The 124,257-nt window shown below is 44.3% G+C and overlaps 2 protein-coding genes across 9 annotated transcripts; one reads left to right on the top strand and one right to left on the bottom strand.

Moving 5' to 3' along the window:
- Positions 1-60,087: 60,087 nt before the first annotated feature.
- On the bottom strand, positions 60,088-102,882 carry LOC309374045 (solute carrier family 2, facilitated glucose transporter member 5-like). Of its 6 annotated transcripts, none has more exons than XM_081918838.1 (14): positions 98,875-98,995; positions 77,523-77,651; positions 76,380-76,611; positions 74,982-75,077; positions 73,987-74,138; positions 71,811-71,935; positions 70,504-70,656; positions 70,286-70,411; positions 68,734-68,921; positions 65,885-65,995; positions 63,423-63,524; positions 62,833-62,908; positions 62,582-62,709; positions 60,088-60,330 (listed from the first exon to the last, which is right to left on the bottom strand). In XM_081918838.1, exons 3-14 carry the CDS (start codon positions 76,575-76,577, stop codon positions 60,157-60,159), a joined length of 1,629 nt encoding a protein of 542 aa, XP_081774964.1. In that variant the 5' UTR covers positions 76,578-76,611; positions 77,523-77,651; positions 98,875-98,995; the 3' UTR covers positions 60,088-60,156. The 6 variants fall into 6 exon arrangements, with proteins under 6 accessions (XP_081774964.1, XP_081774965.1, XP_081774967.1 ...); XM_081918839.1 differs by lacking the exon at positions 98,875-98,995 and adding an exon at positions 78,901-79,036; XM_081918837.1 differs by lacking the exons at positions 60,088-60,330; positions 62,582-62,709; positions 62,833-62,908; ... (8 more) ...; positions 76,380-76,611; positions 77,523-77,651 and adding exons at positions 79,912-80,138; positions 82,246-82,373; positions 82,497-82,572; ... (8 more) ...; positions 97,040-97,262; positions 102,865-102,882 and having other exon boundaries at positions 98,875-99,008.
- A 43-nt stretch (positions 102,883-102,925) lies between these two features.
- Positions 102,926-121,692, top strand: LOC309374061 (solute carrier family 2, facilitated glucose transporter member 5-like). Of its 3 annotated transcripts, none has more exons than XM_081918864.1 (13): positions 102,926-103,051; positions 105,044-105,209; positions 106,369-106,464; positions 107,023-107,165; positions 107,930-108,054; positions 110,102-110,254; positions 110,780-110,905; positions 113,260-113,447; positions 115,383-115,493; positions 117,145-117,246; positions 118,841-118,916; positions 121,087-121,214; positions 121,435-121,692. In XM_081918864.1, exons 2-13 carry the CDS (start codon positions 105,078-105,080, stop codon positions 121,606-121,608), a joined length of 1,554 nt encoding a protein of 517 aa, XP_081774990.1. In that variant the 5' UTR covers positions 102,926-103,051; positions 105,044-105,077; the 3' UTR covers positions 121,609-121,692. The 3 variants fall into 3 exon arrangements, with proteins under 3 accessions (XP_081774990.1, XP_081774992.1, XP_081774991.1); XM_081918866.1 differs by having other exon boundaries at positions 117,145-117,198; XM_081918865.1 differs by lacking the exon at positions 102,926-103,051 and adding an exon at positions 103,240-103,262.
- Positions 121,693-124,257: the final 2,565 nt, after the last annotated feature.

Consider the following 124,257-nt stretch of genomic DNA (forward strand, 5'->3'; position numbering starts at 1 on the left):
GTACCATGAGCAGCTGGCTCGGAGAGGCAGCACCATAGACTTTCACTTCCCAGATATCACCCTTTCCTATTTAGGTAAACATAAACGACCCTGGTATTGAGAGGCCAGCTCCATCCCTTCCCATTTGCTCTTAGTGCTAATAAGTTCTTGTGGGTAGGGTTGCAGCCCAAGTCTGCAACCCTATATACCATTGGGAGGAAGATCCTTTAGAATCAGTGGGACTTTTCGCTAAGTAAATATGGATCAGATTCGACTGCAAGGCTCTTGGGGTTGACATATTCATACACTTGCAAGCTTTCAGCAAATAACTCCCCAGACAGGCTAGTTATCTGGGGAGAAAGGGCCACTCAGAGCTCCTTGAAGACAAGGGGGAAGGAGAAATCAGCTCCTAGATGGCTGTGAAGTTATGAGGGCCATTACAGCTCGCTGACGAAATTGTCAAACGGGAGCAAAGGGACCTTAATGGATTTGAGAACCAAGCCCACAGAGATTAGACGAAGAGTCTGCTTTTTGAATTGACAGAAATTGCTCCCTTTTCCGTTGTGGTTACTGTCTGGTTGCGTGAGACAGCTGGGAAGATAGATACAGCTCATGCCTCAGTAAGCCACAACTGAAATCATGCACTCATGAAAGGTTATAAACTCATCCTCCTCCATCCCCAATGAAATCAAAACACCGCTACTCTGTTCAAACTTCTCCTCCCATTTTTCCTCTCAAGTGAACAACTTAATCTCCACTGGAGAAGAGCAACAGGGGGACAAGTGACCTACACTAAGGTTGGCAAATGTTTCTTTTCATTCCAGCTACAGGTGTGGGGCACCAGCACACATATTTCACCCAATTAGCATCTGATTTTATTTGTAAAACTGCAAATACTTGTTTGACTGTGGAGGAGAGCACCCAGGGTTCTTCCAGATAACCTATTTCTTGGGCATTCGTCCTTATGTGTGGGCAGGGAAGCTGGACAACATTGGTTATTTAGTGAGCATTCCCCCTCACTTTGTTTGTGGGGAGGTTAGATGATGCTGCGTCAATCCAGAGCTATCCCACACTTTCCAGTGCATTTACCCCATCACTTTCCATATTGTAAAAAAAGTCCAGTCTTTGGGGGAAGCAGGTTTGTTGTGCAAGACAAATTCATGAAGAAGAAGGCTATCAGTGGTTACTAGGCATGATGGTTAGGTTCTACCTCCTCACCCCAAATTTACTATTGCGTGACCAGGCGTGGCAGCCCCAGCCCCAGCCCCCAGGGATCATGGGAAAGGAAATAAAGACTCTGACAATGTGTGATGGAATTAAAATTAGGCCAGAACTTTATTAAACTTCTGAATGTAGGAAGACCTTGGCTTAGGCACTGGGCGTGTATTCCTTCCAGCCCCCCAGCCAGGCAGAACTGGGGCTCTTCAGGGTAAATGAGATATGGGGGAGCCCATATCCCCGCACGCAGGGTAGTTCACTGACAACCTTTCAGTATATGGCCAATGACACCCGTATATATAACCCCTTTAAGACAGGACCCTGAAATCGCCGCCACAGGGGAGTGAATCACCACTTCTCTCTCTCTCTCTCTCTCTCTCTCTCTCTCTCTCTCTCTCTCTCACACACACACACACACACACACACACACACACACATTATAGGGAAGAAAGGACTAAAGGATTCAACCCAAGGCCATAACCGCCAAAGTTGTGACAAATTGCTGCAGGGAAGACAAAACCTGCCAATGCGGGAAAATTTCTTCCTGGTCCTTCAACAGCAACCAGTCATAGGCCGTAGCAGTACCTACTAAACAGGAAGCAAAAGTTAACCAGCAAACAAGAAAACATTAAATAAGGGAGGGTAAGGAGGGTGAGTCTCCAGAGCCGTCTGCCTGGCTAATACCGGCTCCTCCACCTATTTATAATGGGGCTGGCCCCACCTCCCATCAATGAAACTTAATACTGAGGCTGGGCGTGAACCTCTGAATAATACACTGAGAAGCAGGCCAGCCCCCTTCTACTAGCAAGCTCCTTGGGAAATGTAGCACTGCACATGATCCCACAAAGGGCACCCACAATATATGATATATGCTCATTATGCAGTTGAATCCTGAAAATGGCAACAATCTGGCTCCATAGTTCAGTGATTGAGCACCAGGTTCAATGCCATACAACTTCTGTTAAAAGGCTCAGGTGATGAGAAAGGTCTTCAGCTGAGACCTTGGAGAGCCACTACCAGTCAAAGTAGACAATGCTGTGCTAGATGGACAAATAACAAACTATGTTATAACTTTCTCCCTGCTTCAGTCTGTCACATGGAAGATGGAAGCTTGTTTTCTCCTGCTCTGGAGGCTAGAAGCCAAACCCAAGGATTCAAGTTACAAGAAAGGAGATTCTGACTAAATACCATTTTGTGATGGTAAGAGCTGTTTGACCATAGATTGGACTTCTTTGGAAAGTCATGGACTCTCCATCCTTGAAGGTTTTTAAGCAGAGGTTGGATGGTCATTTGTCATGGATGCTTAAGTTAAGATGTCTGCATTCCAAGGGGTTGAAATAGATGACTGCCAGGGTATTTTCCAACTCTACAATTCTATGATTCCATGCTTCAATGGCATGCATGTCCAGGATCCCAACCTACCTTTCCTCTTTGAAAACTAGATTAACCCCATCATTTATTTCCAAGAGAGCCAGGAAATGCATACACCAAGATATCACAATGAAATGTGGTTTGCAAATCAGTTTAGTCTGCCACATGCCATTTCCAATATCACTTTCAACATTCGCAATCTTGAACATTGCGCTTTGCTCCTGTATTTATCTAGTGCAATTGCCTTTCCCTACTAACTGGTGCATGAACGCTTTACACAATTCAATGTGTCAAGTGAGAGAAACGTGCATGTGTGAAAAGTCTACATTGTGTGATTCTTGGATGGCTAAGCAAATTTGGTTCTGTGATGTGAGAAAGTGTTGCGAAGATGGGATAATGACAAAATAATACATTATATACCCTGAGTTACAAACACATTGGGAATGGAATTTGCTACTGAAATCTGAAGTATTTGTCCCTAGAACTTCTTCTCTGTTAATACAGTCAAAAAAGTTATTGTTGAATGAGACCAACTTCACAGGAAACAGCAAGTGAGATAGCAAAACAAAAGAAAAAATCCCAACCTGGTCAAGCTTTTTGCTCTGTATTCCAATTCACACCGAACATGCTGAATCATATGACATTTCAGTGCTCTATTTTAATGTGTGGCTTTTAAAAATAAAAGTAGTCATGCATAAAGAAAAGTAGATGTATAGTTTTACCCAACAATTCTATAGTGCTATTCCTTCAATTGTACAATGAACATGCCTAGCGGGGAGTGGGATCACAGGGGGAAGTACCACCCAATGTCATATTTGTGTAGATTTGTACGTACACAAAGTGCTTACCCATATAGAAAGTCTGCACAAACTTAGGCATGTTCACACAGACAGCAACCCTTTAAAAACACAGTTCCTGACCATACACTCGAGCCTGCACATATATATTTTGTTCACCAGCAGGTACATTGCAGACATGCAATTGTGTGTACAATGAGTTTTGCAACCACAGTCTATGGATGAACGAACCCAAGCCTACATTCATTCATGCTCAACTGTTAAGTCCATAGTGTTCTGTTTCTGCATTAATCTGTGATTGTTAATAAATCCACATGAAATTTCCCCCAGAATTGCACTTGAACATTCAGGCAGTAGAAAAGCCAGCGAATACTTGTGCTCTAATCCACTCAGTGTGCTAATCTAATCTGTGGACTGCTCTGGTTCACAAGAAACAACTTAGTCATGCTGGCCACATGACCCGGAAAAACTGTCTGTGGACAAATGTCAGCTTCCTCAGCCAGTAAAGCAAGATGAGCGCCGCAACCCCAGAGTCGTTCGCGACTGGACTTAACTGTCAGGGGTCCTTTACCTTTTTAATCCACTCAGGAGGTGCAGACTGGATCCATTCATGTTAAAATTCACAAAGATCAATTTCTGTAAGTGTTCCTGATGCCCTTTGGGTACAGACATTGTATGTGTACAGGTGTCAGATGATCCAACCCCCACGGTAGGTTGCCGGGAACGGATAAGGTAATTAAAGTTATTACCAACTGTGTTTTATTCAATATTTGCAGAGAGAGGCTTAGAAATGCAGCCTCTTGGGATAATGGCGTTGTCCCGAGTAAATCTTCTGTCCCCTTCTCTCCCACTTCCTCATTCGTCATCCCTTCTATGGGTAGCACTGAGGGCCCTTTGCTTCTGAGCATTTTGCTCTCCTACTTTTAAGGCCCCCCGGATTCTGGGAGATGGTGGGTCAGGAATGCTTTCTAGTGATAGCGTGTCAGCCAGCTGCTCCAGCTCTGCCTCCTTCTCTCCCAATTTCCCAACTTCTCCCCTCACCTTACTCTGAGCTGTGATCTCCCTCAAAGCCCTGTTGTAATTCTGAGCTGTCTTCTTCTCTGGAAGGGTCAGGCTGGAGAGGCAGCCTCCACCATTCCTCCTTTGCCCAGTCTCTGACAACAGGTCATGTAAAGAGTTCCACTGTACATTCCAATCCTTTGCTAAACTGAGTGCTTGTTCATTGAAATTTCACTGCCGGAGTTGTCTATCTTGCTTGCAGAAACCCACCAGGAAGTGAGCTGTGGCTTCCTATTTTAGGCAAAGGTGCTGAACTGCCTTCAAGGGCAGCCCCATGTGGATCATTCAGCTCCCTCTCTTTCTGTCGTCTCTATCCATCTGTGACTTGTGTGTTTTGCATGTCGGAAAGGACAACCCAGATGCATCTCTTCTGCTGGACATGTGCAGAGGCAAAGTCTGCCCCCTGCTGCTTATTACCAGCACGGTATCGGATTCCCTTTCCCTCCCCTAACAAAACAATAGTAACCTTGGCATTTCCTATACGTGTCATTCTGCTAACAGGGAACTGAGCCTTCAGCAATAGCCCACTGTCGAGAAGATGGATATTGTAGCTCAAAAGGATCATATATAATAGGGGGTAATTATAAATGATTACAAAACGCCAACATGTATGACCTATTTATTAGCTGTTTGGCACGTGCAGTTCCTGTCTCTGGATACAATTGTTCAGAATAGATTTATTTACATCTCCTCTGGAGCCAACCCCTTGTGAGGAAAGAGAGAGAATGAATTATACCAGAGACTGATAAAGTGCTGCTGAGGGTGTCCATCGGGCCCTGCAAGAGCCTCGATAAATAAAGGATCTGAGCATCACTGGTTATTGTTCACTGTAATGATTGTTGTGGCCTCGGTGATCTTTGTTGCCCAAGACGCCAGCAATGAGATTTACCGCCGTATTAAATAGGCCAGATCGACAGATGATCAAGAGAAACCAATAGCGACAAAGAGGGGCAGAGTAAATTGTTGCCTCGACCGAATACAAACCCAGTCTACGGAATGCCAAAGGATGATGAATAGGGAGTGGCTGTATTTGAAGGCAAATGTTGAGATGCCTATTCCAGTGCGGGGGATAGTTGTGCTGTTCTTCAAATCTGCAACAGTTCTGTATCAAAAGTCACTGAAGAGCATTGTCTGCAAGTAATGCAATGATTTGTGAGCTAGAGAAGGAACAGGTAAATATGCGTTTCTTTCTTTTTTATATAGAAAAAAATGCAACTACCTTGACACAAGCTGGGATTTATTAGAAATTTATTATTATTATTATTATTATTATTATTATTATTATTATTATTATTATTATTATTATTATTTTCTATACCGCACTTCATTTGACGATCACAGGGCAGTTTACAATATAAAAACACAAACATACATAGCATAGTAACAAACAAAAACAAATACCCCCCTGCCCAGTTTAAAAGACCATAGATTATTTAATTTGCCATAGGCTTGCGAGAAGAGAAATGTTTTTGCCTGGCGCTTGAAGATATGTAATGAAGTTGCCAAGTGAGCATCCCTGGGGAGAGGATTCTACAAACTGGGTGCCACCACAAAAAAGGCCCATTCTTACTTTGCCACTCTGCGGGCCTCTAATGGACGGGGCACACAAAGAAGGGCCTCAGATAACTCAGTTCATATGGGGAGAGGTGGCTCTTGAGGCATTGCAGTCCATGAGGTATTGTGGTCCTGAGCTATTTAAGGCTTTATAGGTCAAAACCAGCACTTTGAGTTGGCATTCGAAACTAGCTGGCAGCCAGCGCAGTCAAGCCAGGATTGGCATTATACTCTTGAAGGGTCTTGTTCCCGTGAGCAACCTGGCTGCTGAATTCTGCACCAGTCTTTCTGAAATTTCTGAACAGTCTTCAGAGACAGCACCATGTATAACGTTTTGCAGGAATCTAACCCAGAAGTTTTCAAAGCATAGACGGAAGAGGTTAGGCTATCCCTGTCCCTGATAGGGGTGCAGATGGGCCATGAGCTGAAACTGATGGAAGACACATGGCACCACCAAGGCCACTTGAACCTCAAGGGAAGCACCCACTAATAGCATGCCAGTTTCATTTGGACTGAGCTTCAGATTATTGGCTGTCATCTGGTCCATTACTGATGCAAGACAACGGTCCAGCACATCTGCTGCCTCACCTGCAGATGTAAAGGAGAAGTAGAGCTGGGCATCATCTGCATGCTGCTGACAACATACTCCAAACCTCCAGGTGACCCAATCAGCGATGTTACATACATGTTAAGCAGCATGGAGGATGAAATTGAACCCTGAGGACCCCACATTGAGGGCTCCATGGGCCAAAAAAATCTCCCCCAAAAGGATCACCTTCTGAAAAAGAATGAGTTAACAATATATGGGCAATGTATTTTTTCTTCCATCCCATTGAAATTCACATAGCCTTCCTCTCTGTCTGCAGTCAGGATGATGGACAGATATTCTCCAGGTGGAAACTGGAGGCCTATTTTTGGTGAGAGGAATAGCAGACACTCCAACTGCCCCTATTTTCCAGGGACATTCCCAGATTTACAGTTTCTGATTTGATCCTGGAATGTCCCACTTTTCTTTAGGATGTCCCTATTTTCATTGGAGAAATGTTGGAGGGCATGGAGCTATCCGACCCCCAAGACATCTGAAGGCAGCCCTGTACAGGGAAGGTGGTTTTTTTTAATGTTTAATGTTTTATTATGTTTTTATATGTGTTGGAAGCTGCCCAGAGTGGTTGGGGCATCCCAGTCAGATGGGCAGGGTATAAATAGTAAAATTATTATTATGGAATAGAACGTCCCTATTTTCATTGGAGAAATGTTGGAGGGTATGGGATAGGTCGTGTGTTTCCTACCTGACGTAGGTCCTATTTTGTGGCTTCAGATGGGCATCTGCTTGGCTACTGTGAGAGCAGAATGCTGGACAGTATGGACCTTTAGACTGACCCAGAAGCAATCATGTTCTGTTTTTAACATCTGTAGAAATTCGGAGGGAAGCTTCAGTGGGAATGGAGAAACTAATCAGTTGTGCCGCACATCCTTAACACCAAGGGAATGTTCAGACACTAAGTTTGAAATGATCTTATCTTGCTCTGAACCAGCCAGATAACGGAGGTAGAATTCAGTGCAGGCTCAGAAATGTCCTGGGAACCCATAGAGAAAGATGCCTTGAGATCCATCTTTTCTAGGTTTTTCAGATTGGGCTCCACTGGTTAAGACTGCCCTGCCCTGATTTTAATTCTTTACAATGGGCTACTGTGATCAGGCCTTTACAAGGAGTTTGATGAACAGGCATTACCCAGCGATAATATTTATGCCATGAAAATTGCATTCCCCACCAGGCCTAGGCAGAAGCAATGAATATTTTGCAAATGTATTTTAGCACTTCTCAGAGATTCCTGATGATAGAACATTCGCTGTGATTATTTTAATGCTATCACTTCGGCATTTCTCAAGAGGACTTTTTCAAATGTCATAGCTATTCTGAGTCTTTGAAATGCTCATTCTTATCTTGAAAGCGAGCAATTCTCCCCTCCCCCAAATCTTGTACAGACAGGTTAATTTAATTGTCAGGGCTATTTAAAACAAGCACCAGAAGCCCTTGCTCACTCACCTCATAAAAATAATATGAGATTTGAAGTAAATATAGAAGTAGTTTTCCTTATTTTTTTAAAGCCACAAGTGTTAATCAGTTCAATCAGTAGATGAGCCAATTAAGCTGTAGTTGATTAATCATTGGGGACGTTTTCAAACAGAGAGGGAGGCTGCTGATTTTAAGGCGTAAGTTGGATCCTAAATTACCTCAATAAATGGGCTAGAATGCATAGCAAACAATGGGTTTTTTCCCATCTTCTTCCACCTCTGTGTCCTCCTGTGTCAGCAAATCTGTCAATTTCAAATTCTCCCCATTTCTCATTTTCTTGCCCAGCAATCTTTTTCTCAGCCATTAACCTGAGATGTAGTGGTTTGTGGTTGCAGGGGTTCAAAGACCGATATCATTTCTGCAGCAGGGTTCCCACATCCAGTGACTTAGACCCACCAAACCAGCCACTGAGAAGATATCTTCTTGTCCTTTGTGCTCCTGTCAAGGCAAGTCTGGACTATGCAAAATTAGACAAACTAACAGGAAGGATTCGAAACCTGCAGGACCAGAGATTCTTAGAAGACTGGAGTAAATATTTGAACTATTTGAAAAGCAATTGTAATAAACAGATTACGCTAGTAGGACTGCAAGAAGTTTTGTAAGGAGGATGAGGTGAAATATTGCAAGGAAGACTATGAAGAGAATTCGTTAAGGACAATTAAAAGTAACAGAGAAATGAAGAAATGCAGATTAAGTGATAAAGAATGGAAAATCTTCAGAAGTAGTTGACAGAAGCCTAAAATATTGTCTAAGATAAGAATGAATGTTAAATGACTGCTGGAAATGATATGTTAAAAATTAATAAAAATGCAAGTCAGCTACTGAGGATTGGCTTCTAGGGTCACTCTGGAGAGGTCTGTGGAAATAATGTGAATTTTTCTAATCCCCTATTAACACCAAATTCATGGACATCTTTACATCTTGTGGCAGCAAGTTCCATTGATTAACTACATTCTGTATGAATAAATACTTCCCTTTGTGTAAATGGAATTTCAAACTGTGCGTCTTTCAGAAGATGCCCCTGCATCCTAGCAGAAAATACTGACTGGTTGCCTGACCTGGGACGAGGTAGCTTCTTTCCTTCAACAAACTGACTTTTGCAAAGTTTGGAACGGAGAAATCCTCTCCTCTGTTGTACAGCGTCCTTGGCTGGTGGCTGGGAGGGATAAGCAGAGATATTACTTTTTGTGGATGACTTTTTGTGCCCTGTTTTATTTGAACTAGTTTCCAGATATTTTTTTAAACATAGCATTGCTGAGAATGCTTGAGTGTGCCTGCTCATCCTGGAATTATTGTGCTATTCAACACTGGGGGTGGGGTTATAATTAAGAATAATATTAGATTCCAGGGGTTGTTCTAGGTAGGGGGCTGTTTTGAAGTCAGCCTTGTTTTCCTTCTGGAGGGCAAGCAGTGTAGAGGTGACGAGCTTGTCGGGTCTAATTATCACCAGCGGAATGTATTATGAGGTTGCCTCCTGTGGTGTGAATGGAACCAGTTACCCCATGCGGAATGGGAAAGATAGCAATCCCTAGATCACTGTTCCTCCTTCTGTCACCTTCGCCTTGGGACAACTTTGCACTCCGCAGCATCTGTCAGCGCCCCCCCCCCAGCCAGTTATGTCACTGAGAAGCTGCTGACAGGCATGTTTGTGGCAAGCGGTCGGCTTTGAAGTCTTAGCGGCTTTCCATGCGAGCGGCTGCATATTTTCCCTTTAAGAAAAAAAATATGGGTTGGTGGTACCTTGAAAAAATATGGGTTGGTGGTACCTTGAAAAAAGTGCCATGAGCGTTAGCACAAAATGACTGCTGTGGGCAGCTGAGGAGAAAAAAATAGTGATGGTACTAAGGGAGCCAGTTAGGGTGTTGGATGACGACGACGACGACAACGATGATGATGATGATGATAATAATAATTATACCCCACCCATCTGACTGGGCTTCCCCAACCACTCTGGGCAGCTTCCAACAAAATATTAAAATACAGTAATTCATCAAACAATAAATGCTTCCCTAAACAGGGCTGCCTTCAGATGTCTTCTAAAAGTTGTTCTCTTTGACATCTGGTGGGAGGGTTTGTTGGAAAAACGCCCCCGGGAAGGGTGCCAACTTCCCAAGACACTGAGGCTTCTCTTCGGTGGACACTCTCTGGCTGGAATTTGCCCTCAGTCCAGAGAGACCGGTAATAAGCGATCCCTCCATCCTGAGAGGAGCACACTCGTCTTCTGGTATCCCATCACAGAAGAAAGAGACAGTCAGTAGTCTACTCACTACTTTTATTTACAGACTGTACACTGAGCTCTCATCCGACATGTCTGCTCTCCTGAGCAGCAAGCACAGAAGTACAACTCGACACACACACACTTCACGCAGAAGCGAAAGTAACTCTCCAGTTACATGAGAACAAGCAGAGACTTCCTGTCTCACACTCACAGACATCACATGATGTAAACAACCATTGTGCTGCTCCTCACAGCTGGTGAGAAATAAAAATCCCAACAGTTCCACAGGGCAGGTGCCACTACCGAGAAGGCCCTCAGAGAGGCTGGGGTTCAATTCCTCACTCACCCATGAAGCTCTCTGGGTGACTCTGGGCTAGTCACTGCATCTCAGCCTAATGTAACTCACAGAATTGTTTTGGGGATTAAATGAGGAGCAGGAGAACCATGTATACCACCTCCAGTTCCTTGGAGAATAAAAGTGGGATATAAATGTAATAAATACTTAAATACTGACGTGTACCATCACAGAAAAAAACAAAACAAAAAAACTCTGGGAAAAGGACAGTGATGCAGGCAGACACACAAACTCACAAACAAATGAGTCTTCTCCAAAGGATACTCTTGCAGTTGCTGCCTCACAATAATAACAATTTATTCTGTATACCCCACCCATCTGGCTGGGTTCCCCCAGCCATTCTGGGCAGCTCCCAACAGAATATTAAAAACAAGATAAAACATCAGACATTAAAAACTTCCCTAAACAGGTATTATGGCTTGGTCTCTCCCACACACGCGAGACGACTCTGGCTGTCAGTTATTTCAGATTTATTGCTAAAACAACAAACTAGGGCGGAGCTCCTCTACTCATCGTCCTCCCCAGAAGATGGAGTTGCCCGGACTGCACTCCTCCCTCTTCCCCAGCATGGAAGACCCACCTTCTTTTCTAGTATCTTTCTTCTCAGCCACTTTTGAGATCCTACAAGATTTGGGAGAGAATGCTTCCTGCATTCCAACATCTGACTCACTATTGGAGCCCTCACACAGCCACCTGTTACTCTGGCCCTATATTTCATCTCCCCTTTGTTCAGAGCTCAGATTACAGCTGCTCTCCCCCTCCTCTCTGCTTTCCGCTGTTAACTGTTCTCTCTCTATGCCTGCTTCTTCTTCTCCTGTCAGCATCTGAGCTTCGCTGACAACAGGGTTGCCTTCAGATGTCTTTTAAAAGTCAGATAGCTGTTTATTTCCTTGACCTCTGATGGAAGAGTGTTCCACAGGGCAGGCGCCACTGCTGAGAAGGCCCTTTGCCTGGTTCTACCATGTCTACAGGACAAGCTGTAAACTCATTACTATGACAGGCAAATTGAGGCTAAATTATAGCTCCTGCTTGAGGATACCTGTGCATTTCTATATGAGGCATCCTGATCTTGTAAGTACTTGTCAGATTTGTTGGAGTGAGTCAGAAGCTGCATTGTAACACATCAAGCAGATGGCTCAGACCCTCTTTCTGTAGACAAAAAGAGAGTCACTTATTCCACCTGCAGACTGTGCAATTGGAATTCTGAGAGCCAGAAAAGTGTTCTTCCTTACGCGACATACACTCTCAAGAACCACAAGCCCCAGAGTTCTTTCGTTCCTGCTGGCACTTCAAATGCACAAACAGGGAGAGCCAACAGGCATTGCAACAGGAGGGACTATCAAAAGGGGAAAGTGACAGCCACAATCATAATTAGGAATGCTGAGATCTCAGGACCAGCTGGAGCCAGTGCACTGATGACAGGAATTGCAAGTCCCAGAAGATGTGTGAAAAATTAGTTAGGCCTCTGGTCTCCATAGAATATAGAAAAATTGGCACAAGATCCCAAGGACAGGGTACAATGTCTAAGGCTGCAGTCCTAAACACAAGGTGAAGTTGCTCCTGTTGTGTATAATTTGTGTCTGATTAATATGCAAGCACAACACACTGCTGGGTCTTCCCATAAATACACAGCTGGCAACCAGGAGTGTAAAGAACTTGAACAAAAAACCTAAACAGGCTAAGGAGGTCTTCTCTGCAGCAACCCCTTGTTTATGGGATGTTGTCGCCAGGGAGACCCACCACCTGGCAGCAACCTTGCCATCTGTCAGGGACTGGGCAGAGGAGGTATGGTGGAGACTACCTACCCAGCCTGACCATTCCAGAGAAGAAGAAGAAGACAGTTCAGAATTACAACAGGGGTTTGAGGGAGGTCACAGCTCAGAGGCAGATGAGAGGGAAAGCTGGGAAATAATGGGAGAGATGGAAGAAGAAGCACCAGGGAGGTGACAGCTGATGGACACAGTGTCTTTAGAAATAATTCCAGACCCTCACTCTCCTTGAACTTGGTGAGCCTTGAAAGTAGGAGAGCAAAGAGCTCAGAGGCAGAGGGCACATTGCAGCACCCGTACTGATGACACATGAAGGGAGAGAGGAGAGATGGGGCGGAGACTCACTTGGGGTAAAACTGTTATTCCAAGAGGCTGCATTTCCAAGCTTCTCTCTGTGAATACTGAATAAAAAGCAGTTGGTAAGAACTTTTCCTTGTCTTATCCATTCCTGGCAGCCTGCCGCGGGGGTTGGTTCCCTTGCTGCCTGACACCATCCTTTCAGCACCAGGCAAAGACATTACAGTGGTACCTCAGGTTACATACACTTCAGGTTACAGACGCTTCAGGTTACAAACTCCACTAACCCAGAAATAGTGCTTCAGGTTAAGAACTTTGCTTCAGGATGAGAACAGAAATCGTGCTCCGGCGGCGCGGCAGCAGCAGGAGGCCCCATTAGCTAAAGTGGTCTTCAGGTTAAGATCAGTTGCAGGTTAAGAACGGACCTCCGGAACAAATTAAGTACTTAACCCGAGGTACCATTATATTCTTTTCTCAAGCATGTGGGCAGCACCAGTGATACAATATTGCATGGTTAAATCTGTTTTTGATATGTTTCTGTGATCTTATCATTGCAATTTACAGTGGTACCTCAGGTTACAGATGCTTCAGGTTTCAGACTCCGCTAACCCAGAAATAGTACCTCGGGTTAAGAACTTTGCTTCAGGATGAGAACAGAAATTGTGCAGTGGTGGCACAGTGGTGGTGGGAGGCCCCATTAGGTAAAGTAAAGTGGTACCTCAGGTTAAGACAGTTTCAGGTTAAGAACGGACCTCTGTAACGAATTAAGGTAACACTGTATTATTATTATTTTTTTAAAAAAGCTTGGTTGCAAACTTATTTATTTATACTGTAAACTATTTAATAGACATAAAACCCTGTATTGATAATGTACAGCAGGATATAAAAGCACAATAAAACAAACATACCATAAAATAAATGTTTAGGATACAAAACAGTCAAACAAATGACTAGCTCCTCTTGGAAATGTTTAAACAACTGAATAAGCCTGAATAAGCCTGTTGGCCTTAAATGGTATTCAAGAAATGTCTGGAAATTAGCAGTGAGGATGCTCATTTGGGCCTTTGGGGAGGAGTAGGAAGTATTCAGCAAGGCATTTGACAAAGTGCCCCATGATATTCTTGTAAAGAAGCTGGTAAAATGCGGTCTTGACTATGCTACCACTCAGTGGATTTGTAACTGGCTAACTGACCAAACCCAAAGGGTGCTCATCAGTGGTTCCTCTTCATCCTGGAGAAGAGTGACTAGTGGGGTGCTACAGGGTTCTGTCTTGGGCCCGGTCTTATTCAACATCTTTATCAACGACTTGGATGATGGACTCAAGGGCATCCTGATCAAATTTGCAGATGACACCAAACTGGGAGGGGTGGCTAACACCCCAGAGGACAGGATCACACTTCAAAACGACCTTGACAGATTAGAGAACTGGGCCAAAACAAACAAGATGAATTTTAACAGGGAGAAATGTAAAGTATTGCACTTGGGCAAAAAAAAATGAGAGGCACAAATACAAGATGGGTGACACCTGGCTTGAAAAGGGTCTAGGAGTCTTGGTTGACCACAAACTTGACATGAGCCAACAGTGTGACGCGACAGCTAAAAAAGCCAATGCAATTCTGGGCTGCATCAATAGGAGTATAGCATCTAGATCAAGGGAAGTAATAGTGCCACTGTATTCTGCTCTGGTCAGACCTCACCTGGAGTGCTGTGTCCAGTTCTGGGCACCACAGTTCAAGAAGGACACTGACAAACTGGAACGTGTCCAGAGGAGGGCAACCAAAATGGTCAAAGGCCTGGAAACGATGCCTTATGAGGAATGGGTAAGGGAGCTGGGCATGTTTAGCCTGGAGAAGAGGAGGTTAAGGGGTGATATGATAGCCATGTTCAAATATATAAAAGGATGTCACATAGAGGAGGGAGAAAGGTTGTTTTCTGCTGCTCCAGAGAAGCGGACATGGAGCAATGGATCCAAACTACAAGAAAGAAGATTCCACCTAAACATTAGGAAGAGCTTCCTGACAGTAAGAGCTGTTCGACAGTGGAATTTGCTGCCAAGGAGTGTGGTGGAGTCTCCTTCCTTGGAGGTCTTTAAGCAGAGGCTTGACAACCATATGTCAGGAGTGCTCTGATGGTGTTTCCTGCTTGGCAGGGGGTTGGACTCGATGGCCCTTGTGGTCTCTTCCAACTCTATGATTCTATGATTCTATTATTTTCGTGGGAACTGATAGCCACTATTTTGGGAGAAAAAGAAATTAGTCCTTTTCCGTGTTTGTATTGAGTTCAAAGAATTGATGCTTGCTTTGCAACCTTCATAATGCTGAATACCCCCTCCTTTCCTGGATAAAATAAGAGCAGATTATAGCTACAATCATTTAAAATTGGTGTCAAAATGATCCTGGTATTAAAGATCACTGGAGCTCTTCAAATATTATTTTATAGAAGACACATCCCCATTGATTTCATGAACGCTTCATCCCTGTTTATGTTTATTTGGAAATATTTACCCGCTGCCTATCATCAGATCATTTATCTGGAAGCATTGCTTAAAAGTCGACTGATTGTCATTATATCAGAATTGGGGAATGAAAAGTGATCTGCCTGTCATGGCAGCACAAAACTAAGGGGCAGTTAATAGGAAATAAAAGTCGATGATATTTTGTCATTTGCAAACCAGAATGAATGCCTCCCTTCCTTTTGCTACCATAACAGAGCTCTTAAATACAAATCAGTAGCTGAAAAGGAAGAGATGTCAATTCATACACATATATAGAGAAAGACTAATTTCAAATTGAATCCTCTGGCAGCAAAGTAAGATACATTTTCAATTCTCTATTTTTTTTGGGGGGGGGTAGCCAACATTGTGCCAGCCACATGTTATTGAACACACGTCACTCCAGCCAGCATGGTCAATGGTCACGTGTGTATGGAGTTGTAGTCACATCTTAGGAATGGGTCAGTTTCTGTGTCTCTCAGGTTCTCATTTTTCCAATCTTAAGTTTTTCCCCATTTCCACATCAATTTGCAAACTCTTTTTTTGTTTCATGAAAATCCTTCCTCAGTGAATTTCCTTTAATGCACGTTGTCAGGGAACTGCCATCCAAAGAACCGGAGGTGCAAAGGCTCATTGAGGTTGAGAGAGAAGTAGCAGCGGAAGAGGGAACCAGTAGAGGGCGAGCAAGAACTCCAAGGGAAAGTGAGTCGGAGGGATGGCTCAGAGACGCTTCCAGCGAAAACAGTGGGGAGGTCTCAGGACCTCCTATAGGGACACCCACTCCTCGCCGGAAACTGTCACGCCGAGAGTCCAGAAGACGTGTTTCCGTTAAAGAGCTTTTCTGTTGGAAACGATTCCGAAAGCAACCACTTTCGGATTCTACTAGCGATTGACGCAGCCATGCTGGAGGGGCTCCGTCACAGGCAGAGGTTTGAAAACCTGATCAAACTCTGAGGGACTTGCATTTTACGCACAAGCAGCTCATCATCCCATCACAGCAATCCGAAAGTCTCCGAAAGCCAGCTTGTGCAGGGAGAGGCATCATGAGCAACCCAGCCGGAACCGGAGGAGCAGGAGCAGCTGGAGGGGGTCCAAGCCTGGAAGAAAGGTACAGGGCGTTGGAGATCCAGCTGGCGCTGCAAACGGCGAGGCTTGAGGAGAGGAGGGCTCAGGATGCAGAAAAGGGAAAGGAGAAAACCACCCCGCTCGCCAGAAAGGTGCCAGGATTGGTGCAGAAATTCGGGGGGGGGATCCCAGGAACTATCATGCCTTTAGAACAGAGATGCAATACGCTCTCAACCTGCAGTTTGATGACTTCCCCGACGAGGAATCGCGAGTGGCTTTTGTAATTGGCCATCTCGAATCGGGGGCGAAGGACTGGGTTAGACCCCTGATGGCAGCGAATAATGAGATCCTAAAGGACACGAGGAAGTTTTTTCGTGCCATGGACCTGATGTTTTCCAGCGACATTGAGCAGGGGGTGGTGCGAAGGCAGTTAATGGCTTGCCAGCAGGGAAGCCGATCTGTCCGTGAGTACTGGACTGAGTTTACTATGCTGATTCATAAATTGGGGTGGGACCTATCGGCGGAACCCATCCAGATGCTTTTCGAAGAGGGGCTTTCTTCGGCCGTCAAAGATGAACTTTCCCGGGGGGCCCAGGGCGGAGTCTATGGATCAGCTGACCAAATCTGCGCTGTCCATAGGAGCGCGCCAGGAGGCGAGGGCTTTGGAAAAGCGGGAAGGGAAAGGAGACCGTTGGAGGGAGCTCCGCATTCCAGACATTCCAGAGCCACCTTTCCCGCCGGCAGAGCCGATGGAAGTTGGAACAGCGCGGGCGCGCGCAGTTTCAAATCCCAGTGAAGGGCGGAAGAAGGAGGGAAAGAGCGCCAAGAGATGTTATCTCTGCCAACAGCCAGGGCACTTTGCCAGAGTCTGCCCACAAAGAAAGGAATGGCAAGGGATGGCAGGAGCTGTTGGGGAAAAGGAAGAGGAAAGCAAGGAGCAAGTAAAAGCCAACGCCTGGCTGCCACCGTCGGGGCACAGCAGCCAGGCCAAAGAGCAGTGAAAGTGCCCACGCCGGAACCTCCCAGACCTGCTTTAGTGATAGAGGTATTACTAGAACTGCCAAACGGACACCCACTAAAGATCAAGGCGCTTTTGGATTCAGGCAGCTCCTGTAATTTCATGAGTAAGGAGTTTGCAGCTGAGCACCAGATACAGACCATCCCTTTAAGTAACCCCTTGCAGGTGACTACGATTGACGGCAGAGAGCTGTTGGGGGGAGAAGTTAGCCAACAGACTGTCCCGATGATAATGAGGGTGGCAAGGCACACCGAACGGATAGCGTTTAATGTGGCCACCTTGGGAGGAGCTCCCATCATTTTGGGGATGAGCTGGCTGGCACTACACGATCCGCTAGTGGGCTGGCATCAGAGGGTGGTCTCCTTTGGGTCAGCGCATTGCCTAGAACACTGCAAGGAGGGGAAGGTTCCGGGAGGAGCCAGAGTCACCCTAGCCGGGATGGAAGTAATGGACAAAGGGAAGGTGCCCCCGCAATACGCAGATCTGAGCAACGTATTCAGCGAAAGGGAAGCAGACAAACTGCCACCGCATAGACCCTTTGACTGTCAAATCAACCTACTCCCTGGGGCCCAACTCCCAGTGGGCAAGCTGTACGCCATGTCAGACAGGGAGATGCAGGAGCTGAGGGAGTTCATTGACAAAAACCTGAAGCGAGGTTTCATCAGAGAGTCCCGAGCGGTGGGGGGCAGCCCAGTGTTTTTTGTGGACAAAAAAAACACAGATAAGCCGAGACTTGTGTGTGACTTTAGGGCCCTGAATGCAGTGTCGGAACCCCTGGCTTTCCCTATGCCCCGAATTGATGACATTTTGACCAGGGTAAGGAAGGGAAAGATTTTTACAAAGCTGGACCTGCGGGGGGCGTACAATCTGATACGCATAAGGAAGGGGGATGAATGGAAGACCACCATGTTCACCCCTTTGGGAGCCTTTGAATACCTCGTTATGCCCTTCGGTCTACAAGGAGGCTCCGCGTGCTTTCAAGCTTTTATTAACCACGTTCTGGGACCTTTGCTCTACAAGAATTGTGTGGCCTTTTTAGACGACGTGTTGGTGTATTCGGAAGATGAGGAGCAGCATGTGAGGGACGTTCGAGAAGTGTTGGGCAGGCTGCAAGCCAACCAGCTGTGGGTGAAACTGGAGAAGTGCCAGTTTCATACCAAGGAGGTGGAATTCCTGGGGTACCGCTTGTCAGACAAGGGATTGGCCATGGATCCAGGCAAGGTCCAAGCGGTACTGGAATGGAAGACACCGAAGACCAAGAAGGATGTGCAAAGATTCTTGGGGTTTGGGAACTTTTATCGGAAGTTCATCAAGAACTTTGCCCACTTGACGGCGCCCATCACCGACTGCCTCAGCAGCAAGAAGAAATTTGTTTGGACGGCAGAGGCGGAGCGAGCATTTGAAGAACTGAAAAGGGCTTTCGCCTCGGAAGAACAACTTCTGCATGTGGATTTACGAAAACCCATGAGAGTGGAAACCGATGCATCCGACCGGGCGGTAGGGGCGGTACTTCTTCAACCGGGGAGGAGTACGTCGGAGTGGAGACCGCGTGCCTTCTTCTCGCGGAAGCTGAATAAATCCGAGAGGAACTACACGGTGTATGACAGGGAACTACTGGCCATTCACGAAGCGTTCCGGAGGTGGAGAAATTTATTAATTGGGGCACAACACAAGGTGCAAGTGTGCACCGACCACAAGAATTTAGAGTATTGGAGAACAGCTCGAGTGCTCAACCAACGACAAGTGAGATGGGCACAGGAATTCTCCAAATTCCACTTTGAAATTTGTTATGTGCCAGGCCCAGAAAACGTCAGGGCGGACGCGCTCTCACGCAAACCAGAGTATTGGGAAGGGGAGGGGCGATCGAAGAGAGACATGTCATCCCTGAGGACCGCTGGGTGTGTGGGGCGGCGCTGGTGGGGCAACGAGAACTGGTAGAGGAAACGGAAAATGATGAATATGCCCAGGATAAGCTCAGAGGTCTCAGGGGGGAGGGCGAGAGCCCCGGAGGTTTTGAAGAAAGAAATGGGGCATTGTATTACAAAGGGGCACTGTATATACCCGAAGGTGAATTGAGGGGGAGAGTACTCAAGCAGTTGCACGATAACCCCACGGCGGGACATTTTGGGCAACACAAGGCCATGTGGTTGGTTACCAGGGAATTTTGGTGGCCCAAGGTGAGGGAAGATGTAAGGGAGTATGTAAGAGGGTGTGACCAATGTCAGCGAGCCAAAGGGGAAAGAAGGGCGCCGGCAGGGTTATTAGAACCATTACCCACACCAGAACGGCCTTGGGAAGCGGTATCAATAGATTTTATGACGGATCTGCCGAAGTCCAAGGGGAAAACAGCCAGCATGGTAGTAGTAGACCTGTTAACTAAGATGTGCCACTTTGTAGCATGCTCACATGCAGTCACAGCGGAAGAAACAGCGAAGTTGTTTGTAGAACACATCTTTAGGTTGCACGGGGCTCCCTTGAGGGTGATCTCAGACCGCGGCAAACAATTTACTTCGAGGTTCTGGAGGAAGCTCATGAGCTTGCTGCACGTGGAAGTCAATTTTTCAACTGCCCGGCACCCTGAAACCAACGGGCAGGCGGAAAGAGCAAATGGCATTCTTCAACAATATCTGAGGTGTTATGTCAATGACAGAGAGAACGATTGGGTCGAAAAGTTGGCGCTGGCAGAATTTGCCTACAATAATGCGGAGAATGTGTCCACAGGGATGAGCCCCTTTTTGGCTAATTACGGGTGTCACCCCAGGGCATTTCCAGGGGAAGGAGGGGAGAGATGGAGCGTCCCAGCGGCTGAACATTTTGTAGAAGAGATGGAAGCGATCCATCATCAGCTCCAGCTCAACTTAGAAAGGGCCAAGGCACAATATAAGAAGCAGGCAGACAAGAACAGAAGGGAAGGTGAAACCATAAGGGTGGGGGATCAAGTGTGGCTGTCAACCCAAGGGTTGCCGTTCAAAGGGGGTTGTAAGAAATTGAGGCCCAGAAGATTGGGACCCTTTGAGGTCATTCAGCAGGTCAACCCGGTGGCTTTCAAACTCCGGTTACCCAACCACATGAAATTGCACCCAGTGTTCCACAGGTCGTTACTGTCACCATACAGGGGGGGACGTGAAGGGGAGCACGTCAGGGGACCAGCCTTGGAAGAGAGGGAACGCCGCAACCATGTAGCGGAAATCCTCGATTCCAGGTGGAAGGGAAATCAGGTGGAGTATTTGGTGGCGTGGGAAGGGGAACCGGAGTCAGAAAACACCTGGGTGATTGCAGAGGAAGTCAATGACGAGGTTTTAACAGAAACATTCCACCAAAGATTCCCGAGGAAACCTCAGCCGGTAGCAAGGTTTAGGAGGGAGTATTTCGGCACCATTGACGAGGAAGAGGAACTGGAAGGGTTCGCGGAGTCGGAGTTGGAAGAGGGAGTGGACTCCGATGACGAAGAGTACCGAGAGACCAGGGACAGCAACAAGTGGAGGGAAGTGTTCGAGACTTCGGAAGATGAGGGAGGTTCTTTCAGGGGTTTTACCTCCTCACCGCCCGTAGGGGAGGAGACGGGAGGGGGTGAAGGGGGCCCTGGAGGGGAGGTGGATGTCAGGGAACTGCCATCCAAAGAACCGGAGGTGCAAAGGCTCATTGAGGTTGAGAGAGAAGTAGCAGCGGAAGAGGGAACCAGTAGAGGGCGAGCAAGAACTCCAAGGGAAAGTGAGTCGGAGGGATGGCTCAGAGACGCTTCCAGCGAAAACAGTGGGGAGGTCTCAGGACCTCCTATAGGGACACCCACTCCTCGCCGGAAACTGTCACGCCGAGAGTCCAGAAGACGTGTTTCCGTTAAAGAGCTTTTCTGTTGGAAACGATTCCGAAAGCAACCACTTTCGGATTCTACTAGCGATTGACGCAGCCATGCTGGAGGGGCTCCGTCACAGGCAGAGGTTTGAAAACCTGATCAAACTCTGAGGGACTTGCATTTTACGCACAAGCAGCTCATCATCCCATCACACACGTACATTTAAAATTTCCCCAAATACATTGCATTTTTGTATGTTATATTTGAATTTTTATTGGGGCCAGCTCAGGACATTTTGGCACCTGAGTTGGACCTCAAAATGTTGTCCTCTACACCAGGGAAGAAGATGGTTAGGGAAGATCTACATCACAAACAAGGATGGAGGGGAGATCAAATTGGATGGCGGACCGTTTGATGAGATTCATGCATTGCATGTGGTTGGACTCAATGACTCTTGTAGTCCCTTCGAACTCTACAATTCTCTGATTCTATGACTCTGCCATCTGAGATGGTTGCCTCAATGTGGTGTAGTGGTTAAGAGCAGTAGACTCATAATCTGGTGAACCGGGTTCGGGTCTCCGCTCCTCCACATGCAGCTGCTGGGTGACCTTGGGCTAGTCACACTTCTCTGAAGTCTCTCAGCCCCACTCACCTCACAGAGTGTTTGTTGTGGGAGAGGAAGGGAAAGGAGAATGTTAGCTGCTTTGAGACTCCTTCGGGTAGTGTTAAAATGGGATATCAAATCCAAACTCTTCTTCTCTTCTTCTGCATGCAAATGAAGTGCTCTGCCATGAGCTGTGGCCAATATTTAATTGCAAGCATCCATAGTCTCTCTCTCTCTCTCTCTCTCTCTCTCTCTCTCTCTCTGTGTGTGTGTGTGTGTGTGTGTGTGTGTGTGATCTCCTGGAGTTTGAGGGAGCATGAGAGGTCAAAGCAATGTCAAGGAAGTTCAGCACAGAACCAAATCCCCTTGTGAAACCTCCTTCTAGGGATATAGAAGAAATGACTATATACTTGTCTGTTTTGTAGTGCCAGAAAATATGGCAGACTGTATGCAAGAGGATAAAATGCTTTCCTTTGTGTATAGGCAATCCGACATCCATTAGCAGATGGAGCCAGACAAGCTTGTTTATTCTCTTCTCCTCTAGAAAAGATGAAACAAGGCCACGTTAGGTTATGTTCCTCTTCTTTGTTCCTCGTCTCCGCTCCTCCACATGCAGCTGCTGGGTGACCTTGGGCTAGTCACACTTCTCTGAAGTCTCTCAGCCCCACTCACCTCACAGAGTGTTTGTTGTGGGGGAGGAAGGGAAAGGAGAATGTTAGCCACTTTGAGATTCCTTTGGGTAGTGATAAAGTGGGATAGCAAATCCAAACTCTTCTTCTTCTCTTCTTCACTTTGCTTCATGGGCAGATTGGCCCTGATTTTCCCCCCAGTATATGCATTTTTTAATTACATATGATTTGGTGGGAAATATGCATTGCAAAATCTAGAAAAGTGTGAATTGAGAAGAGAGACCGTTTCCGTTCATGTATTGTTTTGGGAAAAGCCTATTTAGTAGGGTCACCTTTAAATGTGAACAAAACCAAATTTTTCCTCCATCTATAAGGATGCCATTTGGATCATCCCTACTTTAGAGAAAACACCTGTTTGAAGAGCTCTGCCTATTTGGATGTGATATTTGCACAGGTTCCATGCAGTCTGAAACTGTACAGTCCAGGACTATGTGGTCTGTTGTTTATGGAGCAAAATATTCACATATGAACTAGGCCATAAAAAGAGGACATCCATGGACTCCAGATTGGGCAGGCCAAATTATCCAGATTGGGCAGGCCAGCAATTATCTCCAAAGCTACTTAAGTACAACATTCAAATGTTACAAGTTTAAAATATAAATGTAGCAATCTGACAAAGGCTGTTTGGTAATAATTCATGGGGACTGATGTTGTAGTCATTTCCCAGTATTATTGGTCTTCAAACTTTATTGGGGTGGGGGTTATCTTATTTTTAAATATGTAGGCATCAAAATGTCCCTAAAGTCTCACTTGTAACAATAATGATAATAATAATAATTTATTATTTATACCCCGCCCATCTGCTGGGCTTCCCCAGCCACTCTGGGTGGCTTCCCAAAAAATATTAAAATACTGTAATACATCAAACATTAAAAGCTTCCCTGAACAGGGCTGCCTTCAGATGTATTCTAAAAGTCTGGTAGTTGTTGTTTCTCTTTGACATCTGGTGGGAGGGCGTTCCACAGGGAAGGGTGCCACTACCGAGAAGGCCCTCTGCCTGGTTCCCTGTAACTTGGCTTCTCGCAGTGAGGGAACCGCCAGAAGGCCCTCGGTGCTGGACCTTAGTGTCCGGGTAGAACGATGGGGATGGAGACGCTCCTTTAGGTATACTGGACCGAGGCCGTTTAGGGCTTTAAAGGTCAGCATTAACACTTTGAATTGTGCTCAGAAACGTACTGGGAGCCAATGTAGGTCTTTCAAGACCTGTAAGCTGGTACCTTGGCTAAGAGATTGCTGTGGGATGCAGTGAGCCACTAGTTCAAATCTTGTCTTTGCTACAAACTCTCTAGGTGGCCTTAGGCAAGTCTCTATTCAGATTCTGAAATTTCCTTCGTCTCTGAGGATCAGAAGATTCACCAACCCTATAGGGTTGATTTATAGGTTACTGAGTTCATATATGCAATTCATTTTGAACACTGGAATATTATACAGAGTCTACAAACCAATTCCCCCTCTATCTGGTGGTACAGTCCCACCAGACTACCGTACCATATGCCCATGTGAACATTTGAATCAGCTCCAAGTCTGTTCCTTACACTTGTCTGGGGCTTGGCCTGTTAAGGATGGCACAGATCCTGTGTTCAGGGCCATCACCCAAAGTGAGCTATGCCAGCCATCAAATAGGAACATTGTTCCTTCATGGCAGGTATTTATGGACCTAAACTGACTTAATGTATTTAATGTTTCCCCGCGCAGAGAGAAGTACACAGACTTTGTAGGCCTTCTTAATTAATGTATCCTTTTGGATTAATTTCCCATCCCCTCCTCTGGGCTTTTGATGATGAGCTGGTGAGCTCCTCCATTGAAGGCATGTATTTATTGCTGAAACTCTTAGAGGTGGCTTACAAAGGATTTTCTGTCAAACATCTGGAGCCTTGCTAGTTCCATCAGCCACAATCAGGAACAGAAAGCAAACACTTTTCGTCTCGTGGCGCTTTACCTGCCTTCCTTTATGTGTGCATCAACAATGGCTGCACTGATCTGTAAACAATTTTCTCCCATTATGCATTTTGTCCCTCAGTGAATCAATATGCTGAAAACGAGACACCCTTTTTCCTGTAAATAAAATGCAATGCATACTTTAGGGAAATAGTATGGCATTGCTGTTGAGAATCTAACAGCCTTCCCCAACTTGGTGGCCTCTGGACATACAGTGGTACCTCGCAAGACGAATGCCTCGTAAGACGAAAAACTCGCAAGATGAAAGAGTTTTTCGTTTTTTGAGTTGCTTCGCAAGACAAATTTCCCTATGGGCTTGCTTCGCAAGACGAAAACGTCTTGCAAGTTTGTTTCCTTTTTTGAGCCTTTTTTGAGGTTTTTGAAGACTTTGGTGATTTTTGAAGCTTTTCCAAAACTTCTTTTGCAGCCATTTGGTAAGTTAAACTCTTAAAACTTTTTTGGGGGGTTTTGGATTTTGGGTTGGAATCTGTGCTTCGCAAGACGAAAAATTCACAAGACAAAAAAACTCGCAGAACAAATTAATTTCGTCTTGCGAGGTACCACTGTAACGGGATTCCAACTCCAATCAGTCCAGCAGTGGTAAGGGATGTAGAAGTTGTATTTCAAAACATCTGGCGGGCACCAGGAGAGTGCCCTGGAAGCAGCCTATCAAGGTAGTGCAAGACAGAGGATTTAAGGTTTTGGCTCAGAGCACATAACCACCAATGTACAGTTTCCTCTTGAATAGCTTCCAGCCCAAATCATGGCCATTGCCTTTCAGGGGCTAAATGGACTGGGGCCAGGGTACTGTATCTGAAAGAGTGACATTCTCCAGGCTTGCTGACTACTCGTTCTTATTTGCTTCCTTGCTTTTCTTAAGGTAATTGATTGCATTCTAATTTACAGTTACACTTCGGGTTGCGAACGTGATCTGTGTGGAAGGCATGTTCGCAACTCACAGCGTTGCATCTGTGCATGCACGTGGTGCAATTTGGCGCTTATGCACATGATGTCATTTGCGCTTCTGCGCATGCATGAGCACCAAAACCCGGAAATAACCCATTCTGGTACTTCTGGGTTTGGCGCAGTCGTCAACCCAAAACCACGCAACCTGCAGCGTTCACAACCTGAGGTATGACTGTAATTGCTTGCAAGTTATTTTACATTTTGCAAACAGGTTCAGAGGGCTTCATGAGCTGAAGAGCAGTATGCAATATTTTAATAATAAAAAAAACAGAATTGTATCCAATTCTGCGTGAGCAGAATTCTGCTCCCACTGTTGCACTTCCATTTCATCTCCTCATATTGCATGTCCCCAACCTGCCCAAAGCTCTCCCCCCCAACCTAGAGCTGTATTTGAGGTGCATTGGTGTGGAAGGGGACAGAATAGGAAATTCCCTTGCACGAGCTCAAATACAGTATCCTTCTGCTAGACAGCTGAATGGCACTCCCTCCTTGCCATCTCAAGCATTATCATCTAAATCAGTGGTTCCCAAACTTATTTGGCCTACTGCCCACTTTTCAGAGAGAGAAAAATTACTCAAATCCCCCCCCCCCCCGGATATCTACCTGCTGGTTCAGTCCAATCTGCCCCAGGGGCAGGGGCAGTCATGCAGCCTTTTTGTGCTGGGCCTGAGGGTAACCCGTGCAATGTGGTCCAGGACCAGTCCAAAGGTTCCACTAGGAGTCAGTCCGACAGGGCCAAGGCAGGACATGAGGCAGGAAACCAGGCAAGGACAGGTATAGGATCTCAGGCAGGATCTAGCATACAGCAATGTTGCTCCCACAACCTGGGGTGGGGTCCGACAGCCTTTTATCTTTGTCGGGGTAGCAGCCAGTCCTGATCCCCCGGCGACTCACCTCCCTGTTTCGCCCAAAGGCAAGCACTCCTCCTGCGAGTACTCAGCTCTCTCCTTCTCTCAGACCTTAGTCTCGGGAGCAGCTCGGGAGACGTTGATGGGTTACTAGACCCAGGGGCGGCCTCAGCCTCCCCTGACCAAACCAGTAGTGGAGCAGCTGTAAGTGATTGCCCAGCTGAAGGCAACAAGGTAATCCCCGCATCTGGAGCCAGGGCAGGCTCAGGCCCCTGACTCAGCCCAGCTGGTGTTTGCTGCAGGTGAACTTGTGCAAACTGGGACTCTTCAGGATCAGGCCCCAGACTTGGTTCAGGTGATGCCTGCGGCAAAGGATCCGGTGCAGACTGAGTCTCCTCTGGTTCCGAGTCCTCTGGAGCCTGAGTCCCAGGCCATCACACCTTTTGCCATTGACCAAATAGGCAAACAAGCTGCGATCCACTTCCTGGACCTGAATGAAGCTGGAAAGGGTCCACTCAAGCCCAGGAAAACCCATTGCCTCCAACAAGACCACCAGATCCAGGGAAGGCATTGTCATTGTCCCGCAATGGGGCCTGACCTAGCGGAAAGCATCATTACACAACAGAAGAAACATGTACAAATGGTTTTTCTCAATTTCCCCCTCTCTTCTCTTCTTTCTTGATGCCTCTGTCACACTCCTTATTTTTATTCAGTGCCCACCAATTGCACCTGCGGCTACCCCCCCCCCCGGATTGTTCCTGTGCCCCCAGGGGGTGGTATCGCCCACTTTGTTTCACACACACACACACACACACGTGTGTGTGAGAGAGAGGGAGGGGCAATACCACCCCCTGAGGGCACAGGAACAATATATATATATGGTTTTTCAAATTAAAGTTTTACAATCACATATCCAACATACATCATAAAAACAAGACTCCAAAGAATCTCCTGGACTTCCCTCCTCCCTTTTGTGGGTCTTATTGTTAGTCATTTCCCTCCCGCATCTTTTATAATAATCAAAATCTTTTGCATCTCCATTATATCCAAAGTTCACTATTAAACTACAAGTGTTATTCCGATCTTACTAATGATTTTAACTGTTTACAATGATTTTTAGGATAAATTATAAATTTCCCCCATTCCTTATTACAATTTTGATTTCTGATTCTTCCGGCCATTTTGACCATTTCAGCAAAGTCCATCAACTTGATCCGCCATTCTTCTCCGGTTGGGACTTTACCTTCTTTACACCTCTGGGCCAATAACATCCATGCAGCCATGGTCGCATATATAAATAATCTTTGGGAAACACTGATCTAAACTCAGTTCTTTGACGAAACCACCAAGGACAGAGGCAAGGGTAGCAGCTGGCCTCACAAGAGTTTATTGGATGCCTCACCACACCCAGAGGTGCTCATTCCTGGGGACAAGGAGGACTGGTGTCCAGCACAACTGGGGAAGGTAAGGCAGTAGACCAGGACACTGAGTGGCCACTGAAACAGATGGGGGGGGGAGTCCAGCCACTTCTGGACACCCCCAGATTCCCAAGCATTTGCTGGAGGACTTCAATTGGAAGCAGCAGTGTTTTTTCAACACCCCCTTCATCCTGAAGATGTATAACAGAGAAATAGAAGCAAAGCTTAATTATTGCTTTCAGACACTTTAACACACTTCCATTTTCATTCAAAAGCACTTTCAGGGGGTGGGGAAAAGAGGGGGAGGTTTGAAAGGTTTGAGCCATATCCGGTATGGTAGAAGTGCTTCTGGGATCTCTGAGGATCTCCTTAGGGTACTGTAGGATGGTTTATTATCCATTATCTCTAACACAAAGATAATGAAAGTGGTTCTATTGTACTAAATCTGAAACCCAAAGGAATACTGGGATTTGGCAGCCAAGATATATCTCACTTAGTTTCCACTGTGTAAACTCATCACAAATCGTACAGCAGACAGTCTGTTGGTTAAATAAGTCTACAAAGAGAGATGATGGAGGTCTTCATTTATCTTCATTGAAACACCTCTAGCTGGCTGCTGTGGAGTTGATAAAATGAATGTAATCTATTCAATATCTTTTTCTCAAGCTCTTCCTTCCTTCCTCCTTCCCTCCCTCCCTCCCTCCCTGATTCTCTCCCATTTGATTAGATCTTCCATGATTAGATTTCCATGTGGAGTCTGTTGCGAAATTAACAGGAAACTAAGAAAACAGAATACTTGACAGCAAAAGAAAGTAAAGGAGAGGGGAAATATTAAATTATACTAAAGGAAATGTGAAATTGGATGGAAAATGTTAATCCCAAGTTAAGCCTTAGCAGTTAATCATCGGTAGCATGGAATTTTGTTTGGTAGGGCTGAGAATTAAAGGGAACATACACATTCTGTTGCTTTACTGTAATATAGGGATGCAGGTGGCGCTGTGGTCTAAACCACTGAGCCTCTTGGGTTTAACAATCAGAAGGTCAGAGGTTCGAATCCCCATGACGGTGTGAGCTCCCATTGCTCGGTCTCAACTTCTGTCCACCTAGCAGTTCGAAAGCACATCAGTGCAAGTAGATAAATAGGTACCGCTGTGGCGGGAAGGTATACGGTGATTCCGTGCACTCTGGCTTCCATCACTGTGTCCCGTTGCACCAGAAGCCATTTAGTCATGCTGCCCACATGACCTGGAAAGCTGTCTGTGGACAAATGCTGGCTCCCTTGGCCTGAAAATGAGATGAGTGCTGCAACCCCATAGTCGCTTTTGACTGGACTTAACCATCCAGGGGTCCTTTACATTTAACAGTTAATCATCTCAGACTCTCGTTTATTAATTGGTGGGAGGTAATTGTAATCCATAGCATGGAATTTTGTTTGGTAGGGATGGGAATTACGGGGAGCGTACTCCTTCTTTTGCTTTACTGTAATATACAAAGAAATCAGAGAAAAAAGAACAGAGAAAACACCACCGCAAGATGGAAGAAGTAAAATATTGAGATCACACATGGGTGAAAGGGAGTGGGGGGTATATGGGAACCTATAATATCATTTATAATATCATTTGTTAATTGTGTTGTATTTACATATAGCAAAGGGAATCCTAGAGCAATTAGATATATTTTAATTTACATAATCTATGTAATAGTCTTATGTTAGAAAATGAATATGGATTTTGAATTTGATGTTTGTAATTTTTTGGGGTTTTGAAATAAAAATTTAAAAGAAAAGAAAACAGAGAAAGTATTGCTGAATGGGATTATATCGGAAGAGAGTCCTTAAAGTATGAGGGTCCCTGACTGTGCAAAGATTTAAAGGTTTTTTAAAGCATAGCAACTTCAGCTAGGCCCAGAAAAAAAGACTGATAACTAATGTAACCAGGTACTTTCTAATGCCTATCAGAAGAAATGCAGCAACGTTTCTCATTGTCTTCCAGCATTTGGTGCCTTGTATGGGAAGCTGCCCCTCTATGTCTGTCTTCACTGGTAGTGGCTCTCCTGGGGCCTCTCCTAGCCCTACTTGGAGATGCCAGAGATTAGACCTTTCTGCATGGAAAGCAGATGTGCTGCTACTGGGCCACATCCCTTCCTCTATGGTGCCATCTTCAGGAGCACTCTGCGCCAGTTAAACCTTCTCAGTTACCCAGGAGCAGCCTCAGATAGAGCACTCTGCAGTAATAATAATAATAATAATAATAATAATAATAATAATAATAATAATAATTTATACCTCACCCATCTGGCTGGGTTTCCCCAGCCACTCTGGGCGGCTTCCAACAAATATTAAAAACAATACAACATCAGACATTAAAAGCTTCCCTAAACAGGGCTGCCTTCAGATGTCTTCTAAAAGTCTGGTAGTTGTTTTCCTCTTTGACATCTGGTGGGAGTGCGTTCCACAGGGAAGGGTGCCACTACCGAGAAGGCCCTCTGCCTGGTTCCCTGTAACTTGGCTTCTCGCAGCAAGGGAACCACCAGAAGGCCCTCGGTGCTGGACCTCAGTGACCGGGCTGAATGATGGGGGTGGAGAAGCTCCTTCAGGTATACAGGTCCAAGGATCTTTAGGTCTTTAAAGGTCAGCACCAAAAATTTGAATTGTGCACAGAAACATACTGGGAGCCAATGAAGATCTTTCAGGACCAGTGTTATATGGTCTTCAAGCCTGAAAGTTACAGAAGCATGGGCTAGTTCAGGAAGGTCAAATAAACTTGGGAGCAGGGAATGGGCTGTCCTCCTTAGTAGTCAAAGACAGGAAAAAGCACTTCAAGAAAGTCCCCTAATCGTTTCTCATGTGTGGAATCCCAACTTCCCCAAATACAAGAATCATTACAGGCAATTACATCCACAAGCTCCTTTAGTACCCTTGGAGCTGTTCATCAGGCCCTGGAGATCTGAATTCATTTAAAGTAGCTAGGTGTTCCTTTACTACCTGCTTTCCTATCTTGGGCTGCAGCTCCCTCCTTACACCATTTATTCTGTTATCACCAGACCGGGCATCGCTTATTCTTTGGGGTGAAGTCAGAGGCAATGTAGGCGTTGAGTAGTTCTATCTTCGCTTTGTCCCCTGATATCATTTCTCCATCTTCTCCATGCAGAGGACCTACTACTTGTCTGTTATTTCTCTTGCTTTGGATATAGAAACCTTTCTAAAATTGTTTAACACTCTTGCAAGCCTGATCTCAAAATGGAATCATTTCTAAGCCAGCAATTCCCCACATCTCCAAACATTACTTCTAATTGGAGCTGCCACAAGTATTTCTGTGCTGTAACTAGGTCTACCTATAGCAAATGAGTTTAAATGGACAGGTGCAAGGATGCATGCGATAGGCCAGGAGAAGTCTTGGTAGATGTTAGACCTAAAGAAACAAAAACAAAAATGTGTTTTTGCCTGCCTCCTGAGCTGCCCTCTGATGCCCCCAAAATTCTGCTGACTAGGCCCCACATTTAATTATTTAGATTCCTTTAAACTGCCTCTCTAGATTTAGTAGGTACCGTGCTCAGGATTCCTGAATTTATTCTCTGTTTTCTCTTAGGCGATTCTCGTCCTGTGTTCCTTCATTTCCCTTTCAAAATAGCATCTTCCCGAGTTGTACCCAGCCAGAAGCCTCTAGGGTGTCCTTCATCCCCATCAAATTACATTTATTTAAACTCTGAATGTTAGGGAGACTCAGAGACAAACTCATAAACCAGGGCAAGGTGTCAGCCGGACTCATCCTGCTGTGGTTGAATTTACCTTGTGAATTCAACTAAGCGGTGGTTGGATTGTGCTTAGGCTAAACAGTTCCTGTCTTTCAAAACAAGTTAAAGAGAGTCCGTACTCCCCAAAGAAAGCATCACATGTTCTGTCGAGTGGTGCATGCACAAGGGGATTTTGCAGGTTATCTCCGACCCCTTACAGGCACGGTCCTGTCTAGGGCTGCAGTTTGCATGAAACAAGGGTAATGTCTTGCTCTTTAAGGTCATTATTATATATCTATGAGGTTATATAATAATACTGCAAAAAATGCAAGGTTTTTAGTGGGGGCAGTTAGAATAAATCTGTTATTTGATTATTGAAGTAAACCTCTAAAATGTATTTTGTATAGTTAAGTTTCTACCTCTATCTTCAGTAAATTTAATTGTATTTTATTGCTATGGTTAGTGACTGATGCAAATAAAATTCTTCTGATCTATCTATAAGGTTTGCCAGTGTGGCGGGGAGGTTTCAGAAAAGGGGTGAAATTGGGGGTAGAAAATACACCTTTTGTTGACTTTCTCACCCCCCTGGAAACTTTGCCTCAGGGTGCTTTCCAAGCCCAAATGAAAGCAAGGGCCGCATTCACCATTGGAAAGCCTTTTGGGAGCCATATGCCAGTAGCAAGTGTGATCAACGGTGTGTGTGGCCAGCCCAGCCCAGTCATATTTATACCACTGAAATTAATGGGCATGATTACTTTAGGTCCATTAATTTCCATGGGTCTACTCTGAGTACAGTTGAGTTGGGTGCAGCCCAATATCCCTTTAACATCTCTGTATACTGCAGAGCCCCTTCATGGATCACTGCCTTGCCGTGGCGAAGGGGCTTGAAGAACTCAGAGAAGCTATGAACTATGCCGAGCAGGGCACCCAAGATGAACAGGTCATAGTGGAGAGTTTTGACCAAACGTGATCCACCTGGAGGAGGAACCGGCAAGCCACTCCAGTATCCCTGCCAAGAAAACTCCATGGACAAAGACAACAGGCATATAAAAGTTATGACGCTGGAAGATGAGCCCCTCAGGTCGGAAGGCATCCAACATGCTACTGGGGAAGAGCGGAGGGCAAGTACAAGTAGATCCAGAGCTGATGAAGCGGCTGGGCCAAAGCCGAAAGGACGCTCAGTTGCGGATATGCCTGGAAGCGAAAGGAAAGTCCAATGCTGTAAAGAAAAATATTGCATAGGAACCTGGAATGTAAGAACCATGAACCTGGGTAAGTTGGAGGTGGTCAAAAATGAGATGGCAAGAATAAATATTGACATCCTGGGCATCAGTGAACTAAAATGGACGGGAATGGGTGAATTCAGTTCGGATGACCATCATAGCTACTACTGTGGGCAAGAAACCCGTAAAAGAAATGGAGTGGCCCTCATAGTCAACAAAAGAGTGGCGAAGGCTGTACTGGGATGCAATCTCAAAAATGATAGAATGATCTCGATACGAATCCAAGGCAGACCTTTTAACATCACAGTAATCCAAGTTTATGCACCAACTACTGGTGCTGAAGAAACTGAAATTGACCAATTCTATGAAGACTTACAACACCTTATAGAAGTGACACCAAAGAAGGATGTTCTTCTCATCATAGGGGATTGGAATGCTAAAGTAGGGAGTCAAGAGATAAAAGGAACAACTGGCAAGTTTGGCCTTGGAGATCAAAACGAAGCAGGGCAAAGGCTAATAGAGTTCTGTCAAGCATCACAAACACGCTTTTCCAACAACACAAGAGACGACTCTACACATGGACATCACCAGATGGGCAGCATCGAAATCAGATTGATTATATTCTCTGCAGCCAAAGATGGAGAAGCTCTATACAGTCAGCAAAAACAAGACCTGGAGCTGACTGTGGCTCAGATCATCAGCTTCTTATAGCAAAATTCAAGCTTAAACTGAAGAAAGTAGAAAAACCACTGGGCCGGTAAGATACAATCTAAGTCAAATCCCTTATGAATACACAGTGGAAGTGAGGAACAGGTTTAAGGATTTAGATTTGGCGGACAGAGTGCCTGAAGAACTATGGATGGAGGCTCGTAACATTATACAGGAGGCAGCAACGAAAACCATCCCAATGAAAAGGAAATGCAAGAAAGCAAAGTGGCTGTCCAATGAGGCCTTACAAATAGCGGGGGAGAGAAGGCAAGCAAAATGCGAGGGAGATGGTGAAAGATACAGGAAATTGAATGCAGATTTCCAAAGAATAGCAAGGAGAGACAAGAAGACCTTCTTAAATGAGCAATGCAAAGAAATAGAGGAAAGCAATAGAATGGGAAGAACCAGAGATCTGTTCAAGAAAATTGGAGATATGAAAGGAACATTTCGTACAAAGATTTCCATAATAAAGAACAAAAGTGGAAAGGACCTAACAGAAGCAGAAGACATCAAGAAGAGGTGGCAAGAATACACAGAGGAATTATACCAGAAAGAAATGGATGTCCCGTATACCCCAGGTAGTGTGGTTGCTGACCTTGAGCCAGACATCCTGGAGAGTGAAGTCAAATGGGCCTTAGAAAGCACTGCAAATAACAAGGCCAGTGGAAGTGACGGTATTCCAGCTGAACTATTTAAAATTTTAAAAGATGATGCTGTTAAGGTGCTACACTCAATATGCCAGCAAGTTTGGAAAACTCAGCAGTGGCCAGAAGATTGGAGAAAATCAGTCTACATCCCAATCCCAAAGAAGGGCAGTGCCAAAGAATGCTCCAACTACCGCACAATTGCACTCATTTCACACGCTAGCAAGGTTATGCTTAAAATTCTACAAGGTAGGCTTAAGCAGTATGTGGACCGAGAACTCCCAGAAGTGCAAGCTGGATTTAGAAGAGGCAGAGGAACCAGAGACCAAATTGCAAACATGCGCTGGATTATGGAGAAAGCTAGAGAGTTCCAGAAAGACATCTACTTCTGCTTCATTGACTATGCAAAAGCCTTTGACTGTGTCGACCACGGCAAACTATGGCAAGTTCTTAAAGAAATGGGAGTGCCAGATCACCTCATCTGTCTCCTGAGAAATCTCTATGTGGGACAAGAAGCTACAGTTAGAACTGGATATGGAACAACTGATTGGTTCAAAATTGGGAAAGAAGTACGACAAGGCTGTATTTTGTCTCCCTGCTTATTTAACTTATATGCAGAATTCATCATGCGAAAGGCTGGGCTGGATGAATCCCTAGCCGGAATTAAGATTGCCGGAAGAAATATCAACAACCTCAGATATGCAGATGACACAACCTTGATGGCAGAAAGTGAGGAGGAATTAAAGAACCTTTTAATGAGGGTGAAAGAGGAGAGCGCAAAATATGGTCTGAAGCTCAACATCAAAAAAACGAAGATCATGGCCACTGGTCCCATCACCTCCTGGCAAATAGAAGGGGAAGAAATGGAGGTAGTGAGAGATTTTACTTTCTTGGGCTCAATGATCACTGCAGATGGTGACAGTAGCCACGAAATTAAAAGACGCCTGCTTCTTGGGAGATGGGCAATGACAGGCCTAGACAGCATCTTGAGAAGTAGAGACATCACCTTGCCAACAAAGGTTCGTATAGTTAAAGCTATGGTTTTCCCAGTAGTGATGTATGGAAGTGAGAGCTGGACCATAAAGAAGGCTGATCGCCGAAGAATTGATGCTTTTGAATTATGGTGCTGGAGGAGACTGCAAGAAGATCAAACCTCTCCATACTGAAGGAAATCAACCCTGAGTGCTCACTGGAAGGACAGATTGTGAAGCTGAGGCTCCAGTACTTTGGCCACCTCATGAGAAAAGAAGACTCCCTGGAGAAGACCCTGATGTTGGGAAAGATGGAGGGCACAAGGAGAAGGGGGCGACAGAGGACGAGATGGTTGGATAGTGTTTTCGAGGCTACCAGCATGAGTTTGACCAAACTGCGGGAGGCAGTAGAGGACAGAGGTGCCTGGCGTTCTCTGATACATGGGGTCACGAAGAGTCGGACACGACTAAACGACTAAACAACAACAACATACTGCAGAGAGGTGAGATTGATTGTTTCGAACCTAGGAAGCTGCCTAGGTCTATTTAGTTCAGTCTTAGCTGAGTTGAGGAGTGGGGAAAATGTGACTCTAGAGATGTCACTTAACACCAGCTCTCATCAGCACCAGCCAGCAAGGCCAATAGTCAGAGATGATGGGCCACAGGTTCCCCACTGCATACCCTACACTGACTGGCAGCAGCTCACAAGGGTTTCAGACAAGGGGACTTCCCCAGTCCTACCTAGACATGATTGCAATGGAGGGTGGTCCATGCAGGCTAATAGAATACTGTCCCACCAGCCTCAGTTAGATACCACCTGCCTGCCTTTTTGCTTACAACCAGTCCAAGGGGTGGCACAGCCTATTGGCTTCCTCCTCCTAAGGCTCCATGTCACCCCTTGTAGAACCCAGAAGGGAAGAGGGTGGGGATCAAAGCCAGAATTAGCTGGCTCTACTTACTGTTGGCCTCTCTGCCTTCTGACCCACCAGTTCTGAAGGGCACTAACTACCACTGGATCCTTGAGACTGAACCTGAGACCTTCTGCAGAGCCAGTGTGGTGTAGTGGTTAAGAGCAGTAGACTCGTAATCTAGGAAACTGGGTTCGCTTCCCCGCTCCTCCACATGCAGCTGCCTTGGGCTAGTCACACTTCTCTGAAGTCTCTCAGCCCCACTCACCTCACAGAGTGTTTGTTGTGGGAGAGGAAGGGAAAGGAGAATGTTAGCTGCTTTGAGACTCCTTCGGGTAGTGATAAAGTGGGATATCGAATCCAAACTCTTCTTCTCTTCTTCTGCATGCCAATGAGCTGCGGCCAATATTTAATTGCAAGCATCCATAGTGTGTGTGTGTGTGTGTGTGAGAGAGAGAGAGAGAGAGAGAGAGATCTCCTGCAGCTAGAGGGAGCATGAGAGGTCAAAGCAAAGTCAAGGAAGTTCAGCGCAGAACCAAATCCCCATGTGAAACCTCCTTCTAGGGATATAGAAGAAATGACTATATACTTGTCTGTTTTGTAGTGCCAGAAAATATGGCAGACTGTATGCAAGAGGATAAAATGCTTTCCTTTGTGTACAGGCAATCCGACATCCATTAGCAGATGGAGCCAGACAAGCTTGTTTATTCTCTTCTCCTCTAGAAAAGATGAAACAAGGCCACGTTAGGTTTTGTTCCTGTTCTTTAAGAGGCTTAGTCAGAATTTGCATGGAATTGTAGATCTGTGCAATGGTTGACACTGCACACTTTCGCTTTTCCTCAGATGGCAAGAGGAGGGTTTTCTTCCCCCTTCCCTTTTAATTAAAAATTGCAATGAGGCAGGATGCTGAACTGTTTTTCATCACCCTGCTTCTCATCCAGCTGATAAATGAAAGAACAGCTCATTACTAGGTGGGAGAATTAGTTTCTTATGATATCATGTTGCACCTCTGCTCTGCCGCCTGCTTTGAAAAGCAATGTCGATTTTGATCCATAAAACTATCTTGCTTAGTAAATGAGCGGTTAATGTAGCTGAGTGATGGGTCGATGGACGGACACCTGTCCTGTTGCTCTCGTGGTTAGCTAGATCTTCCATATTACATGCAGGTAGGAGAATGAGGTGGAGGAGGTCAACTAATCCCTGGAAGGAAGTTAATAATAAGTCATGCACTAATTCTCCAGCTCATCTCTGTGGCCTTTGCCGTGTTTACTTAGTAGTGCCTCATAAATAGCTATAAATATTCTAAAAGGTTGGGCTTCATTGCAAGTCCCCCCCTCTATTGGAGGTTTTTTTTAAAAAAAATCATTTACTAGCTCTCATAAAATGCAGAATGAAATGCACATTAAAAAGCATTTTTAAAAAAACAACAAGAACACAAAACGCCACAAAAAAGCAGCGAATGAATAATTTTTAGCATCATTGTAACAAAGGAGGTGTCTGAATCATACATTTATAGGGACATCTTTAAGTTGAGCGGGAGAAGCAGGAAATAAGCATGTCAGAATTCATCAGAAAAGCTCTATTAAATATGGGGGGAGGAGAGATAACTTTATTTGGATCAAACATCTTTTGGGTGTTTACAGAATAAATGTTGGCATGTATATATGGATTTGTAAGTAGCTTTCTTATTGTTTTCTCCTGGTCTAAACGTGCTTTGGTTGGTATATGACATGGGTGTGCTGGATGGACAGCCAGCCTATTCCATGGTAAACAAATTCACTTTTCATAACACTTGACACTGTTTAAATTGAATCCTTGCAATGTTACTGCTACCCTGATATTGCTTTACATATAGTTGCTTTTACTGACTATTATAGCTTGTGAATTACTTTTCCTTGTGTTGTGTATTTTCAACATGCCTGTCATGGACCACTAGTTTTATCTCCTGCAGATAATATTTATGGGTGATGTTTCCAGGCATGTTCGGCAACCAACAGCCTGTAGGCCAAAGCTGACCACTCTTGCTCTCATTAGGCCTCCTGTGGTTTAACTTTCATCTTCCATAGGACCTCAGCAGCAGGACATATTAGGGGACCCAGAACAGGCCACAGAAGAACTGGAGGAAGAGATTCAGTGGGAAGCTGGAGACTGATTCCACTGCCCTCTCTCAGGATTTGCCACCTGAGGCAGTTGTCTCATCCAACTTATGGTTGGGCTAGCCCTGTCCTGTTTTAGTTGCCTTAAGTGGCCTTCTAGACTTCATAGGTCCAAAGGTGTAGGAAATGTCTGTCCAAGACCTCCCAAAGAAATCTGGCACCTGGGACTTCATTATGTTATTCTAAAGCACCAATGCTGCAGCAAGCAAAGGCTCTAGCAGCTCAGTCTGCTGCTTGTGGCTGGAAAGCCAAACAGGAAGTTTGTGACTGTTGCCATGGGAACAAAGGGGCAGTCCATTCTGTACTGAGCACCGGATGTTAGCTCAGTGGGTTTGTCATATGACCTGTGCTGGAAGTACATGGGTGGAAGTTTCTCTCTGTTTGTTGAAGAGAGCAGACATCTTTACTGTATGACTGCTAAAGACACAAATAAAGACATGTAGATACGTTTCTGTATGTGTCTGATTCCCCTCCCTGGGGATATGCAGGGAGGAGGAGAAGGAGGAGAAGCAGTTGGTGTGTTTTCCTCACAGCCTGAGGAAAATCGCCGGAACGGACCTCGAGTATGTTTATTCCTGCCGGGAGTCGCCGGAGGGAGGTCTAAGGAATTCAGCCGGTGCCTGAACAGATAGGCACATACCTCAAGACGGGCTAGAATTCTAACAGTGGTAGCAGAGGATGGTTGCTGTTTTCATCGACCTCTGCATCAAGGAGTGGCCTCCATGGAAGCCGGACTTGAGAAGCTGATCCTCTGCAGCCAGAAGCTGACCAGAAGAAGCTGACAGCCAAGCAACGGAGCCCAGGTATGAGATTTTCGGGCTTAGAAGTGTGAATGCAGATTGATTCATTCTCTGCTTCGAGGGAGAAACGTTTGGGAAAAACAGCTCCGAGAGACAATAGCTCTGCATTCCAAACATTCCTGTGGTTTCCTGTTCAAGGAAAAGGAATGCTGTTGCTTAGCAACGAAGGCCAGTTTCACGAGAGGGCTGGACAAGTCAGGCTTTTGCCTCGGAGAGGCAAAAACAAGGTTTTGTTATGACTAGGCCCTTCCAAAGGAACTCTTGGAAGAAACATTCCAACGTGGCCAGTGTTAGAGCTGCCAGGTGGCACAGAGTGTAAACAAGCCAGCTATTGGATTTTAGAGGCTTGTGTTTGAGAGTCAATGCAAGGACTCAAAATGGATGCCAAGAGGGGGGGAGGCCTGCCTACTCCAGACCTTCTGACCAGTGACAATTATGCATCTTGGTCTATCAAGATGAAGGCCCTGCTGCAGAATCAGAGACTGTTTGGGGTGATTGAGAACCCCATCCCAGCAGCACCAACGCGTGCTTGGGAGTCACAGGATGTGAAGGCCAGAACTGCTATAATTCTGTGCGTGTCAGATTCGCAGCTGATCCACATACAAGATTTAGACCACGCGAAAGATGTTTGGGACACGCTGAGAAGGACACATCAGAGAGATGCAGGTTCTTCAGCGTTGCTGTATTTTGAGAAGCTGACCAACCTGAGGCTTGCGCCTGATGGAGATGTTCAAGCGCACCTGACGGAAATGAAATTTCTGCGTCAACAGATGGTGGAACGCAATTTCCGTTTGCAGGAGGAAGTGTTTTGCTTCATGGTGATCAACAGCCTGAATCGGACTTACAAAACGGTTGCCAGTCTGCTGGGGTCTCTCCCAGCAGCTGATCTCACGTCGGAGAGGGTCTTTGCCGTGGTTCTTTGTGAACATGACAGACTTGCCGCCCTGGACGTCAAGGACAGGGGGAGACAAGAACGGAGTTCTGACACCCCCACTGCTGTTGCTACTGGAGAAGACGCTGTAGCTTTAAACGTTGTCCGATGCTACAATTGTGACCAGACTGGGCATCTTCAGCGGTACTGCAAGAAGCCACGTCAGAACAGAGGAGCCAAGGGAAGCTCCACGAAGTCTGAGGCGTCAGACAAAGGTCACACCAAGCCAAAGGCAAAGACTGCAAAAGCTTTGATGTCGCTAAAAGCCACACCAGAGGTGGGAAACTTCTTTATCCTAGACACCGGATGCACGCAGCATATGTGTCGACACAGAGGACTATTTTCTACGTTTAAGAAGCAAAGCTTCGCGGTGCAACTAGCCAACGGTCAAAAGCTGGCAGCGACCGGAATTGGAACTGTGTATCTTAAAAGTCTGAACTTGACTATAAGCAATGTTTATTTGGTTCCAGAGTTGAAGTTTAATCTGCTCAGCGTTTCGCAGATTGCCAAGAAGGGACTAAAACTGTCCTATGATGATCAGAACTGTGAGATCTACAAAGATGGAGAGTTGTATCTTTCTGCCAAAGAGAAAGATGGACTGTATTTGTTGACTTTTGATCAAAGTGATTACATGGAATGTAATTCTTGTGATTCTAACATGATCTCTTTCACAGGTGTAGCCAAGAAGAACACCAAGCAGGTCACCTCGAGGGTCAACAAGGCATTTCAGCGGGTGTATGCTGATGTGATTGGTCCTCTAGCACCTTCTAGAGGCAATGCAAAGTATTACCTAATATGTGTTGATTCTTTTACAGGTTTTGTCTGGATTTATCTTTTGGAGAGACCGAAAGAAGCCTTAGAAAGGTTTAAAGAGTTTTGTGACAAGGTTAAAAATATGCATGATGCTGACATAAATAGTCTTTGCACAGATGAGAAGCCAATTTTTCTTTTACAGGTTTTCCAGAGGTTCCTGAAGAAGAAAGGGATAAGACACAAAATTGCTAGTTCCGAAGAAGCTTGGAACAAATGTGTCTGTAGTAGGGTGAACAAAGAATTGCAAAAGGGAATGGAAGCGCAATTGCTTAGTTCACATCTGCCACATGAGTACTGGGCTGAGTCGCTAATGTCATTCTGTTATACGTGGTTGAGAAAGTTTTCAAAGGAGTTGGGAAGTTCTCCTTTTGAGAAACTGTTCCACAGAAAACCTTCTGTTGCCCATTTCAAGGTTTTTGGGTCTCATGTGAGGACAGAAGCTCCAGGTGGAGTAAAGAATGCCAGAGGCATTTTTGTGGGTTATGAAAAGGGTCTCTACAGAGTAATTTTGTCTGAATCTGGTCAAGTGATTCTCACAAAATTTCTAGAGAGTGCTCCTGAACAGGAGAGAGTGATTGTTCACACATTTCCCACAGGTGAAGATGATTCTGATGATGATGATGAGTTTGATCTTATTGAGTTCAGTAGTACTGATGATGACAGCGATAGCTCAGACAGCTCAGTTGTCACAGTCATTGAGAGGAAATCTCACACAATGACTAGACCCTCAGAAGAGGAGGATGAACCACTGATTAAGCTTAGTACTGGTTCTCCAGAGAGTTCAGAGGCTGAACCAGAAATCAAAGAAGAGCAGCACCTCTTACGTAGGTCTGAGAGAGCAACGAAGGGTGTACCACCCAAGAGGTATTCACAAGAGTTTGCTAACTTATGTGTTGCTGTTGTAAACGACCAAGGTCAAATTGAAGCTGTGTCTGAGTCAGAAACAAAGGCACAACAGAGAGTTGCTAACCAAGGTAATGCAGAAGCACTCATTCCTTGGAAGTCACACAACCAGAGAGGTACATTGGTAAAACCAGTGGCGGGTAGTTCCAAGGGTGGAACTGAAAAACAGGGGAATGTTATAAGTATAACAACTGTTTGTTTTCTTCTCTGGATGACGCTTTGCTCGCAGCACGCATTGATACTTTAGGGGGAGTATGTTATTCTAAAGCACCAATGCTGCAGCAAGCAAAGGCTCTAGCAGCTCAGTCTGCTGCTTGTGGCTGGAAAGCCAAACAGGAAGTTTGTGACTGTTGCCATGGGAACAAAGGGGCAGTCCATTCTGTACTGAGCACCGGATGTTAGCTCAGTGGGTTTGTCATATGACCTGTGCTGGAAGTACATGGGTGGAAGTTTCTCTCTGTTTGTTGAAGAGAGCAGACATCTTTACTGTATGACTGCTAAAGACACAAATAAAGACATGTAGATACGTTTCTGTATGTGTCTGATTCCCCTCCCTGGGGATATGCAGGGAGGAGGAGAAGGAGGAGAAGCAGTTGGTGTGTTTTCCTCACAGCCTGAGGAAAATCGCCGGAACGGACCTCGAGTATGTTTATTCCTGCCGGGAGTCGCCGGAGGGAGGTCTAAGGAATTCAGCCGGTGCCTGAACAGATAGGCACATACCTCAAGACGGGCTAGAATTCTAACACATTATACACCTTTAGGTGCCAGGCAAAAACATTCCTTTTTAACCAGGCCTTTGGTTTTTTGTGGGGGGCTATTGGGTTGTTGTTTTTATTTTTTTTATTTTTGTGGTTTTATCTTGATTTTATTCTGTGAACCGCCCTGACACCCCAGGGTATAGTGGTACTTCGGGTTACAGACGCTTCAGGTTACATACCCTTCAGGTTACAGACTCTGCTAACCCAGAAATAGTACCTCAGAATAAGAACTTTGCTTCAGGATGAGAACAGAAATCGCACGGCGGCAGCAGGAGGCCCCATTAACTAAATTGGTACCTCAGATTAAGAACAGTTTCAGGTTAAGAATGGACCTCCAGAATGAATTAAGTTCTTAACCAGAGGTACCACTATATAGGGTGGTAAAATAAATAAATGAGCCAACACTGATTCAACGACAAGGCCTAGAGAATAAGTAAACTGCCCTCAGTTATCCTCATTACACGAAGTCTGAACTATCCATATGTTTCCTAATGCCTTCCTTTTCCTCAACAAAGTCTGCCTTTCAGAATTAGGTGCCTGAGATACACTGGCAGGAAGTAGATTAGAAGAGCAACTATCCCTTTTAGCTATGCCTCATATTGGTCAAGAGGCTCATCCTACTGGCAATCACTGTACTAAAGCTATATTAAAAAGTAAAAAAAAGGGTAAGGTAAAGGACCCCTGGATGGTTAAGTGCAGTCAAAGGTGACTGAGGGGTGTGGCTCCCATCTCGCTTCAGGCCGAGGGAGACGGTGTTTGTCTGCAGACAGCTTTCTATATCATGTGGCCAGCATGACTAAACCTCTTCTTGTACAATGGGACGCTGTGATGAGCTCCAGAGCACATGGAAACACTGTTTACCTTCCCGCCGCAGCGGTACCTATTTATCTACTCACACTGGTATGCTTTCAAACTGCTAGGTTGACAGAAGCTGGGACAGAGCAACGGGAGCTCACCCCGTTGGGTAGATTCGAACTACCGACCTTCCAATCAGCAAGCCCAAGGGACTCAGTGGTTTAGACCACAGCGCCACCTGCTCCTAAAACCATATTATCTGATGATCAATCTGACAAACCCATTATGGTTACCACATTAGGGCAAATATACATCCAAATATGACAGGCCTAGACAGCATCTTGAGAAGTAGAGACATCACCTTGCCAACAAAGGTTCGTATAGTTAAAGCTATGGTTTTCCCAGTAGTGATGTATGGAAGTGAGAGCTGGACCATAAAGAAGGCTGATCGCCAAAGAATGGATGCTTTTGAATTATGGTGCTGGAGGAGACTCTTGAGAGTCCCATGGACTGCAAGAAGATCAAACCTCTCCATTCTTAAGGAAATCAGCCCTGAGTGCTCACTGGAAGGACAGATCGTGAAGCTGAGGCTCCAGTACTTTGGCCACCTCATGAGAAGAGAAGACTCCCTGGAAAAGACCCTGATGTTGGGAAAGATGGAGGGCACAAGGAGAAGGGGGCGACAGAGGACGAGATGGTTGGATAGTGTTTTCGAGGTTACCAGCATGAGTTTGACCAAACTGCGGGAGGCAGTGGAGGACAGAGATGCCTGGCGTTCTCTGGTCCATGGGGTCACGAAGAGTCGGACACGACTAAACGACTAAACAACAACATACATCCAAACCACCCAGCTTTGATTAGGTTCAGTCATGATGTGAAGGAGTGGGTCTGGATACAACCAAGATGGAGGTGGCTCAGGAAGTTAGATGCTTTGCATTTCCTGTTTCTGAACACCTGCCATGTTTAAACAGAGGTTTAGCCTCTCTTCCACTATGTGAAAACATATCAATTACCTCAGCACAGGAGGTTTTGTATGTCAATGATGTTCATAAAGGAAAAAGGAAGTATGACTTGGCCCCGGTTTCCAGCTGATAGAAAATAATATCATATATCCTGGAATAAACCTGTCCTCCACAAGGGCCATCTCTAAAAAGTGAGGTGTGCAGTTCAGCAGGTTGTCAAAACTGATCATTCAACATATTTCCAATGGCCACAGCAAAAAAAGGAAAGAAAATAAAATAGAAGAAGCAGCTTGGAAGATGTAATAAATCATTTGCATGCTCACCTTGCCCAAGCTCTTTGGTGAGCCTGATTCTTTTATGCATTATACATTTTGCAGGTCTTAAAATATTTGCATATTTCATCTCACCCAGCCTACCTGATAAGTTATTTCCAAAATGTTCTCGTCATTTTCAATTTGTCATTAAGGCGGTGTCCAGACTGAGGGGTACTTTCTCCCTCCACACTCAACACTTCCTTTGGTATCTTAAGGAGGTGAACTGCACATTTTAAAATAAATATATATATTTTTTACAGCCAAAGCCGTCAAGGTTGGTAAAATACCTCCCTAATGAAATTTCATAAACCTCTCACAGAACTGCATAATTATGCGCCTCTCGAGTTCTGTAGTACTTCGTTAATGGATACAAGGTGGAGAAATGACCTTTCTTGTCCAAATTATGCTGGGATCACGTTCTAATAAATTAAACCATAAAAAGTCAAGTGAACTCTCCCTGAGCTCTATTTACCCAGAAATGTCTCATATGCACAAGCTCTTGGGGATAAAGAAGGATGAAGAACAGCACAGATGAACACATGTGTCAGTGTGTTTAGTTGCTGAATTAGGGCAACTCAGGCACCAATTATTTAATAAATAACACTTGCATAAATTACATTTAGGTGGAGGCAACCACAAAATAAATAAATCCCACAAGCATGGGTATACCATTTCCATTTTCTCATTGGGATCTTCTGTTTCATCCCCAAGAAGTGGAGAGTTTCTACCAGAGCTCTGTCAAAAATATCTCCATTGTTTTTGTTTCTCCCTTCTTACCATTCCCCATCAATTAATCCGTAAATTGCATTTAAGGATTATCAAAGGGAAAGGGAATTCTCATGGGTAAGATGGAGGGGCTTTGTCACACATACTTTGTTGTTGACAAGGGAGTTTGTGAGGGCCCTTTATTTCAATCTATAAGCCAACTCACTGGCGTTCTGCACTCTGCAGCCAATCTCAATCAAGTCCCAAAGAAAGACATCATGGGGGCAACTTCTCCTTTGGAGTTTTCATGGATCAGGAAGTTTGTGCAGCCAGAGAGGCTGCAAAGACCTGGAGGAATATTTGAGTTGTCCCTTAATGATCTAATCTTGTTGTTTAGTCATTTAGTCGTGTCTGACTCTTCGTTACCCCAATGATCCAATCTAATAGATGCATATTTAGGCTTTAAAGCATATCCTCCAACATTTCTGCGATGAAAATAGGGATGCCCCATTCCATAATGATAATTTTACTATTTATATCCCATACATCTTACTGGGCTGCCCCAAGTACTTTGGGCAGCTTCCAACATATGTAAAAAACATAATAAAACATTAAACCTTTTAAAAAACAACTTCCCTATACAGGATTGCCTTCAGACAGCTTGGGGGGTCAGATAACTCCATACCTTCCAACATTTCTCCAATGAAAATAGAGACATCCTAAGGAAAAGTGAGAATCAGAATCAGAAACCAGGATGGCTTCTCTAAATCAGGGACATCCCTGGAAAATAGAGACACTTTGGAGGGTCTGTTTAAAGTGGGGGGGGGGGCAAAATGGAAAGAAAGAAAGAAAGAAAGAAAGAAAGAAAGAAAGAAAGAAAGAAAGAAAGAAAGAAAGAAAGATTTTATTCCCAGAATGACCTATAGGAAATTTTAAACAGGCAATGGGAATTTTAAGACAGAAGACAATATACTAACAACACATGGGTCCTGGTGTGTGTGTGTGTGTGTTTACTCATTACAAACATATTATTTAATGCAAAGTGTGGAAGCCTATGAATGAATGAATACATAAAAGAACTAAAGAAAGAGCAGACGCAAACAGACCAAATGCTAGAGGCCATGGTTTAATAAATGGTTTCACTGAACACAAGCATATTCTTCTGTTAAAAAATATTCATTCCTGCCTCTGGTTCTTTTTCTTCTCCTTTGTATTTCATTGCCGTCTACAGACAACTTACCTTACATAAACAACAATGACAAGAAAAAGACCATTGCATTTCTCAGGATGCATAGAAAAGAAACTTCTGCTGCTTTGGAGAATTTTCAGAAAGTAGCTGTTTTCATCATGTGACATCTTAAGGGCATATATGTTTGGTGGGCTAGAGCCCATTTTATTAGATGCATTGAGCTTGTTCAAGTGTGCCTACATGGGTGTAAAGTGGAGGAGTGGAAATCTGCTGTTTGGGGTGATAAATAACACCTGGGAAATGGTGTGTTTTGAAACTAATTTACAGCATGGCATCCTGCCTACCTAGCAGTTTGAAAGCACATCAAAGTGCAAGTAGATAAATAGGTACTACTCCAGCGGGAAGGTAAACGGCATTTCCATGTGCTGCTCTGGTTTGCCAGAAGCAGTTTAATCATGCTGGTCACATGACCCAGAAGCTGTACACTGGCTCCCTCTGCCAGTAAAGCAAGATGAGCGCAGCAACCCCAGAGTTGTCCATGGCGGGACCTAACGGTCAGGGGTCCCTTTACCTTTATCAAGGAGTTAGGTCAGGCTTCCTCATTTTCCAGTGTACACTGGAAATGGATGTGGGAATAGGTCTTCTGAGTTTGAGGCAGAGTGGGGCAGGGCTGCTTCCTCAGACAGAAAATATGGGTGAATTCCGGGTCTCTGGAGTATCTATTTAAAAGATTATAAACTAATAGTGCATACCCACTGCAAGGTTTGGCATATATGTGTAGTTGTGTCATTGGTTGAGTCTTTGTTAACTACGGGGCCTATGGAGCCAGGACAGCATCTCCCTCAAAAATGGATACGATACCTTTCTTAAATTAAAAGTCTTCTAACATAAAGCGTTTTCGAAGACAACCTTTCCCTTAAACTAATTAGCCGAAATGGGAGCCATAGCCAGTCACCTCTTCTCCCTTTCTGAAAGTGACAAAAAGCAGTCTCTCAAGCATTCTCTTTGGCTTAGAGTGCCAAATGTTCTCATGCTCCGAGGGCTTAAGGAGATTAGACCAGTAATTAAATTAATGCCAGTAAGGCTGAAATCAAAGGAGCCTTCGCATGCCTGGTGCCACCGTGCTTACCCAGAGCATTGATCAGAGCAATGTGGAAAGGAGATATTCTGCACACTCAAAAATAGCTCTGTTATAATGTGCTAAGAGCCACCTCTGCTCCGAGTGTCAAGAAACAAGCATTTTGTCCTTGAAACTGTGGTTGTGGCAAGGAGCAATTTGCATTAATTCCATATGATCCTTTTCGATTCAGACTTCATAAGCTCTGTTCATGAAACATGCCACAAACAGGGAGTTTATGTGGGAGAACTGGTTGGGAAATGAATCTGGCCAGTGGGCCACACACACACACACACACACACACACACCACAGGCCAAGTCTGAGAAGTGGGCAGGGCTCCCAACCTGTCAGTCACCTGATGTCAGGAGATGTATGCAACAGGGCTTGCTGCCGACATCAATCGGGTGACCATCACTTTGAATGAGGTCTTTTGATGGCTGCCAGCACCTATCAGCTGACAAGCAACGAATGTGCATCTTCAGGTGGGCTCACTCTCAGGGCCTGTCAGTTAATTGCATGGTGAGTCCCCCCCCCCCCAGTGGAAATAAAGACACATGACACAAGTATTGAGGTTAATGGGCCAAATAAGGCCACAACTTTATTGGTTACAGGTGATGAGTGATATTGGCTTAGGCATTGGTCCTAACCGACTTATATCTGGCTTCAGACCATGCGCTTGAAGTCCAGGAAGGGTTAACCACCAGTAGGGGGAGTCCTGCTGATGCACATCAACTAGGAACTCCTCCAGGTCACCGTTTGGGGTCATGCCTTAGGCCTTCACCTCCATAGGCTTTGGACAGGGCCACGCCCCCTGGAATCCTTTATCGGACTACCCTTCAATATGTGGGGCAGGTGATGGCACTTCCTCCCCTCTTCCATCTACATAACAATACCAATACCAATGCCTAACCGCCAATACCAAGAAAGCCGTGACAATTTGCTACGAGGTAGGCGGAAACCAAGTGGCTGGTGCCAATTTTCCAAGTGGAAAAATTCCTACCAGGCCCCTCAACGGCGACCAACCAAGGTCCATAGCAAGGTCAAGGAACGAAACCCTTAAAAGGCGGGAGGGTGGGAAACAGGAGCAGCTGGACCCAGCCACGTCTACTTTAAATAGGGCAGGGTGACGCAGCCCGGGATTCCCCCAATCGCATGCGCACTGGGTTCCAGCCACTGTGTGCATGGTGGGGGCGTGAACCCCGCAACACAACCTCCTTTGCAGGGCGGAAGTGGCTTTAGCACTGAGAGAGACAGAGAGTCCCATCAGCTGAACTAGGGAATTCCCAATGGGGAACACCTTAGTGCAACTGGTACCAGCTGTGTCCTTCCCTGCCCCACACCTGGCACCATGCAGGGGTGAAAGGGAACACATGAGGTTTGCTCACTTCACTTCCAAAAGGATATTTTGCAGTTGCAAAAGGTTTAGAAAAGAACAATAAAAAATGATCAGGGCGATGGAGAAAATTCTGTATGGATGGACACCCCCTGTGTACCAAAGACTCTGCAACTGTGAGTCAAGATACTTGGGGGACATTCAACACTATTTGTTACGATGGCCTTTTTATATACATCCTCTAAACAAAAATTCCTCAATTACATCCTTTGCTCTCTTTCCAACCAAACTCCCCTTGAGCAAATCTCTATTTTGCTGGCTGGCAATAATGTATTTATTACTGCACGGATTGCAAAATTTGCCTTGGCTGCAAGTAAGTTGAGAGCTAGGCACCAAGACAAGTATTATAAGGGGGAGTGTGAGACGTGGAGTGCTTAACTTATGCAAGAGTGATTTTTTGCATTTTTGTATGGTTCTTGTTCTTCAGTTTTAAATCAATTATTTGTATCCTACTCATTGTGACCAATTGTGGCGGCTTATTTGTTGTTGTTGTTTAGTCATTTAGTCATGTCCGACTCTTCGTGACCCCATGGACCAGAGCACGCCAGGCACTCCTGTCTTCCACTGCCTCCCGCAGTTTGGTCAAACTCATGCTGGTAGCTTTGAGAACACTGTCCCACCATCTCGTCCTCTGTTGATGCCTTCTCCTTGTGCCCACCATCTTTCCCAAGATCAGGGTCTTTTCCAGGGAGTCTTCTCTTTTCATGAGGTGGCCAATGTATCGGAGCCTCAGCTTCAGGATCTGTCCTTCCAGTGAGCACTCAGGGCTGATTTCCTTCAGAATGGAGAGGTTTGATCTTCTTGCAGTCCATGGGACTCTCAAGAGTCTCCTCAAGCACCATAATTCAAAAGCTTCAATTCTTTGGCGATCAGCCTTCTTTATGGTCCAGCTCTCACTTCCATACATCACTACTGGGAAAACCATAGCTTTTACTATACAGACTTTTGTTGGCAAGGTGATGTCTCTGCTTTTTAAGATGCTGTGATGGCTTATAGCTTTTAGCAATAAAGATCCATTCATTCATTCATTCATTCATTCATTCAAGAAAGGTTGGAATGCGTTCATCTGGGAATTTTTAGTTTAGAAAAAAAAAAGCCAAGTAAGAGACAACATGACAGAAATGTATGCAATTGTGTATGGGATGGAGAAAGTGGATAGATAATTCTTTCTCTGTCACAACACTAGAACTTGGGGACATCCAATGTTGGAGCACTCAGAACACACAAAAGAAACCACTTCTTCACGTAGTGAAAGTTAAATATGAAATTCATTCCCACAGGAAGCAGTGATGGCCACCAACAAGAGTGGCCTTAAAAGAGGATTAGAAAATTTCATTGTGTAAAATCTATCAGTGGCTGTTTGCCATGATGGTTATGCTTTGCCTCTATGGAGGAAGAAATGCTTCTGAATACCACTTGCGAAAACAGTGGGGAGACTGCTGTTGAGCTTGGATAGTGCTTATGGGCTTCCTATAGGCATTTGGATGGCCACTGTGAGAAAAGGATGCTGAATTAAATGGACCGTTGGCCTGATCCAGCAATCTCTTGTTATAAAGTAAATGCATGTTTAGGCTCTCTTACAGCTGAGACTGAGAACTAAGATATCAAGCGAAAGTCTTCCTGAAAAGTCAATGTTCTGAGGAAGGACTTGAAGGAAGGAAGGATATTGGGGTGGGGACTACATAGGTGTGCAGGGAGAGAATTCCTAGCATCAGGGCCATCGAGATAGAGCAAGAAAACGCATTACATCAGATGGCTCAGAGCTAGAGGTGCATTCTTTAACACAACAGTGTTGTGTCAGCCTGGATGGCTCAGTTGGTTAGAGCATGGTGCTGTAACATCAAGGTTTCAGGTTTGACTCCCCATATGGGATAGCTGCATATTCCTGCACTGCGGGGGATTGGAATAGAATAGGGTCCCTTCCAACTAATCCAGAATGTGGCAGCTAGACTGGTGACTGGGAGCAGCCGCTGAGACCATATAACACCGGTCTTGAAAGACCTACACTGGCTCCCAGTACGTTTCCGAGCACAATTCAAAATGTTGGTGTTGACCTTTAAAGCCCTAAATGGCCCCAGTCCATTTTACCTGAAGGAGCGTCTCCACCCCCATTGTTTTGCCCAGACACTGAGGTCCAGCGCCAAGGGCCTTCTGGCAGTTTCCTTGCTGTGAGAAGCCAAGTTACAGGGAACCAGGCAGAGGGCCTTCTCAGTAGTGGCACCTGCCATGTGGAACGCCCTCCCACTAGATGTCAAAGAGAAAAACAAGTACCAGACTTTTAGAAGACATCTGAAGGCAGCCTTATTTAGGGAAGCATTTAATGTTTAATAGGTTATTGTATTTTAATATTATGTTGGAAGCAGCCCGATGGGCGGGGTATAAATAAATAAATTATTATTATTATTATTATTATTATTATTATTATTATTATTATTATTATTATTATTATTCCAACTCTACAATTCTGATTCTGATTCTATGTTGTTCTCTTTGAGTCTTGACTATCTGTACTTGTCCTTGGACAGAACCATCCGCTGCAACTGACTTGCACCCTGCTTTGTAGAGCCAGTGCTGATTTGTGCTGTTGAAATCATGGCTCCTTGGCCTGGAGAGTGACCGCTGGGCTGCGCCGGCATCTTTCATGCTGCTGAAAATAAAACGGCCAAATTTGATAATTTGAAGGATTGTTGTTTATCCGCTGACCCGAACAATAAAGGTGGGCACAGCTCCCCGTACACATTCATCATTTGCTCTCTGCAATAAGTATCTAAGCTTTAGTTGTGTGTGCCTTTTGGAATGCTGTGTGATTGCGAGCCTGCCCACTAAAGGAAGCAAGGCTGCCCATTAAAAGCCAGGCGTGCTCTATAAATAGAACACTTGATTCCATCCTTTGTACTTTCCCACAGGGCTACCTCTAAACAGGACGCTGCTGAAAACGGCGCAACGCCGAGCTTGCTTTGAACACAGTGGGATGCAAATATCAGAAGTTCAAGCAGTGGCTAAGAGACGCTTTATTCAATCTGATTGAAGCGGCAGGGAAATGCCAGACTTAATGGGGACGTGGTCCTAAGCAAGCGAGGCTGAATGCCTGGAAGCCAGGCAAGCACAAATACCTGGCGAGGAAGGTAGTGCAATGCAATGAAGTTGCGAAGAAGCAAAAATCCAGCTCTGCTTTCTTAAGGGGAAAACATGAGAACTCTAGAAAACCTGTCTCCTAAGGAAGCCTTTTTGAATGTCAACATTTCTGCCTTGCCATATGCTGCCATCCTATGTTAAGGACACTCAAATCCTTTGGGGGCATTCTGTGTTTACCTGTGAAGACAATCACACCAAGAAGAGTAGGGGTGCAATGCCAGGACGTGTCCCCTCTGCCTCAACCTCTTCTCCCTTCTTCAGCCCATCCATGAGTTGGAGGGTGAAGTTCTGAAGCCTCAGCTTTGTAGCTAGAGGGTTTTGGGTTTTTTTTATAGCAATCAAATGGAATATAAATGCTATTAAACAAACTTGTGAATTCTCCCCAAACAATGTAGAACCACTATCATCCATGAGTGGAGAAATCCCCTTGCATTTGAACTTAGCTGACCGATTTGTGGAGACAAAAAAATTCCTTCCAGTAGCACCTTAAAGACCAACTAAGTTAGTTCTTGGTATGAGCTTTCGTGTGCATGCACACGAAAGCTCATACCAAGAACTAATTTACCGGTAGTTGGTCTTTAAGGTGCTACTGGAAGGAATTTTTTTGTTTTGACTATGGCAGACCAACACGGCTACCTATCTGTAACTCGAATTGTGGAGGTCTCAGAAAAGGGAAAGTGGGGATTGCCAGAAGGGACAGAGCTTTCTCTCTCAGGAAATTGTGAGAATAGACATCGTGCTGCTCCAGTAATAATAGCAGCAAGTCCACTCTTCTAGTGAATTCTTCCTCTCCTCAAAGTTCTGCTTAGCCACAAATTTGTCAAACAACTTTGACAAGTATGCAAAAAACATCTTTGAGGAATACCTTTCAGCTCTTGGCACAACATTTTAATTTATTTTAAAAAATAGTAATTCTGAAGCCCATGACAGCCTTCAATTTCTTTTCCCTCCCCTCTCAATTCCTGAAACTTTGTTGCTACTTTAAAATAAAATGGACAAAATAGCTCATGGTTGATGATGTGTTAGGTAACACATTATGTATGTGTGTCAAGCTACATGTTTGCATAACAGGAGAGTGTAAAAGAGGGTGGGTGGGAACGTGGTGTTATTACATAACTCACCTCGTCTCCCAAAACAGAAGCAGAACCTGCTAAAGGTCTTCCTCCATGTTGGCGTCTCTCAAAATGAGATGGGAACGAAGAGGAACTATGCTATTTTGTTTGTCATGGTGTGGCTTTGACTAGGAAGGAAAGGGGCCAGGACTGAGCTCCTGCTGCATTATTCCTCCTTGTCTACTCCACAATTCCAGTACAAATAAAATTTAAAAGGGCTATTGTTAGTTTCTGTTCCCCAGGGGTGGCCTGCCCAGTCTTGCCACCTGAGGCAAAATGGGAATTGCCATCTTCTGGCCCTACTTGCCATGTCCCATTGCCACCATGTCCCAGTTCTCACTAAACTCGGTGGGAGCTGGGGCACTCTTCCATGCATTGCCACTCACTTCGCTTCTCCATCTGGGGCAAGGAAGATGAACGGTAACACTATGCGCTTCCTCTTGGTGGCGGAAGCAGTTGGGTGGGCAGGCGGAGTGCTGCCTTTATTACTTGTGCCACCTGAGCCCATTGTTTCACCCTCCTTCATGGGGGACCAGCTCTGCTCTTCCCCCAATCACAATGGATTTCTTCCAAGCTGTAAGGCAACGTATGTCTCTGCTATGATTTGGCCCAGTACAGTGGTTGTTGTTCTTTAGTCGTTTAGTCATGCCCGACTTTTCGTGACCCCATGGATCAGAGCACGCCAGGCACTCCTGTCTTCCACTGCCTCCCGCAGTTGGGTCAAACTCATGCTGGTAGCTTCGAGAACACTGTCCAACCATCTCGTCCTCTGTCATCCCCTTCTCCTTGTGCCCTCCATCTTTCCCAACATCAGGGTCTTTTCCAGGGAGTCTTCTCTTCTCATGAGGTGGCCAAAGTATTGGAGCTTCAGCTCTTGGTTAAGAACTTATTTTTTTCCGGAGGTCTGTTCTTAACCTGAAACTGTTCTTAACCTGAGGTTAGCTAATGGGGTCTCCCACTGCCACCATGCTGCCAGAGCATGATTTCTGTTCTTAAAATGTCCCAGCCAACTAGAAATAATAATTTCCTTGTTACAGCCAATGGTATACTGTATTTGGCCCAGCTGGTTGTTTATGATTCAACTCCACTGTCCCACAGTCGAAGTAAAGGCACACAAATGCACTGAGGGATGTTTACAGCATTTTTCTTCATCATTATTGTGCATTGCTTGATTTTGTGTTATATTTAAATATCTTTGTAGGGCTATAAGAAGAGCCTGCTGGATCGGGAGAATGGCCCACCGAGTGCAGTATCCTATCCTCTCAGTGGCCAACCAGATTCCTGTGGGAAGCCTGAAAGCAGGACTAAGCACAACAGCAACACTCTCCCCACTTGTGATTCCTAGAAACTGGAATTCACGAGCATACTTCAAATCTTGTGTATAAACCGATAATAAGGGGCAACCAAAAATATACTTAGTGTCAGGATTTACGATGTCTCTCTCACACTAAGACACGGCAAGCTGGCAGGTTTATCACTCTTCAATTTATTTAGTAATTACACAGTAGTTTCAGTCCGAGCCCTCCCAGCTCGATCCTCTCTGGATGAGACAGTTGGACCCAATGGATGATGCTGTTGATGCCAGCAGGATATCATCCACTGGTTGCCCCACCTCCTGCTAGGCTGGCGTTTTGCTTGTACTCTACTCTTCTGCCTACTCCGAGGAGACTCGGGAGCAGCCTGTCCCTCCTCCTCCTCTTGAGCCGAATCTAACAGTGGCAGTTCCTCTGCAGCAGGCTCTGTCTGCCCAGTGCTGTCTTGGGAATTTATAGCCTGTATTCCAGAAAGGGAGGGGCTTACATCACACTCAATTTGGGAAGGAATCAAGCCTGTACCCCCCTCAGCCTGCCCTCCTTCCTCTCCGGAGTCTTCGCTGTCGTTTTGGGAAGGGACGTCCCTAACTCTTAGCAAGAAACACACTCAACTACAAAGCATAACACAACATGAGTAAAGAGAGGCATAGCAAAACACACACCACTTTACATAACTTCTATGAATGGCATTAATGTGATCTTTCAAAGAACAATTGTCTGGCTCCACCTCAGCACATAAGCAAGTCTAATCAACCACAAAGTCTTCTGACATCATCACATTCATTGAATGATTCTGGATTGACTAGGATCACATAGTGAAGGAAGAAGAAGCTGTAGTTGAAGGGGGGAAATGGGGGGGGAGCAGCAGCAAACCAGGGGGACACAGCTGCAGACGTGTGCTGGGAAAGGTACACATTATTCATGCAAGATTTCCCCCCCCACACACACACAAAGCAATGTCGACTCTCCCAACACAATTCACACTCACCCACACCCAACCCGCCTTGCCACAGAACAAATGAACATTCAGTCCAATCCTACTATTGAAACCAGTCTTTCTCAACCATTGGTCCCCAGATGTTGTTGGTGTGGGAATGTTCATGGAGGCAGGAGAGGGTATATTGTTTATTAATATCCTTCCTAACTTGTGTTAGCAAGTTCCTTTACTTAGCAGAGTTTACATTCCCCTTTTACACGCACAACAGTTAGCTGGTTGCAGACTTGTGTAAGCTTCTCACTATTATATACATTTCAGTATTGTATATTCCTTGTAAGTTCCCTTTTATCCCTCTTAAAAGAATAAACACATGACAATCTTGTGTAAAGTATATAAAATACGTTTACTCACACATTCAGTTCACAGTTGGATCCCTGAAGGCAGACTTAGTTACAAAGTATATACATGTGGATCTATCCCATATAGGCATAATCCCAGTGTCCTCTGTTGGCTAAAGAGCTGCCCCAACGATGAAGGAAGTCAAAAAGAGAGAGTGTGCAGTGCGCCTTGTCCTTTTGTGTTACCTGGACAGGTAAGGTCACACCCACCTCTAGTCACATGCAAAGGAAGTATGTCCCAGCCCGGAGGAAACAGGAAGTTTGCGACTGGCTGGACCGAACATTCCCCTGCATATCCACTCTAAGAAAACAAGGAATGTTGTACTTGACTACTACTTATGTATCACATCCCACAGCTGGACTACATCCCACCATCCCTAGTTAGGAGAACCAGTGGTCAGGGGTGATGGGAGTTGTAGTTCAACAACATCTGGGACTCGAGGTTGAGAAAGGTTGATGTAAACAGGAAGCAGGAACAGTGGGGCAGAAGCAGAAGAGTGCCGGGGTGGTCATGGAGCCCTGTGGCCATGGTGGAGGAAAGGAAATGGAAATGAGGCAAGGAAAAAGAAGAAGGTGAGGAGAAGCTACTGAGAAGCTGTAGTAACAGTAGGAACAATGGAAGGATCTGTCTTCCCCTTCCAAGGGAAGTGGGATCAATTTTCTCCACTCTGTCAACAAGGAGAACCAGGAGTGGGCTGCAGCCCTTACAAAGCTTCAGAGGGCAGAGGATGGAGAGGAGAGCCCACATCTCTCAAGGCATCACTTTGAGCCCCCACATAGCAGTTGTCTGGGCCGTTCCCAGGCACCTCCTCTGAACTAGGTTGCCACCTTAATTAGAAGAGAAGATGAGTAATGTCCAAGTCTTAACCTGCTAGAGGTCAACATGGCACTGAGGTAAGGGAGCTCTACCTGCATCTTCAAGGCAACCATAAAAGATGAAAAGAGACACCAGAGTAGGGTTGCATTCTATGCTAGTCCCACTAAAATAGACCCACTAAAACTAAGGAAACTAAGTTAGTCATGGCCATGTGTGTCTATTAGTGTGCAGTACAACACATAGCTCATAACCTGTTCCCCTCTGAGGTTACAAAGGTATTGAAAATGAGGCAATTTTGTCTCATCCCATCCCATCCCTCAAATAAAAATTGCAAAACAGGAATTGGATGGGTTCATTAAGTATGCAGCGCAAACATGTGTAGCTTCTTCTGTCCCTGGAGTGCTGCCACAATGAAGTCATTCAAACTCTCCCTGTTTGGCTGGCAGAGTGCTTGCTCGGGAGAAGGGGAGGGGGCGACAAAGAACAAAGTGTCCCAAAGGAAGCCACCCACAAGGACAGACGTTAGAAGAAACAACCCAGAGACATTTTTGCAAAGAAAAAACCCACACACAACCCCCCCCCCCCTGTGTTGCATAAGGATTCTAATCTGAAGGGTGTTAACAGTAACTGATTTCAACACTTCCTTGAGGCCTGATCTTTCCTCTGTTAGCTCTTCTGAAGTGGTGGTTTGTCTCTAGGGAACAGTTTCAAGCACTCTGAACTATACCCACAAATGGGCACTCTTTTTTGAAAGGGAAAGTGAGGGTCCTATGATAGAGGATGCAGGGTGGCTGTTTTAGGGCTCCAAGGTGACATTTGACCAAAAGAGCATCATAAGACAAGAGTCCAGTCAAATGTGTACACAACACACCATACATTTCGGAAGTAGAATCCTGGTCCTTAGAATTTCCAGCCATAACCCCCACTACTTGTGTACATGTAGCAAACTGCCTTGTATCGGGTCTGACAATTTTGTCCATCTTCCCATGTTCCCTGGCAGCAGCAACAGCTCTTCAGGGTCTCCGTCAAGGGACTTTCTCATCACCACCTACTCAGTCCTTTTATAACCGGAGTTGCTTGGGATCAAATCCAGGACTTTGGCATGTAAGGCACATGCTCTCCCACTGAGTGAAGGTCCACCTCACAAACAACAGAGGCAGTGAATGGCATTTTTGTGAGATTTGACCAGCTTCGGCCCATCTGAAGCTGAAGCTGATACAGGCTCGTCTTATCTTGAGCCCAAGCAGAGCGTCGTCACACACAGCGGAAGGATAAGCAGTATGTGCTACATTCTTAATTTTATTTACACTCTATGCTGAGAGAATACAAACGTGCATCTTGCCTCTGTGAGAGCAGAGAAGCAACTCCTCTCGGAAACAAAGAACACCGAGAGAACAGTGAAAAACAGGAAACCAGTGAACGTCACATCCAGTCTCCCATTCCCGTGGGAGTCCAACAGTAACTCTGACTGTGGAATGCAAAACAATGTCTTGTGACTGCAGTTGCTGCTCAGTGAGGGAAATAGAAACCAACAGTTTTCCCCACGGAATCAAGGAACCAAGTAGAGTTCCCATTCAGATTCAATTCAGACTACCACAGAGTTCAATCCAGAATGAATCTGCAGGGGGGGAAACTCCCCATAACTGAAAATAAGAATGGTTTGGAGGTTCTCCCACATTTATACCCCCAGACATGTTGGATCTGGAAGCAGAGATCCTGTGTGTCCCCCAACTCCATTTGCTTTTACTTCCAGCTATGGTCAGAAGCCACTGGGTGAAACGGCATTTAAACCTCAGTCTCCCAGTGTCCATCCAACATGCTGTGCTTGGAATTGCACTGGCTCTTCTGGTATCCAGCCCAGGATTTCCGAGTTACAGAGTCAACAGAACCTGGGTCACCCAAGTCCTAGTCCAGTGTAATGTTCTTACCCCAAAATTGTCAGTTTTCATTTCTTAGTGCATAAAAGTATTGATCTGGTGTGTGGAGATCTTTCTTATTCTGATTAATACAAGAGGATTCTAGAAGCTAACATCAGCTTCTCTGTGTGAGAGAAGCAGGCAGAAGGGTCATGATTGTTTGGGTTATACCTTCTGGGAAGCTGATTTGAAGGAGTTCTCTTAGCTCTTCCAAATAAGGTCATGCTGACTATAAACAAGGCTGTCTTTACTCGGGGTGAAAGGTGTGTGGGGCACCCGGGTGCCGAATTCTGGGGGGTGCCAGGCGCCCTCCGTTGAAGCTGCCTAACCTCTTAACTATCTACCTGTTATGAAATAATAAATAATTTTGATCAAGCCAGAAAAAGAAAATACATATATACCTAGGTATTACAGGAGCCCAAAATAATGTGGAGAAGTCAGACCTGAATATGTAACTGCTGTTTGCACCAAGTGTCATCAAAACAGCCCTTTCGGAATCAATTGAACATTAATAGGTTTTAAGTTCTCCATTTGGAGGAGTGGGGGAATGGGTGAAATAGATTTTTGAAAACCAGAATCAAAGAGAGAAAGATGCTGTGTGTGATTTTGAAACAGATTGCAACCTGGAGGAAGATAAATATCAGCTTTTTGATATATTTCTGCATCCTGAATCAGCTTGATATTTTTTGCCGGATAGCCTCTCGCTCTTCTCACTACAACTTCGCCTGAATGCAAGGACAATGTAGGAGATACAGGTAGACATTTCGGACGCAAATATGCAAATCTATGGGGAAGCGGCAAGTGTTTACATTTCTCCATCTGCTCGGGATTGGAACGAGGACATCGCAGATCTCATCTGCAGACGGATGTTGGTATTTAATGTGATTTCCAACAAATCATTCCCAGCATTCAGAACAGCACCTGACACTCATTAGTGCGTTCCTCCTGGCAAAAATTCTTGGAAAGAGGCACAGTTCTTGCAAATATGGGGAGAGGTTTTATGCCTGATCAAGGGTTCTTCTGAAATGTTACATTTTCTAGTGCTTAATTTCTTCCCTGGAATGGAATGGGAACTCTCCATCTCTGAAGAAGAAACAGTGGTTTCTGTTTCAATGCAAGAGTAAAGGGCAGGCTTTTCAGCAATGACAGCAGGCAGGACCGTCTCAAAATATTTTGCCACCAGAGGTGAAACAACAATTGCTTCTAACTGCTCTTCAGAGCTCTGAAGCAGGATGAAAGCTTTGAAATCAGGCTGATTTGCTTCAGAATGCTTTTGAAGAGAGCGGCTTCACTTTAGAAGCAGTCTGAATATGCCCAAAGCAAGATGATTTAGCTCAAGATTGAGACTTCATTCAAAGTGGATGTACACACCTAGTATATGTGGGAAGCCTGAGCTAAGCCAAGACTGGGGAGCCTTGTTGGACCCCAACTCCCATCATACACGACCATTGACCTTGCTGTCTCGGGATGAAGGACCTTCAGTCTAATAACATCTAGAAGGTTGCTTGTTTCCTCATGTATGATTTAAGGCTTCTTCAGTATGAGTTAAGCATCTCCCCCCTCTCTCCTCCCTGGTTTCCAATCAGACTTGAAAAGCTTCTTTCAAATTCCCAAGCTGCAATTGCAGCCATTGAGCTGCAGTCTGTCCCAGAGCTGTATGTGCTTCAGACCACCCAGAATATTGTTCACACAATGTTCACAAACAGCTACTAAGACCTGGAAGGGTGGTAGCTAGTGAGAGTTAGATCTGCTGCTTTGTTGAAATCTACCAATGTTCACAGAATAGCCTGAATATGGGGAGGGGGGTGGAAATAATATAAATAAAGGCTGTGTCATCAAATCAGGAGGGAAACTGCTATTATAAGTATGTCAACTGGGCTAAGACAAGTGAAGGATAACAAGAAGGGCTCTCTTGAATTATTATTGTTATTATTTAAAAAAGAATTTAATAAATAAACTGCATTGGTTGCTTCTGAAGTTTCTACTTTTCTGTCGGTTTCTTAAGTTTGGTCTTCCTAAGCTTCTGGACTGCTATGATTTTTCTAATATCCACAAAGGTCCTATTCTTGGTTTCTGGGAAATTCTTGAAGATATAAATAAACAGGCCTCCACAGAAAGGCAAGAACATAAGGAAGCTGTAGGTCCCGATTTTTGTCTAGAGATGAAAAGGACAGACTTGAGCATAATAGCATAATACAGAATTGTATTCATCCATATTTCGCACACATATCATTCTGGGATCCTCCCTACCCCCACCCCCCGGAGCTCACAGTGCTTCTAGACTCGTGGTTCCAAACATGGGGCACAATGCCCCACAATTTTATTTTTAAGATTGGCAATTCAAGAATGAGTTATTAACAGTGAATAGTTATTAACTATTTTAACACATGAATAGGAATTCGCTTTTTGAATAATAAGAATTATATATCACAGGGGCAGGGGAGCATCAGGATTTTAGGGATACTTGGGTGGGGCATGGTAAAAATAAAAAGGTTGGGAACCACATGTTCTAGACCTTGTTCCTTCTGATTCTCTATCCTTAATCTGAGTTTCTGGCATAGGATAAGCTGGAGGATATTGCAGGGGGAACCATGAGCCCCTGCCCATGCCACCGTCCAAAATGCTGCTCCTGCTTTGCTTGGAAGAGCTATCAGGGACACTGTTAAATGTGATCATCTCACCTATACCTGAGATTGAGCACCTCCTCGGGGATGTTCTTCTCCACTACTTTTAGCCATCCCCACACCATTTAGCTTTGACCAGAGGAGTTTTCAATGGTGAACTGCTGGCTACTTCTTCATGCTCGACAAAAAGAGCCCTTCTACAGGTAGGATGGATCGTAGTAGCAGTGGTCAGCTTGCTTGTCTCACTACTGCTAGAGCTGGACTCCTCAGAGAGTGGGGAAGCCAAGTGATGTCTGTATATTGCTACTTCCTCCAATGGTAGCTGTTCTAACAGATTGAGGTTGAATCCTGACAAGACTGTTTTGGGGGACAAGAGGCGGGCAGGTGTGGAGAACTCCTTGGTCCTGAATGGGGTAACTGTGCCCCTGAAGGACCAGATGAGCAGCTTGGGAGTCATTTTGGACTCGCAGTTGTCCGTGGAGGTGTAGGTCAATTCTGTGTCCAGGGCAGCTGTTTACCAGCTCCATCTGGTACCCAGGCTGAGCCCCTATCTGCCCGCAGACTGTCTCACCAGAGTGGTGCATGCTCTGGTTATCTCCCACTTGGACTACTGCAATGCGCTTACATGGGGCTACCTTTGAAGGTGACCCAGAAACTACCACTAATCCAGAATGCGGCAGCTATACTGGTGACTGGGTGTGGCCACCAAGACCACATAACACCGGTCTTGAAAGACCTACATTGGCTCCCAGTACGTTTCTGAGCACAATTCAAAGTTTGGTGCTGACCTTTAAAGCCCTAATTGGCCTCAGTCCAGTATTCCTGAAGGAATGTCTCCACCTCCATCATTCTGCCTGGACACTGAGGTCCGGCACTGAGGTCCTTCTGGCGGTTCCCTCACTGCGAGAGGTGAAGTTACAGGGAACCAGGCAGAGAGCCTTCTTGGTAGTGGCACCCGCCCTGTGGAACACCCTCCCACTAGATGTCAAGAGGAAAAACAACCACCAGACTTTTAGGAGACATCTAAAGGCAGCCCTGTTTAGGGAAGCTTTTAATATCTGAAGGATATTAAATATTTGTTGGAAGCCACCCAGAGTGGCTGTGGAAACCCAGCCAGATAGGTGGGGTATAAATTTACTACTACTACTACTACTACTGTTATTATTTTGAGCTTAGGGTACATGAGCACAAGGTTTGATGCTATAAGAAGTGAGTATCCTTAAACCCATTCAACCACTGGAAGTAGAAGATTGAGATGTGTGCAGTAACCTGGAAACTTTCTTATGCAGAGTAATAAACTCAAAGGCTTCACACATTCTATCAATCACAGCAGCTGGTGGCATAGTGTGGGGGGCATAGGGTTATGGGCCTGGGCATAAATTTATGAGGGAGAGCAACCAGGCACTGCCACAACAGGCTCCCTCATCGAGGCTGCAGCTGCGGGGAGGCAAGCCACACTCAGGCTGGGGTTTCTGGGGGGAAGCAGCAGTGCCTCCTTCTCCTCATGGCTGTTGAAGGGATGTCTCCACATGTCCCACCCCTAGGCTGACCAAGAAGGAGGAGGGAAGTGCGGTTTTGGTGCACCCACCAAGGAGTGAAGGATTAACACCTGAAACTGCTTTGTACAGAGTCAGACAAATCCATCCATCTGAGGTTATGGCTTCATATCTTGGGTTTTACCTGAGGGCTGGGTGGGTGGATAATGGTGAGGTACAGAGATGGATGAAACTCATTGATGCAAACTTTGCAGCTTGCATCAAGCTGACTATCAATATCACTCACCACGATCTGAAGGAACACCATCATCATAAGAAAGTGTGTGAACCACTGCACAAATCCCGCAATCACAAAGGCTGAGGCCCGTGACGACTGAAGGAACATTGCCACCACAATTACATTTGGAAGTGGACCTTGGTGGAAAGAAAGGGTTCGTGACATGGATCACCGTTTCACCATAGAACTCAAATATTCCTCTATCCAATTAATTTCTTGCAGATCATTTAAGGAGATCAGAACATAATGTGAGCAATTACCTGGCCCAACGGAGTGTGCTATGACAAATACTTGGACTAAAAGTATGTTGACATACGCCATCTCGTTGATGGTGACCTGTTAGTGAAAGTAGGTTGCATTTCAGTTATGTACATGTGATATTGACAGGTGCCCCTTATCTAGTGCCGGGGTAGTCAATGTTGCTAGACTACAGTTCACATCATCCCTCACCACTTTCCATGTTAGTTGGGCCTGATGGGAGTTGGACTCTAACATCAATGGGACGGCAACCACTCTGGCTAGAATTGCTGGCCAATTGAAAACAGCAGGTGAGACAGAACACCAAGATCTCCATCTCTCTGAGTTCTCTTGCAACATCCAGATGACTTTCACAGATGGGAGACTATGTCCATTCTCAGCCATTCCCTCCAAGCCTTTGCACAAAATCCAAATGAATTGTATAAACCAAAGTAACTTTTCTCTCAAGTCTCCTTCTACAGATGTACCCATCAGCATATACAGCCAACTTCCACATTAACTTTATTGCTATTACATAGCACAGAGTATAGGGGGAGCAAGAATGGGGCTAAATGACAGCCCATTTGGTGATTCTCAACTCTCAATTACAAACCTGCATTTCCAGGGCCATGGTTAACAGGACACAGACGATGCTGCACATCAAAAAGCCAGTCAGAAGCAGATACCTATGTCCCTTAGAATCTGCGAGATACATCTAGAGAATATCAAGAGGAGGAAAGGAGATCCAGGAAAATACAATACAACATAAGTTAGCTTATATTGGTTCCTGTAAAACTGGTGGAAAGCATTATTAAAGCTAATATAAGGAAGCTTATGGATGAACATATCAGTGTGGCTTCTCCAAAAGCAAGTCCTGACTTAACTTTTAAGAGTTCATTGATAGTGTCAGTGTAAGCAAGCTAACACAGTTTAACCAAATTATGCATTTGGGGGATATTTTTCAACAAAACTTCACACCCTGTGAGAACAGGATTCTGGACTAGATGTGCCTTTGGCTCATCTAGAGTCTCCAACAAGACTCTTTCAATGTCCATATGAAGTGTGAGAGAGACCATTATGAGAGCAAATGAGGTGTGTAGTAAGTAGTGTTAGACGCAATTCTTTGGAGTATAAAATGAGAATGCCCCATGCTCCTTGGAAGAAGGGTGGGATAAAAGTGCTAATGAAATTTTAAAAGCCAGTGGTGTTATGTGAGGTGGGTTGGGCTCTGGTAGAAACTGACCATAAAACCAGGAGCGAGGGGCAAAACTATAGTAGACAAAAGGAACAGAGGAAATCCCCAAGCACTTAAAAGGACCAATTGTAATTTATGCCTACATTTCTCAGGACAATCCTCCCTTGGGAAATGTTTTTATGAGCAATTCTCATAAAGTGCACAAGTGAAAACACTGTAGAATTGAACTGAATGGAATTTACATTATTTTCTATAACATATAAGCTTCTTAATCAAAAATAAAATAACTAAATGGTGTGCATTAAAAATACAGTGGACGCTCGGATTGCAAACGTGATCCGTGCGGGATGCACGTTCACAGCACGCAGTGTCCGCAACCCACAGCGGCACATCTGCGAATGCACGGGTTGCAATTTGGCGCCTCTGCACATGCGCCTCTGCCGAAACCTGTTAAGGTACTTCTGGGTTTTGGCTGTCTGCAACCCGAAAAAATGCAACCTGAAGAATCTGTAACCCAAGGTATGACTATATAAAACAATGATCAATAGAGCACAGATAAAGTCAGCAAAATTTTCAAAGCAAGTAGACTTTCTGAAATAATAATAAAAAGTTTTCTGTAGCCATCTAACACAGGATAGCTGTGTTTTCTGCTAAAGTAATGCTGTATAATGTTGTTTATAGTTGTAGTGGTAGTAAATGATTTCAAACTGTGCTACTGCCATGTGTGATGTTGACTGATGATACCAGCATTCTGCTAAAAATATGTGTCCCTAAGGAATGATAGTTCTCGGTCATATCTGAATGAAGATACCCTTCACTATGGAGGAATCCACATATAAACAACAGCTATTGAAGCATGGTGTGCCTTTGAGTTTGCACATTTAGCCAACATGGTACTCTCTAAATCTTAAGGACTCCCATCAGCTCCAGCCAGCAGGATGAGGAAAAGGTGTAGAGAAAGTTTAGTAAGTCAGTAATAAATAAATTAAGTAATAAGTAGTAAGTCGCAGTATCTGAAGAACAACAGATTGGTTTCCCCTGTTGTATAGAATTGCAGCTTATAGGGTATTTCTTTACCACAGACAATTTAAATTTAATTGGGCTTTCTTAAGGGAATTTTGAGAACTTTGGTACTTCTGCAGTAGGGGCTTCTCCCTATAGTTAGTCTAGATTTGAAATTCAATTGTCTGGATACTTTTTATCTTATAATTATTTTTGATGCAAAAACAAACAAACAAACAAATGTTCAAACTGAGTTTTTTACCCCTTTAGATGCCTTCCAATACAAACTAGAATACAGGTAGGTAAAGGTAAAGGTAAAGGTACCCCTGCCCGTATGGGCCAGTCTTGACAGACTCTGGGGTTGTGCGCCCATCTCACTTAAGAGGCCAGGGGCCAGCGCTGTCCGGAGACACTTCCGGGTCACGTGGCCAGCGTGACATCGCTGCTCTGGCGAGCCAGAGCTGCACACCGAAACGCCATTTACCTTCCCGCTGGTAAGCGGTCCCTATTTATCTACTTGCACCCAGAGGTGCTTTTGAACTGCTAGGTTGGCAGGCGCTGGGACCGAGCAGCGGGAGCGCACCCCGCCGCAGGGATTCGAACCGCCGACCTTTCAATCGGCAAGTCCTAGGCGCTGAGGCTTTAACCCACAGCGCCACCTGCGTCCCTAGAATACAGGTACTGTGTGTAAATAACTATGGTTCTCTTACAAAGAATGGTCAGAGAACTCTCATAATGCTATCATTAAAAAAATGTTTATTTTTCATGGGGCTGTGTTGTGAGGGTGGGGAGATTGTGACACTTAAATTTCTTTCCTTTGAAGAACAGTGAGTTTCAAGATTCAGAAGGAAAGAGACAAAGAAGTGGAAAAGGCTTACCGCGATCAAGAGTGAAATTAAGCCAATAATAATTGTGACCATACGAAGCCACCGCAACATCTTCTCATCTGCCCCTGCAGCCACGCAGATTATATCTACATAATAGTGCACCTGAAATCAGAAAAGAATAATCAATATTCTAATCTTGGTCAACCTTGGTCACACCACACCTTGGCTGGATCCAGACACATCAAAGAAGCATTTCAGGAAAACACGTGGTGAACATTATATGAGAAATCACTTTGGCAAAAACGGAACTCCACAGTGCCATCTGGTCTCACCGTGTTATAATGCACATACAACACATACAAAATGATATTTCTTTACCAATCTAGCTGAGTTTCTGGAGTAATGTGTCAAGTTTTGGGAATCACAATTTAATAAGGATATTACAAGCTGGAATGTGTGCAGAGGAGGGCGACCAAGATGATCAAGGGTCTGGAAACCAAGCCTTATTGTGAATGGTTGAAGGGGTTGGATATGTTTAGCCAGAATAAGATTAGACTGAGAGAAGATATGATAGCTATCTTCAAATATCTCAAGGGCTGTCACTTGGAACAAGCTTCTTTTCTCCTTCTCGGGGGGGGGGGGGTAGGACTCGAACCAATGGCTTCAAGTTACAAGAAAGGAGATTCCAACTACTGTAAATATCAGGAAGAACTTTCTGACAACAACAACAACAACGACAATTTATTATTTATATCCTGCTCATCCGGCTGGGTTTCCCCAGCCACTCCCTACAGATTAAAAACAGAATAAAACATCAAACATCCTCCTAAACAGGAGTGCCATCAGATGTCTTCTAAAAGTCAGATAGTTGTTTATTTCCTTGACATCTAATGGGAGAGTGTTCCACAGGGCGGGCACCAGTAACTGAGTAAGAGCTGTTTGACAATGTAATGTAATGTAATGTAATGAATCCTTGGAGGTTTTTAAGCAGAGGTTGGATGGCCAGCCCTATAAAAGAGGCTCCTTATGAGACCGGAGGAACATCGCCTGACTGTGAGGTGTGGAGGCCGCTCCCTGCAAGGCCCTTTCCACCTGGCCTAGGGGGCGAGGCCCACACTCACCCAGCCCTATAAAAGAGGCTCCTCATGAGGCCGGAAGAACATCGCCCGGCTATTGTTTTATTGATTTAATATGCTGTACACCGCTTTGAGGTTTTTATTAAAAATATAAAGTGCTATAGAAATTTAATAAATAAGTAAATAGAATTTGCATGATTCTCAATCATAGAAAATTGTCATATACAGCTCTCGGTCTATTTAGCACAGAGCTGGACCATAAATAAGGCTGATCGCCGAAGAATATATGCTTTTGAATTAAGGTGCTGGAGGAGACTCTTGAGAGTCCCATGGACTGCAAGAAGATCAAACACATCAATGCTTAAGGAAATCAGCCCTGATTGCTCACAGATCCTGAAGCTGAGGCTCCAATACTTTGGCCACCTCATGAGAAGAAAAGACTCCCTGAAAAAGACCCTGATGTTCGGAAAGATTGAGGGCACAGGGAGAAGGGGACAACAGAGGATGAAATGGTTGGACAGTGTTCTCAAAGCTACCAACATGAGTTTGGGAGGCAGTGGAAGACAGGAGTGCCTGGCGTGCTCTGGTCCATGGGATCACGAAGAGTCGGACACGACTAAACGACTAAACAACAGCAACGGCTTACACTGAATGGTAGATACCTTTAAGGGTTTAACTGTTTCTCAGCCCCAACTGTAAATGGTACTGAGACCTTTGGGTAAACCTGGGTCTTGGCTGGAGGGGAAATTGTAGCCTCTACCTGCCCTTCGTTGGTTAAAGGCATCCTGTTAAAGGGATCCAGGGGGAGTGTTTACTGTTTGAAGCCCAGACAGGGAATAGGGTCATACCACTCCTCAAATGGGGAACCCTTGGGAGGGTACCCCCATTTGATGTAGGTCATAGGTGGTTTCTCCTTAGGTGCATTCCCAGCAGGCAGGCTGGCGTGATATAATCTGATACAGTTTGGCTTTACTCAATGCCTATGCCAAACCACTCACATCGGTAACTGATAAAAGTTGTGGCCTATTTGATCCCATAAAACCATAAGCTTTTGTCTTGTCTGATTAAGGTCATGGGGTCTTGGCACACAAATAATGTAGTGCATTCAACATTTCAGAAGAAGGTAAAGGAAAAGGACCTCTGACAGTTAAGTCCAGTCGCAGACGACTCTGGGGTTCCGGCGCTCATCTCACTTTACAGGGGAGCCGGTGTTTGTCCGCAAACAGTTTTTCTGGGACATGTGGTCAGCATCACTAAGCCACTACTGGCACAGTGGAAACACCAACGCCAGAGCAGCGCACGGAAATGCCGTTCACCTTCCCGCCGGAGCGGTACCTATTCATCTATTTGCACTTTGGGGCATGCTCTGGAACTACTAAGTTTACAGGAGCCTGGACCGAGCAATGGGAGCTCACCCCGTTGTGTGGATTCGAACCGCCAACCTTCTGATTGGCAAGTCCAAGCCCAGTATCAATCTTTTCCACTGCATGATTCAAATTAAGCCCAACTGATCTTAGTGTTCTGTAGCTGTCAAACATTTACTCCCAGACAATGCCGTATTTCCCGTAGTGTCTGACTATAACTTGTGCATGGATGGAGAACTTGTGGTTCTCCAGGTGCTATTGGACAGCAGCTCCTGGCTATGACTGATGGCCACTGAACTCTCAACAAAACCCATAGAGTAGTTCCCTGAGTAGAAATACTTTGGCTGTGTCTAAAGACAAGCAGTGATAATTGATGCCACAGCCTTTAAACCCAACAAGCCCTCAATTATCTGGCTCCACCTCCAAACTTTTTTTTTAAGGGGGACAATGCTTTGCTTACCGCACCAATGCCGTCAAGCTGTGCACCACCTGTCAAGACAACTATGGTGATGACCTGCGTTCTCAGGTTTGGGGATGATAGAAGTTTAGCAGCAGTCATGTTCTTTTCTGCTTTCTCAAAGAGGTCCTCCTGACGGAGTTCGTTCATTTCATTCTCCACATCATCCTTGCCTCTCAGCACCTTCAGTTCTGCATGGGAAAAGAGGCAGAAAGGATTTGAATTCAGTAGAATAAGAGTCTCAGAAGAATGAGGATATTGTTAAGAAGGAAGCGAGAAAGGGGAAGTCCAGAGGGTCAAATCTCTTTAGAATGTCTGGAAGTTATTTAAAATGGTCAGCATAAATGTTCAGCTAGAATATGCAACTCTGATTGGTAATAATATCTAACAGGGCCAAGGGGATACCGCTGTGGTGAATGAACGGAGTTAAGGAAGCTATTCAAAGCAAAAAAAGGAGTTTTCCCCCCCAGAAAATGGAAGTCACATACAAATGAAACTAAAACTTGGAGAGTGGGGGAACCCAATAGGCAGTAGTGGGTAGGAGTCAGCAATCATTGTGCATGTTTGGCTGCATTCAGACAGTACTTTATTCCACTTCCTGGCATTTATTTACCTGATAATTTCCACAATTTATGTTACCCTTCCCATAACTTAAAGGTCTCTTCTGGATATCTAGCAGAAGGTTAGCATTCATTTCCATGTCAATTGCTTCCCGGAAAAAAAAATCTGCTTGCAACTCCATTAGCTTAAAAAAAATGCAGGAGGTTTGCACTATAATTCTTGCACCGTTAAAAAAATTGGGGTACTATTCTGTCATTGCAGGTGGTTGGACTAGATGATTCTCATGCTCACTTCCAATTTTACAATTCTATGAAACTGCATTACAGGAAAATTGCCTATAAAGTTATCTACCACTTCCACTGGGGGACTGTGTATGAGTTCCTCAGAAAATATCACATGAAACTGTTTTACGCTGGCATCTTTGCACGTTTTCAGGCTAATTGTTCAGTATATACCAAACCTGCCCATCATGCGGACACCATTTCCTTGTCTAGACTTTTTTTGCAGTGGGGCTGGGGGTGGGCAGTGACATTGCTGATTGAAACAGTATTTTACTCAGTTCCTACTTAAATATTTTTATTGGTGTTTTAGATACATTTTATGAATTAGTTGTCTCATTGCAGCTTTATTGTATATTTTCCAAACATCAACCACCTACTGAACGGCAGGACTATAAAAACTAAAACAAAACAACAGCCTCTAGTAGAGGTAATGTATCGCCATCATTACTAGGAGCCATTGGAAACCCAGTGGCCATAAACATGTGTATAACCATTTACACTAATATTTCATATGCGTGCACATTGTAATGAAATGGATGTGGTTGGTTCTATATTAATAACACAGGAATACAAGCAATTATTTCAAAATGCTAGAATGGGGAGATTTCATTATTCTGGCCAATGGTGGGTGATGTCTCTTCAGCCAGATGGGTTCTCATGGCTATGTATGATGCTCACACCCAGAAATCTCAATAAAGTTCAGAGTATCGTACCTTCCCTTGCACTCTCTGCATTCTTCCTCTGAATGAGCAGATACCTCGGACTTTCAGGAAAGAAGGGTAGTAATATGATCTGAAAAATTGGCATGACCCCAGAAATGCCCATCACAATCACATAACCTGTGCAAGAAGATAGAATGACGACAATGTGGAGAAACTGTGGCCATGTGTCTGATCTCGTATAAGCAAAAGGATTAATTTATCTTAATTACCTCCTCGTATTTTAAAGTTGTCTTTAGCAACAATTAGCTGACCCATAAAGAGGCCTAAAGAATAAAATAGCTGGGACATCATGACGATAGCTCCCCTCACGCTTCCAGGGGCGATCTCTCCAAGATACAGAGGAACAACAACGGAGATTAGTCCTATTTAGTTGATAAATAAACAGATAAATCACATTGAGCATGCGACATGTACAAACATGTATGAACAGTCCTGAGGCTCCAGTAGGATGTGCAAGTAATATCTCATGTCTCTATGGTGTTCTTTTGTAGAATTCTGCAAAATGTCACCGACCGTTAAGTGGAACTATATGGAGGCATGACATCACACACCATAGATATGGTAACACCACCCAGTTGTAGCTCTGAACCAAACCAGCCCACCACAAGCGAGTATGGACAGGTGTTCTCAGTAGCTGCCTCTCAACTTTGGAATGTTCTTTTGTTGGAACCTGCCCAGAGCCCGTATATCTCTGAGAAATGACATTAAATCATTTAATTCAAACTACGGTAATACTGTTGGTAATACTAGCCAAACTGATGGTTTGTTGTTGTTTAGTCGTTTAGTCGTGTCCGACTCTTCGTGACCCCATGGACCAGAGCACACCAGGCACTCCTGTCTTCCACTGCCTCCTGCAGTTTGGTCAAACTCATGCTGGTAGCTTCAAGAACACTATCCAACCATCTCATCCTCTGTCGTCCCCTTCTCCTTGTGCCCTCCATCTTTCCCAACATCAGGGTCCTTTCCAGGGAGTCTTCTCTGCTCATGAGGAGGCCAAATATTGGAGTCTCACCTTCAGGATTTGATGGTAGTGGACTACAATTCATGTAATCTCTAACTATTAGTGATGGAATAGCTATTGGCTGGGACAGATGGAAACTATGGTCAAACAACACCCATGATGGTATGTACTCTGGTACAATAATTAGTATGCTAATTAACCCAAGGCCTTGGGATAAAACATACTTTATATTTAAATAATAATAATTCTGCACAGCGATTCCTCTTTTCGTATTTTTCAAAAATCCATTTTCCAACTCACAGTCCTATAAAATTTCAATGCCACCTCTACCAGTTACTCCATCCTTGGTGACCTATCTGAGCCACAACACTGGTTTCCAAAGTGAATTAGGGAGATGTGTGTGGAAATGAGACACACTGACACTGCTTTACTTGGTTCTTTGGCAGCCCACCCTCCCTCTGTTGTGAAAACAAACTATTGCTTAGTGTCTCTGCTCAGCACAGACTAACAAGATGAACTCTATGCCAAACTACTAAACCTGGGACCTTGACTCACCTGTGCATAACCCAGTGTAGAAACGTACAGCAATTGTGAATTCATAGACATTTACTTTATTACCAACAGCCAATAGGACAGGAGGGATCAGACTCAAAAAGGTAGTTATCTTCACAGCACCTCTCCTGAAAAGACAGTGAAAGGGTTCAGTGAGGTGGGAAGATGTCAATATATGATACCATCAAAGCAGCAAAGGGGGGAGAGGAGCTATAGAAATACAGGAATCTCCTAATCCCTTTATAGATAATTTGTTCTGGGTTTGCTAGTGTTGTTTAGTCGTGTCCCACTCTTTGTGACCCCATGGACCAAAGCACGCCAGGCACTCCTATCTTCCACTGCCTCCCACAGTTTGGTCAAACTCATGTTGAAAGCTTCGAGAACACTGTCCAAACATCTCGCCCTCTGTCGTCCCCTTCTCCTTGTGCCCTCCATCTTTCCCAACATCAGGGTCTTTTCCAAGGAGTCTTCTCATGAGGTGGCCAAAGTATTGGACCCTCAGCTTCAGGATCTGTCCTTCTAGTGAGCACTCAGGGCTGATTTCCTTAAGAATGGAAAGGTTTCATCTTCTTGCAGTCCATGGGACTCTCAAGAGTCTCCCTCAACACCATAATTCAATAGCATCAATTCTTCGGCGATCAGCCTTCTTTATGGTCCAGCTCTCACTTCCATACATCACTACTGAGAAAACCATAGCTTTAACTAAACGGACATTTGTCGGCAAGGTGATGTCTCTGCTTTTTAAGATGCTGTCTAGATTTATCATTGCTTTTCTCCCCAAAAGCAGGTGTCTTTCAATTTCGTGACTGCTGTTACCATCTGCAGTGATCATGGACCCCAAGAAAGTAAAATCTCTCACTGTCTCCATTTCTTCCCCTTCTATTTGCCAGAAGGTGATGGGACCAAATTATCTTAGTTTTTTTAATGTTGAGCTTCAGTCCATATTTTGCGCTCTACTCTTTCAACCTCATTAGGAGGTTCTTTAATTCCTCCTCACTTTCTGCCATCAAAGTTGTGTCATCTGCATATCTGAGGTTCTTGATATTTCTCCCAACAATCTTAATTCCGGCTTGGGATTCATCCAGCCCAGCCTTCCACATGATGAATTCTGCATATAAGTTAAATAAACAGGGAGACAATATACAGTAGTGTATACTCCTTTCCCAATTTTAAACCAATCAGTTGTTTCATATCCAGTTCTAACTGTAGCTTCTTGTCCCACACAGAGATTTCTCAGGAGACAGATGAGGTGATCAGGCACTCCCATTTCTTTAAGAACTTGCCATAGTTTGCTGTGGTCGACACAGTCAAAGGCTTTTGCATAGTCAATGAAGTAGAAGTAGATGTTTTTCTGGAACTCTCTAGCTTTCTCCATAATCCAGCGCATGTTTGCAGTTTGGTCTCTGGTTCCTCTACCCCTGTGAAATCCAGCTTGCACTTCTGGGAGTTCTCGGTCCACATACTGCTTAAGCCTGCCTTGTAGAATTTTAAGCATAACCTTGCTAGCATGTGAAATGAGCGCAATTGTGTGATTATGCGGTAGTTGGAGCTTGGGTTTGCTAGTAATGTGCGGAAACAAAGACCTACAGAAGGCCTTGAAACCTCTACTTCCAAGCACTGTGAAATTACTCACACACTTTCTTTACCTTAATAAATTTCAGGAGGCATTGCTCACACATTTCCAACAGACCTAGCAACCTGCTGCCATGCTATGTAAGATCTCTTAATCGAGGGGTGCTGATGACAGAAGATAGGATCTTCTGGATGTAAACATGTGTTCTACCACTAACTTCTGGCTTCTTTCACAGCTGTATATTAGAAAATCTGCTGGTGTGTGTTAGATGATGTCTTAAGAACCAAATTGATCAAAACCGCATTTGTGGGATTATCTTGCAATTGGTAGGCATGTTCTGACTACCTTCAAACAAAGCTTTAGCAGCTGACAAAGGTTTTCAGGTATGATTCCATGGACCTAAATGGATCTCACTGTGTCTCTCCCTGCCACACACCCCTTCTTGATGTGTCTTTGTCCTTTCCTAACATCCCATCCAGCTAAAGTGATGATATTGCATATTTGATTAGCTGTTACTGGGGGCATGCAGATCAGCAGCACCTATCTGTTCCCCTTCCCCACCATCCTACGGCATGTCATTCACCAGTTACAAATTTATCCCGATACCTGCCAAATCTATTGGCCAGATAACCAACAGGAATGGACCCAAAAATGGCTCCAAGTGGAAATAAAGCAAGGGTGATAGCCACAATGTACATCTGAGAACCTGGATCTTCCATCTCTTCATAGGTTGTTATGTTGAACAAGTCATGCAGGAGCTAAGGAGAAGCACAATAAATGCTTGAGATTAGGACTGTGCATGTGGCATGAGATCATGTGGCAACAGAACGTGAAAGCCTGGGACCAACTGAGTGATGGCCAAGGATCTGTAGGTAATTCTGGGATGCCCAGAGAAAGCGTGTGCATGTCTCTCCCGCTCACATTGAGAGCTAGGAGGCATAGGGGTCAACTGCTTGGGGCTGAGGTCCCTTTCCCTCCTCCCATAGACTATTTGAGGGGGTCAGAACCCCCTCCCCAAGTTAATAGGCATTGCCATTCAAACAGTGTGTGTGCACTGCATCTTGTGATCAATTATGTGGGGGTGGGACTTACCTGCCACAGCATATTGAATGTCATAAAAGTTTTGTCCACACTTTCACCAGTGAAAATAGGCAAATATTTGCCTTTTTAAGTATCCAGACTCAAAGAGCAAGGAGCACTCTACATTTGTTTACTCAGCAGTAACTTGTCATATACTGGCTTCTAAAGCAGGATGCATTAGGAAATTGACTATAACTATCCTCTCTCCTTTCTTCTTGATAAACTTAAGAAGGAAATTGCTATGAGTCTCTCTCTCTCTCTCTCTCTCTGTGTGTGTGTGTGTGTGTGTGTGTGTGTGAGAGAGAGAGAGAGAGAGAGAGAGAGAGAGAGAGAGAGAGAGAGAGAGAGAGAGAGATTTGCAGCAGTGTCCTACCTAGTTTGGGATCTGGCTACACCAGTGCCAGCCTATGATCCCCATCAATTTATCCCAGAAGGAATGTGGTGCTCAACAGAGAAAAGGTTTCCCAGGCCTACAATAACCCCTGCTTTAAGAAACCACATGCTACGCAGGGCTATCTTACCACAAAAGGGGTGTAGAGTAACCACATATTGTATCCATATTGTACAGTAATTAAGCAGGCAGCCATTGAAATCCATATAAGCCTCATTGGGACATCCTGCAGAAAGAAGAAGAAGAAGAAGAAGAAGAAGAAGAAGAAGAAGAAGAAGAAGAAGAAGAAGAAGAAGAAGAAGAAGAAACATAATGAGAATGTACAGGGCAGAATACTTATATTAAATAACTCTTGATTAACTACAGTTATCACTAAAACGTTTGTAGACTGAAAGATAGAGTGAAACTTTAAGACATTATTTTATAATGGCAACATTTGCATACTTTGGCTACTCCAGCTGAACATGATCATCATTGCCACACCATCTCCTGCTAGTCGTGATGGTTATTAATGGTCAGGGGTACCTTTACCTTTACGGTAAAAAGTGCTTACCAGTGGTAAACAGCACAAATGCAAGGTAAAAGCATCCAAAAGTCAGAGCAAACCAAACAACTTAAAGTCAACTTAACTGCACCCTAAAACCATGATAGGGAATTGACTGTAGTTCAAATAGACAGGCTTGTTTGATTTTAAATTTAAGAGCCCGGAAGAAGATATTAACTTGCTGCCTAAAAGGGGACTCTCTGTGGGAAGGGCATTCCCCTGACAAGTTCCTTATTAAACAAAACAAAACAAAAAATGAAAAAAGGACAAAAGGACAAAAGAAAGCACCAATCATGTGTCATTGAGGCATATGATCTGCTGTCCATCCTTGATATTTGCAGATGGTCATAAACTTTTAAATATAGTAAATTGAATCCAGGTTTGGTTATACTTGCAGTCTACCCATCTTACTCTAAGCATGAGTAAGCCTGCAACTCAACCCTCCATGGTCCTCCGTGGTGGAGAAACAGGTGGAGCTCACATCTCCCTCCACCCCCACACCCCATAAAGGCTCTCTGCAAGCCTTGCCCTGCTGCTGCACAGCTTTCCGTTCCATTCACTGTGGTCAGGTGAAAGCAAAATTGATGGGATCCTTGCTTAGTATAGGTGAGGAGGGGATGAGATAGTTCAGCATCCACTGAATCCCATGCTGGCCCTACTGCTGTCACTTGATGGCATCTGGCCTGATCTATGCCCAAATGCCAGGTTATCTCCAGGGTGGGGTGACACAGAGCAGGCTTTTTCCTTCCCCTAGCCTTCTGATCCAACCAGCATTGATGGAGGAACTAGGCAGCTTCATCTTGCCCTACTGCTACTCTGCTTGGGTTTGGATTGCTCCGGAAGTCTGAATGCCACCCAAAGTACTGCATGCTATATTGTACAACTGGTTTACATCCCTGTCTGAACCTTGGGAAACAATGACATAACAACATGGGTTTTCAGTTTTTATAAACTCAGTGGATTCCACAGATTCTTCAAGCTCACCTCATGACTGGTTGCTGCAATGGGTGCAATGGGTGTACTGAGTTCACTGGGATCACTGGGATCACTGGGTTCATTGAGTGCACTTGGTTTACTTGGTTTACTGGGTTTACTGGGTGCACTGGGTTTCCTGGGTGAACCGGGTGCAGCGGGTGCTTTGGGTGTTCTGGGTGCTTTGGATGCCACCTGCGTTTTCTTCATGGTTTCTTTTTGAGAGTCGGGGGAAATGGCTGACCTGTTAGAGAATAAGAGTGTGCTGTTGACAGAACATAAGTACAGAAGAGGATCAGACCAGCAGGTTACAATCAAGGCATGGAGGTGTGACTGCCTGTGTTTTTGTTTTCTTTTGTGTCTTGCAACATGTCCCTGCTCTACAGCCTCTGAAGTTGTTCCATTTAGGCATTAGGGCTAGCAGTCACTGAAAGACCTGGCCTCCTCCATGAGCTCCTTAATCCCCGCATCCTCTCTCAAAAGGTCCTCTAATCTAAGGGTCGCCACCAGTAGTACAGTGGAAGGGAAATTTAGGACAATGAAGAAGCCTACATTTTTGGACATGCCTAGGAGGGTGGTTATCGGGGTCTCCCACACTGATTTGACACTACCCCAGTGACCATCACCACATCTTTTGTTAGTTGAAATATTATGGGAAGGAATTGCTTTGGTCCTTGAACACTGATTATTTGAACATTTAAACAAAGCCCGAACCTGTAGAGAGTTCATGTGCTGCTATTGCCAGTGTTCTTGATTACATCAGTAGATTGTTTAATTAGCCAAAGGCCTGGGTGAAGAAAGACCTTTATGCATTCTCTTCTCTACATCATTTTCTTCTTAGCTTGGGTATGTATTCTCAAAGAAGTGAACAACTCACCAAATGGGATGATATCCTCATTAATAGCTGCTGAAGGATCAAGGTCAAATGAATTGTCTTCTACCTCAGTTCACGTGGCAGCCATACCTGTGCCATTCCTCCAAACCTACTTACAAGTAGCCTCTAAAGGGAGCACTATTGTTTCTTATTTCCCACTCATCAACTGGAGAATCCTTGTGGTATTGCATAAGACCTATACTGACTGTTCCCCACTTCTGGTCAGGGTGATGGCGGTCAACCAGGTCACTAATGTGTAGTTGCTTAGGTTGTGTACTCACCTGGACTAGGGTTCACAGCCACAGTGAGGTCCTGTTGGGTCTCCAGTGCCGTATCCACCAGTATCACATCAGAAACAGGTGCATCTAGGGCAACCTTATTGGTTGAGGCCTCAGCTGCAGCTGAATAAACTGAAACATCAAGTCAAGATTCAACTTGTAGCTGGTGCTTTGCACTCTTAATCCCAGACCTCTTAGCTTCAGGTTTTTTCCACTAGCTGTCTTTTTCATTATTGAGGCTATGCAAAGACTCCAAACTTTCTGTGGTCTTTCATCATCTCTCTGTGTGTGTCAGCTGCTTTTCATGTTTTCCCCATGACTTCTGGGACTACACTATTCTTTCCACACTTGTCCCACCAGCACATCCCATTTTTTCGTGCAAGAGCATGGCAGCCATTTTTGGCGCTGGGATCTCACCCCAATAAAAATGGGGCTGTGATCTTGTGCAGTGCCCCAAAACATGAGTTTCTGGGTGCCATGTTGTGCTGCAAGAGTACGGCCCTGAAAAAAGCATATCTTTGGGGCTCCATGATCTCAAACTAGTCACGTGACTCATGTAGGAGCATGCCTGGGAAAATGCACACCCAAGTTTTGAGATCCAGCCTGTTGAAGGGTATGGCATTGTAGAAATTTTAAATATCCTAGAAAACCCCAAATTAACAAATGGCAAGTCCAAAATACCAAGTGGAAATGAAAGGGGTGGGACATAGAAACCACGCCAAATCCATGGCAGACACACTCCTCTGTCTGCTGGGGGGGGAGGGGACAAAAACAGGAAACACCAATAAATGCTCCAGAATGCAAAGTGTTCAGAAAGTGGGCACGGTAGGTTTAAATAGCTTCCACCCAAAGTCCCCCATAAATAATGAAGCTACACTGTCAGGATGCTGTCCGCAGCTCCCAGCTGGTAGTCCAGGAAAGTATAAAGACAAGGAAACATTTCTTACCGTCCTTTTTTATTTCAATCTTCACAGAGAGAGGCTATAGAACCCAGCCTCTTGGATAATAGGGTTGTCCTGAATGGATCTCCACCACCCTACCACTTCCTCATTTGTCATTCTCATCATAAAGGTGCTGCTACGTGCCCTCTGTCTTTGAGCTCTTTGCTCTCCTACTTTTAAGACTCGCCAGGTTCTGGGAGATAGAGGGTCTGGGATGCTTTCTAAAGACAATGTGTCAGCTGGGTGGTGTTCCAGTTCTCCTATGATTTCGCAGCTTTTCCCCTCATCTGCCTCCGAGCTGCGACCTCCCCCAAACCCCTGTTGTAAATCTATACTGTCTTCCTCTTCTTCCTCCCTGGAAGGGTCAGGATGAGGAGGTGGCCAGGGGAGTTTTGATAGAAATCTTTGAGGGTGAGCAGGCAAAAAGCACTCAAACTTACAGTCGTTTTCTATTACCGGCAAGTTGAAGGATAAATGAGCCACACCCTAAATTCTTTTGAAATAAGCCAAATGGAACTCTTAGCAGTGTTGCAGGAGCCAATTGGGGGAGGATGTTGGAAGGTTCTAGAAGAAACAGTTGACAGTTGAGAACCAAGATGATGTATAATCATTGTGTACAAAGGAGACTGGCTTAGAATCATACTCTCACAATCATTTAATGTGGATTAATTACTGGTGTGAGAAGGCAAGAATAGCATAGTGGCAAAATGACTGTTTCTGTTTCAATGCAAGAGTAAGGGGAAGGCTTTTCAGCAATGACAGCAGGCAGGACCGTCTCAAAATATTTTGCTGCCAAAGGTGAAACAACAATTGCTTCTAACTGCTCTTCAGAGTTCTGAAGCAGGATGAAAGCTTTGAAATCAGGCTGATTTGCTTCAGAATGCTTAGGAAGAGAGCTGCTTCACTTTAGAAGCAGTCTGAATATGTCTAGCCTCAGTTAAGCCAAGATTGGGGAGCCTCTTGGACCCCAACTCCCATCATACATGACCACTGGCCTTGCTGGCTCGGGATGATGGACCTTCAGTCTAATAACATCTAGAAGGTCACTTGTTTCCTCATCTCTGATTTAAGGCTTCTTCAGTATGAATTAAGCATATCCCCCTCTCTTCTCACTGGTTTCCAATCAGACTTGAAAAGCTTCTTTCAAATTCCCAAGCTGCAATTGCAGCCATTGAGCTGCAGTCTGTCCCAGAGCTGTATGTGCTTCAGACCACCCAGAATATTGTTCACACAATGTTCACAAACAGCTACTAAGACCTGGAAGGGTGGTAGCTAGTGAGGTTTAGATCTGCTGCTTTGTTGAAATCTACCTACGTTCACAGAATAGCCTGAATGGGGGGGGGGTAACATTAAAATAAAGGCTGTGCCTTCAAATCAGGAGGGAAACTTCTATTATAAGTATGTCAACTGGGCTAAGACAAGTGAAGGATAACAAGAAGTGCTCTCTTGAATCATTATTAAACACAATTTAATAAATAAACTGCATGGGTTGCTTCCCAAGTTTCTACTTTTCTGTCAGTTTCATAAGGTTGGACTTCCTAAGCTTCTGGACTGCTATGATTCTTCTAATATCCACAAAGGTCCTATTCTTGGTTTCTGGGAAATTCTTGAAGAGGAAAAAAAACAGCCCTCCACAGAAAGGCAAGAACATAAGGAAGCTGTAGGTCCCGAGTTTTACCTGGAGATGAAAAGGACAGACTTGAGCATAATAGAGAATTGTATTCATCCATATTTCACACACATATCATTCTGGGACCCTCCCCCCACCCAGGAACTCAAAGTGCTTCTAGTCTCGTAGTTCCCATCGTGGGGCACACACCCGACAGGGAGGCAATTTGAATTTTAGGGGGGGGGGCAATTTTAGAATGAATTATTAACAGTGAATAGATATTAACTATTTTAACATGTGAATATGAGGTCACTTTTAGAATAATAAGAGTAATATGTCAAGGGGGGGGAGCATCAGGATTTTAGAGATGCTTAGGTGGGGCATGGCCAAAAAAAGGTTGGGAACCACGTGTTCTACACGGTGCTCTGCTGACACTTCATTGAGGCTCCTTCTGATTCTCTATCCTCAGTCTGAGTTTCTGGCATAGGATAAGCTGGAGGATATTGCAAGGGGGAACCACGAGCCCCTGCCCATGCCACCGTCCAAAATGCTGCTCCTGTCTTGCTTGGAGGAGCTATCAGGACCACTGTTAAATGTGATCATCTCACCTATACCTGAGATTGAGCACCTCCTCAAGGATGGTCTTCTCCACTACATTCAGCAAACAGCCATCCCCAAACCCTTTAGTTTGACCAGAGGAGTTTTCAGTGGTGAACTGCTGGCTACTTCTTCATGCTCTACAAAAAGAGCCCTTCTACAGGTAAGATGGATCATAGCAGCAGTGTTCAGCTTGCTTGCCTCACTACTGATAGAGAGTGGGGAAACCAAGTGATGACTGTATATTGCTACTTCCTCCAACAGCAGCTGTTATTTTGAGCTTAGGGTACACAAGCACAAGGTCTGATGATATAAGAAGTGTGTATCCTGCAACCCACTCAACTACTGGAAGTAGAGGACTGAGATGTGTGCAGTAGGCTGGAAGATTTCTTATGTAGAGTAGTAAACTCAGAGGCTTCACACATTCTACCAATCCCAGCAGCCAGTGGCATAGTGTGGGGACAGGTGGTGCATGGTCCTGGAGACAAATTTCTGAAGGAGAGCAACCAGGCGCTGCCACAACAGGCTCCCACCTCAAGGCGGGAGCTGCGGGGAGGCAAGCCACACCCAGGCTGGGGTTATGGGGCGCAGCGGCAGCAGCGTCTTCTTCTCCTCACGGCTGGTGAAGGGATACCCCCACATGCCCCACCCCTGGGCTGACTGAGAAGGAGAGGGGGAGGGCGGTTTTAGTGAGCCCACCAAGGAGGGAGGGAGGAAGAGGAAGGGGGAAAAGCAATTAGGAGCCACGTTTCTTGCCCAGAACACCTTTTTCCAAGGACAGGAGGGCAAGGCAACACAGCGGTTCTCTTGGCTTTGCATTTCTCTGCCTTATCTCTACTCCCAAGTTGGGACTACTTTGCAAGGAGAGATTGATTAGATCCCTTGATTTGATACTGGCCAGCAAAGAGACTGACAACTGCCCAGTTCAGGGAGTTGCAACATTTGCCCTGTCCTGGGCACCAGCAACCCACGCTATGCCATTGACAGAAGCTGAAGTTACATACTCCTTATTCCCTTCCATATCTGTAGTGGGCTTGAGCACATAAGGTCTACAGTAGCTCTGACCCTTTGGCTAAAGCAGTTCCTGGTTAAGGCCCAGACCACCTGGTAGCAGACAAAGATGAACACATGAAACTGCTTTGTACAGAGTCAGACAACTTGTCCAACCAGTCCAGTACACTGCCTGGCAGCAGGTCCTTAGACAGAGGTCTTTTCCAGGAGATACCAGAGATCAGGTCTGGGACTTCCTGCATACAAAACTATGGCTCCTTTCCTGAAAGCAAGAGCAATCTGCTCAAGGCTAAGCAGTGGTTTTCATGGCCAACTGGGCATTTGAATATTGTTCAGATTGTTTGAACTTTATTAGAAAATATGCACATCTTCAAGATGCCTTAACATTCACATTGAACAAAGCACAAGACAAGAATGCTGACAAATCCATGCATCTGAGGTTATGGCTTCATATCTTGGGTTTTACCCGAGGGCTGGGTGGGTGGATAATGGTGAGGAACAGAGATGGATGTAGCTCACTGATGCAAACCTTGCTCCCTGCATCAAACTGACTATCAATATCACTCACCACAATCTGAAGGAACACCATCATCATAAGAAAGTGTGAGAACCACTGCACAAATCCCGCAATCACAAAGGCTGAGGCCCGTGACGACTGAAGGAACATTGCCACCACAATTACATTTGGAATTGGACCTTGGTGGAAAGAAAGGGTTCGTGACATGGATCACCGTTTCACCATAGAACTCAAATATTCCTCTATCCAATTAATATCTTGCATATCATTTAAGGAGATGAGTACACAATGTGAGCAATTACCTGGCCCAATGGAGTGTGCTATGACAAATACTTGGACTAAAAATAGGCTGACATACGCCATCTCGTTGATGGTGTCCTGTTAGAGAAAGTAGGTTGCATTTCAGTTATGTACATGTGATATTGACAGGTGCCCCTTATCTAGTGCTGGGGTAGTCAATGTTGCTAGACTACAGTTCACATCATCCCTCACCACTTTCCATGTTAGTTAGGCCTGATGGGAGTTGGACTCTAACATCAATGGGACGGCAACCACTCTGGCTAGAATTGCTGGCCAATTGAAAACAGCAGGTGAGACAGAACACCAAGATCTCCGTCCCTCTGAGTTCTCTTGCAACATCCAGAGGACTTTCACAGATGGGAGACTATGTCCATTCTCAGCCATTCCCTCCAAGCCTTTGCACAAAATCCAAATGAATTGTATAAACCGAAGTAACTTTTCTCTCAAGTCTCCTTCTACAGATGTACCCATCAGCATATACAGCCAACTTCCACATTAACTTTGTTGCTATTACATAGCACGGAGTATAGGGGGAGCAAGAATGGGGCTAAATGACAGCCCATTTGGTGATTCTCAACTCTCAATTACAAACCTCTATTTCCAGGGCCATGGTTAACAGGACACAGACAATGCTGCACATCGCAAAGCCAATCAGAAGCAGATACCTATGTCCCTTAGAATCAGCAATACACATCTAGAGAATATAAAGAGGAGGAAAGGAGATATAGGAACGTACAATGCAACATAAGTTAGCTTATATTGGTTCCTGTAAAACTGGTACAAAACATTATTAAAGCTAATATTAGGAAGCATATGGATGAATATATCAGTGTGGCTTCTTAAAAGATAAGTCCTGACTAACTAACCTTTTAAGAGTTCATTGATAGTGTCAGTGTAAGCAAGCTAATGCTGTACAGTGGTACCTCTGGTTAAGAACTTAATTCATTCTGGAGGTCCGTTCTTAACCTGAGGTACCACTTTAGCTAATGGGGCCTCCCGCTGCCGCCGCACAATTTCTGTTCTCATCCTGAATCAAAGTTCTTAACCCAAGGTACTATTTCTGTTGTAGCGGAGTCTGTAACCTGACACGTCTGTAACCGAAGGTACCACTGTGTAACCTAATTATACATTTGGGGGATATTTTTCAACATAACTTCACACCCTCTGAGAACAGGATTCTGGACTAGATGGGCCTTTTTCTCATCTAGAGTCTCCAACAAGAATCTTTCAATGTTCCTATTATGAGAGCAGATGAGGTGTGTAGTAAGTAGTGTTAGACGCAATTCTTTGGAGTATAAAATGAGAATGCCCCATGCTCCTTGGAAGAAGGGTGGGATAAAAGTGCTAATAAAATTTTAAAAGCCAGTGGTGTTATGTGGTGTGGGTTGGACTCTGGTAGAAACTGACCACAAAACCAGGAGCAAGGGGCAAAACTATAGTAGACAAAAGGAACAGAGGAAAACTCCAAGTACATAGAAGGACCAGTTGTATTTTATTCCTACACTTCTCAGGACAATCCTGCCTTGGAGAACATTTTTTATGAGCAATTCTCATCAAGTCCACAAGTGAAATCACTGTAGTATTTAATTTAATTTAATTTACATTATTATTCTTAATCAAAATTAAAATATCTAAATGGTGTACATTTAAAATATAAAATAATGATCAACAGAGCACAGATAAAATCAACAAAATTTTCAAATAAAGCAGACTTTCTGAAACAATAAAAAAAAGTTTTCTGTAGGCATCTAAGACAGGATAGTTGTGTTTTCATGTCGAAATAATGCTGTATAATGTTGTTTATCGTTTGTAGTTTGTAGTGTTCCTGCCATGTGTGAGGTTGACTGATGAGACCAGCAACTACTAAAAATACGTGTCCCTAAGGAATGATAGTTCTCGGTCATATCTGAATGAAGATACCCTTCACTATGGAGGAATCCACATATAAACAACAGCTATTGAAGCATGATGTGCCTTTGAGTTTGCACATTTAGCCAACATGGTACTCTCTAAATCTTAAGGATTTAAGCTCCAGCCAGCTGGATGAGGAAAAGGTGTAGAGAAAGTTCAGTAAGTCAGTAATAAATAAATAAATAAAGTAATAAGGTTCAGTTGTTCAAAAAGTCGCAGTATCTGAAGAACAACAGACTGGTTTCCCCTGTTGTATAGAATTGCAGCTTATAGGCTATATCTTTACCACAGACAATTTAAATTTAATTGGACTTTCTTAAGGGAATTTTGAGAACTTTGGTTCTTCTGCAGTAGGGGCTTCTCCCTACAGTTAGTCTAGATTTGAAATTCAATTGTCTGGATACTTTTTTATCTTATTACCCCTCCACATAAATTCACTAACGGAATGAAAACAAGTGTTTCACTTAGTGAATAGGAATGTATCCTCCAAAATGAAAGAAACAAATACGCAAAATTATTTTTGATGCAAACACAGACAAACAAGCAAACACAAAATGTTCAAGCTGATTTTTCACCCCTTTGGATGACTTCCAAAGCATACTAGAATACAGGTACTGTGTGTAAATAACTATGGTTCTCTGACAAAGAATGTTCAGAGAACGCTCATAATACTATAATTTTAAAAAAATGTTTATTTTTCATGGGGCTGTTATGGACGGGGGGAGACTGTGAAACTTAAATTTATTTCCTTTGAAGAACAGTGAGTTTTAAGATTCAAAAGGAAAGAGACAAAGAAGTGGAAAAGGCTTACCGTGATCAAGATTGTGATTGAGCCAGAAGCAATTAATACTATACGAAGGTACCGGAGCATTTTTTCTTGCCCCCCTGCTGACATCCAGATTATATCTACATAATAGTGCACCTGAAATCAGAAAAAAATAATCAATAGTCTAGTCTTGGTCAACCTTTCCCTACTCCTTTCCCTTCCTCCCCCACAACAAACACTCTGTGAGGTGAGTGGGGCTGAGAGACATCAAGAAGTGTGACTGGCCCAAGGTCACCCAGCAGCTGCATGTGGAGGAGCGGAGACGCGAACCCGGTTCCCCAGATTATGAGTCCATCGCTCTTAACCACTACACCACATTGGCTCTCTGGTAGGCCACCAGCCTGATCCAGCATATTATTAAATTATCAGCATACCAACCATTAACTTGGGCCTTTGAACGGCTTACCACCATATTAAAATCCATAATACAACCAAGTTAAAACCAAAGAAATATACTAGTGGTATATATATGGTAAGGGACGCGGGTGGCGCTGTGGTCTAAACCACAGAGCCTAGGGCTTGCCAATCAGAAGGTTGGTGGCTCGAATCCCCGCAACGGGGTGAGCTCCCGTTGTTCGGTCCCAGCTCCTGCCAACCTAGCAGTTCGAAAGCATGTCAAAGTGCAAGTAGATAAAAAGGTACCGCTCTGGTGGGCAGGTAAACAATGTTTCTGAGCGCTGCTCTGGTTTCACCATAAGTGGCTTAGTCATGCTGCTCACATGACCTGACAGCTGTATGCGGACAAACGCCGGCTCCCTTGGCCAGTAAAGTGAGATGAGCACCACAACCCTATAGTCGTTTGAGACTGGACTTAACTGTCAACTGTCAGACATCCAGATTATATCTAAATAATAGTCTAATATGAAATGAAGGAGCAACTGGTGGTGACTCAAGATATTGAGGAACCGAAGAATCCTGTTTAGGGTTTCCTTAGGCATCTGGTTGGCCAATGTGGGGAACAAGATGCTGGACTTTGTTGTTGTTTAGTCATTTAGTCGTGTCTGACTCTTCATGACCTCATGGACCAGAGCACGCCATGCACTCCTGTCTTCCACTGACTCCCGCAGTTTGGTCAAACTCATACTGGTAGCTTCGAGAACACTATCCAACCATCTTGTCCTCTGTTGTCCCTCCATCTTTGTGCCCTCCATCTTTCCCAATATCAGGGTCTTTTCCAGGGAGTCTTCTCTTCTCCTGAGGTGGCCAAAGTATTGTAGCCTCAGCTTCAGGATCTGTCCTTCCAGTGAGCACTCAGGACTGATTTCCTTCAGAATGGATAGATTTGATCTTCTTGCAGTCCATGGGACTCTCAAGAGTCTCCTCCAGCACCATAATTCAAAAGCATCCATTCTTCGGCGACCAGCCTTCTTTATGGTCCAGCTCTCACTTCCTTACACCACTACTGGGAAAACCATAGCTTTAACTATATGGACCTTTGTTGGCAAGGTGATGTCTCTGCTTTTTAAGATGCTGTGTAGGTTTGTCATTGCTTATAATGCATATACAACGCATATAAAAAGCTTTCTCTTTACTAATCTATCTGAGTCTCTGGAGTAACTTGTCTGGGAATCACAATTTAATAAGGATATTACAAGCTGGAACGTGTGGAGAGGAGGGCGACTAAGATGATCAAGGGTCTGTAAAGCAAGCCTTATGATGACTGGTTGAATGAGTTGGATATGTTTAGGCAGGATAAGATGAGACTGAGAGAAGATATGATAGCCATCTTCAATTATCTCAACGGCTGTCACATGGAAGGGGGAACAAGCTTCTTTTCTCCTGCTCTGGGGCGGTAGGACTCGAACCAATGGCTTCAAGTTAGAAGAAAGAAGATTCCAACTAAATATCAGGAAGAACTTTCTGACGACAACAACAAATACTACTCCTACAACAACAAATACTACAACTTATTATTTATACCCCGCCCATCTGGCTGGGTTTCCCCGGTCACTCTGGGCTGCTCCCAACAGATTAAAAACAGAATAAAATATCAAACATTAAAAACTTCCCTAAAGGGGACTGCATCCAGATGTCTTCTAAAAGTTGTATAATTGTTTATTTCCTTGACATGGGAGGGCATTCCACAGGGTGGGCGCCACTACTGAGAAGGCCTTCTGACTGGTTCCCTGTAACCTCACTTCTTGTAGGGAGGGAACCGCCAGAATTTGCTTGGCTCTGCACCTCAGTGTTCAGGCTGAACGATGGGGGTGGAGACGCTCCTTCAGGTATACTGGGCCAAGGCCGTTTAGGGCTTTAAAAGTCAGCACCAACACTTTGAATTGTGCTTGGAAACATACTGGGAGTCAATGTAGGTCTTTAAGGACGGGTGTAATATGGTCTTGGGGGCCACTCCCAGTCAGCAGTCTGGCTGCCACATTCATAGATCTCCTGATTGGCTTTCACAATGCTATTAGGGTTCCAAATAAGGCTTGTCTCAGTTCCCACTTCCTCACCAGCCAGAGAAAGCTGTGTGATCTTTGCCCGTTCAACCTCAAAACCTTATGTGACTACGCCAACTGTTCAACAATGGAATGGTCTCCCTTTGGGAGCTTGTGGGCTTTCCTTCCTTGGTTGTTTTTAAGCAGAGGTTGGAAGGCCATCAGCCATGGGGCTGGACCGGATGCCTTCGGGTTGATCCCCAACTCTACAATTATTTGATCTTATTATTCTATTATTCCACTGGTCTGCTTCTTGGGCTCTTATGACCTGCATTTAACCTTGTGTTTCAGCTGCCCTTAATCTAGATGTTCACTCCCTCAGTGAATGTGGAACACACACAGTGAATGTGTTTACTTTAGCATTGTCTCCCAGATTGCCAGGATTCTTTAACAACTCCTGTGACTCAGAGCCACCATTTTCTTTGCCTACACCAGATTTAATATTATTGAGTCACAAGGAAGGGGTATGTAAGATATGGAGCACACATCAGCTTGCCTTCCACCTCTACTTCCAGAATCTTTCTCAGAGTTTGAAGGACAATTCACAAGTCATGGGATGAATTTGTGTCTACTGCCAGTTTGTTTACATGTTAGAGGAGTGAAAAAAATAATTTAAAAAACACCCTACAAAAATAGAAATTGTAATAGTTGGGAAATTAAACAGCACCTGCTAGCAGTAAAGACTCTTGGTTTTCTTCCTTTGTAAAAAGGGCTTAATGGGATGTTCTTGGAATGTTCCCCCTGAACTACCCTCACCAAGGAATGTTAATTAAGAGAAATATGTTACATGACATCATCATGTTGAGTTTCCTTCAAACAGACTGAACTGAATTTGCATGATTCTCATGTTGGAATATGAGTACTACGCAGCTGCAAACAAGCAGCTCGATGTTTACATCACATGATGTGCCTGACCGTGGGACAGGATGTACACGGCAGTTCACAGGATTCACAGGGATTTGTTCTCAGTGTAATATGAGACCTTCCTGTTGCTTGTGTAAAGGAAGTCTCAGTCTGTTGCTTGGTGGAGTCTGAGAGAACGGAATGTTTTTTGGTTCTTTTGTACAGTCAGAAATAAACGAGATGTAATAGACTTTCTGACTATCTTCTTTCTCCTGCTGGTATGCAAGGAAGAAGGGGGTGTGCATCTTCTACGCAGGGAGATGTCGCCTATCAAGATCTCCCTGGATTGTGGGGATGTCAGTCAGGGTAGATCACCGGCAAACAAACCCTGGGAGCCTGGGAGAGGGGCCAGCCTCTCCCGCGGGGGCAAGTTTTCCAACATCCCAATCATAGAAAGTTGGCATATACAGCTCTTGGTCTACTTAGAGCTCAGTTACTGCTTACAGTGAATGGTTGATGTTTGTAAGGGTTGAAGCTTGTCTCAGCCCCAACTGTAAATGCTAAGGAGAACTCTGGGTAAGCCGAGGTGGAGTGGCTTCTGTCTGAAGCCCAGATGAGGTCTAGGGCCATACCACTCCTACTCCTCCACACTTGGGGGGGATACCAAACTCTGGGGGGGGGTACCCCTGTTTGATGTAGGTCATAGGTCTTCCCCTAATGGTGGTTTCTCCTTAGATGCACTCCCAGCAGTTGGGCTGGCATGATATAGAATCATAGAATCATAGAATCATAGAGTTGGAAGAGACCACAAGGGCCATCGAGTCCAACCCCCTGCCAAGCAGGAAACACCATCAGAGCACTCCTGACATATGGTTGTCAAGCCTCTGCTTAAAGACCTCCAAAGAAGGAGACTCCACCACACTCCTTGGCAGCAAATTTTACTGTCGAACAGCTCTTACTATCAGGAAGTTCTTCCTAATGTTTAGGTGGAATCTTCTTTCTTGTAGTTTGGAACCATTGCTCCGTGTCCGCTTCTCTGGAGCAGCAGAAAACAACCTTTCTCCCTCCTCTATGTGACATCCTTTTATATATTTGAACATGGCTATCATATCATCCCTTAACCTCCTCTTCTCCAGGCTAAACATGCCCAGCTCCCTTAGCCGTTCCTCATAAGGCATCGTTTCCAGGCCTTTGACCATTTTGGTTGCCCTCCTCTGGACACGTTCCAGTTTGTCAGTGTCCTTCTTGAACTGTGGTGCCCAGAACTGGACACAGTACTCCAGGTGAGGTCTGACCAGAGCAGAATACAGTGGCACTATTACTTCCCTTGATCTAGATGCTATACTCCTATTGATGCAGCCCAGAATTGCATTGGCCTTTTTAGCTGCCGTGTCACACTGTTGGCTCATGTCAAGTTTGTGGTCAACCAAGATTCCTAGATCCTTTTCACATGTACTGCTCTCAAGCCAGGTGTCACCCATCTTGTATTTGTGCCTCTCATTTTTTTTGCTCAAGTGCAATACTTTACATTTCTCCCTGTTAAAATTCATCTTGTTTGTTTTGGCCCAGTTCTCTAATCTGTCAAGGTCGTTTTGAATTGTGATCCTGTCCTCTGGGGTGTTAGCCACCCCTCCCAGTTTGGTGTCATTTGCAAATTTGATCAGGATGCCCTTGAGTCCATCATCCAGGTCGTTGATAAAGATGTTGAATATAATATAGTTTGGTTTCACCCAATGCCTATGTCAAACCACATCTGTAACCAGTAAAAGGTGTGGCCTATTTGATCCCATAAAACCATATGCTGTTGTCTTGTCTGATTAATCACTCTTAAGGAACTGCAAGGTCATGGAGTCTTGGCACACAAATAATGTAGTACACTCAAAATTTCAGAAAGGCCAGTGATAATCTTTTCCACTGCATGATTCAAGTTTAAACCAAACTGATCTTAGTGCTCTGTAGCAGTCAAACCTTTACTCCCAGACAATACCATATTTCCCCTAGAGCCTGACTATAACTTGTGCATGGATGGAGAACTTGTGGTTCTCCAGGTGCTATTGGACAGCAGCTCCTAGCTATGACTGATGGACATTGAAGTCCCAACAAAACCCACAGAGTATTTCACTGAGCAGAAATAATCTGCTGTGCCTAGAGACAAGCAGTGATAATTGGTGCCACAGCCATTAAACATTATGAGCCTTCATTTATCTGGCTCCACCTCCAAACATTTTTTGCAGGGGGGGGGGCATTGCCTTACTTACCGCACCAATGCCATTAAGCTGTGCACCACTCGTCAAGAGAACTGTGGCGATGACCTGAAATCTCAGGTTTGGGGATGATAGCAGTTTAATAGCAGTCATGTTCTTTTCTGCTTTCTCAAAGAGGTCCTCCTGACGGAGTTCATCTATTTCATTCTCCACATCATCCTTGCCTCTCAGCACCTTCAGTACTGTGTGGGAACAGAGGCAGAAAGTATTTGAATTCAGTAGAATAAGAGTTTCAGAAGAATGAGGATATTGTTAAGAAGGAAGCGGGAAAGGGGAAGTCCAGAGGGTCAAATCTCTTTAGAATGTCTGGAAGTGGTCAGCATAAATGTTCAGCTAGAATATACAACTCTGATTGGTAATAATATCTAACAGGGCCAAGGGGATACCGCTGTAGTGAATGAACGGAGTTAAGGAAGCTATTCAAAGCAAAAGAAAAGGTACCTTTTTCAGAAAATGGAAGTCACATACAAATGAAACTAAAACTTGGAGAGTGGGGGAACCCAGTAGGCAGTAGTGGGGAGGAGTCAGCAATCATTTTGCACATTTGGCTGCATTCAGACAGTACTTTATTCCACTTCCAGGCATTTATTTAACTGATAATTTCCACAATTTATGTGACCCTTCCCACAACTTAAAGGTCTCTTTTGGATATCTAGCAGAAGGTTAGCATTCATTCCATGTCAACTGTTTCCAGAAAAAAATCTGTTTGCAACTCCATCAACTTGGAAAAATACAACTCTTCAGCCGGATGGGTTCTCATGGCTATGTATGATGCTCACACCCAGAAATCTCAATACAATTCAAGGTATTGTACCTTCCCTTGCACTCTCTGCATTCTTCCTCTGAATGAACAGATACCTCGGACTTTCAGGAAAGAAGGGTAGTAGTATGATCTGAAAAATTGGCATGACCCCAGAAATGCCCATCACAATCACGTAACCTGTGCAAGAAGATAGACTGGTGACAATGTGGAGAAACTGTGGCCATGCATCTGATCTCGTATAAGCCAAAGGATTAATTCCTCTTAATTACCTTCTCGCATCTTAAATAATTCTTCAAAAATAATTAGCTGACCCACAAGGACGCCCAAAGCATAAAATAGCTGGGGCATCATGACGATAGCTGCTCTCACACTTGCAGGGGCGATCTCTCCAAGATACAGAGGAACAACAACGGAGATTAGTCCTATTTAGTTGATAAATAAGCAGACAAATCACAATGAACATGTGGTATGTGCAAGATGTATGAACAACCCTGAGGCTCCAGTAGGCCGTGCAAGTCATATCTCATGTTGCCAAGCTGTTCTTTTGTAGAATTCTGCAAAATGTCACTGACATTTCACATCTCACACCATAGATATGGCAACACCACCCAGTTGTAGCTCTGAACCAAACTGGCCCCCACAAGGGCGTACAGACTGGTGTTCTCAGTAGCTGCCTCTCAACTTGGGAATATTCTTTTGTTGGAACTTGCCCAGAGCCTGTATATCTCTGAGAAATGGCATTAAATCGTTTAATTCAAACTAATAGTGTTGGCCACTATTAAGGTAGCAGGACAAGCCAAACTGATAGTAGTGGACTACAATTCATGTACAATTCTCTGTCTAGTTGTCATGGAATAGCTATTGGCTGCGATGGATGGAAACTATGGTCAAACAACCTCCATGGTGGTGTGTTTGTTGGTACAATAATTAGTATACCAATTAACCCAAGGCCTTGGGACATCACATACTTATATTTAAATAATAATAATTCTGCACAGCGATTCCTCTTTTCGTATTTTACAAAAATCCATTTTCCAACTCACAGTCCTATAGAATTTCAATTCCACCTCTACCAGTTACTCCATCTTTGGTGAGCTATCTGAGCCACAACACTGGTTTCCAAAGTCAATTAGGGAGATGTGTGTGAAAATGAGACACACTGATACTGCTTTACTTGGTTCTTTGGCAGCCCACCCTCCCTCTGTTGTGGAAACAAACTATTGCTCAGTGTCTCTGCTCGGCTCAAACTAACAACATGAATTCTATGCCAAACTACTAATCCTGGGACCTCGACTCACCTGTGCATATCCCAGTGTAGAAACGTACAGCAATTGTGAATTCATGGATATCTAGGGTATCACCAACAGCCAAGAGGACAGGAGGGATCAGACTCAAAAAGGTCGTTATCTTCATAGCTCCTCTCCTGAAAAGAAAGTGAAAGGGGTCAGTGAGGTGGGAAGATGCCAATATATGATACCATCAAAGCAGCAAAGGGGGGAGAGGAGCTATAGGATTAGAGGAATCTCCTAAACCCTTTATAGATAATTTGTTCTGGGTTTGATAGTAATGGGAGGAAACAAGTACACATGGAAGGCCCTGAAACTTCTACATCCAAGCACTGTAAAATTACTCACACACTTTCTTTATCTTAATAAATATCAGGAGGCATTGCTCATACGTTTCCACCAGAGCTAGAAACCTTCTGCTGTGCTAGATAAAATCTCTTAATTGAGGGATGATGATGAGAGAAAATGGGATCTTCTGAATGTAAACATGTGTTCTACCACTAACTTCTGGGTTCTTTCTCAGCTGTATATTAGAAAATCTGCTGGTGTATGTTAGATGATGTCTTAAGAACCAAATTGATCAAAACCGCATTGGTGGGATTATCTTGCAATTGGTAGGCATGTTCTGACTACCTTCAAACAAAGCTTTATCAGCTGACAAAACATTTTCAGGTATGATTCCATGGACCTAAATGGATCTCACTGTGTCTCTCCCTGCCACTCCCTCTCCTTGTCGTTCAGCAGTCACATCTCAATACCTGCCAAATCTATTGGCCAGAAAACCAATAGGAATGGTCCCAAAAATGGCTCCAAGTGGAAATAAAGCAATGGTGATAGCCACAATATACATCTGAGAACCTGGATCTTCCATCTCTTCAAAGGTTGTTATGTTGAACAAGTCATGTAGGAGCTGAGGGAGAAGCACAATAAATGCTTGAGATTAGGACTGCTCATGTGGCATGAGATCATGGGGCAGCAGAATGCGAGAGCCTGGGACCAACTGAATGATGGCCAATGATCTACAGGCAATTCTGGGATGCCCAGAGAAAATGTGTGCATGTCTCTCCCACTCACATTGAGAACTAGGAGGCATGGGGCCAACTCCTCGGGGCTGAGGTCACTTTCCCTCCTCCCATAGACTATTGAAGGGGGTCAGAACCCCCTCCCCAAGTTAATAGGCATTGCCATTCAAACAGTGTGTGTGCACTGCATCTTGTGATCAATTATGTGGGGTGGGCCTTACCTGCCACACCATATTGTATTCAAGTTGACACCCCTGCTAGGAGATATCACAAAAGTTTTGTCCACACTTTCACAAGTGAAAATAGGAAAATATGTCCCTTTTTTAAATATCTAGACTCAAAGAGCAAGGAGCACTCTCCTTTTTGCCTTCTATATTCTACTTTTATTTACTGAGCAGTAGCTTGTCATATACTGGTTTTTAAAACAGGATGCATTGGGAAATTGACTATGACTATCCCCTCTCTTTTCTTTTTGGAAAACTTAAGAAGGAAGCTTGTATGAGTCTCTCTCTCTCTCTCTCTCTCTCTCTCTCTGTGTGTGTGTGTGTGTGTGTGTGTGAGAGAGAGAGAGAGAGAGAGAGAGAGAGAGAGAGAGATTTGCAGCAGTGTCCTACCTACTTTGGGGTCTGGCTACACCAGTGCCAGCCTATGTTCTCTGTCAATGTATCCCAGAAGAAATGTGATGCTCAACAGAGAAAAGGTCTCCCAGGCCAACAATAACCCCTTCTTTAAGAAGCCACGTGAAACACAGGGCTATCTTACCACAAAAGGGGTGTAGAGTAACCACATATTGTATCCATATTGTACACTAATTAAGCAGGCAGCAATTGATATCCAAATAAGCCTCATTGGGACATCCTGCAGGAAGAAGAAGAAGAAGAAGAAGAAGAAGAAGAAGAAGAAGAAGAAGAAGAAGAAGAAGAAGAAGAAGAAGAAGAAGAAGAAGAAGAAGAAGAAGAAGAAACGTGATGAGAATGTACAGGGCAGAATACTTATATTAAGTAACCGTTGATTAACTACAGTTATCACTAAAACATTTGTAGATGGAAAGATAGAGTGAAACATTAAGACATTATTTTATAATGGCAACATTTGTATACTTTGGCTACTCCAGCTGAACATGATCATCATTGCTACACTATCTCCTGCTAATCATGATGGTTATTATCTACTATTTTATTTTATTTTATTTTATTTATTTGTGTTTATTACATTTATAGACCACCTTTATCTCTCAAGGATCTTTTAAATATAGTAAAGTGAATCAAAGTTTGGTTGTACTTGCAGTCTACCCATCGGATTACTCTAAGCATGAGGAAGGCTACAACCCAACCTTGCAAGGTCCTCCATGGTGGAGAAACAGATGAAGTGCACATCTCCCTCCACCCCCACACCCCAGATTGACTCTCTGCAAGCCTCGCCCTGCCTTTGCAGAACTTTCCGTTCCATTCACTGTGGTCAGGTGGAAGCAAAATTGGTTGGATCCTTGCTGAGTGTAGGTGAGAAGGGGATGAGATGGTTCAGCATCCACTGAATCCCATGCTGGCCCTGCTGCTGTTGCCTCATCTATGCCCAAATCCCAAGTTATCTCCAGGGTGGGCAGTGCCAGATTTATGTATAAGCTAAACAAGCTATAGCTTAGGGCCCCACTCTCTTGGCCCCCCCAAAAAAAAAAATGTAAAGGGAAAAACAACTGGATGTACATTTCCAAAATATAAGAATAAAAAACAAATAAAACAAAACCTACTGTATTTTTTTGCTCTATAAGACTCACTTTTTACCTTCTAAAAAGTAAGGGGAAATGTGTGTGTGTCTTATGGAGCAAATGCAGGCTGCGCAGCTATCACAGAAGCCAGAAAAGCAAGAGGGATTGCTGCTTTCACTGCACAGCGATCCCTCTTGCTGTTCTGGCTTCTGAGATTCAGAATATTTTTTTTCTTGTTTTCCTCCTCCAAAAACTAGGTGCGTCTTGTGGTCTGGTGGATCTTATAGAGCAAAAAATAGGGTACATACAGCAACAGTGTTTTGTGTTGTGTAGGCTCCTATGATGTAAGTAATGAGCCCCGCCGGCTAGCCTGCTCCCTAAAATATCACCAGTTTGCTCATGTCTATATATAGGGTGCCTACATTCTGCAGGGACTGGTCTCATGGCAACAAGTAGTATGCAGCTGCAGACTGCAGTGCAGCACACTTGAATGTAGATCAAGCTGTTGTACCTGTTATCTAATACGGTGGTACCTCAGGTTAAGTACTTAATTCATTCCGGAGAGCCGTTCTTAACCGGAAACTGTTCTTAACCTGAAGCACCACTTTAGCTAATGGGGCCTCCTGCTGCCACTGCGCCCCCAGAGCACGATTTCTGTTCTTAACCTGAAGCAAAGTTCTTAACCCGAGGTAATATTTTTGGGTTAGCGGAGTCTGTAACCTGAAGCATTTGTAACCTGAAGCATATGTAACCCGAGGTACCACTGTATTAAAGAGTGCTTGTAGACTGATGATCAGGCAGCATAGACTAAGGGTATGAGTCTTATGCCTACTGATTGTAATACATAATTTATTTATTTTGATCCCATTATAAATTTACTTTAGAAAAATATTAATCTTCATTATTTAGTCGGCCTATATTATTATTTACGAATACAGTTCCCTGTTACCTCCACTTACTACTATAATACTATATATAAATATTATAATTATATTTCTGCTTAATTGTATTTCAGTTCAACAATTACTTGGATAAAATACATATTTTGTTATGTGCAAATGGCTTTAGATACCTATTAGGGTCCATAAATTACCACATAGCATATATTCAACTCAAAAAACAGCAGCAGTTTGTTGTTGACAAAGGACAGCTGGACATGTAAAGGGCCCCATTACCTTCAGTAGCTTAGGGCCTCACTGAATCTAAATCCGGCCCTGAGGGTGGGGTAATGTAGAGCACACTTTTTCCTTCCCCCAGCCTTCTGATCCAGCCAGCATTGATGGAGGAACTAGGCAGCTTCATCTTGCCCTACTGCTACTCTGCTTGGGTTTGGATTGCTCCAGAAGTCTGAATGCCACCCAAAGTATTGCATGCTATATTGTACAATTGGTTTACATCCCTTTCTGAACCTTGGGAAACAATTACATAACAACATGGGTTTTCAGTTTTTATAAACTCAGCGGATTCCACAGATCCTTCAAGCTCACCTCACGACTGGTTGGTGCAATGGGTGCAATGGGTGCACTGAGTTCACTGAGTTCACTGGGTTCTTTGGATTCATTGGGTTCACTAGGTTCACTGGGTTCATTGGGTGCTTTGGGTGTTTTGTGTGCTTTGTGTGTTCTGGGTGTTTTGGCCTTTCTTGATGCTTTGGATGCCTCCTGCTTTTTCGTCATGGTTTCTTTTTTAGAGTCTGGGAAAATGGCTGACCTGTCAGAGAATAAGAGAGTGCTGTTGACAGAACATAATTAACTACTTCAACTTACTTAAGAAGTAGAAAAGAGGATCAGACCAGCATTGCAATTCCAGCAGCAGCCTGCCAGATATCTGCACACAGGTTAGAATCAAGGCATGGAAGTGTAAGACCGGCTCTGTTTTTGTTTGTGTCTTTCAACATGTCCCTGCTCTACAGCCTCTGAAGTTGTTCCACTTATGCATTAAGGCTAGAAGTCGCTGATAGACCTGGCCTCCTCCATAAGCTTCCTAATCCCCAGACCCCCTCTCTCAATGGTATAGTGGAAGGGAAGTGGAGAAGCCTACATTTATGGACATGCCTAGGAGGGTGGTTATCGGGGTCTCCCACACTGATTTGCCACTACCCCAGTGGCGACCACCACATCTTTTGTTAGTTGAAATATTGTGGGAATGAATTGCTTTGGTGCTTGAACACTGCTTATTTGAACATTTAAACAAAGTCCGAAGCTGTAGAGAGTTAACGTTCTGCTATTGGCAGTGTTCTTGATTACGTCCGTAGATTGTTTAATTAGCCAAAGGCCTGGGTGAAGAAAGGCCTTTATGCATTCTTCCCTCTACATCATTTTCTTCTTAACTTGGATATGTATTCTCAAAGAAGTGAACATCTCACCAAGTGGGATGGCACCCTTCTTAACAGCTGGAATCTATTTTGGGACATAAGAAGTTGGAGGGTATGCCATCCTAGAAATCTTAAATATCCTAGAAAACCCCAAATTAACAAATGGCAAATCCAAAATACCAAGCAGAAATTAAAAGGGGGAGACATAGAAACCATGCACAATTCATGGCAGACACATTCCTCTGCCTACTGGGGGTGGAGGGAGGGGAATACCAATAAATGCTCCAGAATGCAAAGTGTTTGGAAAGTGGGAAGGGTAGGTTTAAATAGCTTCCACCCAAAGCCTCTCCCCCATATATAATGAAGCTACACTGTCAGGACGCTGTCCACAGCTCCCGGCTGGTGGCCCAGGAAAGCATAAAGACAAGGAAAAGTTTCTTACCATCCTTTTTTATTTCAATCTTCACAGAGAGAGGCTGTAAAACCCAGCATCTTGGATAATGGCGTTGACCCCATCTATCCCACTTCCTCCTTCGTTACTCCTACAGGTGCTGCTACATGATCTCTGTCTTTGAGCTCTTTGCTCTCCTACTTTTAAGGCTCGCCAGGTTCTGGGAGATGGAGGGTCTGGAATGTTTTCTAATGACAATGTGCCAGTTGGGTGTTTTTCCAGCTCTCCTACAATTTCACAGCTTTCACCCTCATCTGCCTCTGAGCTGCGACCTACCCCAAACCCCTGTTGTAAATCTATACTGTCTTCATGTTCCTCCTCCCTCAAAGGGTCAGGACGAGGAGGCGGTCTCCACCATTCCTCCTCTGCCCAGTCCCTGACATACACACAGTCTGGTCATATCCTACATCCGGACCTCTTGGGACAGGCTTCAAAATATAAAGACCCACAGAAATGGGTAGAGTTGAAATCTGTCTAGTGGTAGTCACCCCAACCTCTGCAGGGGAGTTTTGATAGAAATATTTGAGAGTGAGCAGGCAAAAAACACTCAAACTTACTGTCGTTTTCTATTACCAGCGAGTTGAAGAATAATTGAGCCACACCCTAAATTCTTTTGAAATAAGCCAAATGGAACTCTTAGCAGTGCTGCGGGAGCCAATTGGGGGAGGATGTTGGAAGGTTCTAGAAGAAACTGTTGACAGTTGAGAACCAAGATGATGCATAATCACTGTGTACAAAGGAGACTGGTTTAGAATCGTACTCTCACAATTATTTAATGTGGATTAATTACTGGTGTGAGAAAGCAAGAATAGCATAGTGGCAAAATGAGTGAGTGATGCATAAGGAAGGCACCCATTCAGATCTCATCGAGCTATACCAGAATAACACTAGGTGGCCTTAATGTTCACTCAGCCTGCCCACCCTGACCCCTGCCTTAACTCCTTCATGGGGATAATAATGACTGATCTTCCAGTGTCATTGTTAGAATCGCAGTGTAATCTCAGGAACACACCTGGAAGTGCTGTATTCAAATACTATATCTTATGGACCATTGAACATTTCACATTTAAAACTATGAAGCTCTTTTGAGAATAGTTCAGTTCTTATGCTGGGATGGATTTATTTGAAATACTAATTGAAAATCTGTATTGATAGGATTACCTCTTCCAAAGCATTATTGCGTGGACAGGCGGAGTCCCCAGATCCCGAGCGGTCCCCCCCCCCCGTCATGTGGAATAACGACTCAAGACAACGTGCTATGGGATTAAATTGGCCACAACTTTATTAAATTGCAAATGTGGGTAGACCTTGGCTCAGGCATTGGGCGTTCTCCCTCCCCAGTCCCCAGCCAGGGACCTAGGGAGCATCAGTGTGTGTGTGGGGGGGATGGGCCGGCTCTGGAGAACATATGTTCAAGCAGAGATAGCCGCCCCCGTTACGCCGCCGCCGCAGGGGAGAGCAATGACGACCTTTCAGCATATGGTCAAAGCCTCCCTTCAGAAACCCCTTTAACGGGGAACCCTGGTATCGCCGCCGCAAAGAGGAAGATGGACTAAAGGATTCCGCCCAAGGCCTGATACCACCAAAGTTGTGACGTTTTGCTACGGGAAAGGTGAAACCTGCCAATGCAGGGAAATTCCTTTCCGGCCCTTTAACAGCGACCTTAACGTAGCAACGCCTGCATACCTGTGAAGAAAAGTTAACCTGCAAAACCTGTGAAGAAAAGTTAACCTGCAAAATAAGACATTAACTGAGGGTGGGTAGGGTGGGAGAAGCTCTGGAGCCAAGTGAGGATCCCCAGGTAAGATCCTCCCTCTATTGTGTGGGCAGGTAATCCCTCCCCTACCTGGCCTGGTCTCCTTGGCAATGCTTCCCCCAGGTGGGATTGGACAACTGACTGAGGTAGGCAGAGACCTCCAGCCTATGCTGTTGGAGCCGCTCCAGATCTAGGGGCTGCGTGCGTCCACACAAAGGGCGCCCCTCGTTTTAAGTGGGGAGCGGTCATTCCTGCATTTTGATTGAGAAGTAGGGGATCTGGGCAGAGCAGTATCAGTATTTGCTTATTCAATAAATGGAAGCCATATTGGCACAAATACACCTGACTTTTCTAAGTCATCTTTTGTGTTTTGTTCTCTATGCTTGTGCCCAAGTTACTCCACTAAAGGAAAGTTATTTGTCAAGCTCTTTCGACCCATCACTGGATCCCTCAATCCACCCTCTTTTGATTCATCCTCTTTTGTATCATCCCAGTATTTAGAAATGCCCACCTTAATTCTTCTTATAATATTTTGATCAAGTCCTTATGCTTCAAATTCTCATTAAGAACAGAGGACAAAGAGAAGAACACCAGTTCCTGTATGCATATTATGTCCTGACCTGTGATTTGCCCCTCATTTTGCATTCCTTTCAGTATTTAGAGGGCAATATATGGTTTAGCTAGGGGGACGTAGGTTTAATTAGGGGGACGCGGGTGGCGCTGTGGGTTAAACCACAGAGCCTAGGGCTTGCTGATCAGAAGGTCAACAGTTTGAATCTCCACAATGGGCTGAGCTCCCGTTGCTCGGTCCCTGCTCCTGCCACTCTAGCAGTTCAAAAGCACGTCAAAGTGCAAGCAGATAAATTACCGGCGGGAAGGTAAACGGCATTTCCGTGCACTGCTCTGGTTCACCAGAAGCAGCTTAGTCATGCTGGCCACATGACCCAGAAGCTGTACACTGGCTCCTCGGCCAATAAAGCCACCCCAGAGTCGGTCACGACTGGACCTAATGGTCAGGGGTCCCTTTACCTTTACCTATATGGTTTAGCTAGAGTCCATCAATGGTTTTAAAATGTTCTCAACATTTCAGCAGTTGTGGTATGTGGGAATGGCTGCATGTGCATGGCACAATGTTTCAGTGTTCATGTGTATCTCTGTACAGCCATGCTCACGGGGGACTTCCATGTCTGACTTCTAGATACCCTTTGGAAGCCGTTAAACCTGAAAGAATGATGACACCAACACACATTTAAGAAATAATTTCCGACAGGGAGAATGATTTACCAGGGATAAGTAACAAAATGATAGATCTGGTAGATCGGGAGAGCTGGGGATTTATGGGACCAGAAACTAGACACTTATAAATTCAAAGAGGAAAGAACTTCCTGCTCATTCTATGTTCTGAACTTCCAGTTATTCATTGCACCAAGAATCTCCTCAAGTAGTCAGCACTGATAAGCTTTGGACTTAGGTAGCATGGAACAGATCCATACCCTCCATGTCCCAATTTTACAGGGACAGTCCCAGAATTACAGAAGTCATCCCAGTTTTTGGTTTGATCCTGGAATGTCCTAGTTTTCTTCTTTCTTTCCCTCCATGTCTCGTAGAATGATTAAAAGTGGTGTGTGTGTGTGTGTAGGTGCGCAAAGAGAGTCCTGTTTATACTAAAATACCTGCACCAGATGAAGGAAATGGTAAAGCTCCCTATAATTTTGAAGGAAAAGGTCACCCGTCCACTTTAAATTCTTTAATTGCAATGCTTCAACAGCCAGCTATTTCTTAGGAATTGTTGGTGCATGTTATGAGAAAAAAGGAAGGTGTTGCAGTGCAAATCTGCTGTCTCACTAGTACCATTAACTACTCATGAGTCAGGTTGAAGAAAGAATCCAGAAAGTTTATTTACTGTAGTAAAGTGTTTCAGTGGGATCACTCCACAAAGGCTGGAACCGCCCACTCAGAGGTCAGGGAATGGGGGTTATTTATAAGCTTATGTGTAAATTTCTAGTGAGAGCCAGTGTGGTGTAGTGGTTAAGTGTGATAGACTCGTAATCTGGTGAACTGGGTTCGTGTCTCCGCTCCTCCACCTGCAGCTGCTGGGTGACCTTGGGCTAGTCACACTTCTCTGAAGTCTCTCAGCCCCACTCACCTCACAGAGTGTTTGTTGTGGGGGAGGAAGGGAAAGGAGAATGTTAGCCGCTTTGAGACTCCTTCGGCTAGTGATAAAGTGGGATATCAAATCCAAACTCTTCTTCTTCTTAGTGTGAGGAGAGAAAATGATCCATCACTTTAAAGATACCCCTCCAAAAGAGCCCAAAGAATCTGGGGAACTATGGTTTATTAAGGGTGCTGGAAATTAGACCTGTGGGGTAAACCACAGCTCCACAGCTTTTTTTGGGGGGGGGGTGACTATGAATGTTCTTCCCTCCAGTCCGAATAATGATGGACTCAGCCTACCACTTAGAGAAGGCAGGGACATGTAAGTTGAATCACAACATTAATGGGGGGTCCTATAGGCCTGGGGAAGAGCTACGTTTATACAGAACAGCCCAAAATAAACCAGTAATACCGAAGGAGGAGAGGAAAGAGCTGGGAAACTCTTTTTCTTTCTTTCTTCATTTTATCTACAACCGTTGGAATCATAACACCAGAAGCCAGAAGATCTGAACAGAACCATCCTACTAGTGCCTACAAAACAACAACAATTGACTTTTTTTCTGATTCAGCAGGAAACAGAATTCTAGTTCTATCGCCCCAGCAACTGTTCCAAGTTAAATTATTGTTAGAATACAACCATAGAGCAGTCTCCTTTGTCAGGAGAAAGCTTGGGTCATCTCAGCTCCCAACTGTCAACAGCTTATTGGAACCTTCTGACATCCATCCCCCTGATTGTCTCTCACAACACCAATAGAGTTCTGAGTGCTTAGAAAAAAAAGGAATTGATTCTGTTCCTCCCTCCTCACCAGTCTGGGACCACTGTGGTAAGAAGTATTTGTTTTGTCTGTTTCTTCTCTACATATTGGGCAGCAGGGGGTGGCAACTTTTGTGCACCTAATTCTACTTACCCAACCATTGGTATGGTGGCCTTGCGGGCCTGCAGAACCCTGCCTGGTGTGATCCAGCATGGAGTGTCTACATGTGGGCGTCTCATGGCCAGTGAGGAGCCAGTTGGTCTTCCATGCTAGCTAGGAGGTCAGATTCTAGGTCTGCCTGCTGAATTGGCTTATTGCAGGCAGGCTTGGAGGGTAGACTCTTCCTGGGACCAATTGAGGCCAGCAGGTTTCACTTGGGTTCACTTGTCCAGCATTTAAAATAGCCTACCCTTGCTCCTGCACACAGTTTCCTTGTCGGATCACTCACTCACTCACTTTATGTTGTCATTATTGTGGTGCATTTGACCTTGCTGTGGACATTGTTGGCCACCATATTTAGGGCCAGACAGGATCTCCCCTTGGACCAATTAGCCTTGTCTAGTGGCTTTTGCCTACCTCATAGCAATCACCAAAACTTTAGTGGTTTAAGCATTGGTTAAGCCTTAGTCATGGTTGATGGGAGGCTGTATCTTTTGCCTGTCCCTGCAAAGGGTAAGGGGTATCCTGATAAATGGAACTAGGAAGAACTGCTTCTATACAGACAGCCAGGTGAAGGCTGTGGCAATCCTCAACATGGTGATCCAACAGGGATGTTCCTACTTGATATAAGTCATAGGACATCACCACTTTAGAGTTGACCCCAGTAATCAAAACATCCAGCAGGCAGGCTGGATGAAAATGGTTATATCCAATTCCCATGCCAAACCTCTTACATCAATAATCAATAAAGCTGTGGCCTTATTTGACCCAAGGAAGTAGTTGTCTTGCCTTCTGCACATAGCAGGCAGTGTGGGTTGGTGATACACATTTGTGGATTCTTGCCTATTTGTCCTTCTATCCTTCTATGGTGAATACTCTGCACTGGGTGGGGAGAGACTGCCCATAGAGAGATTCCATCTGTACCTTGTTGTTTATACAATCAATGACATGGGCAGCTCCTGTACTTTCTCCAGCTTCTGTCTGAGATCATGTCAATACAGTCATATCTTGGTTTTCAAACAGGTTAGTTCTCAAACATTCCAGTTCGCGAACTAATTTTGGAAGCCGAGCATCTGACAGGACTTCTGTGGCTTCTAATTGGCTGCAAGAGCTTCCTGCAGCTAATCAGAAGCCACACTTTGGTTTTGGAATGTTTTGGAAGTTGAAATGACTTCTGTTCAACTTCCAAGTTACAACAGTGTATGTTGAAGGAGCCAAATGTTCAAGGACTAAAGAAGTTCTCTCCCATGGTCAATACCAGTGATTTGGTGATGACCAGTATAGTGGTAAATTTTGAAGCGCAGATGCTCATCATGGCAGATCCATACTCATGTCCCCAAGGAGACTCCAAAAATGTAGGTAGCGGTACTCAATTTATTAAGAGCTGTGTGATAGCACTCCGATGGATATTCAGCTTCTACAACTTACTGAGCTCATTCAAAATACATTCGACCACACAAAGTGCAAATTTTAGTTTTTCATTATAAATGTAAACAAGCTTGCAAAGAAGTGTTAAAATGTAGAGTGCTATCTTAAGACAAAACCTTATCAATGTACTCTGCATCCACTTGATTATTTTCTATATACCGATTTTCTCTAAGATATCCATCACAAACTTCACTTCATTCACTTGACAAAGCAAGAAGGTTTCATCAGTTATCCTGGTGCATTTGCCAGATGACATAAACACTCCTGTTCTGAAGAAGTCCCAGAGCTGCAATCCCCTGTCCTCCTCCTCCTCCATTACACCACAGGTGATGAACCTTAGGCTAGGTTAGGTTGTTGTTGTTTTGTTGCTTTTAACGATTTGGGCTCAAAGAAAGAACTTCAAGTTATCAATCTGGAGCTAGGTGCTGGGAAATAGTGTAAGTCCAATAGGGTAACTTTCTTATTCCCCAACAGGTGAGTGTGTTTTCTGACTCTTACACAAGAAAGCATGAACCAAGGAGATGAGAAAGCTGGTGCAGAAATGGAGAGTGAGGTGAACTCCGAGGGTTTTGTCCAATCCACTTTTGAACAAGCCAGGAATAGCAAGAAGAATGTAGGCAATGCAGCAATTAAGAAAGGGGTGAGTGAGAGTGGAGTGCTTCATCCAATCCACTCCCTAAAAAAAATGAATAAAAAGAAGGATACAACTGATCCATCAGTCACTAAAGGAGTAATCCTATGCACAACGAGCAAGTTGATTTAAGTTAAGCCAGCATAAATTTACACCAGAACCCAACTCCATTAATCAGTGGGGCTAGTGCTGTTCTACTTAAGCCTGGCAGAGGTAAAACAAAACTTTAAAATAGTGTTCTATGCTGTGTTCCCAGGTCACATGACCAAGCTTAACATGCTTAAGATTGAACCCAAATCCATTCTGATTCCACCTCCCCCACACCCCCAGAATACCTTTTTTGAAGACTTACTCCAGCATCAGTTCAGCCAGCTACAGTTCAACACACCTGCCTCATGCAGTCATATGCCTATGACAGTTGAACACTGACAGGGGGTTGGACAAGATTATCTTCAAGATCCCTTCCAATTCTATTCTTCTATGTAGGTGGTTTTGATTATCAGTTGAGCATTTTTAATGTAGAATGGTAGTTTCAGCCGCATGGACTCCATATATCTATTCCAAAGAGTAGGCACCACTGGGCATTAGATTGACTCCTCTGTCATAGAAAGTCATAGATCTTCAAGATAGGGGTGTAGCTTGAATTAATCACAATAAAGGATACCATCTGATATCTGTATTGCATAGGTAACATATCTATTAATGGTGTGGTGCTTAGCAATAAAGGGCTACTGATAATTGAAAATAAGCAGGACTCAGTTTAGCATTGTGGTGAAATAGAACTAATCCATTAAAAGGAAAGGAAAAGGTTTGGTATATAATATTGCCTTCTCCCACTCCCATAGGTACCCACCTGCTCCTTGCTATGCTAACTGGCCCTTCAGTGAGAAATGTTCTCCCTAGAGAAAGTCTCCAGGCGGTGTCTACATTATGGCTATTTGTGTTGTTTAGATTTAATATTTTTCTTTGTTTCTAATTTTAATGAGGTTGGAAACCACCCAGAGAACTCAGCTAACAGTTGGTACAAAAAGAATGCATTTCTGAAGCAATGTCCAGGTGTCAGGCCAATATATTTATTCTGTCTTTCCATTTAGGATCTTATTAGTGGTAAGTGTACATAATTAACAATGTGCAGTCTCATCCCAGTATTTGCTGCTCCTTCTTGTAGGAGCTGTCCATGGTGCTGATTCTGGTAACGGTTGCTTCCTGTCTCATACCTATGCAGCAGGGCTACAATCTGTGGGTACTCTACAACACTGTTGGGGTAAGATGGCGCAACAGCAAAGATGGCTTCCAAAAGCAAAGGCTTTTGGCCCTTCAAAAAGCAAGGGTCTCAGTCCAATATACTAGAAGGAGCATCTCCACCCCCATTGTTCAGCCCAGACACTGAGGTCCAGTTCCAAGGTCCTTCTGGTGGTTCCCTCATTGCAAGAAGGGAAGCTGCAGGGAACCAGGCAAAGGGCCTTCTCGGCAGTGGCACCTTCCCTGTGGAACACCCTCCAGTCAGATGTCAAGGAAATAAAGAACTACACAACTTTTAGAATACATCTAAAGGCACCCTGTATCAGGAAGTTTTTAATGTTTAACTTTTATCATGTTTTTATATGTGCTGGACTCTGCTCAGAGTTGCTGGGGAAACCAGATAGGCAGGGTATAAATAATAAAATTATTATTGTTATTATTGTTGGAGATAGGCCATGTAACTCATTGTATTCACTGACTGGCTATGGCCCTCCTAGATTTCAGCTAAGTCCCAAGCTCTCCAGGTTTTTTGCCATGTGATCTTTGGTGAGGTTCTAATCATTATGTGCTTATGTCCTAGCTCCTGCCTAGCTTCTATAACATAACAAGACCTGAAGAAGCAGATTTTCAGATTACCCTTCTGTCTATCACCGTGACTATGTTTCCACTCGGAGCCTCCTTTGCAACCATTCCTGCTGGTTGGTTGTTAGATAGATTTGGCAGGTATAGAGATAAACTTGAGACTTGTGATCTACATGTCCTACTATGGCAGGGTGTGGTGGTGGGAGAATGTTGCTGACTACAGCCCCTCTAACCCCGGTTAACATCTTATAAAGTTACAATAACATTATCATTCCTCTTGTTCATTCAAGGAATAGGGTGGGGTTTCAGAGATAGAAAAATGCACATGTATTTGTCAGATGACATTTAACAACTGTTAGACATTTCATGGAGGGATATGTAACAGTCAGAAACACAATAGGATCTCGTTAGGGCCCTGGAGACCTAATGGTAGCTAATGAAGCTTTGTTTTTAGGAGGTGGGTACACGCCTTCTGAATTCAGGAGCATCCTTTCAATGTGGTTTCGTTCAATTATGTACCTAGGGCAGGCACCTAAAGATTTTTTCAGGTCAGTCGTAGAGCACATGCCTCCATTAAAAAGATCCCAGACTCTCTCACCAGTTTCCCCAACTAACAAAACTTGCCTAGCATAGTGACAAATATTAGTTTTCTAGCCCTTGTGGAAATTCAGTGTGTCCTGCAATCTTTGAGATATCTGATTTGGTAGTAGGAGTTTTGGTGCCTCGTGTAGTTCTTTCGCCCTTCTGCAAACTATGACAACCAAAAGCAATTGTCCCAAAAAACCCCAAAACCACAACAACAACCCTGAGGACTCCCTTGCAGTTCCATAGTACCTCCCCTCCTTTGCTCTTTAGATGGTACGATATATTCCCTACCTCACTGCTACATTTCACTATCTTTTCAGGAAGGTTGCACTGTTCATAACTAACCTTTCAGCAATCATATTTGCTGTTGTGATGACATTCTCACTTTCAATACATAATCACGGATACATCATCTTTTCACGTCTCTGCTCTGGAATAAGCACAGGTGAGTCAGGGTCCTGGATTTAGTGCCTTATATTTTAAAAAAGTTAAGGACACCTGGTCAGAAGTCAGCTTGCAATTTGTGCCATTAAGCTGATTAGATCAGGAACACTGAAATTTGGCACCTGAAAAAGAGCAGGAGAATAGGTCCTTGCACCCTCTGTGCTGTTGTGGGTGAGAGAGATCTTTTCATGAAGCAGTTTTCCCGGGATCTATGACTGCCTGTATCACTGCTGCAGGATCCATTAGACAGCCCCCTACTTTCACATGCACAGTTTATTTCTGGCCATTGTGCCCCCCTCCTGGTTTGCTGCTTTACATCCCATTCATTTAGCCCAGTATGATAATTTTTCTCCTTCTCAGCAAGTCCTTTTACAGCAATATGCTCTCAACTTGACTACAGCAGGTTAAGGAGGTAACTTCACCAGATTTTGCCACAGAGTTTGACAAGGGTACTCAGGTGCCTATGCCTTCAATCGCTGAGCAACCTGTATCTGCCCTCTTCGATTGATTGCCCCACTTCCCAGATATGGGAATATACAATGAAAGATGCCAATCAGTGTCAATCTGACTCTGCTCTCAAATGTGTACATGAAGCTTCTAAAAGTAAAGGTAAAGGTACCCCTGCCCGTTCGGGCCAGTCTTGCCAGACTCTAGGGTTGTGCGCTCATCTCACTCTATAGGCCGGGAGCCAGCGCTGTCCGCAGACACTTCCGGGTCACATGGCCAGCGTGACAAGCTGCATCTGGCAAGCCAGCGCAGCACACGGAACACCGTTTACCTTCCCGCTGGTAAGCGGTCCCTATTTATTTACTTGCACCCGGAGGTGCTTTCGAACTGCTAGGTTGGCAGGCGCTGGGACCGAACGGCGGGAGCGCACCCCGCCGTGGGGATTCGAACCGCCGACCGTATGATCAGCAACTCCTAGGCACTGAGGTTTTACCCACAGCGCCACCCGCATCCCATCTACATGAAGCTTCTACATTAGCTATTAGAGCCTTAGTCTCCACCTCTGTTTTTTCCAAGGCGGTACTATTTTCAATTGAAGATGTTCTAGGCTATCCAACTCAGGACCCTGGCAGAATCCAGAAACCACTTCTAAAACCTTCCCATGTCCTTGCATTCATCTCTGAGTCACCTGTGGACTTTGCCCAGTCCTCCTCTCATGCAATGGCTGCTGGAATGGTCACAAGGAGACACCTCTGGCTAACTGACAGGGAGGTGGATGCTTCCTTGTGTACAGGTTTAACCTCTATGACCTTTGTAGGCACTAAACCTTTCGGAGATGTTGCCCTGGAGCAAATCCTAGCTGAAACCAAAGATAAGAAGTTGATGCTTTCTCAATGAAGAGATGATTACCATTATTCCAAGTATCCCTTTTTGCCCTTTAATTCCTTCCAAGAGTCGCTCCCATGGGTGCAAAGGGACCTTCCCCAATTTCCTCCCTCTATGTGCAACACACAGTAGTCCCAAATCTATTCTGGAGGATTGAAAAAAACTATAGGAAAATATTTTCCGGGGCATCTGTTGACATTTCTATTCCACCTTAAGGAGCAGACATGTGGAACTGTTGCGTGCCACATGTCTGTTTACATTCCAGCACAGTATGCTGGGAACTTCCGTTGTGTATAGCTTTTGCTTTTCCCGTTCTCTCTGAGATGACATGAGAGAGAGAGAGATGACATGTTTCTTTGTCCTGATTTATGATTAATAAATCTGTAGTTGTAGTATGCTTCCACAAGCCTCACGCCTGTTCTGTTTGCACAGTTCTCTCTGCTGATAGTGTGCCCTGGCTTTGAACCCCGGGTCACTGATTTACATCGGAGCACAGGCCGATGGAAGGAGACTTCTGAGCTGCAGCTTGCCAGCTGGCCTCCCATTCCTCTGCATGTTGACAACCACATGGGGGGGGGTGAGAATTGGGCAATGTTCAGTTGCGCACATTGTGCTGATAGGATGATTTGCATAGTAATTTGTTGAATACAAGCCTTAATAAATAAATCATGTCACATGCATGTTGTGTATTACCATTTGAATTTCTATCTAACCAGGAATATGCTTCTGTGTTGGCCCTCTCTATCTTGGCGAGATCTCCCCTAGAAGCCTGAGGGGAGGCATTATCATGATGTACCAACTGTTTTATTTGTTTGGTTTCCTCGTGGCTCAGATACTTTGTCTTCAAGAAGTCTTGGGTACGGGAAAAGGTAATTCAGTGATATTAATTCTTTGCCTTATAGTATAGCGGAGGGGAGTGCTGCCCAGGATTTTGTGGAAACCAGTTTTGTAGATAACACTATCCATTTAAAAGCCACAATGGTTTTTGGATGTGCTTGCTTTTAAAATAAGTAAGTAAGTAAGTAAGTAAGTAAGTAAGTAAGTAAGTAAGTAAGTAAGTTTCTGGTACTCACCAGGATGTGTTAGAATAAGTGCCACGCTTTTAACATGTGGGAGGAAAAGGTGCCGGTACTGCAACATTAATTTCCCCAAAATTAGTAAAGACTTTTTGGCCTGCCATCTTAGTTCAAAATGACATCTGGCATCTACATGTTGACCACCAACGTTGAAACCCTCATGCTGAGTTTGCTGATTATGTCTTGAAAGGCGTCCAAATGCATAGAGAACAGAATGACCAACCAACCAACAAGACCCTTTCTCAAACATATGGTAGATAGCATCAGATGGAGCACTGCTGTTTCTTCACCTTATCTTCGTACTACCTTCTTCCACAGGCTTCCCAATTTTGATAAAACTTTTTGGTGTTATGCCATTTCTTCAGTTGCCTCTATTGCCCTTCTTACCTGAAAGCCCTCGGTACCTACTCATTCAGAAGAGGGATGAAGAGAGCTCAAGGAAAGGTACGATATGTTGAATTGCGCTGGGACCTCTAAGTGTGAGCACCCTACATAGCTGTGCAATGTCACCCACTATTGGCTTGTCACATAAGGTCTCGCCATTCCAGCATCCTTGTTATTCCTACGCGGTCAGTCATAAGAGCCCACTAGCATCCATTTCAGAAGAACTACATATGAGAAGTATGAAAAACATGTTATGTAAATGTTCATTTGTTGTATACATAAATTTATTTATTGCATTTATATACTTAGTACCTTTCTGTCAGGGCACCCAAGGCAGTTTCCAGTGTTTAAACACCGAAGCAAATAAATGGTATAAAATGTAGAATTGGGCCAGGGTGGTGGAAAGAAGGGCAGTCTCTCTGGAGCCAGCCATGTTGTTGTAGTAGTAGTAATAGTAATAGTAGTAGTAGTAGTAGTAGTAGTATTTATACCCCACCCATTTGGCTGGGTCGCCCAAGCTACTCTGGGCAACTGCCAACACAAATAAAAACACAATAAAACATCAAACATTAATAGTAACAATCTGATCCAATATTAAAAGTCATAATAACTTTAAAATAAACAACTTATATCAAACAAAGCAGCGTTCAACAATCCATCAGAATCTAATAGTAATCAGTAAAATTAAACATCAAGAAATAATAATTAAACCGTTTAGACCACAATGAAGAATTATCAATCAATAAATCAATAAAGAGCAAATCACAATGCATAAAATACCGCAGAACATACAAAACCATGTAAAAGGATCATATTGAGATCCTTTGCCTGCCCCCATTGCACTTTTCTTCCTTCTTCCTTCTCACAGTGATATGTGTGGCCATCGTATATTTAGGGCAGTACAACTGGTTCTGCTGCACTGGGTGCCGAGCCAGTGGGGGAACTTCACTTTCTACATATCTCCATTGGGAGTCAATTGATCCCTACTTTCTGCTACTGTTTCTTAACCAGTTTCTGGTCCAGAAGAGGACCTATTCTCTTTATCTCACAGCTGCGATGCTTATTCAGGATTCTTAGGTGCAGTGCTTTGCCAAAAGCTTTTCAAAAGTTCACAGTGCCAACTGATCACCTCTGTAAGTTTGCTGACATTGTAAAACAACTCTAAAAGGTGAGACAGGACTTACCCATTGCAGAAACCGTGTTGCTTCTGCTTCAGCAAAACTTGTTCTTCTACGTGCTTGATAATTTTATATTTAATGTTTCTTTCCAGTCTTCTATGAACAGGTGTTAAGATAACCATAATGATAAGCATTTGGACTGATCAATCATGGATCTACTTATGTTGTTATGTTAATATAAATGAATGTAGCACTTTTCAAATCTGGCTCCTTTTCACATTCCAACAACATGGAGAGCAAGATAAAATTTCTGCAAGAAAGGGGGCCTTTAGAGTGATGGCCCGAATGCTTTGGAATTTGTAGGACTTTATAAAGGCACTTTATACCCACATAGTCATAAAGGTAGTATTAGAATGGGTTTTAAGTTTTGCATGAGGATTTCCACTACTCAGACATGAAGGAATCCTCAGCTGACAAAACTTTTTGGCCACAATGACAAATCCTCAAGGTAACTAGAGATTTCATCATTTTTGTTGACCTAGCAAGAGGGCAAGGACTCCAGAGCAGTCAAGCCTCCCTCATGCTGATCCACAAATCCCATATTTCCAAGTAAAGGAAATAATATATTTGATGATAACATGCACTATGACCAATGCCCCTCCTCAGCACTGTCTACCAGGCATTCCAGAGGCTGTCTTCTGCAGCCTTTGCACTGGGTGGGAAAATCATTGGCTATCTTTGTTGCCTAACAATTTAATTGTATTCAGATTATGAATGTGTTTATTCAGCAAAAAACATATCAGTTCATGAAGGAATGGACCACTTCTAAGGGATATATTTCCTGTCCCTTGGAGTGATGACCTCTTTTCCCCATAATTTTCTATCATTCTTAATTTTTTTAGTAATATGCTCCTCATATTCTGTTTATGCCTCCCTGCCTTTCTTTTGCTAAAGCTTCTGCTCTGCTTTTGTTTTTCTTATTTGGACATGACTTCTATTTTCCAAAACAAACCTTTTTTTTTCCTTTTTCTTTTACCTTGAAATGCTTCCTTTATTGTATTCATTCACGACAGAGGTATCCACTTGACCTTGGTGGTATATTTACTGCTCTGCAGTGAGCATTCTGACTTCTGTATTTATGGCATTCAATGGCTCCCAAGCATTCTGGAAAGATTTCACCCTCTTGACTTCCTTCATCCAACTTTTCCTTTGTTACCAGCCTCTTCCTTTTTTCTTCTTCTTTTAGAAAGTACCTCTATTGAAGTCTGATCCTCTCTGCCTCTATTCTTAACATAGCACTGAAGAAACTAAGGAACAGAAATGATGTGGAGGATGAGATTGAAGAGCTCCATCAGGAGGACGTTGTTGAAAAGTCAGAAAAGAACATGAAACCTCTTAAACTGCTATATGCCAAAAAACTGCGAAGGCAAGTCATTGCCATAATTGTCTTGATGGTTGGACAACAGTTCGATGGCATCAGTGTGGTAAGGAAGGTTGAGCTAGGCAAAATGAAGGCCCCTGTTGTACATACAATTTAGAGGCTGTCATACGAGCTACCACTGTTTGTCTCTATTGATAGCTGCATTCTTTGCCCCCTGTTCTGTTTTTCAGATGCTTCTCCAAGTGTTAGAATATCAAACTCTGTAACACAAGGAGAGGGAAACTGTAGGCTTGTGGGTATTGTTGGGACTCCAGCTCTCATTGGCGAAGCCAATGTGGCCAGTGGTCAGGGATAATGGGAGTTCTTGTCCAAAAACACACAGTGGGCTGCAGATTTCCCACTGCTGCCCAAGTAAATGGTCTTGCTCTACAGGAAAGATGGCATTGCTAAGGGGTAAAGGTTCCAGAGGGACGCGGGTGGTGCTGTGGGTTAAACCACAGAGCCTAGGACTTGCCGATCAGAAGGTTGGTGGTTCGAATCCCCACGACGGGGTGAGCTCCCGTTGCTCGGTCCCTGCTCCTGCCAACCTAGCAGTTCAAAAGCACATCAAAGTGCAAGTAGATAAATAGGTACCACTCTGGCAGGAAGGTAAACGGCATTTCTGTGTGCTGCTCTGGTTTGCCAGAAGCGGCTTAGTCATGCTGGCCACACCGTACACTGGCTCCCTTGGCCAATAAAGCAAGATGAGTGCCGCAACCCCAGAGTCGGTCACGACTGGACCTAATGGTCAGGGGTCCCTTTACCTTTACAGCTTCCAGAAGTACAGAGCGCTGAAGTCATTGGGGTAATCCTGAATGGCGAGTCATGCAGGGTTATTGACTGACATTGTTTCTTAAATGTGAATTGTATTCTCGTTAACTTTTCAATAATTCAAAAATCCAAGCCAAGTGGTGGAGCTAATCTGTTGGATGGTGCGACAAATTTTTTGGTGGGGGTGTCCATTTATACCCTGCCTTTTCCCCTTGTGAAACTCAAGGCAGCTTGCAGATACAAATAAGAGAAGGTTAAAAACGTTATATATAGCATAAGAACATTACATACTACAAGCTAACGTTACCAACCTATAATACTGATGCAGAGCTGAAATACCCTTATTAAAAAATAATTACTTGAATCAGCAAGGCTTGGACACATGCAAAAGGTTGCATGCATGCTCTCAAATGGAATTGGGGCAGATGCTCTAGAAAGGGATATTTATGCTATTCCATTGAAGGAGATGATTCCCCCCAAAAAACTTTCTCAATTATCAGAGAAAAGCAAGACTGCATTCCACAAAAATAATCCAGCTACATGAAATTGTTTGATCAATCACATCCCAAAGTACATACATTAGAACTGCTGCAGCAATTTTGATCAGACGTATACCTGGTGGCCAATCTCAGTAGGACCTGATTTTGCAAGGAAGAGATCCAAGTCAACTCTCCCTCATCTTAGAAGGGCCTGTTTCTAGGGAATAGCTCTCTTCATTTCCAACTTGGATCCTCTAATGCAGAGCTTTCCAAACTGTGTGTCATGACGCATTAGTGTGTCGGCTGCAGTGTGTAGGTGCGTTGCGCCAATGTGCCCCACACTCCTCCTGGGGCTGGAAAGGGAACAGGCAACCCACCAGTTTGCTAGTGAAACTGAAATTGGTGTGTCACAAAAAGGCGCATGGCTAAAAAGTGTGTCGCCAACATGGAAAGTTTGGAAAGCTCTGCTCTAATGTGTAGAAAAGCTGTAGGGAGATGTGAATTTTCATGCCAAGATTACATGTCCAGCAGACAGAGGAAAATTTGGAAATGGAGGAGGGTGCCAAGAAAATTGCAGTTCTGAAGCATAGGATATGTTACTTAAAGAGCTGAGACAATTATAGAGATCATGCTAGATTAGGGGTAGCTGATATCCAAGTCCTGCAGAATCGGGTTGGTTATGTATCTTTGTCAACATTCTTTTTCTTCCATTCAGATAAGACTTGTAATGGTATGCATCTTCTTTTCAGGCATACTCTTATGCAGATAGAAACCTCAGAAATATAAATATGGGGATATATTCATCCCGATTTGCGACAATAGCAGCCACCACTTTTTTATGTATCTCAATGGTATTTGGGGTAAGCATCTTCTACCTCTTTCTCACTAACCTTCTAGATCTTGGAAATGCATGCAACATTTTATAACTATTTTGTGCCAATTTAGGTGCCCCCCCTTTCATAAAAACCACAAGAATTATAGTTTTACATGAGTTGTCCGAGTATTATTTTGAAGAGCAGTTCTACATATTAGCATATACTACCTGGCTTCTTGGAAGCTGTTCGAAGGGGTATTTAAAAAAGTCGATTTGCAAATTAGTTTAGTTACAGATAGGTAGGTATTCTAAATTAGTTTAGAATTTGATTTTTTTTGTTTAAATAAAATTTGAGTTGGTGAGAGCAAGGACTCTTACCTTTGTGCCTTTTGTTTTCTAAGGAGAATGTGCCTTATCTCTGTCCTACTACCACAGAATTTATACTTTCCAAGTATGAAAAAGGAAATTAGTGCTACACCAGTTTAGGACTGTTGTATAGCTATGTCCAAAAGACTGCAATCTATACACCCAGGATAGTTAACATGGTGCTCTCCTGAATTTGTTAGATTATAACTCTCATCATTCCCAATAACTGAACATTCTGACTAAGGCTGATAAGAGTTGTAGTCCAACAACATCTGGAAGCTAAACCATCTCTGCACACTTACTTTACTGTTAATTCCTGATTTCTTTGAGTAGGTATTTGCACGCTTTCATTCAACTCCTTCTTATTTAAGATCCTTGACACTCATGTATACACACCGTTGTGGCAAACACTCACTGCGCTGTTGTTTTTACATGGATTCTTGCTTAATGTAAGCTTGTATGTGAACCTAAAGAGTTTATTTATTTATTTATTTATTAATCCCAATATGTTTCTGTGTTTTTTAATCCCAATATGTTTCTGTGTTGCCACGTGCTCTCTACACTTTGATCTGTAATTCTGATTCCGCTCCCCTTCCCCCATCATAGAATCATGGGTTTGGAATGAGCACAAGGTATCATCCAGACTGGCCCTTGCAATTCATAACTTTCTTGCACAAACATTCACTAATCACAGGTAGGTAGCCGTGTTGGTCTGCTGTAGACGAATCAGGAATCACAAGACAGAGAAACCAGTAGGAGAACATTTCAGTCTCCCAGGACATTCTATACAAGATCTCAAAGTAGCTGTCTTATTACAAAAGAATTTCAGAAATAGACTGGAAAGGGAAGTTGCTGAATTGTAACTTATTACCAAACTTCAAACCATGGAGAGACCTGGTCTGAAGAGAGACATTGGATTCTTATATTATTATTATTATTATTATTATTATTATTATTAGCCATCTCACCCCTTGCTTTTTCCTGTAAGACCAATTGCAGTCATCAACAGGTTTACACCTATCAGCCACTCACCCATTCCCACCACCCTTCTGAGTGATACCCCTCCCCACCCTCTCACTATATATAAGGGTCTGGTGACTTCTGTTTCACTGTATCTGAAGAAGTGTGCATGGACATGAAGGCACATACCAATAACAAACTTAGTTGGTCTCTAAGGTGCTACTGGAAGACATTCACTAAAAAAATAAGAAGAAACTCTAAAATGCTAGTATAGCAGGACGTACCTTTAGAGAAGCCAAATTGATACCTCTTCAGCATGTCTTATTCCTCTATATGCTTAGTAATTTTATCTTTGTCTTTATATTCTTTAGATTTTTATTACTGATTATAAGGGGCGCAGGTTTTCGCTTCTCATTGGCTTTGGGGTGAGCGGTTTCATCTGTGTCCTGTTAACTGTGGCCATGGAACTGCAGGTTTGTAACTGGTGGCATGTAGAGCTGAGAATAGCTAAATGGGCTTTCCTCTAGCCCACTTCCCCTATAACACGCACTATGTATCGTATTTTTCGCCCCATAGGACGCACTTTTCCCCCTCCAAAAATGAAGGGGAAATGTGTGTGCGTCCTATGGGGCGAATGCAGGCGCACCTACCCCTCTCGCTCTCCAGACTTCGCACGGCTCTCCACAAGGCGCGGGAGCCCTGCGCTGGGCTCCCATGGCTTGCGGAGAGTTGCCTGCATGCCGAAGGCTGGGCGCGCTGAGCTCAGCGCACCCAGGCTTCGCGCAGCTCTGCGCAAGGCGCGGGAGCCCGGCGTCGGGCTCCCACGGCTTGCGGAGAGTTGCCTGTTCTGGGGGCTGGGGTTGGGGGAAGCTCGGGCTTCTCCTGCCCCAGCCCCACGCCTGGGGGGGGGAATAATTTTTTCCCTTTATTTCCCCCCCAAAAAACTAGGTGCGCCTTATGGGACAGTGCATTCTATAGGGCGAAAAATACGGTAACAGCTCCAAAGCTAGTGGGGAAGCTGGCAGTAGACGCATCAGAACATTTCCTTTCCCCCATATTATGTATACAAGCTGAGGTGATTTGAAATGGCTGTAGTGTTGGTTGGTGCTTCCAACACCTCTGTTGTTTAGCAGTGAGCAAGGAGGTAAAATCATGGAATCATAGAATTATAGAGTCGGAAGGGACCCTGAGGGCCAGCTAGTCCAACTCTCTGCAATGCACGGATCTGAGCTAAAGCATCCATGACAATTCACGATCTCAACTCTGCTTAAAAACATCCAGTCATGGGGGCTCAAGTTCAAATGTTGGCCGGTATAAGTCAGCCTCGTATGTTTATATGAATGGATAAGAATGAGTATAGTCTCTGCCCTGTGAACATTACAGTGGTATCTCTGGTTGTGCATGCTCCGGGTTACGAGCTCCGCTAACCCGGAAGTAGCCTCTCCAGGTTGCAAACTTTGCCCCAGGATGCAAGCGGAAATTGCACGCCGGAGGGACACATGTGGCAGGAGGCGCCATTAGTGAAAGTGCGCCTCATGTTATGGGTGGTTTCCGATTATGAATGGACCTCCAGAACGGATTCCGTTTGTAACCAGAGGTACCGCTGTACATGGATGTTGCATTCCAAGATGACAGATTTCACAGGGGCTCGGTTCTTGCTGTATTGCACTCCTACTGCATTCTGTGGGCCAGAATTTTAAGGAATAAGGGATAGCAAATGGAAAGATGAGTTTTGCTCTTGGTCCCAACTCCCGGCAGCCCCAACCAATATGATCAATGGTTAGGGATTATGTGAATTATATTCTCGCAGCATAATTCTATGTCATGCTGGCCACATGACCTGGAAAGCTGTCTGGATAAATACCAGCTCCCTTGGCCTGAAGCGAGGTGAGTGCTGCACCCCATAGTCGCCTTTGACTGGACTTAACTGTCCAGGGGTCCTTTACCTTTTTATGCACTTTGAGGTATATCAAAAAACAAGCAAGCAGTATATAACTTTTCTGAAATAAAGGGCACCTGACAAGATCACAAGTACATAACTGAAATACAGTCTACTTTCTCCAACAGAGTGTCATCTCAGATATGGGGTATTTCAGCATAATCTTAATCTGCATATTCCTTTTTGCACATGGCATTGGGCCAGGTAAGTGCTTAGATGATGCGTTGAGCTCTTTAGATGATGGGGGAGAGATGAATAAGTGATCAATGTAAGTGATCATGGTAGAGTTGGTAATTCACCATAGAAGGCTAGGGAGTTACTATTAATGTTGCACTCCTCACATAGAGAGATTCATGGCTGCCTGTCTGCTGTGTGTGATGTAGCAACCTGAGTTAGATCTAACTTGAACGTGGAGAAGGTTGTTCATGTGAGATGTGTTGCTGAGACCTGGGTGGGTGAGCTAGGAGAACCTGATCACATCCAGATGTGCCTGTCAAGATACACGATGTAGCATGAGCACAGGCTGCAGGTGTTGGGGGGTGATGGAGAGGGAGGAGTTGCTGTGATTCATAGGACACCCATCCATCTTGGAGCTAGCCATGAGAGCCAGTACCTGGCATCAGGCCAAGGAGATAGTACCCTCTACCCTGCCCTCTCCAGTGCAGAAGATGCCATTCTACACTTTGGTATACCAGAGAAGTAAAGACAAGGCAGTGAGACAGAGGAAAGTAAGAGCATGTGGTTATTTTCACTTGATATTTTGGTAGCATTTGATACCATTGACGGTGGTGTGACTTGGTGAGATGGGCATTGGAGACATTCTTTTACAGTGGTTCTATTCCTCCTATTTCAGAGCCCTGGGTGATTATCTCTTGGTCCCCTTGTGCTCTGACATCCTGCAGGGTACCATATTTTCCTCCATGCTGTTTCCCTATGAAGCCATTGTGGGAATAGTCATTAGCAGATTTGGGAAGAGCATCAGCGCAGTAATGATACCCAATTTCCATTTCGCTGTAACATCTGTATCAGGAGAAGTCTGCAAAACCCTGCACTGGCACCTTGACTCCGTAGAGGTCTGGATAAGGATCAGCAAACTGAGTTTGAACCCTCCAAATATTGTGGGCCATGCCATCCATTTTCTGAAAACCTCTAGGATGGATTACTGCAATGCCTTCTTTCCCAGTGTACCGATGAGGTTGGGCTGGAACCTACAACTAGCACAATAAGTAATGCCCCAACTGGTCAAATTTCAGGAAGGCAACTACCCTGTTACACTGCTACTAAAGGGATTACACTGGCTGTTGTTTAGCTACAAAGCTAAGTTCAAGGTATTGGTCCTGGTGTGCAAAGTCCCATACAGCTTGAGATAAGAATGCCTAAGAGATCATCTCACTCCTTATATACCCATTAACGACTGTGCTCTGAAGGTAGGGACTATGGCGATCACACAGGGTCGCCGGACATTTAATGGTCTATTGATTCCTGTGCCACCACTGTGCTCTCTTTACTGCTGCCACCAACCAGTTACTCTCTGGTAAAACACTGAGTCCAGTCAGTTGTTAAAAGTGAACAAAAAAACCCCAAGTTTATTTTACAAACATTAACAAGTTTATGGTTTCTCAGATAATATACCTGTCAGTATCTTAACTTTAGTTTCTTCACTGGCCTATACCTTCCTAATACCTTCTGACTGATTATCTCAACTGTTTGACTGACTCCTCTGAACAAATTCTCTCCCTCTCTCACACCAGACTAGCCCAACCCAACCCACACTTATCTTCTCTGTTTCTCCTAACTCCAGACTGTCTTTTCAACAACTCTAATTCTAACTCACTCTCTAAAAAACCCTCTGTGCTTAAACCTTATACACAGCTAACTCTGCCCACTGGGTTCCCATTGGTTAGTCATTTTACAATTAGTTAACTCTTTCCCTATGAACCCAGTATGTTGTCACACACATAGGAGGGCAAACGCCACAGGGACCTATTGCAAACACCATCTCATCAGGAGGTCTGTTCCATATGATGTCTGAATCTGACCTTGAGTGTGGTGCCACCTTGCCTTTGGCATCCTCTCCCATCACTCATCAGCAAGGCACCATATCTTGGTTGTGTTTTCGGCACCTTTTGAAGATCTTCCTTTTTCACCAAGCCTTTTAAATGGAGATCTTCAACCTAATCTGCACCTGTATTGGTTTTGAAATTACGGGATTGTCTTTAGTTGTTTTTATTGTGGCTGTTTTACTGTGAAATTGATCTGAGATGTCTCACTGGAAGCAGTAATAAACTGAATCAAGTAAAACAATAACTAGGAAAGATCAATTTTCAAGGGTGGGGGAGTATTAAATTCCTGGAATCCTTTCTATCCACCAAAGGTCCACTTCCATCTGTGCTAGTGGTGGAGCTCTTCCTTCAGTCATCACGATCTTCAGCCATTGTGATTGCACAATTTTTGCATTGGCTCCTAAGCTTCCTCGTAGGACTGATTTTCCTTTACATAGAGGTGAGTGATTTTGAAGGTAATTTTGATGAGGAGTGCAGACTTTGCTCCTTACAACCATTATTCCCCCCAAAATAATGAGGGGAGCTGGGGGGAGCCAAGAAGGATATATGGGTGTTATGGATGGATGGATGGATGGATAGATAGATGATAGATAGAACTCTACATTATACTATGTCTGCCTCTTTCTCTCCTTCCCTGCCCCCATTTTCCCCATCTCTAGATACATATTGGGCCCTACAGCTTAATCTTTTTCTGTCCATTTGGTTTCGCCATCTTTGTTTATATATTCAAGTTCATTCCAGAAACCAGAAACAGAACCTTTGTGGAAATCAGGGGGAAAGTGAACACCCGGAATCCCAGGAGGGTACATTTCAAGATGCCATCGCCCAAGTAGAAACTTGTTAAGCAGCATATGCAGTTTGTTCATTTATTAAATAGGGTTTTTAAAAAAAGAAATAAAAAAAAACATATTCCAAGAGATTTCTTGTGGTTACTCTTAAACTGAATAATGACAATGATGATGTTGCAGTTTTCCATTTTGTCTGAACACACCACACCATTTTCAGGCTTTTCCATGCCATGAAAGTGGCCAAATTTCAGGAAGGCAACAGACAAATACCTCAACAGCTGCCCCCCTTCCAGGTCTTAGTATTTATTTATTTTTTGTGAATGTCTTGTGAACAGTATTTTGGCTGGGCCAAATTAGATTCCACTCCAGAACAGGCTACATCTTTGTTGCTTTACTTATTTACTACATACATGTAGTTACTATAAGGTAAAGGTAAAGGTAAAGGGACCCCTGACCATTAGGTCCAGTCATGGCCGACTCTGGGGTTGCTGCACTCATCTCGCTTTATTGGCTGAGGGAACCAGCGTACAGCTTCCAGGTCATCTGGCCAGCATGACTAAGACACTTCTGGCGAACCGGAGCAGCGCATGGAAACGCCATTTACCTTCCCGCCGGAGTGGTACCTATTTATCTACTTGCACTTTGATGTGCTTTCGAACTGCTAGGTTGGCAGGAGCAGGGAACGAGCAATGGGAGCTCACCCCGTCACGGGGATTCGAACCACCTACCTTCTGATTGGCAAGTCCTAGGCTCTGTGGTTTAACCCACAGCACCACCCTGAATTTACTGTAGAGGCCCGTAATTCATCCTGAATTAGGCTATGATCACCACTTCATTCATCACCACAGCACCACCTTGGGGTGAAAAATTGCCTGTTTCTCATCCCAGCACCTAGCTGCTACTTTTAACAGCACTGAAGTCTCCTCTAGGGTAGGACGTCCCCATTCCCATACTTCTCCAAGGGGTGATCACCTACAGTATGCCAAATGAAATAGCTCCAGTTCCAGAAGCTGTACATAAATGACCTGATGCCCATATTAATCCCTTGGAAAGCTAATGCTGTCTTTAAGACCTGTCATTCCCAGATGACTGGGAAATCATTCATTGATTTCCATGCATGCTGTGGCAGGGAGACCCACTTCTAGCTAGTTGCTCATAGGAACCTTCAATTACATTTGAAAACCAGTAAGAGACAACTCCTTTTTCCTCTTTTTCAATTTCATTTGAATGTCATCATCATCGCAGAGGTGTCTATGAAAGGGACATATTGATTGAAAATGTCTAGTAAAGTGGATCAGTAGTTGGATTCCTACTGAGGGTATTTGGCAAGCCTACATGACAGTGATCAGGGATTGAGGGTTGGTTCTGTGGTATTACGGTAGTGGACAAAGTTTGGAGGAGAAGGAGGAGAAGAAGAAACAGCAACAGTTAGGGAGCCCTCAGACCTTCCCATACTCATGAGGATAGTCTACCCCTGAAGATCTAATGATCTTTCCAGTGGGTAGAACTTAGGCCCTCATCTCACTATAGGATGGTGACCATAAGGCCATAGATATGATAGCTTCCGAGTGTAATCCTTAAGGGTGGTGGAGCACATTTGACTCCCTGGTATACTGGCATACCCTACATGGAATAGTCCAGACAACAGCTGGGGTGGGTGCAGGAGGCATAACAATTGCTGCAAAGATGAAACAACACAAGTTTAGAGACCATAATGGTGCCCATTGCATGGCGGTGAAAGCAGTGAAGAGGGGGCCTACATTGCTACTTCTATCATGTCTCCATGAAATCAGTTACAGATAGGTAGCCGTGTTGGTCTGCCATAGTCAAAACAAAAAAATTCCTTCCAGTAGCACCTTAACAGGCTCATCACAGCTATCTGCCAATCACCCATTCCCACCACCCTTCTGAGTAATACCCCTCCCCACCTTCTCACTATATAGAAGGGTCTGGTGACTTCTGTTTCAGTGTATCTGAAGAAGTGTGCATGCACACGAAAGCTCATACCAAGAACTAACTTAGTTGGTCTTTAAGGTGCTACTGGAAGGAATTTCCATGAAATCAGCTTGTGAAGGCAGTCCATTGGCTGTTAACACCTATCTTGACAGATGGAACCTGGGTTCCTTAGAGACCTCCTAGGTACCTTAAGGACAAATCCATTTGTTTCTATAATGACAGAGGTGTCACAATAGATGCATCAAGAGTGAGACTTCCAATGCTCCATCAAGCCATGCTTTGTGGGATCAGTTTAAGGTTTTGCAGTCTTATGGCTTTCATGGGATCCTAGAACTGGAAGCAACCTGAAGGGTCATCATGCCTTAGTCCCCTGCAATGCAGGAATCACAGTTATCTGACAGATGGGCATCTGAAATCTACTTGAAAACCTCCAGTGAAGGAGAACCCACCACCTTCCAAATTAGTCCATTCCTCTGTCAAATATTTCTTACTGTCAGAAAGTTCTTCCTAAATGTTTAGTTGGAATCTCCTTTATTGTTACTTGAATCCATTGGATAAGGTTCTACCGTCTGAAACAGCTGAAAACAAGCTTAATCCATCTTCTGAGTGAAAGCCCTTTGAGAAAATGCTTGTGAATAAGTGCTCAATAATGTGCTTTTACTAGGGATGCGGGTGGCGCTGTGAGTTAAACCACAGAGCCTAGGACTTGCTGATCAGAAGGTCGGTGGTTCGAATCCC

The sequence above is a fragment of the Podarcis melisellensis genome (assembly GCF_964234715.1).
Source record: "Podarcis melisellensis genome assembly, chromosome: 7".
NCBI lineage: Eukaryota > Metazoa > Chordata > Lepidosauria > Squamata > Lacertidae > Podarcis > Podarcis melisellensis.

Bases quoted from the DNA above. Each gene is read 5' to 3' on its own strand.
- LOC309374045 (XM_081918837.1), bottom strand. The intron at 90,959-91,590 runs GTACAATACCTT...GTTCCCACACAG, and splicing joins TGCAGAGAGTGCAAGGGAAG to TACTGAAGGTGCTGAGAGGC. The intron at 85,328-90,770 runs GTAAGTAAGGCA...TTCTGATTTCAG, and splicing joins AGCTTAATGGCATTGGTGCG to GTGCACTATTATGTAGATAT.
- LOC309374061 (XM_081918864.1), top strand. From the start codon at position 105,078: ATGAACCAAGGAGATGAGAAAGCTGGTGCAGAAATGGAGAGTGAGGTG. The intron at 110,255-110,779 runs GTAATTCAGTGA...CTTCTTCCACAG, and splicing joins AGTCTTGGGTACGGGAAAAG to GCTTCCCAATTTTGATAAAA. The intron at 121,215-121,434 runs GTGAGTGATTTT...CCCCATCTCTAG, and splicing joins TGATTTTCCTTTACATAGAG to ATACATATTGGGCCCTACAG.